Source organism: Melopsittacus undulatus, chromosome 6 (genome assembly GCF_012275295.1).
Source record: "Melopsittacus undulatus isolate bMelUnd1 chromosome 6, bMelUnd1.mat.Z, whole genome shotgun sequence".
Lineage (NCBI taxonomy): Eukaryota > Metazoa > Chordata > Aves > Psittaciformes > Psittaculidae > Melopsittacus > Melopsittacus undulatus.
In genome coordinates, this window is record NC_047532.1 from 29,005,945 (window position 1) to 29,112,992 (window position 107,048).

A 107,048-nucleotide genomic window follows, 5' to 3' on the forward strand; every position below is an offset into this window, starting at 1 on the left:
GATCAACCATTACAAGCTCAAATCAGCATTTAGGATCCATATTAGTAGTAGCAACAGATGTGGCCAGAAGTCAAAGGGAGTAGTGGAGAAAATACTGTGTGCTGAACGGTTCTTTAATCTGGTGGTTAAAGTCATAATAAGAATCAGTGGCAGGAAGCTGGAACCAAAGAAATTCCTATTGGAAATAAGTGACAACTGTTTGACAGTGTAAGTAATTACTCATTGGAAACTACCAACAGAAGTGATTACCACTTCTTGAAGTCCTCAAATCAAGCGTGGTTGAACTTCTCAATACATGTTTTAATTGAACACAAACTACTGGGCTCAGTACAAGGGTAAAGGAATGACTATAACCACTTGTGATACAGAGTAGGTCCAACTAGATAATGTAATAATCCTTTCTGTCTCTTAATGCTACAAATCTCTATAACTTTGTGTAACATTATGTACCCAAAGGAGCTTTTGATCGAAGGTCCAACGTGGAATGCAAGACCTTCCAAATGGCCAAGTAAACTCTCTATATTACCCTCTACTGTTGTGATTCCTGCATATACCATATACACTTAAAAATAATACATTTTTCAGTATGTCATTGGGATTGTGGTTTTTATCCTTCCTGCCCAAAGATCAATACTTCTGTTACATTGAGAACAGTAGTTCAGGGCTCTGAGAAAAGCGAAATGAGAACTCTCACGTGTGAAACATCTAAAATGAATTAACAAGGACAGGTGGTCAGAAACTGAATGAATTTTTCTTTTTTTTTTAAGTAATCGTTTGCATTTTCTAGTCAAAATATTTAGTTCTCTTGATGGAAGATTTAAACTTTTATAAATGGAAGTTGTCATTTCAAAACCACATTTTGACATAGCATGTCAGGTTTCTTTAACCACCCCTCCTCCAAAAAAAAGAAAAAGAAAAAATATCCCCAAAGCCTAAAGCCGAATATCTTTCAAGCTGAAGAAAAATAGTGATTTCTGTATGAAATGTAAACCTCCATTCTTTTTTTTTTTTCATAAAATAACAGCCTGGGCTCAAAAACTTATGCATACATAAGACAAATCAATATTGCATCAGCAATATTCATTGAAGCTCTTGTACACTTAATTTGGAACTTAATGTTCTTAACTTGGCTTTAGCCTACTTTCCTAACAAAATGAGATCTTCATGGTATTGCTCTCTACAAGGCAGTCCTGCCCTTGCTCCACCAGAAAGCATTGAGTATGTTGGCATATTCCAGCCAAATTCAAGATAGAGGGAGAAGTTTAATTAATACTTAGATCACTGTGTATTTCCCTTAAACTGATGGAGGAAGCAGATTCAGATCTATTTCTATGCTAAAGAAAAGGCATATGCTCCCTTTGGTAGCAGCTACCAGTCTCAGACAAGTCTTAGCTCATGTTGACTCGGATTTGCTCAAAATATAGGGCAGGAGCTGCATTTATTGCAGTGATTGGTTATTCAAGAAAAGCAAAAATACAAAGGAAAATGATACTGTTCTGAAGCAACTACAGCTATGAAGACCTGTTCTAAGAAGCTCAGTTTCATTACTTTTTAAGAATATGTGTAGAGGACAAGAAAGTGTTCCTGAATAAAACTTTCTCCAGGCTTTTGAAGAGGAGTTGTTCGGGCCTCCTCTTACACTTCTGAATAATGACTTCTTGCCAGCTGAAACTGCACTGAGGACATTTAGGTTCACAGATTAAGAGAGAAACCTTTTTGGAAGGACAGTTAGGTGCTGCTGCAGGTTTTCTAGAAAAAATTGGAAGTAGTTGTGTTGGCTTGGAAGCAGATACTTTTCATGTCAGGAGTACTGTGACACATAGCTAAGTAAACCTGTTTGATAAGCATCAATGCATGTATAAGACATGATCTTGTCTATAGATATTGGTGATTTCAGCTGTGGTTTTTTTTCAGATTGTTTCCTGAAATACCCCCAAGACATCAGATTAAGAAATCCCTGTTGGCGAGGCCAACCCCATGTCTGCAGCACTGGCAACAAAGAAGGAGCATTCCTGTTCAAGAAAACCCACAGGTAAGGATCATTCCTCAGATGTACCTTAGCATGTAGGCTACTTGAAAGACCATGTATGTTCCTCCAGTAAGTGATCTTAAAAAACCCAACTTGATTTGTACAAACTGTGCATGTGGCTGGGGAGAGCTCTCAGGAGTCTCTTGTGAGTTTTAGGAAGCAGTCTCAAACAACTGAATCTTCTTTTACAGCTCCATCATTCTTTTAACATACACTTTAGCCCAGGCTGCACAGTTCTCTCAGACGCTGGGCTGGATGCATCATACTGAACAAACCTGAAACCCACTGAATCCAGATGACATCATATCTTTGTGGGGCTGGAGTGAATTCCTGGAGGCTTTTGCAGTAATACATCTCTACTCTGTCCTCCTTGCCCTGCAAGTAGTTCGGGACCTCAGCCAGAAAATTCTCCATCATATCAACCAATTCCACACTCTTAAAAACTGGTAACAGGACATGCTTGCTGATACGGCCTATTCCAGAGCCACAGTCCAGAGCGCGGTTGGTGCCAGCTTTCCCCACCCCCTGTGGGATACAAGAAAATCAGTTGAAATCTGAAAAATACCATTTGAAAGATCATAGCAACTATGTTAACTGCTACGGCCTTCAGTACACCAAGCCCAGTGTCTTGTTTCCTTATTTGTGCGGAGCTGTTGCAAGACTGATAAGAATATGGGACAGTATCAATACAGCTTCGGGTACCTATGTTTGAATTGAATTGGGCTCCTGTGTGCTCCAGGCTGCTGTTGATGGGACTTCCTCACTACAACCATACGTTTATTACTGCACAATAAGATTTTGCTTGGTATAAGAAATGACATAATCTGTCACAAACTCCTAGCTTTCTCAGAAGATCCACCAGTATTTGTAAAATCCTTGCAACTTTATCTAGCAAATATTCACACCTCACAGTCAACTACATGGCCAGATAAGCTTCATTTTGAGCCCTGTAAAGGCCTAAGAAAAAAAGTAAGCATATACCAAATACTGCATGCAAGAAGTAATTTCTGCAGCTAAGAACTCCTGAGGTACCCATGGACATCACTGCAGATTCACAGCATCCTTTCGACCAGGGTGCAGTTTTCAAAATAAGCTGTGTTTGAATGAAGATGTTGAAGTTGTAGGTAAGTTATCAGAACTAGAAAGTTTGGACTGGAGCATATACAAAATTTCTTTTTTAAGCATAGAGACAAGAAGGATGATTGAGTAGATTTTGCATAACTGTTCTTTTTTTTTCTTCATAAGTGCAATCTCTGAACAGAGATCAGGCAGGAAAAAAATGTGGCACAAAGGTTATGTCTATGAAAAAATAATGAGTCACTGTAAAAAGAGCTTTATAATGACAGCTGTATTTCACCCCTAAGGCTTCCATTCTAGCTATAAAAAGTCTCTTAAGAGCCTGCCGCCCCTTTACTCTTTTAAGTCCGTACATGCACTGATTGTGGGATTGGAGCTCCCCTGGCCAAAGTTATCTGTTAAACAAATACATTAAAAGTAAATGTAAACACCTTTTCCCTGTCCCCTGGAACTGAATGTTGAACTGAAAGCTATGGGCCAAAGTCCCTGCTGTAACTTCACTGCTCTTAAAGGAAATAAGTGCAGGTAGAGTCTTGCTCTTCCTGTTTACCGGGAGACCTCCTATCTGATGACTAAGCATAAATCATGTAAGTCACCACGTTTTTTGGCCTTGCTTCACTGGATAATTCAGTAGATTATTAAGGTCAAAGGACAGTACCATCAATGACATGACTATGAATAGCCTGGCTGAGCATCTGATTACATAAAGTAACTGTAGAAAGAGCACAAGGACCTCAAAGGCTTTCACCAATCTCTAGGGCTGCTGGTCCCAATTTGCATACCTAAGAAGATTAATCTCCTGATGTGTGCAAGAGTCCTCAAGCCCTTAACCCTACTGGACTCTGGAGACTACCTGTTTGCATTTAGCCAGAAAATGTGAGCCATTCTTCATTCATAGGCTCCACTCAGAAGCATGTGGTTTTTACTGATGACCAGTAAGTTACTAAGCTGTAACAAGGATTTTATGAAAGGAGAAGGAACTGTGTTTGGATCATTTGGATTTCCATATTGTTTGCTGGCAGATACATACAGGCCTACACTCATGTGATGAAGTAAAAATCTTTGAGAGCTGGTGAGAAGACTGGGATGATCTACCAAAACAATTAACAGGATTAAACAAAAAGCCACAGAACTTCTTTGATATTTGTGTTTCAGAGAACCCATAGTCACAGTACCTCACTCAAAACAGGGAATTCATCTCCCATGATGCATCATGGAAAGGACCTCTGATAGCACATCTCCATTTGCCATGGAGGAGGAGGAAAGGGAACAATCATGGGAGATGAAGCTTGATTCCACACTTTGCTGAAAGGGAGCAAGAGCATCAGACAGTCAGTTGAGAAGCCCTGTGAAGCACCACGACTCTGTTTGTAATGAAAATGTTGACATAAGTCCATGTTCAGCTAATATATTCTCAGTCTGGAAGTGCTCAGAGCTTTGACAGGGTATTAACATTTTCTTTGGAAGGCAATCATTTTCCCAAAAGCCTAACTGAGTTGAAAATCAGACTCCTTAGTATAAAAAAACAGTGTAAGTGAAAATTTAAGCCAGAACAGGCTTCAAAATTAAACATTCACTGCTCCTCTGATTACCTGCTTCCCATTACTCAGAATCGCTAGCATTTAGGACACACACACACCCAAAATTTTTCTTTGATGCTAAATAGGGCACTCACAAATTTCCTTAGGGATATGAGAGCTGAGGAATATGTTCCTGATGCTACTTTAAGTCTTGTAAGGGCAGGAAGGCAGTGTAGATATGCAGGATAATCAGAGTTCAAGAAATCAATAAAAATCACAGTGGTTTTCCTTCTATTAAAAAAAAAAATTAAAAATCAGGTTTTCAACAACATCTCTTCCATCTCCCTGATCAAACAGGAAGAAAATCACTCTCAAGAAGCTTTTCATTCAGCAAGTAACCAATCAGGCAGGTTAACTGAGGGCAGAAAGGGAGCTATAAAGTTAATATAATCTGTATTATTTCACACACCTATAGCTCACACTGTTTCTGAATTAATGGTTTCTTTGTTTTCTTTATATCCTTTTTTACACATTACCTCTGGATTAGGCACTTAAAAACACACTATGTGGATATCAAGGCTTTAACTGGAATGGACACATTGCCATAAATATGCAATGTTCATTGCATAATATTTATCCGCTGATAACCCTTCAAGTACGCTGTACCTAACACAGCCTATAGCTTGTCTGTACAGCACTGCTGGCTCAGGTAATGTTGCTCTTGGTTTGAGTTCTGCCCACACACACATAAAACCTCTTAACTTGAGCACAGTGGCACTTTTAACTCAGTTTGACTTCCCTGGGAAGGAGACAGACTAAAATATAAGTCCTCTCCAATCCCACAATCAGAGCATGTGAAGTCCTCAGTCTTCTCTGTAATTCCTTCCATGTACCTAGGCAAGGTAAATTCTCCAATCGTAAAGAAAGCTGTAGCTCAATTTACAGTGGTGCTAAGAAATCATGCTAAGAAATTCCACACCTGAAGGTATGCAACATCAGTCATGCAAGGGAAATGTCACTGTGTGGCATTTTCATACCAGCCAGACTAACTCAAGACGAGTAATTTGAGTGGAACCGTTTTTCAAGGAGCACTAATTTTGCCAGAAAATCAAGTTTTGGAAGGATAAAACTCTGAAAAATTCGTATTTCAAATCTAGAGAAGAGTTATAGCCAAAACACATGGGAAAGAATGTCAAAAATGTCAAGATATTTCTATTTCACAATTTTCAAGGAAAAAAAAAAAGCTTTTCATTTCTGAACAGCATTTTTTATTTTAGAATTGACTTGAACTCTTGAAAAAAAAAGGGAGAAGTTTTTCATAGGGGAAAACAATTAAAAATTAAATTAAATATGTTCAGTTGATCTGAAACTAATTTTTCTATTTATGATTTTGTTGAACTTCTCTTTTAAGAAGAAAGTATAGTTTATATATTATAGGCGAAGCAAACTGCTTTTTTCTACCTTGATCACCTTATTGGAAAAAAGAAATATTCATAGAGCCATAAACTTGGGAAGACATAACTCAAATTATCTTTACAATAAAGTCACTACTACAGAAAGCCAGCAAATATCTGAGTCTGATTGAGTAGGATTCAAATTGCAGTAGTAAGAAAGGAAAATAAACCATAAATAACATAACCAATCAACTGTATCTCAACAGAGGACAGACTTCAACATATTAAATCAGAATTAGCAAAACATGCAGATTCCTTTCTGGGTTTTGGGGTTTTTTTCTTGTTTGATCTTGGCCATTCAGAGTATCCTTTCTATCCCTGGCTAATAATAAGAGTAGAAACTCTGCTCTAGAGTATTCTTTATCTGTCATCACACCTGATGCATTGTGTACAACTTCTGTTTGGCATGTGAAACTGCTACAGACTGTACTTCTTTCCTTTTTGGGTCTTGAAGATGAGAAAGCATAACAGTGTGGTATAAATGTTCCATTCAGGAAATGGCATTTGTATGATGTTTAGGAAGTGTAAAATGCTTCCCTGAGTACAGTCTCATGCACCACTTGCATTCCACAAAATGTCCTTGAAACCAGACTTAAGTAATATTTAAGGAATACGCCTTGAGCCAGCAACTTAAAAGTTGCATTTCATTTTTTTCTGAAAATGTTGTTTTACCATCAGGTTCAGCTGCCTTGCTGAACTTCCTTTGTATTTTTGTATTTTGTGTTTGTAAAAAGCCTGATACAGTTAGTCTTTAAAATGTTTTGAAGCCTTTTTGCATTGGCATTAATACAAATGACTGCAAATGAAAAAATATAGCTGTTCATTCGTGTTTTGCTGGCTCACTGCCCCAAAAACCTCCCTCTATCAGGTACAGGAAACTTTGCCATCAGTTGCTCTTCACTGCTATACAGGATTTCTATCTGTTGTTAAGCTGCACCGATTTTCCATCTCAATCCATTTAGACTGTGCCCTTTTTTATATATAACATCTAATTAAGCTGTTGAGTTTTTTTTCCATAGTGGATCATTGAGATTAAAAAAAGGTCACCTGGCTATCCCAAATCTGTACATTTGAGCAGAAAATTAAAGATTTATGGTAGCATTATAAAGAACTACTAATTTTGTGAACAGGAGAACTTAAGAAATTTGTTTTCCTGTGGGTTCGTGGATTCTTTAGCATCTAATACTGTTGTTGAGCTGATTTAGTAGGCTTTTCCCCTGGGAAGAAGAAAGACCAGTAAGAAAATCATCAGGTCACAGCTTTAAAAATTCTCAGATTCCCAAAGACATCAAGTTTTCAGAAACCTAGGTGCCAAAGTGCTATTGCTATTGCAGGTGATTTTAAAATCCCATTTGGCATCTCTCTAGATCACAGGTCAAAGCAGACATTTGAAAATATTTACAGAACTTTAGAAAACTGGTTGCAAAGGTCCTCAGTGACACTGAAACCCTAAAGAAGAAAAAATTTTCTAATGGGTAGCTTATTTTATATACTGCTCATGTTTAGGGTGGGGAGGGGTGGCACAGGGGAGCTGGGTTTTGCTGCAGTATTCTCAGAAATATCTACAAATAGGCACAACAGAAGCTTGGCATTTGGTCTCAGCTACTTTCCCAAATGGACTACAGGAATTTGCACAGACAAATCTCCCACTGAAGCTAATAAGGATTTTATCATTAAAGGTCCCAGTCCTGCACTGAAAATTAACCTCCCACCCAAACACAGATAAAAGAACTTGTCCAATCCTCTTTGCAGCTTTGGAGTTTAAGAAAAAGATGCAAAACAGGTAAATAATGACATAAGACCAGGCAAAATGTATATTCCTGATGATGCATGAGCTGGCAGAACACATTACTTGACCCAGTGACAGTCAGTTATAACCAGTGATTGTACATCAAATATGACATATGGTACCATTTAAAATATATCTGATTGGGCATAGTGCATGCCATTTATGACACATCACTACTGTTTCTTAGAGAAGATGGGATTAAATGACTCACCCCAACAAACTTCCTCAGAAACTCCTTGGAAGATTCAATGTCTGTATTGGAGAGCTCAATGTAGTCTCCCATCATGCCCTCTTCTGTGGCTGGTACCTCCTGGTAGAAGTGTTTGGCCCTGGCATAGAACTGCATCTCCCCATTGATAACTTGACTTGTCAAAGCGTAAAGTTTCACTGCAAGCAGATAAATCACTACATTATTGTTAATTAAGGACATTTCTGGTTTAGTTTATTGCTCTGGAGACATAATGGTGAAGATCTATAAACTTAAATTGAGTCTTCAAACCACCAAACCTCTGTTTCTAAAGCAAAAGTGGAAGGAAAGGTGTTGGATTTAATCCTGCAAAACCTTGTAGAGACACATTCCTCCTTGGGCAAATTCTGTGCCTCCCAGGCTCAGACATCATTTCTGTCATCACACTATCTTTCATGTCAGTGAAAAATCATCTCAAGTTTGAAGTGAAAATGCATGCCTAAGAGAACAAGGGGCTTAATTTGCTCCCAGAAAAGCTGTGGATGGCATTTATTGCTCTACAGGGTCATTGTTTCTGCTATCACAAACCTAACTGTTGTGCAGATTTCCATACATGCTTTCTAGCCATTGACAGCTGCATGGAGATCGCATCAAGAGAGTGGATGAATGAGGCACTCCCTCTGGTTTATTTTTAGTGATACTGTATAATCTGTGGCACTGCAAGTAAACTGAACCAAAGAGCAGATGAGTATAGAGGCGGGGAGACCATTCAGAAGAGACAGGACTAAATTTTCATCTGTCAGATCAAGGAGCAGTCAGTCATACACTGGGAAGTTCCTGTGTGCCAGAGCTTGGATGTTTCTTTTCATTGGTTGTCTATTTTGCTGGTAATATACAGCAATCATAAGTTTGAAGCTGTTCTACTAAAACCTTCTACTAAAAACTAAAATCTTCTACTAAAACCTTAGCTTTGCTGGGTAAAAGATTATTATATGTTACTCTTAAAAAAACTGATGCCTGTCCTCCACATCCTGGGTTTTTCTATACCCCGTATGCATCAGCATATCAAAAGCAGTTAGTTTTGCAGCTTAAAAGTCTGGATAGAGGCAGCCCATAAACAGTTTGATTGGAAACCAGCACCCCTGACTATCCTATGCACATGGAAGTGTCCAGGCATTTTCCTGTGAGTATGACAAACCTTCCAACAAAAACACAATCACAGGCTTGCTTGTAAAAGCTAAGCAATAAGGAGGGATGGAGTCATACTGAGAACAAGCCTTTGCAAGCACAACCTTGCAGTGTGAGACCAGCTCTGCTGCAGATTCCCGCTGTGCTCACAGAACTGGAAATGATCCAGCAGCAAACACCTTTTGGGTTAATACTGCTAAAAAGGGAGAGCTCCCTACTGGCTGCCTACATAGAAGGACCAGGGAGCAGTACTTTGTCACTGCACCTTTTAACTTTCATGAGAGCACTGCCGGTTGCTGCTGGGAACAGGCCATGCCTTGCTTGCAATGGCTGGGGACAGGAATTATGCCCTCCACACAGAGGAAGAGAGCTAGGCCAGAGACCCTGAATATAAACCTGGAATGTATTTATGGAGGGCAAGCAAGCTCAGCAGGGAATGATAAGTGTGTGCCTGCCCATCCTCAGCAGGAGAATGACATTTTGGAGGCAAACGAGGGGGGGACAAAGGAAATAGGATGGGGAATAATTACCACCAAGGACCACTCGGAACAGAATAGTGCTATTGGGTTACACATAAGCAGCATGCCTGGCATATCCTTCATCCAACAAAAGCAGCATTACCAGCCCCTCTTGTCATCACCTGCTTAAGTCAACTGCTGAACGGATACTATTAAAGCTTTAATCCATTACACATTTATGTTATGCCTAAGAAATTTATACCACAAGAAGCACTGAGCCCAGCAAGGGTCAAACTGGGAGTTTTACACACTCCACTGATTATATTCACATACTTAGAATAAACCATTTAGTTGGAGAAATTAATACAAAGGGGGCAGCAGCCAATCCGCAGCACAACTTGGCCAGGGTGACTCCCAGAGCCTGGGAAAAAGATTCCATCAGTGGCTGTGATTCTTCCAGCAAATGATCTCCATCTTCCCCCCTGGGAATGGCACCATCTTGTTTCCTCTGTGTGTCTATTCTCTGTTTCAGATGCCAGCCTGTCTGGTGAACAGAACTGAATCACTGCATGTTAGATTTGCTAGACCTTCCATGTAAGAATCCAGTGATTATTTCTAAGCCTTGTTTAATGGACCAATCAAGGGACAGTGATTTATCCTGTTTTACTAGATTGAAGGGAAAGACATTTACAGGCTGTCTGCAGCCAGCTGGCAGCATGAACAACAGTCAGAGTCCTTCTACTGAAAACATGAGCCTGACCTGAGGCAACATATGGGGACGATATGGTATTCAGGATATCAGATCTGTAGATTGTGCTCTCATATTTCTCACTCAGAACTAGTATCAGGGTTGCAGAATGCCTGCCGGGACTTGCGTGCATACACCAGCTGACTGCAGCTCCTCCTGGACCTGCTGCGGTCCCAGAGCTCTGCCTTATGTGCTGGCATTAAAAACCAGCTCTGGGCTTAGCATCCAGAGGGTCTTCTCTATGCATCAATCTTTGCCAAGATCTTTTTATACAAGTCTCCCACCTGAGGGCATGCAAATAATGTAAAGAGTAGCAATGTACCCAACATCTTCTCCTGCGGACCCACAGTCTCACTCATGCTCCCTCAGGGTTACTCCTTCCTCTAATGAATTAGTGATACTGCCTATCCTCCCAGTTCACAACCCAGTTTTCCTGATACAGCCAGTTAACCTCAACTCTGATGTGCTTTGCAGCTGTGCCTGGCTGCCCCTAGCAGCAGGACCAAAGGGAGATGGAGATTTGTCAGATTGCAGGAATCTACCCTAAAAGAGAAGTGTGAGGTGGCAGTTAGTGTTGCAGCTCTGCTCCATTATACCTCACTCTCATCACAGGACCTGTCTGGCCTGAGGCATCTCCCTTCCCGTGACCCATGTGGGAGTACCTCTTGCATCAGGAAATACTTGTGAGGTCTGATTTCAGCAAACTTTGTAAAGTAGGGCACAGGCAGGATAGGATGATGGAGACTCCAAGTCTTTCAGATGTTGCAGGGGGCAGCTGTCTTTCACAAAGTTTTCAGTGTTAAGGCAGGTAACTTGTAAGATTTAAGGTTAGAAATGTGTTTTCAGTAAAGCAAGAAGAAACTTTTTTCACGGTACACTTGGTCTCAGCTGATATGCTGGCAAGTCTCCCAAGTGGAGATGGCTAAAACAAATGCACTGCAAAAGCAGGCTCAGAACACGAACTGGCTCCCTAAAGGTCACTCCACAGTCATGAGACATTAATTTTAAGTCTCTGTCAACACAGTCAGGGTGCAGAGTGGTGATCTATAGCTGAATGCCAACCCCTGGACTAGACAGTATCTACCTAAGACCTTTTGCCCTGCAAAGTCCAAAATGTTATCTCTAATATTTTGTAATGGATCTGTTAAAAAATTTTGTTTCCTAGTGCATCTGGTCTAAAACTCTAGAGAAATAGATTACTTACTACATGAGGCTGGGTGCAACCCCAACCTGCAGTAAACTGTCTTGGCTGTGGGGTTTACTCAGCTAAATTTTCCTGGCAGAAGTAAATGCTGCAAATATTTTTTTGGAAGTTTTTATTTGTGAACATTATTTTGTGGCTCTAACTGCTTTCTGCAAGATACTGAACTAATTCCAGTCTTGATGAGTATTGCCTTTCACATGCAACATCTGCTTTGTGCATCAGTTGAAAAATAGTTATCTGGGTGCAGGGCAGAATTCACCTCTCTACTGTGGTCCAAGAACTATTTAAATTCTGTTTTATAGAGAATGAACATTAGATAACCCCCAAAGCAGATATAACTTAAAGACACATGCCTCACACATGAGAATATTTATCTCTATGGACTGATCATCTAAGTTTTCCACCACAAATCTCACCCCACTGGCACCAAGTCCCACAGCCCATGTAAACACATGCATAATTTCCAACATCTGAGTAGCTCCATTAAAGTCCACTGGACCTAAGGGTATTCACAAACATTTAAGTACATTATTGGATCAGTGCCTAAAGCTACTCATGTCTTTTATTTATAAATGTTACCCTGGTCTGTAAAAGTGACATGTTTCTCTTAACAGGCTGTGATACCAGATATGCTCAGCGTATAAGTAAACATGCCTAATAGTGCTCCACCACTGAGCCTAGCAATGGAGTGGGGGAAGCATGGAGCTAGCATAGCTTGAAGCAAGCTTTCTACCTCGCTGGCCCTGGACAGCACTGCAAGTTTCAATGTGAGGCTTGATTTCAGTGTTCTTATTCACATTTAGGGTTAAGCGCACTCTTAACTACCTGACTAGGTCACAGACTTGCTGTTGCTTTGGTTTAATGCTGTTTACACAGAGATATCCAGATGTAGTCTTGAAGCTTGAGAAGTTCAGTTCATTTCTGCTCAGTTCCACTCTGAAGTGGTAAATGTCATTCTGCAGAGATGTTCAGACCTGCCACATTCTGTTCTCTACATCAGAGGAAGTACTGGTTCACAGTATAATCCAAGTTGTAAGGGATTTAAGGAGGGCTGTAGTCCAAATTTATGCTTAAAGCAGGGACAGACATGAGGTCAGAGGGGGTTCATCAGGAGTTTATTCAGCTAGGTTTTGAAAACCTCCAGTGGCGGAGAATTGCACAACTCTCCGTGGGCAACTGTTCCAATGTCTGACTGTCCTCATGGGGAAAAAGTTTTTCCTTAGAGCCAGGCTGAACCTTGTTTGTTTCCATTTATGGCCACTGTATCTTGTCCTCTTGCCTCACACCACTGTGCAGAGCTCAGCTCCATCTTCTTCATGGTCTTGTAGGTATTGGCAGGCTGATACTTGGTCTCCCTGAAACTGTCTCCTCTCGCTGAGCATGCCCATTCTATTTGTGTCTCTTCATAGGGCACATGCTCCAGTTCCCTCACCACCCTGGAGGTCATTCAACTCACCCTGTGTCATTTGTGTGGTTCTGTTGATATGCTAGAGGGAAGGAATGCCATTCAGAGGGACCTTGACACACTTGTGAGGTGGGCTGATGCCAACCTCATGAAGTTTAACCATGCCAAGTGCAAGGTCCTACACCTGGGCAGAGCAATCCCAGGCACAGCTACAGGTTGGGCAAAAAGGAAATTCATGGTAGTCCTGTGGAGAAGGACTTGGGGGTGTTAGTCAATGAGAAAATGAACATGAGCCAGCAGTGTGCACTCACAGCCCAGAAAGCCAACTGTATCCTGGCCAGCATCAAGAGGAGCGTGACCAGCAGGTCAAAGGAGGTGATCCTGCCCCTCTACTCTGCTCTCGTGAGACCTCCCTTGGAGTATTGTGTTCAGTTCTGGTGTCCTCAACATAAAAAGGACATGGTGCTGTTAGAACATGTCCAGAGGAGGGCCACGAGGATGATCAGGGGACTGGAGCACCTCCTGTACGAAGACAGGCTGAGAAAGTTGGGGCTGTTCAGCCTGGAGAAGAGAAGGCTGCGTGGAGACCTCATAGCAGCCTTCCAGTATCTGAAGGGGGCCTACAGGGATGCTGGGGATGGGCTATTCATTAGGGACTGTAGTGATAGGACAAGGGGTAATGGGTTGAAACTTAAACAGCAGGGGTTTAGACTTGATATAAGGAAGAAATTTTTTACTGTTAGGGTGGTGAGGTACTGGAATGGGTTGCCCAGGGAGGTTGTGAATGCTCCATCCCTGGCAGTGCTCAAGGCCAGGTTGGATGAAGCCTTGGGTGGCATGGTTTAGTGTGAGGTGTCCCTGCCCATGGCAGGGGGGTTGGAACTAGATGATCTTGAGGTCCTTTCCAATCCTAACTATTCTATGATTCTATGATTCTATTTCCTGCATTGGGAGTTCAATTGTCCATGCATATGGTCTAATATCTGTTGCATAAAAGGAGATCATTATTACCCTTGATCAACTAGCTATCCTTTTGTTAATACAGATGCCTTTGCTGCCAGGATACACTGCTGGTTCATGTTCAGTTGCTATCTACCAAAACCCTAATACTAGGGCTGCTCCCTGGCCAGCCACTGCCCCACTCATGTTCTTGTTGCCAAAGATTCTTCCTTTCCATGTACAGGACTTGGAATTTATCTTTGAATTTTGGTGAATTAAAATTTCACTAGGTTCCTACTGTCTCTTTCCTCCAGCCTGTTTAGGTGCCTCTGGATGGTAATCCTGACCTAGAACTTGTAGACAAGTCCTCCCAGTTGGCCGCAATATGCCAATGGGATGAGCAAGCAGTCTTTCACCTCCCCCAGGTTATTGATAAAGATGTTAAACAGGACAGGTCCCAGGACAGACTCTTGTAGTATTCTTCTGACCCCAAGATTTGACCACGACTTTCTGAGTCTGATTACCCAACAGCATTTTAAACATCTGACTGACCACCCATCTAGACCATGACATCCGAGCATGCTGTGAAGTTTCTTTCATGTGTATTCACAGTGTGCAAGCTACTCCGCAGTACCTGTCCTTATGAACACTTTTACTTCATGACAATAAGCATGGAGTAACAGGCATGCTGTATGTTCACATGAAGGCTGGATTTACCATACTTTTTCCGTGGAGTCAAACTTATTTGGATAAGATTATAATTTGGATAATTTGGTGAGGCACTGGAAAGGGTTGCCCAAGGAAGCTGTGAATGCTCCATCCCTGGCAGTGTTCAAGGCCAGGTTGGACAGAGCCTTGGGTGACATGGTTTAGTGTGAGGTGTCCCTGCCCATGGCAGCGTGGTTGGAACTAGATGATCTTAAGGTCCTTTCCAACCCTAACTATTCTATGATTCTAAGATGGCAACAAGCTTGGAAGCTCTTTAGCTAAGTTTTAATGATGTGGGTCATGAAGAGCCTGGCAGAGGGGGCAACTTTAATCTGATAAGACCATTTTATAATGTTTGTTGGTTGGGAATGGAAATTCAATTAAAATTCAGACTACAAAAAGAATATATTTTTACAAGAATAAAGCAATTAGGCCTGGAAACAGCTTAATGCTGGATTGATGGATTCTCAGTCATTTGCAGTCCTTAAACCAAGGTATTTTTGACTTTATAAACATAGACGGTGATCCAATCATATGTTATAAGCATGTTGCATGAACCTTTACATGAAATTCTAAGCTAGATGTTCATACTGGTACCTTCTAGCTTTAATATGATCCATTAGTACTTACACTGACAGTTAACACTGGAAGAAATCCTGCTCAGTTTCTAATATGTTGTGTTTATTTTCAAAACAAATGAAAGAATAACATTTTCACAGACTTCTTGAGATTCCATCAACCTATAATTGACTTTACTTCCTTTCCATCTTTCCTTCCTTTCCATCATTCATAGCTACCTACCACTAGGGATAAGTGTATTTATCTTCCATGTTTCATTTCAAATAGCTGCAAACATTGCTTCATTTGAAATACCACATAAAAAAAAAACTAAGATAACACAAAAAGTTTTTTTTTCTTCACAGAACTTATGAATTCTACCTTCTTGAGCAGAGTTCTCACTGGGGTCTGTGTAATTTCGAGCAATCAGGTAAACCAATCTACTCACCTAAATGGATCATTCAAAAAGGAAGGAGGTCTCAAGAATTCACTGCAAAGAGTAGTTTAACAGGTTCCACTGACACATCCTTTCCATCTTAAATTCCTACAGTTCTAATATTGAGTGTAGGCTGAACAATTCTGCTTAAAAAGTGACATGCTAATGTAATACAGACTCAAGTCAAATCTGCGTTTTAGCTATATTGTCCTGGGGAAATTTTGTTTCTTATTCAGGATGAAATTTTCATGAGAAATGAACATTCATTTTCTGAATCTAAAAAAAATTGTCATGGCACCCTAGACCAGAGGCTGTCACTGAAATTCATCTATAAACAAACATTTTGGAAGCATTTTCCTTCCAGTTAACAAACAGGAGGTTAGACGGCCTGCTGCAGAGATAAGAATTACAACGACAACTGAAAGAAAATTAAATCATTACCTTTAAAACACTTGTCCAAAACAATGCAAAAGGCAAGGCTAAGGACACACTGAATCACAACAAAATCGGTTATCTGGCAACAGAAAGTAAGGCATGTCAGCTCTGCTAGTTTTGCATTTGTCCTTTCAAGTTCCAAACAGGTCAATGAAAGTTTTACTTAAACGGTTAGAAAAAAAGGAACCATCAGCTAGAAACCCAACTTTATTTCATTCTTGTGGTCTTTCCCTCGCCCTCCTCTAACAGTCTGGGAAGTATTTAGGTAAAACAGCAGGGTACTGAATGAGTCAGAGCTGAGAGAGACTACCAAATGGTTTAGCTAGCACTGTAGTCTCTCTAGCCAGGCTTCTCAAAAGGACTACTTACTGTCATTAATGTGCCTGCACTCTACTATCTAACATTATACGCCTTTTTGGAACACAGTCACACATGTACACAGACACTCCTACACACCAGCTACTCACCCAGAGGAAGCTTTTCCAGAAGATAAAGGTAACTCTGAAAGAAGTCATTTTGGATTGCTTTATGCAAGACAAAGGACATACTGTGCCGACAGAGTTCTTCATCTGTCTTGTGCCAGCGTGACTTAAAAGCCAAATGTGCTGCTTTATATGCCATAATGAAGATGTTTTTTGCAAGGGTGGACAGTTTCTGTGGCTGGTGCTCTCTGGAGGACCTGTCCTTCCGAAGAGGCAGAGGCAGCGTTGTTTAAACTGTGGCAGTTTAAACTGTGTTTTAACTATGGCAGTGTGCTGTCATTCTATATCAGGGTGTGTGTCCAGAGCAGTGCAGGGGGTGGAGGCGGGAGAGAGGGGAGTGAGAAATGCTGGCTGTTGGCACTGGCTCAGAGTAATCTCTGGAGTGTCGCCTTCTGAAACAAGCAGGTGCTGATAGTGATAAAGAACTCAAGCAGGAAATTGCTCAGCCAGGGTAAAAGTATATCTATTCCAAGAAAGTGGCTTTAATTCAATTACACTTTTCCTAATCTATTCAGCCTTCACTTCAAAGGAACTCTGATGTTATCCAGGATCTCCCGTCTTCCTCTTTTATATCTCACAGGGTGATTTTGTTTCTCTGTCTCTCCCTTGCTATTTGTTTTTCAGTCTGGGGCACTCAAGAGGAAGGGCAGAAGACAGAACATGGACATGCCTCTACATACACACTACCGTGTGTCCTAATAAATTGTGATTATAGCAAGCAAAGAGAAAGCAACAGATTCAGCTTCACGCTTTGCCACTGTCTACGGCCAGGGCATGCTACTCTGTATACGACGTTCATTTAAATGGTAAATGGTCCAGACTATCTCATCGGCAAAGGCTAGCTTGAAGAAATTACTGTCTGAGAGCATAGGAATGACAAAGCCAGGGAAGGGTAACAGCTTTTTGCTTCACTAACAAAATATACAGAAGAACAAAATGAGGTAAACTGCCCTTAACAAATTTAGACAAATATATGGGCTGGCAAAGAGAAGGCAGTTCAGACCACTACATGAAAGGGGATGCATATCCTAAGTATATCCCATCCCTGAGGAGTATCAGGGACAAGGAGAGACAGGTGCTGCTTCAAAACGTTTTCTGCCCCTTGGTAGTTCAGGCAGTCAGTGTGGTACAAGCTTCAAGCCTCCTGAGTTACAAAAGTACCCAGCAAGGGGACAGAGGCTTTGTATTGACTTCACTGACCTCCACACATTGTGCCCATGACAGTATCTGCTTTACAAGCTGTTTATTCCAGCTGTCTGCAGCATAAGCACAATAAAATACAGCAATGCACTATCAGAAAGTTGGATGTTTCCAGTACAAAAGGGCTGCCATACGTCCTGAGCAGTACTGAAACTCCCAATAAACATCTGATTAAGCTTCTGAGAGCAGAACAAAGATGACCTAGCCTCCACTGAGGAAAATCACTGGTACTTCAGCTACACATGAGGCTAAGCAGCATTGAGAAATGCATCAATTAAAGCATATTTTCCAACATGACTCGCTTCCTTGGAGCAGTCAATCTCTGTATCTCTACTTTGATATTACTTATTAAAATTACTCAGGGGAAAAAAAACATTCCTGGGTATTACTGCCATTCTTGTTTCCCCAACTACCATCCTGCACTACTCATTCTCACCTAACTGCACTGGTACGCTGCTTCCCCAGAGGTTTCAATCTACATGGCTGTCCAAACGTGCTGGTGAACAGATCTGTGAATAAATCTTATTCAGAAAAATATACTTATTTTTCTTTCAAGTTGGATCAGTTCCCCAGTCCAGCCCACAGCTGACATAAGGGAATTTTTTATGTGCTACAGTACAGGAGCTGGAACAGCTTCCTGATATGGCAGTGTGGAGGAGGTAGCCATACAGTCACAATACACAGCAGCCTTACCAATAATGCAGAGCTCCTCCCTGTCTCCTGTCAGAGAGGTGTGCTAAAGTAGGTTTCATGAGAGCCAAAAGTAATCTAAGTACTAAAAAACACATTTCTACACTTCCACCCCTCCCTGCTCATGCATTCCCACTTCTGGGGTCTCTGCAGAGCCACTTCAGCTTGATACATTAGTTGGCATTTTTTGTCTGGCCAGCAGTGTGAACCAGTTCAGTGCAGAGCTTAACAATTGCCAGAGAAGTGCAGGAAAGGAGGCAGAAATGTGCAGTTGAGGATAAGCTGGGGAGAGTGGGATCATGGCAACGGTTAGATCAGTTCTACTGCCAAAGTTTGAGCCCCTCCTTCAACAGAGGGCAACGTTCTTCATGAAACTTTAAACATTTCAACCATCCCTTGAAATAACTCAGTTTCAAATTTCTTACTGGTTTATCAGAGAAACACCAGGCTTTCTCCAACTAATTTTGCAGTATCTGGGCCCATATACAATAGTGAGGTATGTCTTGTTTTTCTCACAAATTTGACCCTTTCTCTTTGTTTATCTATTTTCAGCCATTTGCCAGTTAGTGCACCAAGAACAGATGCATCAAGACAGCAAGCTAATGCTTTGGAAAGGCATTGCACAAGCTCACTTTGTCACCGACAAAAGATACCCCTAGGAACTCAGAGCCCACCTGTTCTGCATTTGACACCGTGTTTCGCCACATTTCAATTTGTCATGGCTGTAGTTTTGGCAATGCTCATTGTATAGCAAAGTGACCTCTGCTTAGAGATAGCAGTGGCTCCAAGGATGAAACCTAACCCCTGATGTGTCCTAGTAGAGTCAGACACTGGGACAGCACTGTGAAGGGTGCTGGGACTGCAGCTCCAGGGCTCCCCATAGCTTTGATACTCATGAGGTCCACAAGGGCTGGGCTTCTATATTCACTGGGAGGATGTGCAAAAGCAGAAAAGAACACTGTTTCTCCAGCCTTCTGCACACAAACTGGAGCTTAACTCTTTTTGGAGTTGTACATTTGGGTTCCCCAGTGCTTACAAAATGCCCGAGTTACCATGACTCTAGGGAAGCTCTCTCAATTTACATCCTCTGATAATCTGGCCGATTACAATAAATACATACACATGGGAAATCAAGCATATTTCAGAGTCACTCCCTATTATTTTAATGCCCTGCTAGCGATTTCATAACATACTCCTAGCCCACTTTCCTTAGGAAGAAAGGTAAGTGCAGTCATTTTGTGTATGTCTCTGTCTATGACAGGTCTCATCCTGGTGTCACTCAGCAAAGTTTTGCTCCTCTGAGACACCATAAAACTCATGAGGATGGACAGGCATGGGTACATATGCACGTGTATTTCCAAGGTACCATTCCCAACCATCCAACAAAAATGTGTCAGAAACAATAGTCCACAGGATTAGTTTTCCAGGCTCTCTGATAACTTAGTGGTGGTTTTGACTCAAGAGTAGTCCTGCCCCACAAAAAAAGGGTGAAGATCTACAGAAGGTGTCATAATTCTACTTATTCTATTTGCACATGATCAAGACTGTGCCCCTCTTCCAAACAGCTCTATAACCTAAAAGTTAGTGTAAACACACACTCAGGCCTCAGATACTAGTGCAGCTAACTGGGTGAATGACAACAGCATGAAGCCTTTTAAATCAGTTTCAAAGCACTTCCTATTGCTGTCAAAGGTTAGGCAAAACCACAGGTTTGTGTTCAAAAGTGCCTGGAAAAGTCCACAGAAATACCAGTTGGTTTTGTTTGATTGTTTGTTTTTCCCAAAAAAGTGGATGATATATTCTCGGCCTATTTGTTGGCAGCAGCAACTTAATGTCTTCTGCTGAGAACAACTCACAACTATTTCACATTGTCTCCTAACCCCGTAATCTGAACAGGAGTAGTACTGGTCTACCCAGAAGTTGCAAACAATTCAAGCACTATTATATACCTTACATCTCCATTAAAAAGAAGTATGGAGCTTGAGTATGAACAAAATGGCACCCATACTACTTGCAAGATCACTGCTGAAATGTGAGTAAACCAGCTTCTCAACTTTAGTTTCCTTTCTGAAACAGCCATCTGGTCTTTCTGAAGTTGAAGCCAGCAGGGACACTGGAAAATCTATACATTTGCGTAAACTGAAGTCCTACACTAAAACTACAGTAGACACAGTCATTGCCTCGAAAAGCTTCTGGTCTAAAGTAAGAATGTGTTTGAATTTATATGGGTAAACAAATAGTTCTTATTCTTCCCCTTGAAATCAGTTTTAGGACATCACATTTAGCATAGATAAATGAAGGATCAGCCTGAGTGGCTTCTTGTTAAAATACCCGCAGCTGATCTTCACTTGAGGGTAGCAGGTTTAAAATAAGGTATCAGATGGCTTATAATGAGTCACTGCAAGATCCAAGGTAGATCTATTTGCTGGAACACAAAGGTATTTAAAGATAAGTTTGGATTACTTTTATATTAGTAGGAAACTACCTCTCTGCAGATCTGAGCTGCGCACACTACTTCTGAAACACATCAGCTGCAAAGAGAGGGAAAACATGTGCACTAGCTCCACGTATCAAGCAGGTTACAAAGGGTCAATTTTGCCTCTAAATTACTGTGTTCTGCTTAGAAAACACCTGGTATGCAATCTAAATTCCATACAGACAAGACATTAGGATTGCTGTAAGATGTCTCTTTATCTTAAAAAGACTTCTATATTCATTCTTCTCCTTCACACTCACACCTGGCATATGCTGTCAGGAATACATCTGGTTAAAGCAAGAAATTTTTATCTTTGACAACAAGTTTTTAAAAGTTCCTGAAAACCACAGGGTCATGTTAATAGAAGAGGCACAGGGTGAGAGCACATATGCAGTTATGAGGGCAGTGAAGAAAAGGTGCAGGTTGGATGGCAGGTGGTAACCTTTACAACCAACTTTGCTGCAGCCAGAAAAGCAACTGCCTGTATTGTTCTGATTGCAGCTTCAGTGGCTTATTCAGAGCAGCAGTGTACACCAGTATCTGGGTGTCAAGCTGAGAAATAGTAATATGACAATGGATGCACTAATTGTCTGACTTGTTGAAGTCCAGAACAGTTAATTACACTCCTCGCCCACCTAACTGCACATGGGTCTAATTAGACTCAGCAGACTCCAGAAGTATTAGTGTGGAAATAATTTGGTTTTGAGTTGAGTATGGAACTGAGAAAAAAACAGTGTTTTTTTGGTTGATGAGAAACTGAAATATTTCTCTTTTCTCACCGGAAAAAAAAAATGTGTCAGGCCAAACAAAAGGTTTTGTTTTGTTTGTAGAGCTATTTATTTTCTGTCTTCCATTTCTTTATTTGTTTATTTATAACTAAACTTAGGTAAATTTGGTTTCAGTGTCTCATTTACAAGCGCAAACAACAATAATGTTGTTGTCACCAGTAGGCTAGTCAGTCTTGCAAAATCCCTCTGCAGCAAAAGGACCCAAGAAAATGCAGAGCAGAACAGGTCCTTGGGGAAAGAGCCAACCTTGAGACAGGACTTCTGATCTCTCGTGAGAAACCTTGTTTTGAGCCACATTTCAAAGCAAAGTTCACTGTCTGTAGGTCAGGATGACTCATGTCCTTCAGGGCATATCCCACACAATTCCCCCGTGCTTTCATGGGTGCAGTCACAGCAGCAATCTGTTATCATTTATACAATTTGAATTTAGCAATCTGGAATTCCATCTGAAGCAACAAAACACTGCATGTGAGCCCTATGGGCAAATACATTATAATTCATGTAAATGAAATTGGCCAGAGCTTTATCCCAACAGAGGGAATACACAGTTCTTTCCCTCTAATACTTCAAGCTCTGAAGCTGACACTGAATTACACTTTCGAGTGAGTGAAGCCACTCTTAGATAGGAGTGGGAGCCTGTCTCATCATGCCTCAAGTACAGCGAGTCACAGTGGGACCCTGATTTGGAGATCCATAAACAGTATGCTAATGTAAATAGCAATATCTGGGGAGGACTCCTGCATGCTTTGGCCAAGAGGATTTTATTTGGTCCTAGTTAGGGACTCTCAGTAGGGCTGGGGCTGAAGAGAAGCAAGAGCAGGGCTCCTGATGAAACTGCAGAAGGGGCTGCTCTGTTGCTCTTGATAAGAAGCATGACAGCTGTGCCCACAACATCTGGTTTTCATTGAACCCTAGTGAGAGTTCCTTGCTGAGTCTCTTCCACTCCATATGTGGTGGTTTAATTGATGCAGCCTGAGAAGGTTTTAGGTCCAGCATGGAATGCCGCCTTTCACTGTGATATGTGACTCCAGATACAGTAAGGGCTGGGCTGCTCAGAGTCATCTTTTAATTGCATTTCTTCTCAATATTGAATTTTGCATATATTGCCCTCTGTTGGTTCAAGTACATGGTAAAACTCACTTTCTAGGTGGAAGCTAACAAAGTCTCCTTCTGGCTGAGTGGCAGGGTTTGCGGGTTTTGGAAAATGCAGGATCAAGTTAGCTGTAGCCTTGTGCATGTGTGTGTGCATAGTTCATATCCCCCCATAGCTCTGTGTTTAAGAATGCAGGCACAGCTCTTTAGCCAAATTGAAAGGGGGTCTGGAGACTGCATGTCTCAGTCATTGTGGACTGCACATAAGAAGAGAGTTTTAAGGAGTGACCAGAGGGGATAGTGGTTTGCTGAGCCAGGATAAAGAGGATGTTGCACACTCAGGAAACAGCACGAAAAACAATACAGAGAAGCCTGTGGGAGAACTGAGCAAGTGGGAGATAAGTCTTAATGTCTCTCAGCTCTGGCATGCAACTGCCAGAAATTCTTCGGTAAAAAGTCTCTCAAAGCCTTATTTGTAATTCCAAAGCAAAAGAAAGATGGCAACCCACACCATCAAAGCTCCTTCTGCACACAACACTGCTAGAAAAACATGCCTTTCCACTTCCTCTCAGCTGGATTCTTCCTACCTAATGCATATGATTGACCCATCCGCTCAGACCAAAAATATCCTGCCCAGTTATCTTGTCTCTGACAGCAAAGAGCTGCAATAAACAGTCTAAACCCTTTAGCTAGGAAATATGCTTTGGCTGGTTCTTTGCACTTACATACTGCTCCCACACAGAGCCAGACCAGGTATTTTCTTGAACTCTTTGAAGGCCCAGACATGAAGGCTCCTATCCTGAGCACACAGGGGCACACACTAATGATGTGACATGCAAGTGGTGATGCCAAGAGAGGACAGCCTTTCTCTAGAGTGTGAACATCAAGACAAAACAGACACTCTGAGGAAGCAGGAGGTGCAATGGGTAACATCAGATCTGTAGAAAGAATTGATATGGGTAGACCATGGGTTAGAGAGACCATTTAGCCTTTTGCAATATGCCTCACTTACTAGGGAGGCTGACATGTAAAGATCCAGGCTTTCAGATCTCAAGCTCTGTGGACCCTTCCTCACTGTTGGCTAGGATGGCAAACACGTTGGTGAAGTGGGTAAAGACCCACACTGGACAAGAAACTGCCTGTGCTGCAGCTGGTCTGAAGCTCTGGGACTGTTTGGCCAGCCCATTCATCTGTGCTGTCTGGGTAGCCTGTGCACAGAGAGCCTGACTCCTCTCTGCTGCCAGTGAGCTGCACTCTACTTAACTCTCCCTCAGCACTGTCCCTGTCATGAGTCCCTCTCATCTACCTGGCAGATAGCAACCTCTTGAAACTCAATTAACTTTCAAATGCAGTGCACATCCTTCAATGGTGACTGCACTTGGCCAACATGTCATAAAGTTATTACAGGGAGGAAGAAGAGACCTGATGAATGCACAGATAGGCAAGGCAAGATAAAGCTAATTTCCTGAGGAAGCCAGAGGAAAACAAGGTGAAAGGAAAAAGAGAAGTTGACTCTAGGGTACAAATCTGACAAATGACCTCGAAAGGCCCCTTCCACCTTTAGCTCCTGACAACAGAGAGTCTGGTAGAAACTGGAGATGTGGGGTTGCACAGCAGAGAAATTGCAGGAGGTCAGGATCTGTAAGCAGCATTTTTAGTGAATCAGTGTGTCACAAGTATACTACCCCCTGCATTTCAGATACAGTGTATCTGTGACATTGCCTAATTCGATAGCCTTCCTCCTTAATTTGTCTCTGATTTGTATGGAGTTTCACAATACCAGGAATTATGCAGTTAAATCCAGTGCATGCCTTGGAACATTAAACTCAGTTTCTGGAAAACTAAGTGGTAAGTACCAAGAGGCAAGAAAACTAGGTAAGGCCCAACTCCTGGACAGCACAAACACACAGGGACATGGGTTGCAGGGATTATAAACACATTTCTTTACCCTGCTCTTGCAGGGGGGTTGGACTAGATGATCTTTCGAGGTCCCTTCCAACCCTTGGGATTCTGTGATTCTTGTGAAATACCGCTCTTACACAGTGGAGGGGCTCAAAATTTGCAAAAACCTACTTTGCTCTGTACTGAAAGTAGAACCCTTAATTACCAAGGCTGGAAACTATTTGCTTTGCATGAACAATTTCTATCTGAGCTCTCAGACTAGAACCTTTCAAAAGCCAAATGTATGTGTGCTGTCCTTTGGAACCAAAAATAATCAAGACATGAAAAGTTTGAGATGGTTAAATGTTTCCTCCAGAGGCTGCAGATTAGAAGTCTGGGCAAGTAGCAAAGGAGGAGGGGGGAAAGAGTAAAATAAAAGAAGAAACTCTTAAACAACTTGACAAGGGAAACTTAAATCTTATTTTTAGGGGGTTTGGTTGTACTAAAGCTTGAAAAATTAAATCCACAGCTGTCTCCAGAGGGCTATATCTCACTAAGAAAGCTTCAAGTAAGTTTATCATGTATCCAACACCTAGACATTGGACCTCAGGGACCACTAGGATAATATTTCCTCTGGATTAGCAAGAAAGCTAGCAAGTGACATTTGTATGAGACTAACTTTAAGGGGTTTTCTTATTATAAAATGATAAATGAAGAATGAGCATGCTGGGAAGGAAAGTTCTTGTAGTTTGTAAATCTAATACATCCCTGTTATTTCTTAAAAAATGCACTGTTATCTCCTAAATTAGTTTTATTTGGTGACATCACTAATTTGATGTTTTTATGTCTATCATCCTCCCAGTGAGGATCAATGTGTTCTTTATGACCAATATTTTTAATCTCATAATCCTCTTTATGAGTAATGCTTTTAATTTCAGAGACAATGAGCACTGGCATTGAGACAATATAACATATATGAAAAAACTTCAAGAAAGAAACTATAGGAAATACAGGATGGATCTGGCACAATTACAGTGCTTTTCTTCTTCTGGGATTCTTCACTACTAGCCAATAAACCAAGTATATGTTGGAATGCTATTAATTAACTCACCTCACTGTGCCTTGCCATGACAACTGATACGCTCCTGGGTTCCAGGGAAATCTCATGAACCATATGCGATGGAATACTTAGCTGGGGCTGGGTGAACTAAGGACAACTTCGGTATCTTAACTTTGAAACTGGAAATCCAATAGCATATTGAGTTGTGTACAGAAGGCAGAAAATAAAACCTGAACATCTACACAAATGCTGATGTTGAAATTTTGTAGGATAAATCACTTTTTATTTATGTATTTCACACTTTCTGTGTCTGTCTAAAATACACATGTGAGGAACAGACCACAGGTCCCCACAGCAAAATGCTTACAGTCTGTGGGTGGGCTACAGAAATCTAGCATTATCCTGTTCTGCCCACAGAGCACTTTAGGACAATTGTGTCTTCCAATTCTAAAGAAAATACAGAGCTACACACACCTATGTCCTACTCTGTGCCCATGCAGATGCATATGTAGTACATGTAATGAAGAAAAGGTATATATAGCAAAATTAAATGAGGAAAGTAAAATGAAGGGAATTACTTAAACAGCTTACAGATGGTAACTAAATTAATTGAAAGCTGAGGGATTGTTTCTTCAACACACAGCTCAACAGCATTGTAAAACTACCAGTATTGTAACCCAGAAGCTCATGAGAAATAATAATTACCACAGCTGAACTCCTGGGCTCTTGTATTTTCTTATCCACGAGCCAGCCAGACAAGCCCTTGATCCTTCCTTACCCCAGTGGTTTCTAGACTTCTGGAAAGTACAGCTGCTCCTTTACACCTCTCAGGTCTCCTGTTGCCCACCATACACTTTATTTTCAACACCATCACCTTCCTCTTCTGACCGTGTCAGAAGGTGCCCCATACACTTTCCTCCCATTCCTTCCTTGCGTCTCATAGCCAGTAACCACTCTGTTTCTGTGCTGAGCTAGGGCAGCATGTGGAACCTACACTGCTCCAGAGCTCAAGCTGTTGGCAAGTCACATCCACTCTTTCAGAGGCATTCTAGAAAGCTCCTCAGAAAAAGGTATCATGGCTGGTATCATTCTACCCAGAACTGATGGCTCATGTGGAGTATGAAGCTAGTGCTAGGCACTAAGTGCAGCCTTAAGGCTCTCCTAACTGCGAGAAAAATGCAACCACTGCTCCCATGATAACCTTTCACCCTGCATCCTGTCATTGTCTCCCAGCTGACTGTCACATAATACATTTTTTCTTACAACCACCTCTGTTCTATACACTCTTCCAGTTTCCACCCCAGACATGTTGCCACAGATTGTCCTGGGAAGACCAAGTAGAGTGAAGGGACAAGCGCACTAATCAAACTAAAGTGCAGCATCTGCTTAGGTTCTTGATGAGTCTAAAACTGACTCACCATCCAGCTGACCCAATGCACTACTTCCTCTATTATCAACTGTGATGTAAATAAACCAAATTAGCATAAGAACAGAACCTATGGAAGAATTTACTGTACACTCATTATCCACATTTGCTTTTTTAGATTTAAAAACCAGAGGGACTTCCATGACCATCTAGTTGGCTCTTCAGTATAATATGCATCAGACCCCCATCCCTGCATCAAGACCAGCCTTATCACTACCAAGGGTAAGGATTACTTCATCCCCATAAACAATATGAAGTCATCCTTCTCACCCATTCAGCACTGAAAAGACTTCAGCTGAAGTACTGTACCCAGGTTTGAGCATGGCTCTTCAAGAAAAGTAAGGGCTGACTGAGTAACTGATAGAAGAAATGGTTTTCTTGGAATAACAGCAATTCAGTCCTGGAATAGATTCCCCAGGAAGACTATAATGCACATCACTGAAGATGATATTAGTGATAGGAATAATATTGGTACAAATTATTTGGCTTGGGGCAGGGAGATAGACTGAAAAAGGTTGCTTCAGCACAATTTGCTTTGAACCTCAGTTTGTTTGAGCTGGAGCATGTTTCACAAAGGCATCTACTCCTGACATAAAGGTTGGTAGTAACGGGGATGCATTCAGACATAAATCCTGAGGTAAGTTATTCCACTGGTTAAGTGTTATCTCACTAAAATTTTGTGCTTGATTTCAGGTCTGAATTCATCTAGCTTACATGCCTCTCCTTGTGCTTCCACTCTGCTACACTTCTCATGTGCTTTGGTTAAAATTAAGTGGAAACAAATACACAAGTGCTGCTATCTGCAAAAGCAGCACCATTTGCCCTGCTATGAAGAACAAGGCTAGTGGTGTCCAGGACAGTTAAAAAACTTACTGAAAAATACTTTGGCTATAAAGTGTTGTGCAAATTTTTTTTTTCCCCTAAGGAAATTACTGTTGTCTGAGATATTTATAATCAGTTGTTGAAAAATTAAATTTACCTTTTGAATCTGTTTGAAATGAGTACTTTGCTTTAAGTCAAATGTCTGAGGACACCACTTCAGCTGAGGTACCCATTCCTTATTCTCCCTTTGGGTCCTGAAAAAGGACATTATTTTGAAGCGAAGTAGAAAAATTTGAGGATCACATGCAGCATTCTTTTCTTTTGGAGGGAGGGGATGAGAAAGAGGGGGAATTCCTGATTTATGATCAAATATAGACTTGTTCAAGTGTAAAGGAGACCCCTTCTTGAAAACACTTAAGCTGGCACTTAACTTTTATTACTGTAGCAAAATTAAGCATGTGCTTGAGTGGTTGCAGAGTCTGAACCATAAAATGTCATAGCTTTTATAGCATTGAGTCTGCTTTCTGCCTGCTGCATCTAATAAACATTAAGAGGTGAAATTCTGTCCCCGTCAGGGTCAATGGTAAAATTCTCATTGACTTCAGAAGAATCAGGATTTAGCACAAAAAATCTCCATCACTGTCACTGCAGCCCACAGTATGACATTAGCAGAGAGAGGCCATCTGCTCACTCTTGTATGGATACTTTTATAATTTAATCCTTCTGTTTTCCTTAGCTTAATTAAAATTAACCCAGACTGGAAGTACATCATTGGCTCTTTGGATAAGGATACTTCATTTCAGGCTGTTTGTTAGAAAATACACAGAAATGAAATAGTGCACCATACATACTGAGCATACACATACAGAACATACTGACACATGCACGTGGCACTTAGGGACATGCTTTAGTGGTGGACTTAGCAGTTCTAGGATAACAATTAGACTTGATGACTGTAAAGGTTTTTTCCAATCTAAATGATTTTACGATTCTACAAAAATACATGACATAGCTGTTCTGTACTCCTCACAGCAAAATTCTCTCTTAAAAGGTTGGTCCCTTAAGGAAAAAAAAAAAAGCAAGCTAATGTAGCGCCTTTAAAGTACTTTTTATACCTTCCAACACTACTTTGATCAGCCTTGCTTGGGACATGAGTAAACTGGTATTTTTTCTATAAGCAGCAACCCTAAAGTCTCAAGTTAGGTGCTGAAAGTCCAGATAGATGGTTGTTTTGCCACATCTTCAGCTGAGCTTGGGTACTGTATTCCTGCCTTGCAGAAGTGCACAGGCCTGCACATGCAGAGTTTGCAACACTCCAGCTGTGGAGTAGCACTGAAGCACAAAACGGCAGAGGTCAGTTTACCACTGAAGTGAATGAGAGTACAAGACCATGAAACAAGATCGCTTTCATGGAAGTGAGCAATTTTGATTTGAATAAGGCAAGGGTGAAAACAATATACCCTTTGCTCTATAATGTCTAGTTGAAAGTTCTTCTTCTCTATGAAGAGATCTGCTTCTTTTCACATCTTTATTTTTTATTTTCTACATCTGAAACAGTAAAACCTACAGCTAATTTTACTGGTTTAAATAAGCCTCAAATTAATGCATTTAGTTAGGTCAGTGTGCAGGTAGATATAAGATTCAAATCAAGCTCTCCATAGAGAATCCTGTTTTCATTTTTGTGAAGTTTCATGTCCAAGGATAACAAGAACACCCTTTATTTACCAGCACAATCACGTTATATTGAAAATGCCATTCTCTTGCACAGATGTCCCTGTCACTGCTGATCAAAAAGGCATTCAAGAATCACCTTGATCTGTGTCCCAAGATTAACTTCATCCAGAAGAGTTAAGCCAGACTTTGCCTTTGCATATCAGATTTTACTTTGCCTCATCTCACTTCTTCCTTCCAATATAAACCTTTAATCCCAGGGTTTATTACCTCCATACCTCAAACACTTACTGTGTGACAGCACATCACAACATCAGCATCTCCATCCCCCACTGAGCGCATTGTCTAATCACTTAAACTGTTTCTCTGAGAGTCATCCTTTCAGAATGTTGTAGTTTATTTTAGCTAATAAAAAGCCTTAAGGAGTTTCATACATAGTTCATCTTTAAAAGGACTAAGAAAATACCCTATATGCACTATTTTTCCCTTGAAATCCACCCATGTTATTTTTTTTCCTGAGAGTAAGGTTCAATCTTAGATGAAGAGATTATAAATCTCAAAATTGCCTTGGTTTCTTAATTGCACAAGATAGAAATTAACCTATTACATTTTAACAGTTCTATCTTCTATGGAAAAGCAATGTTGCTTATTCTGTTTGATTTTTTTTTTCTTCCACAATGATGTAAAAAATTTGTGTAGGACTCGGTGAAACTTTGAAGAAATCGTATTCCACACACAGTCTTGTGGTTATATACCAAGGGCCCATATAAAGCTCACTGAAGACAACGGAAGCACCTTTTTTGAATTCAAAATCCAGTTAGCTCTAGTAGTTTTCAGTCATAATTAATTTGATTTATAATAAGAGAACCAATAGGAAAAAAATATGAAATCACAAAGTTACCATGAGACAGTATGGTGGGTGTTGTTCTGATGTCACGGACAGCATTCTGTCAGGTTAAGAACACCTGGCTGCATATTGAGGAAATAAAAAAAAAACAATCTCAATTTTCTGCATAAAAAGGTAGGGTTTTCACATTTTTAATACAAACAAAGAACAAAAATGTTTTAGTCCATTTCTTCTACACATATTCTACCATATATAGTTAACTTGAGAACACTCCACAGTTCTTTCCTCTTGTTCTATTTAACCACCTGCTTCACTCCTCTCTCACCCAACTTCTCTTCATGCAACCATCCTCTTTCTATTCTGCCTTTCTTTGCAACTCCCATGTTCTTTTCCACCCTTAAGTTTCCTCACTAGAAGTCTTTTCTTCTGTTTGATTCTAGAATATTATTTCTTACAACTGCTCTAAGAAAAAAAAAAACAAAACCACCCAAAGAAAAAAGGAGAAACAGAGAGGTACTGCATATCACAGCTCCTCTTTGCAGCCTAATTAGCCTTCTGCCTCAAATACCACTATTTCATTCTCTTTGTGTATGCTTCTAACATCCAGGAGAGGAGAATCTCCAGGGTCCTATGGTAATACCATGAAGCTCACTGAAGTATAACATAAGAGATGTAAGAAATTGTGCAAAGTAACATCAACAGCTCAGGGAAAGGCTGTAGAACCAGACTTCAGGAAACATTTGGTTTATAATTTAATTTTCAAAGAATCTACTGTGTAATACAAGGTTTTTCTGTTGTTTTCTAAACCTAGCATCAACTGGTTGTCACTGACAATATTATCTGATCTTGGCACTGCTTATGGCTCAGTCACTACAAAGCTGAGGTGTTCTCATCTGGCCTCTGTCAGGCTGAGACAGGCTTTGCTGTCCTTCCAGGCCTTGACAAACAGCCAGTTTTAGCCCAAAGATCATGGCACATTTAACTGCAGTAAATGCTCCTTTCCTCATATTTTTCAGGTCCTACATTCCTGTGTATCATTCTCATCTTGTAATCCTTGACCTACTTTTTCATAGGTGTCTAATGCTGTTCTCCATTTGTTGTCATATGTGGCCAGATTTAAAAAAAGAAATTATCAGTGAAATAGATGGAGACTGTCAGGTACTTCATACTCAGGAAATATTAGACTACTTAGTTACATGACTTGAGAGTTTAACGTTTGGCTCATGCTTATCTGAAGAGCTGCTGAAATCACTGAAGAATTGTGGCTCTGACAGGTAACTATATACATTTTTATGATAGTCATTAACAGATGACATATTAACATAATAAAAAAATATAATAAGGACAGTAACAAAAGTGTTATGTTCTAGCAATGTTTTGTAAACTCATTGCTCTAAGGTAGCACTTTATATTTCACAGTGTACTTTTTTTTTTCTGTTTTATTTTGGTAAACCAGAGGCAGGGCACAGTAGGGACACCATAAAATATTTTTTGTTGTCCTGTTACAAATTAAGAAAATATATTTCTTTTAGTATATATATATATATATATATATTAGTGTTTAATAGCATCAATAGACATTAAGCATTTATTCTTTATAATTTGTCACAATAAAAACTAAAGCTTAGTTACTCGACTGTTATTTCTGTATTACCCCTGTGACTGTGCAGACAGCTATTTCAGTTGTATGTAATGGGGCTGTAGTACAGAAAAAAGCATCCTGGAGAAAAACACATGCATGGATTCTGCCCTCCATCTTATATTCAACTACTGTTAGTTGCTATGGAGTGTTACTGTCTTTTTCTTCTGAAACTCACACAACTATCCCTGTTCCTCAAGCAATTATTGAAATAAACAATCTCTGCCAATTCCACACAATTTTATTTTTACAATAAAAGCAGAAATGAAACCCCTCTTTTGAGAAAGTACAGGGAGAGTTCACAAAACTGAAAAGACACTGCTGCATCTAGTTCTACATGTTTGCTTCTACCTAGACTGACAGTGGGACTTTTAGGCAGCTGGGTATAGGCCTGCTTTGCCTCCATCATGGATATTAGAACACACAGCTTGGGGCAATCTTCATTCCAGATTGGATGCTGCTCTCAGACAAACGACAGTTTCTTGTTAGTTCAACTACAGTGTATTAACATAGCTTCTGATACCTCTTGGATATGATGCTGTTTGGTTGTTCTTTAGAGTGGCTGGGATACATGAGCACCTCCCGTATGAAGACAGGCTGAGAAAGTTGGGGCTGTTCAGCCTGGAGAAGAGAAGGCTGCGTGGAGACCTCATAGCAGCCTTCCAGTATCTGAAGGGGGCCTACAGGGATGCTGGGGAGGGACTATTCATTAGGGACTGTAGTGATAGGACAAGGGGTAATGGGTTGAAACTTAAACAGCAGAGGTTTAGACTTGATATAAGGAAGAAATTCTTTACTGTTAGGGTGGTGAGGTACTGGAATGGGTTGCCCAGGGAGGTAGTGAATGCTCCATCCCTGGCAGTGTTCAAGGCCAGGTTGGATGAAGCCTTGGGTGATACGGTTTAGTGTGGGGTGTCCTTCCCCATGGCAGGGGAGTTGGAACTAGATGATCTTGAGGTCCTTTCCAATCCTAACTATTCTATGATTCTAAGGTAAAGAGGCAAAGGATTTAGGTGCTGGCTCTACAATTTTCTATTTCCAGCCACCTTCCTAAGGCTGAATCCTTATGTCTCCTGGCGCAATGGTGCTGCTGATCCAAGAGGAAGGCTATGCTTCAAAACACTTGTTGACCAAGGCTGCTTTAAGGCTGGGCTTAACTATGAAATGGTGCTGACGAAAAGTGGCAGCTCGGATGGTCATAACGCAGCAGGACACTACAAGAGCCCTTCTTCAATACTTCCCTAGAAGTACCCACTTCTAGGGTCATAGAGTGGGCCATACCCACTCACCTTCCCATGCTGGAGCGGACAAACCGTGAGGCTGGACGCTTGGAAGAGCCTTGGCTCTCAGGGGGATCAACTACACTCCAGGTCTGCGAGGATACTCTGCCGGGGGTGCTTACCTACCACGGCGGCCGGCGGCCGCTACCCATCCCTTACACCCTGAGGTGGCACTGCCTGAGCACGGCACGGCCGAGGCCAGGCGAATAGCGTCTCCCCCACACCTGCAGGGGGCGCTGCGACCCCCGCTCGCGGCTGGCACCCAACGCAGCCGGCCCCCAGCGGAGGGGCAGTTCCGAGTACGCATGCGCCCGGGTTCCCGTGGGCCGCGGGGCGGTGGCGCGTGCGCGCTCCGAGTGCGCGGGGAGGGGCTCGCGCGCACCCTGGTAACGGCAGCGCTGTGGGGCCGCGCCCTGCAGAGGCCTTCTCTTGCTTCTGTCATCATGCAGGGCGAGGACGTCCGGTACCTCAAGAGGTAGCGTGGGGGCTTGGCCTTGTCAGGGAGGAGAAAGAGATGGTTGTTGTAGGTCCGAGGTGCGGCAGGCTGTGGGGATTTGGAGTGGAAGACGGTTGTGGGGTTGAGGCGCGGCAGGTTGCGGTAGGGGCTGGGCATGGGGTTGTGGGGCTGAGGCATGGCAGGTTGTCCCGAGGGGTGGTGTGTTGTGCCGTGCCGTGCCTTTGTGTGGAGAGCTGCGGGGGGTGCGAGTTTGTGGTGTGGAGACAGGTGTTGCAGGCTGTCGTAGGGGATGGATGAGAGGTTATGGATTGGGGAAGTACGAGGGGACTGAGGCTACGGGACTGTGGCATTTTAGGCTGTGGTGGGGGCTGAGTGGGAAGTTGTGGGAAAAAGGAACAAGAAAGGGTTGTGGAGTGGTGATGAAGTGTGGAGCTGAGGTGCTCTGGGGTGAGTGGTTTGGAAATGAGAGGTGTATTTGTTAGGGGCAGGCTGAGGAGTGACTGTCTGGTGAGCGGGAGGCTTGTATGGGTACTAGGAGGCTGTGTAAGGGATGAGTGATGGTTATAAAGTGGGTTTAGGGTAGGCTGAGAGATGGGATGGGTGGCATGCTTCTGGTAACTGGTTGAGGAAGGTGGTAGATTGGAGTGATGTGCTGTTTTGAGGCTGACTGGTGGCATTTTATGATGTGCATTTGGGATGGTGCACTGAGGCACCAGCAAGCTGAAAGAGTATAGTTGCTATTAGGAGTGGGGAGGGACACTGCTGTGGGTAGGTAGTTACTCTGGGGAACAGACAGGCTGGGGACTGAGAAGGGGGTATTAGACAATAAGTGCAGGTTCAGGCTGCATCTGGAGAGATAAACTGATTTGGAGGAGGTATTACAGCATGCTGTGGCAGACAGTGGGAGGGATGGGACAGGTAATGTGGTGGGATAAATGCAATAGTTTGGGAGTTGAGATGGATGTGAGAGTAACCATGGGTATGAAGTGGGCGATCTGAATTTGATGCTAAGGATGTGATGAATGAATGGTACCTTTATCTGTCTACTGGCAGTGGGACCAGTCAGCCTAATAGGGTCCGAGTAGGCAACTGTTGGCTCTCCATCAGTTGTTTCAAAGCAAAAGTGCTAGCAATCCCAGAAGATGTCAGGACATTGCATCCTGAATCCCATGGAGTTCCTGGTTGTGTGTGTGTGGGGGGGTGTTGTTAGTTTTTGTGTGTTTTTTTCTTGGAACTTTTGGGGGTGGGAGGAGGTGAGGAGTGTTGGGTTTTTTTTTCTTTTTGGTTTGGTTTTTTGGTTGTTTTTTCTTTCTTTTTGTATGCCACGTATTAAGATTCATAATTGGAAACAGTGGGGGGGGGGAACCCCTCTTGATAGTCTTTGAACATTAATTCTATCATATAAATGCAATAACAGGTAAACACAAATGGCAACGTGTAACTAAATAAGTAGCTGTAACTTTAGAGCAGTGCCTATTTTTGGCTTTGGATATTCTGTTTGTGCCATCATGGGTGATTTTTGGAACATTCTTCTTTGTTTTGTAGTCATTCCTGCAGCAAGTATACTTTTTTAAGGGAGCACAAGCCAAAACCATCCACAGTTCTGATTAACAGGGCTAGGGTTGTGTGCAAGTCTGGTACTCCTATGATCCCTGTTTCCCTTTGTCATCCTCCTTGAGAAGTCCCCTTCCCATGAAGTCTGACTTGCCAGGATTTGTTATTGGATTTTCAGCCTTATCCATGTGTGCTATTTGTGCCACTTGTGATTAGGATAATTTGGTTTTGCTTTTTCCCCCTGAAGGAATTAGTTGATAAAGGTTATTCACACACCAGCTTTGGTTGTGTGAGTTCGTCTAGAATAGCTTTTGTCTGTAGAAAAGGCCTTCCTCTTTTAAACCTCTAATAGAGCAGGATTCTTGTTGACAAAGCAGTCAATGAAGTGAAAGGATGGACTGATGTGCGTGAGATGTCCCCAGTGCATTGCTGCTTCTATTAGTTACAAGAATGTCTATTTAAAAATTTTTATATGAATATATGTATTTGAATATATTTTTTTAATATATATGAATATTATAAATATATATATGCACAAACTTAAGATGCATAGAAAATCAATAAAGTAGATGTTTGTGGATACAATGGGGGAGGAGGGATTGTTTATCTAAAAGATTTTTTTTTTTTTTGTTCTTGTCATGCTGGCAATCTGAATGCAGTGTTTTCCAAATGGAAAACAGTTTTAGTGGCTGGATAGTGCATCTTAGTGTATGTCTTCAAGCAGTTCACAAGGTAAAATTTTTCAGATCGGGAACTTGAATGTGAATTGATTTGTGATTCCATTAGCTAGGAAATAGCTCACATAGTGAAAGTGGTTATCAATGTGAGAGGGCAGAAAATTTCTGCAGCTGTATTTCTTTCAGTTTATTCATCTGTCTCTCTTATAGAAAAAATTACATATGGAAAATGCTAAAACTGTTTGAGCAGTCTTAGACTGAGGTTCTGCTTGTAACTAAGCTCACCACTGCTTTACTGCTGCCAAAAGGAGGTCGCACTCCATCCTGTTTATCCCTGCTTGTAGATAGGAAGTGTTATTCTCTCTCTGTAGAGCACTTTACTTCAATAACACATTAAAAATCTTCCTCTGCCCAAAAGATGAAGAGTTTTCTGGCAAATTGCTGGAAGTGGCTTTGAAAGGTTTTGATGAGCCCTCATGCTGAACAAAGGTGACTGCCAGGAGCAGTTAAAACATGGGAAGATCTAATCCTTCTGGCAGTGATGACCTGTTAGTTCAGCTTAGTTCTTGTAAAACTATGCCACTCTCTTTCAGGCCCACTTGTTCTCTGCCCATCCTTTTCTTTATATTTGTAATTATTATGAAGCTGTCAATTTACAGAGGTTTGCCTGTCATGAGGAGCATTTGTGGTTGAGATCTCCTGGTAGATCTAAATACGAGGGAAATACTGTTGGGGGTGAGAAGCAAGAAGTGGTTCTTTTCAGATAGATTTGTTGTAAACTTTCTGCCCTGCAAGGCTGAACCTTGTGAGAACAGACTGTACTGAAGCATCTACTTCAAAATACTGTTAAAGGGAAGAAAACGTAGGTTTCTTCAAAAAATCTTAAGTAGTAAATGGAGTTCTGCTACAATCTCAAGGAAGATGTTGCTTTTAGCAGTGAGCTATATTTGTTTGCGCTGTAGCTTTATGTCCTTGTAAGTCTGGTATTGAACTAGTTTATTTTCCACAGCAGACCTTTCTGTGGTTTGTGGGGGTTTTTGGGCAGCTGTATGTCGGGGAAAAAGGTAATTTTGTGCTTCTATTCAGCAGAAGGGGAAGCACCCACTGTAGTAGCTGAGTAGCTGGAGGCACACATTTCAAACATTTTCTGAAGAGAGTGGTTACATTGAAGGCTGCATCTGGATTTGCTGACATTTGCAGCTCTGTGAGGCTGATGTAGTTTTCCCTGGTCTAATTGACCCAATGCTATAGCCAGCTGTTCTCTCACCTGTAAATCTGGGGGGTTGGATTTTTTTGTGTGGGTTTTTTTGGTATTTTTTGTTTGTTGGTTGGTTGTTGTTTTTTTTAATTGTTTGTTTGGTTTGGTGGTTGGTTTTGTTTTGTTTTTTATTGCACAGATTGTGCCAATAAACCAACACCCAGACAAAACCCCAAAACAAACAAACAACCCACACATGCACTATAAAAGCCATTCTCTGGATGTGGTTCTGCTATCACTCAAAAACAGAAATAATTTGTATCTTTGTGGCCTTTTATCCATGGCCTATCCTCATGATCTTTGTACCTCTGTGTGAACATGGAGTTGCTGTCACAAAGCGGGAGAGAGCAGGACAGGTCCTTTAGGCAGTGGCATTCCCAGAGTGCTTTCCTGGAGAATGCTTCTCCAAAATATCTGTAGCTGTAGTAAAACATGTAGACATGCTTGATTTATATCTGTTGATGGCAGCTGTTGATCTGGTAATTCCGCAAGCCTGGCAGTAGACACAGTGAGGCAAAGAACAGTATCAGAAAGGTTTGTGTTTCAGGAGAAAAATTTAAAATTATTTGTAATTCATACTTAGTAGGTTTTTAACTATTTAAGATTTAGCTAAGAGAGTCTTGGAAGAATTTCCATTTGTAAATGACTGCACTCAATCAATGTCATTAGCAGATTTCTTAATACTGACAGTGTAACAGGGAATCAACTCTGTCAAGTGCATCTTTTTCGTAACTAGTTCCTAAAGACAGCTGGGAGACTTAGAAATCAAAGATTTATCGTGTTTGTTTCTTATTTGACTTCAGTGACTAAGACTTGACCAGTGATTTGTGTGTTTCTGGTTCTGGTAGACATAATAAGTCAAGAACATGCCACTAGCACTAAACTTTGGTACAGCTGTGTGAAATGAAATGTGGTACAGAAGGAGGGCAGTGCTTGGGTTAAGGAGACAGGTCCTTGTTACTTATGTGTTCTAATATGTTTTCTGAGCTTTTCAATAATTTTTTTCTTCTTCATTGCAGAAAGGTAAAAGGAGGAAACATAGATGTACATCCATCTGAGAAAGCCCTCATTGTCCACTATGAAGTGGAAGCAATGATTCTCGGAGAAACAGGAGACCCTGTGCTGGGGGAGCGCAAAGAATGTCAGAAAATGTAAGGTCATAGCAAGTTCTGATAGCTTTTTCCATTTTTTCCTAATCATAAAGTCAATAACTCAAAGCATCTATAGTCTGTAAGAAATCATATATTCTAATATTTATAAAACTTACGCTAGGTTAGTGGAGGGTTTAGAAGCCAGTGAAGTTAACATCTAAAACACATATTGTAAAGAGCTTTTCATCCATGTACTTTAAAGTGGTTTGTAAAGAAAAGTGATTACTCCAATTTTATATGATGGGAACTTGAGACAGAGAAGAGTGAAGTGATTGGTTCCTAATCAGATGGTTAATGTTGAAGCAAGTAATGCTGTTGAACCTTCTGACAGCCTTACACTCTAGTCATTGGCTCTCCTTGTTTTCATCTATCAGTACTGCTAGTAATTTCACTATAGTATCTGCATTTTACTTTTACCTGGTCTTTTTCTTTTAAGAGCATTAAAATATTCCCCATTGGAAAAGCCCATAGAACTATTATGACTTTAATTTCCAAGATTCAAGTTTGGACCTTTCCTAGGTTTGTTTTATCTCTATACTGAATTGTTTTTGAAAACTTGAGCTGAAGTGGCTGCATGTGTAAGTGTATGTAAGAAGAATTGATGAAGAAAAAGAGAATCTTTAAATTATTTCAGATTTCTGAGAATATCTGTTTTCAGATGAACCAGTATAACTTGCATATGGAATGTGGTGGAATTCCTTTTTGATCCATCCTGTTATTTTTTGTGTATGCTGTACTTCTTTGCAGTATTGTGCATATTTTTTCTGGTGTATTGCAAATAAATTATTGGCTGCTGTGTCTGAGATGGTTATAAAGGATCTGTTTGTGCAGCTGCATTTAGTGTTGCTGCTTGTCAGCTGATAGACAGTTATGCTCTGTCAAATGTTTGACAGTTACTTGCCATTTGGAGTTGTAGAGAGCCACTGCTTTGACACTATGTTTGTAAGTCATGGCACAGCCATTGGTGGTATCAGGATCATTTCTGCTTCAAGAAATTAATGACTCTGTAAACATAAAGAACAGGAGATACAAAAATTTAGAAGCTGAAGAGACACCCATCTCTGTTGCAGCATTCGGCTGAAGAGTCTTAATGCCAATACAGACATTGCTTCCCTGGCTCGAAAGGTAGTTGAAGAATGCAAGCTCATTCACCCCTCAAAACTGCCGGAGGTAGAACAACTATTGTACTATCTGCAGAATCGCAGAGATGCCTCAGCAGGAAAAGGTAAATAATACAGGAATAAAGTAGCTTGTGGCTGGGTTGCTTTAGCACTCAACAACTAGTGTGTGAGCTTTTTCTAGCTGAGATCCTAAGTTGCTTGATCCTAACTTAGGAGTCCTCTGAAGATGAGAGTGGGGAAGATGTATAGGTAAATCACACTTGGGAAAGATTAAATCTTGGAGCAAAACTGGTGGGAATTACCTTTTTAAAACCAGAGCTTACCTTTCTGGTTAGTTGATCTTAGTGTTAATGCTTATTACTGGCTGCCTTGTGCTTTAGTAGGACTTGAGAGGTATAGATTCCATTATTTGGTGCAGCCTTTTCTTGTTGCATCTGCACGTGCAGTGACATCAAATGACCATATGTTGATCTTCCTAGGAAGATCTGTCATTGTCTGTTGCAAGGCTAGATAGTGTTCCTAGGCTGACTTTGCACTGTCTGTAAAGCTGGAGTCGGGAGTTTTCAGAGCATGACAAGCTTTGGTGTAGCAGAGAGCCTCGAATAGTTGTATTGTCATCTTAAGTTCCTGGCATCTTAATGATCCTATTTCTGTTTCATCTTAAACTTTCTGCTCAGGGGACAATTTCATATGTAACATCCAGTCCTGTGTTACCTTGTGGCTAGCAAGGTTTCTTGCAGTCATTAAATGATTAGCTTTGTTCTTAAGTTGGTTTATTATCTTAGCGGGATAAGATTAAACCAAAGATTGTTATTTGTATGCTTTGATTGTAGGTGCTTTTGGTGTTTTACCCTCTTCTGTATAAAGTATACATGCAGGGGGATGGAACTAGATGATCTTAGCATCCTTTCCAACTTAACAATTTTGTGATTCTGTTCTATGATCCTGTGTTGGTGTATATGTTATATACATGTATGTATATATATATACACATTACACACACTCACATGTATATATATATGTGTGTGTATATATGTCTTGGTGTATCACAGGGCAGCTTTGGCACAGTGCACAAGTAGAATCAAAGCTGCTAAGGTATTTCAGTGTGGAAGTGAGTTTTGCCACTCTGGGCTTTCACTAATGATTATTAGCCTTTGTCTCCCCAGCTGACTGGGCTGCAACTGATCATTTAGAGTAAGGAGTCAGAAGGCATCTAAGATTTATTTTGCTTCCTGTATGCTGTCCAGCTTCAGAAACCTGACATACCTTAGCTATGTTAGTCTGACAGGTCAGCATGACACAAAAGGACTTTGATCTTGACTTAATCAGAATGTTTACTGTGACAATACTGGGCTTTTTGTGTGTGTGTGTGTGTGCACATGCATAGTCTAACTGCAACCCTGTCTTTTTCTTAATAGAAAAGAAAGAGAAATCCAGTAAGCCAAAAGATCCATCCCCATTTGAAGGAATGGAGGTAAATATTGGTGGTAGAAAAAAAAAGCAAAACCTGTTTATCTCTTACGTAGATATTGGGGAGGAGGGAAGAGGAAATACTGAATCTTCAGGGGGTTATGTTGCCTGTTTTTTTTAAACAGAGAACTTGGTTTGGGAATATTGCAGAATGGAATAAAAACTGTCTCCATAAAGGGTAAAATATTTGACTTGCATACTTCCCTCTCCAACTGTAGCATGCAGCAGGACAGCAAGAGAGGTCTGGAACATCAGACAGGGTGCAGGGAGTCTTGTCTAAGCATCCTTTGTTATTTTGTAATTAAATCTCAAATTTCCTGTTGTTCATTGGCATATATTCTGGGTGTGTTGATTTTTTCCTTGTAGTTTATTTTTTCCTAATATCTCAAAGCTGTGCAGTCGTTTGGGATTGAATAATGTTGTGATTGATTATGTTGAATTGACATAATTTTCTCTGTGAAACCATCACTTATGACTGCTTTCAGATTGATGAAGTTGCCAATATCAATGACATGGATGAGTACATTGAGTTACTGTATGAAGACATTCCTGACAAGGTGCGTGGCTCTGCCCTTGTTCTGCAGCTGGCTAGGAATCCGGATAATTTGGAAGAACTGCTTATCAATGGTAATTTTTAAACCCAGTGGTAACTTCTCTTAATGTGGTGCTTTCTTCTCAAGGGAAAAATAGTTCACCTTTAATTTGGAATTTTCTCTAGTTTGATAGGCCTTGCTTCTGAGTACATAAGCTGTCTGTCAAAGCCCAGCTGGATCTCTCCACAAATGGATGCTCTTCTTAGCTGGGCCTAATGCATAAATCTTCCTGGCCTCAATAGGCTTCAGCTGGTTTGCTTTTTTTTTTTCCTGATCCTTGTTATTTTGATGCTAAATCAACTTCAGTTGGCATTGCTGTCAAAGATGAGAGTGTAGAGTTGTATCATGAAGATCAGGAAACTTGCTTTGAAAATGGGGTTTGCAGGCTGACATACGTATAGGTGTCCAGTTTTCAGTGGGAAAGAAGAGTGATCTGGAGAAGAAAAGTATGACAAGAAATATAAACCAAATTATTAAATAATACAAAGTTGCTATGGGAAAAAAAAATAAATGTGTATGAAAGAAAGATGGGAATGAAAAGTGATACTTTTCAATGTAGCATTTAAAGGGGATTTGGAAAGTGAAGTGATGATATTTTAGGTAGGGCCCACAGAGTAGTGTGGAACATACAGCTGGCACAGGCCACAGGATGGTAAGGTTAGTGGTAGTTTTAAGATGACCTTTGTGTTTGGTTGCCGCTTTCTTGCATGTGGCCTCTTCCTAGGGTTTGTGACTGTATGACCACCCAGAGTACTCTGTTTTAGTACCATCTCCAAATGTAACTTGTAAGCAGTGTTACATGTTAAAGTGAGATACCTCTGAAAATCTTCCATGTAGAAAACTGATATATGTAGAATGAGGTATATCTAAATTCTGAACCTCACAAGACAAAAGGAAGGAGGTAAAATGCTCATACACATCTATATCTTGTTTTAATTCAGAAGGTGCCCTGAGTGCATTGGCTAGAGTGCTGAGGGAAGACTGGAAACAAAGTGTGGAACTTGCTACCAATATAATTTATATTTTCTTCTGCTTTTCAAGGTGAGTGCAGTGTCTCTGTATAGGAACATAGGACATAAGGAACTTCTCTCTGCTTAGTGTTTTGCATTTGTTTTCTGCACTGCACTACAAAACCTCACTGAAACAGGTAAAAGGTTTGCTGAGATAGAAACACATTTTTCATAAATGACAAAATTGAGGCACAAAAAGAACCCCCACAGTGAGGCAATGTGTAGTAGAGCTGAGAAGAAACTAGTAAGGGTTCTCACCCATAGCTTGTAGGCTAAGCTGCCACTTTTTTATTTCCCTCAGCATTCCTACAGGGAACAAGTGGTATTCAAAAGTGAAGTGGGTGTTTGTTCTTGTTTAGCTATGCCAGTGTTTCAGCATACCCTGCCTAGAAATAATTCAAATGTAATTTGCACTGAAACTTGATTTTAGGCCTCTATTATATGTCTGGTAAGTAGGGATTCCTCTGAAGCACTTACAATATGGAAAGTGGGGCTGATTGGAAAACAGTTTTCCTTTATGCATAAAAATTGGAATGTGTTCTTTATTTTGACTTGGAAAAACATGCTATTGCTTTCTTTCTGCAAGTTTGGAAAAAATTCATGTTTACAGAAACTGACTTTTGAAACAATTTTTGAACAGAGGAATGTTATAATGGGGCAGATAGTAAATATTTTTCTTTTTTTTTTAAATACTTCATGTAGTGTGATGTTGGGACATTGCGATCATAGATGTCAAAACAGATTTGGGATGGTTTTCATTTTTCTTTTTCCTCACAAGTTTTTTCTTCAATGTAGTTTTTCTCAATTTCATGGAATAATCACACACTACAAAATTGGAGCTCTGTGTATGAATATTATAGACCATGAACTGAAGAGACACGAGCTTTGGCAGGAAGAACTTTCTAAGAAGAAGAAAGCTGATATCCTTTTGATATGCTGGGGCAGCTTAATGGCTTCTGACTTGCCTTGATAGCTGTTGTTGATTTATATAACATGACCATACAGTAGCTTCTGTGAAATCAGTAGAATTTACTATTTCTAATAAAGTGCAAAATGTAATATGAAAAAGGCCAAGAGTGAGAAATTAGGGCATTAAGTTAGAGTTACTAAAACAACAACAACAAAGTTTTATTTCATCAGTAGTATGTTTTAGGAACATTTGTCCTGACTATTAGAATGTGATACATCCAGGATGAGGAGGAGAAAAAACTTATGCCGTAGATTACAAGTATAGCAATTTGCTGAAGTAATGTGTTTACACTGGCTATTCCACAGATCCCTTGCTTTTTACTAATGGTGGAATAACACCCTGAGGATTGTAGTCATTTAGGCTATTTAATTTTTATCTGAACTTCTTAACTTCTGCAATTTACTTGATGAAGATCCTGAAAATCAAACCCTGAAAAAGGACTATGACAAAACTTACAAGAAATATCAAGGGCTGGTTATCAAGCAGGAACAGCTACTCAGAGGTACCAAATCCAAATAGAAAACTATTTCCTTGTTAGTGAATGTGGGTAGTGGGTTTTGAGTGCTTGTTACAACCAGGATGCATTAAACATACTGAACGTGTGGATAAATATGGAAGAGCACTGCCGAAGAACAGGCAGAAGATGAGTGCTTAATCAGATTGTTTGACAGTGTACTAACAATTTTTGAAATTATCTGTGAGTCTTAGAGGAAAAATGGCAAAAGTGATCAGCTTAACTTTTCTTTGCTCATAATTTTGGTTTGGGAGGAGTTTGGGTATTCTGGTTTTGTACCTTTGATGGTGGGGGTATTGGGAGTGTGGGTGTTTGTTTTGTGTTGGGTTTTCTGTTTGTTTTTTAGGTTTTTGTTTTCTTTTTAACTTGGCCTGTATCTGATTCAAGTGGGAGAGCTTTCATTCTGTCTCAGTTTTTGTACTGAAGTACAGTTAGTGTTAGATTGAAATGATCTGAGTGGCAAAGCTTTCCCAGTAAGGGCTTTTTAATAGTTCCCATTGGAACTGAAAGGAAAAAAAAGCATAAAAAGCTTCTAGAGATAATTTTTTTTTATTTTTTATTTTTCAAAACCACTATTAGAATTCAGCTTCTTAATGCTTTCTAAACAGGGATAAAAAGCATTCATGGTCAGGTTTCTTCAAAATGCATTGTGAAGGTAGCAGAACTTCTGAAAGTTCTGAAAGTCTTAAGCAGTTAATGTGTATATAGAGACTTGTTTAGTTCTCTTGTCTGTGATCTCATGATATGATTTGTATTGGACTTTGTTAGTTGCAGTTTACCTGCTCCTAAATCTTGCTGAAGATCCTCGCACTGAGCTGAAGATGAGAAACAAGAACATTGTCCATATGTTAGTAAAAGCACTGGACCGTGAAAATTTTGAGCTGCTTGTGCTGGTTGTATTTTTCTTGAAGAAACTCAGCATTTTTATGGAGAACAAAAATGATATGGTAAGGCTCAGAGCACTCATAGCACTCTACTGCAATATTAGAAAAGTATAGACTGTGTGGTTGGAGGGAAGAGGGAGATATTTCTGTCCCCACCCTAAATATCTGTAGCATTGATTATCTTCTTTGTTACTAGAAAAATGAGTAAAAGTGCAACATCCAGCCAATAACATATTGCAACATTTTCTGAAGAACTGTTATCCCTAATGGTGAAGTTACCTCAAAATATGATACATGAAATTCCAAATTTTGAAGACAGCACCCTAGAGTCTTTTCATATCGCCATTTCTGGAGATGCCCGTGGCCCTGCCCCCATACTAAATTATTTTGCCAACATACAGTTGTCTCTGACATATATTGCCTTGGAAAGAAAGATAGTTACCCTTTTGCAGTTTGCTAGACTTACTTCCTAGGCCAGCTTGGTCTCCAAAGGCACCTTACAATTGCTCTTTCATGCTGCCAGTAGCTCCTATGAACTGTGGGCTGTGTTATTCTTCGTAAGTTTCTTTTAGGTGAACTCTCAAACTTCTGAAATCATAGCATATTTCTGTGTGTGTGTGACTTTAAGTTTTTAGTGATTTTTTCCAGCGGTTTTTAGTAGATACATGCCTTCACTTCTGTACCTTTATGCCAGCTTGTTAAATGGAAATGATAAATTTTCCTTATCCAAGAAGTAATCTGAGATTAATGTTACACTTAAATGGTGAGATGAAAAAGTCTGTGTAAATCAATAGAAAATTAATTGCACCTTTGTTACTGGAACTGTCATTCTCATGCATATGCACTGAAAAATGTAAACGAGGTATCTCTCTTATTTATATATGGGTATCCTATTTCTTAACAAAAGTCAGACACCAAGCATGTGTTTTGGGGGAATGTAGACTGTTTATTAGGTGATTGGTCATTGATTTAGTTTATACTTGTGTAGTGTCCTGAAGGACTTTATTAGGAAAATAAGGATGATTTGCTGGCACACCTTCTGCATTCCATTTGACTTAGCAGAAATAGAAATGAAACAACATTGTTGAATTAATTGCAGAGTGTTTTTAACAGTTTTGAAAAGACTTTTGAAGAGGTTTGTATGCTTCAGGTCAGCTGTCCACTTGAGCATTCCTTACTTGTAATAAAGATGCTTCTTTTCTCTGCACAGTATTATTAAGGAAGGCTATCAGTGAAGGAGAAGGTATTTTAGTATTTATATCAGGCAATAACACAAAAATGTCAAAGGCAAAATGAACCAAGATTAGTTGTGCAATGCCTGATTCTAAGTAAAACTGAATAAGCTATGTATATTTATAGCACACTCTTCTCTTTGGTATTCAAATAGGGATATTTATTAATTTAATTTAGGAATTTAATACTTGTCCTATTAAATTCAAAGCTGTGAAATAGGAGCTCTTGCTGTCTGATTGGTTTTGGTCAAAGTTGTTTGATTATAGTCAGTTGTTTGATTATTGCAGTATGCAGTGTGGGGCAAGCTGTAGTTTCTTAGTATTCATTCCCTGTGTATTTATAACTGGAAGGCTAGTTACACACATGCAAAAGTTTGAAGAATGCAAAGTAATTATGTGTGCCTCTTTCTGGCCAAAGAAGGTTCTGGGAAACAAGAAAATGCATTTAAAAGATTATGTCAAATAAAAGCAGAGAAATTATGCTTAAAAAATGATAAAAACTTTTTAAAGTTTTGCCAGTCAGTGCTCAGATGGCTTTTTTCTGGCTGCTAAAGTGAACGTGATCTCAGAAACTGACACCACTTCTAAGTTCCTGGATTACAGTTTTTAATTTGAATGTGATACATGTTTCAAGATGACTTTCATGCTTTTATTAAATTAACATGTAGGACACATGCCTCTTCTGAAAGCACATCCAAAGTTCTGTCTAGGAATTCAATTGGAATTCATAATGAAAGGTCTCAAATTCTTTTTGAATGCCAATTTTCTGTCTGTCTTGGTTGGGTATCTCTGACTTTAATGCCACTTGTTCTAGAATTGCTTGTGTTTACATTTGAGTGAGTTGTTACCCCTACCCCAATCTAATCTTGCAAGTGATGTCTCGATCACATTCTTACAGTATTCCAACTGTAAGGAATGTTTTCAAGATATCTGAACTGTTTGATTCAAAATCTTTTTTAATCAATGTTACCCAGTAGCCCAACCTAGAAGATTTCAACCACAAAGACGTAAGCAAACCTGCTTCAGATGAAAATGCATTGACATTATGGGTATTATGGGTACAAATTTGATATGCATTTGCATATGTGTGTATGTAAATATATAAGATACTGAGAGGGCTTTTACATTGAAGACAAATCTAAGCTTGGATGGATTATGTTTCTTTCTTTTTCTTGATACACAGGTTGAAATGGATATTGTTGAAAAACTTGTGAAAATGGTACCCTGTGAACATGATGATCTGCTGAATGTTACTCTTCGACTCTTGCTAAATCTATCCTTTGACACAAGCCTGAGGAATAAAATGGTGCAAGTTGGTCTACTTCCCAAACTAACTGCGCTTCTAGGTATGTGTCCTGGATTCAGCAGTAGCAGTCATTTTTCTTCTTCTTGGTAGCTGGTACAGTGCTGTGGTTTTGACTTTCAGCCTGAGAACAGCGCTGATAACACTGATGTTTTTAGTTGTTGCTAAGTCATGTTTACTCTGACCAAGAACTTTCTCAGTCTCATGCTCTGCCAGGGAGGAGGGGAAGCTGGGAGGAAGCAGAGACAGGGCACCTGACCCAGACTGACCAAAGAGGTATTCCATACCACAGCATGTCATGGCCACTATATAAACTGGGGGCAGTTACCTGGAAGGGCTAGTTCACTGCTCATTTGGGTGGGGTATCAGTCAGTGGGTGGTGAGGTGTTGTATTCTCTTCCCTTGTTATTTCCCTTATTATTATTATTATTGGTGGCAGCAGTAGTGGTCTGTGTTATACCTTAGTTACTAGAGTATTCTTATCTCAACCTGCGGGAGTTACATTCTTTTGATTCTCCTCCCAATCCCTTCGGGAGCTGGGGTGGGGGAGAGTGAGAGAGAGAGATTGCGTGGTTCTGATTTACGGCTGGGCTTAAACCATGAGAGTATGTGTTCTTCTGTTGTAACACAGACATTTCAGAAGGGATGGTGAAGCTGTTCACATCATGATATAGTGTGCCTGAAAGTTGCTACATCACTTTTCTCTTTGCCAAAGAGCTTACTTCCTTAATACTCACTTTTTTTTATTATTCAGCTTGACAGTCTGTAACTGTTAAGATCATGTGACTACTTTGGATACAGGTGAAACTTTTTGTTGTAGGGGAAGACCAGTAAGGAGTGTGGAAAAAGCAGGAGGTTGTCAAATTTGATCTTTCTTGTACACTGGAGTTCTCAGGAGGAAGGTTTTACTGCTCTTTGTGTGTTCTTTGGCTGACACTACCTAGAGGCAGCTCTAGTAGATATACTAAATGTTTAGCAGGATTTGGCCATGAGCTGAGTACTCATTTTTAGGTGGAAGTTGAGGATCTTGTATTATGGAGCCCTGAATGTATGAGATACTGATGCAAGATTTTGTTAAGTCTTTCTGAGTTGTGTTGGGTTTGGGATGTACTAAATCCAGTGCTGATGGTGTATCCAGGTATGATTGGAACAACTGGAGTGCAATAGTGAATCCATGTGCTTTCCCCACTCGCTTTGACTATAGTCTCTTAGGATTGGTTGCCTTCTCAAGTTTACATTCACACTCAACATGAGTGTATTGCTATTTGGTATGCAAAATAATACCATGAAAATTTACACCGCTTTGGAAGCCTTGATCTTGTTGGTGATTAAACTAACAGCTACCTGATATGTCCGGAAATGCCTCAGATCTTTTTATGCCTTCTGTCCCAAAACCATGTTTGTGCTTGATATCCTCCTTTGGGCTGAGCTAGGAGGGAGAAGAAAAATGACACTTGGAATCCCTCTTCTTTATACTTTTTCCTCAAGACAATGATATTTGGAAGTACACTGAGAGTGGAAGCTGGTGAGAAAATAAATTTTCTCTCATTTGAGAGAAGATCTGGCTAGGTAGGCTGGCTCAGCTTGGGTTGTAAAGTTTTTGAAGCAGGAACTTACCTGTTTTGTTTGTACAGCAGCTACCACTGTGGTCTAAACTTGGGGCTTCTGGGTGCTTGTCACCCCAAGCAGTGGCACAACACAAATCACTGAGAATTCCCTGCTCCCCATAATTCCCTATTTAACATTAAAGTCAGAGTAAGCTCATCAGTTAAGTATCTGCTTTCTGATGTCTGATGCTACTGTGAAGAGGAGAATTTCTTTTCAAATGCTGTTCTCTCAAGCTTCTAAGTAGGTCTGCGCAGAAGGTTCTTGAGATCAAAAGAGCTGGCTGCTAAAACTGCAGTCTGTTCCTGAAGTGTCTGTTGGGTAATATACAGTAAGTTCTAGTACTTCCAGAAGCTTCACTGTGTGTTTGGTTCAGTGGGTGGTGGCTCTTTCCTTGACTTGGATATGTTTGTCTGTTTTTGTATAGAGCCATATGCTGTTGCCCTAGCTCCTCCCTCTAGAATTCCTTGATACTTATTTTGCTGTTGTTTCAGTTAGAAAATGTAGGCAGAATTATTGTCTATTACTTGTTTCTTAAGACAACTTTGTGATTCTTGATATGGTGATTCAATTTTCAAATACATCACTTTGTGTATCTTGTGTCAGGGAAGCTTGCAATCTTAATAAAATAATCATGTGTCAGATACCCCTTTTACACAGGTTACTTGAGTATTAAACACACATTATTCAAGTCAGTACCCTTCAGCTTAAATTTGCGGGTTACCTTAAAGTGCTAACATACCTCAACAGCTGTTGACAAGTTACCATACAGCTCCTAATGCCAAGAGGTCAAGTTTGTTGAGTCAGTCTACTGAAATATAACATTTGTGCATGCTGTGTCTTTGAGTCTTTAGCACTGGGTTTGTGATGAGTATAAAACTGCAGTCTGCAGTTCTGGAAGATGTGCCATGTTCCCAAGGGACACTGTGACTTTGGAGCAGAAAGACTAACTGTAGATGGAGACTGGAAGCAGAAGGCATGGACTGGCTTCAACTGAGCTATTAGGAATGGACAAAATATGGCATGAATACATTTGAGAAGGACCATTTTCTTTCTTTCCCTCTCCAGAGTGTTGAGGCTGCTATTGAAAGCATGGACATGAGAAATTCTGCTTAGTCTTGGTTTCCATTTTAATTGGCCTTTTCTTTTTAATAGTGCCAATGTCTGATTCCCCATGTAGCTTTGGCAGTCAACACTACTTGCTAGTTTTCACGGCTTCTCTTCACAAGTCTGAAGTATTGTATATGACAAGACTCCTCTTGTTCCCTCCAGGCACCCAAGTTAATCAATTACAGCTGAACTTTGTTATGCTCTGAATCTCAAAGAATTGGGTGCAGTTAGACTTAAGATCAGAAGCTAGAGCAGAGCTGTGGAGGCCTATGAGATATAGCCTGCTATACTGAGGATTTTTCATACACAAACTCCTCAAAGGGGTATAAAAGGAGATTTTTCTGGTTTGTGTGGCTTCAGTTCTATAAGAAAACCTTGTAATATTTGGTTCACCTGGGTCCTGGGGAGAACCTTTTTTTTTGTACTGATTGCTTGCTTTAAAACCAAGAAATTATAGTTATCTTCCTTTTTACATTCTTTGTGTTAATGCTTTATGTGCCAGTATATGTGGAGTATAGGTTCAGTGAATTAAGATGAGAGTTCACATGAATTTAGCAAGTGGTTTAAGCTAGAAGTTTGTCTGAAACATGGAAAACAAGATTCAGTGCCCTCTAATTATCACCACAGAAGGAGGGACCAAAGCAGTGAGCTGCAGACTGTTCTGGGGAGGCTTGCTTCATTTTTATAGTGCTCTCATATTGCTTTGGCTGGCATAATTCAAGTGGAGTAGAGAAGAGATTTGCTGCAAATACAGTAGAGTTTGGTGGTTAGCATATTCATTTCTGGAAAGTATTCTCACTGAAAGAGGGAAACGTGAAGCTGAACTTCAAGAAAACAGATTCACATCCTTCCTTTATCCCTGGGCATGCTCTTGCACTGTTGGATGGAAGGGAAATATTACCCTTTTTATAATTCTTGCCCTGGATATGTGATTGGTTTCTGAAGTAAATGCCCTGGCAGCAAACAGAAGAAAGCATTGTCCACAAGGAAGAATAAATCCCCCCTCTCTTCTTGTTTGGACCAAATCCACTTTGTTTTCCAGTTAACTGGCCAAACCAAATACAAGATTTTTTTGTCCAGCTCTCTTAAATATGCCCACAGTTTGTGATTCACATTCTTCTAATACGGGTGCTGTTTTGTGTTTTCTTAGCCTTTGTGAAATAGGACAAATAGTTCTCCATTCTCCATGAGAACAGCAGGCAGTTTGTACAACAGAACCAACTGAGTACTGCTGTGTGTAGAATGGCAGGCTGCATACTATTCTTGGTGGCATCTTGTTCAGAAGACTCTCCTGGCAGTAGGCAAGTGTGGCAGGCAGGACTGGGGTTTCTGTGTTCACCCATGAGTGAGTTGTTCCTCTCAAAGGATCTAAATGATAAAGAATAGTGCAAAAGCTGTGCAGTGGGGACTGGGTTGCTGCTGAGAGGGTAGGAGTAGGTCTCACTTCATACAGGGAGCAAACATTGTGGTATGTGTGTTAATCCTTTTGAGCTGCTGAAGAGTTTAGGTGTGCTGAATGCATATTGTAATGTCAATCTTCTTTTCATTCTCTTCCTAGTCAAAGCCATGCTAAAAGAATGAGAATCCATCATGTTTGGAAATGACACTAAAGTGTGTCTTTTTGGTTGCTCAAAATTACTAGCTACTTTTAAAAATTGAGGACTGATTGAAAACAGGTATTGGTGAACTGAAAAGTGGGCAGGTCACAAAACAGCACCAGCTGCAAATTGGGTCCAAATGGGACATGGAGTGCAGCAAGGTTGTGCATATGGCTGTCAAAGTGTTACACAATGCCAAGGTGTTCAATCTCAAAAAGATTCTGTGATTCTATGATTTTAGGTGATGATGAGCATCTTGGGCTGTATTTTCCAGTACTGAGTGAAAGAAAATTGGTTTGGTGGATTTGTGTTCAGCCAAGAAGATGAACATTTTTTATACGCTATTCTGAAATACAGTGTGATCAGTCCCAAACAGCGATAGTATAGTTTTGCCAGTCATGGTATGTATCAAGACTTAATGCCTTATTAATGGGAGCATCCTGGCATGATATTCTTAAATTCTCAGTGTTTCAAGATTTAGTGTCAGCACACTGAGAAGCAGTATTGGCCTAATCATATGGAGAAGTGCTGTGCAACTGTTTTTTGCAGTATGATTTAGCCCTCCTGAGGAGTCTGCCTTCACTAGGTTCATTGATAGAATTTTTGTGAGTTTTATTATCTAAAATCTTTTCTGGGAACTGGTGGAATTCCACTGATATTTTTCCATTCTTTACAAGTTAGGTTTAATGAGCAATCAAAGCATTGCCAAACAGTTGTATGTTGGCTTTCTTAACAATCGAGTCTCGATATGGTATGCAGCCAAGCAGGCTGTTGGCTGCTGTTTAAAACTGAGGTAGTACTTTGCTCTCTAATTAATGGAGGGCTGTGGGGTTTTAATGTTCTATTCCTTTTATGAAAGTTTCTTTTAAGAAGGCTTAAAGTGGATGTGTTCTCTTTATGAGTTCACTTGGCCTTTTTGTAATGAACTTATTACAGAGCTTCACACATCTGTTGAAAAATTGAGCTTCTTATAGGCTGCTGCAGTGTTTTTTCTGACTTTAATAGGCCTCGTTTATCCTATAAAGAAGCATACATTTTCTTACCTGATCAAGTGAGCAAACAATAGGGGTCAGATGTGGCAAAGACCCTAACAAAAAGCACATGTCCAGCCATCAGGGTGAGGTAAAGTCATATCAGGATTGCTTGAAGTTATTAATGGTAGTAAAATTTATGCTTCCTCCTGTTTTCCCAATTAAATTGAGAAACCTTTTTTCCAAAGGTGGCTCTGCAACAGCTGGTTCCAATACTTGTTGTGTGAATATTGCCTGGGGTGTCTCCATTCCTTTATGGTAGAGGCTGGCTAAAGCACGTTAAGTAACAGTTCAACTACAGGGACCAGTCTGTTGGAAAGCAGTAATTATTAAAGGATTTATTTTAATGGTAGGTTTTTTTTATCATTTGTGGTGAGTATGGCCAAGGCATTAAAAATCCCCGAACCAGCAGCAACAACAAAAAAAGCAACCAGAAACCCCACAAAACCAAAACAAAACCCCTCATGAAGCAAACACACAACAGCAAACAAAAACTATCCACCAAAAGAAAAATAAGATCATTTACCATCTTTTAACATTTTACTTTTAAATCCTTACTAGAAGTCAAATAAACCTAGCATGTCTGATATAAGGAGAGTGCTGTGTGCACAACGTGTCTTAGAACCCAGCACTTACTTAGATACTTTAACTATGGATTAGACAGCAAACTTTAAAGAAAAAATGACTTCTGATGTTGAGAAATATAAGACTCTAAAGCAGAGACATGTCAGTACTGATAATATTGTGTTTGAAGCAGAAATAGAATCCCAACTAACTTTAAGATAAAAGCCTTTGCCATATCCCAGCTTTGTGCTACTGGTACATTGTAGTGAATTAACAGGAAAGGATAATTGGCATTCATAACATCATATTTTTATATAAGTTTTCAAGTTTTTGAAGTCTAGTTTCTAAGAATTTTCTGACTCCTTTAACACTTCCCAGAGTTGGAAACAGTTTTTCTATTTTGTAGTTATTACTGGTGGATCCTTGCTAATCTGAGCATTCAGCATTCAGTTCATTGCTGTGGTGTGCTGCTCACAAGTGCACATGTGTATTTAGCTATGTTACTAACTTTTTTAAAGAAAAGTGTAGCTTTGGTGTAACAAGGAACTTCTTGAGTGTTGACAGAAAATAGAAAGGCTTATGGCAGTAGCAAGGACAGAAGTGGAGAGGTGACAGCAATCTAAAGATGAGGGAGCCAAGCTGTTGGAAATTCACTAAACTGCTGAATGGGCAGAATACCACTGAGGCACTATTTCTACTAGAGTTTACAAATATGTGTGTAATTAATTTAATTCCTTTGTTTGCAAGAAAAAATTATTAACAGTAAAAGGTCGATCTAGTTTTCCACATGAACTCAAAGCTTTACTGGGCATAACTTGAATGCCTAAAGCATGACAAAACAGAAACAACCAGCTCTATTTTTTTTGAAAACCTCCATGAGGAATGAGTGGGGCACTTCTGCTAGTCTTTGTAATCTGCTGTAAAATCTTCATAAAGCCTGTATGAAGGCCAAGGTAGAAGAGGGAGGACCACCTTTTCCAGAGCCCTTGTGAAGCTTGCAGGCAGAGGGATTGCCTTAAAGAATCATATGGAACAATTTTGCAGGTGTGGTAGTCCCATAGATCTTGAGGCTTTTACACCTTCACATGTAAGGGGGAAGGTTACAACCAGCTTTCCCTTTTGGAAATATGGAAACATATTCAATCACAGTTTTTGCTGTTTACTGAAAACTTTCTTAGGTGATACTCTCCACTGCAGGATACCATCTGCAGATTCTCCATGTCTGCAATTGCTAAGATGAGAGATCTTTTGTCAGTTGGTGTCTTCCAGACCCTTTGAGCTGATGAGGGGACAGATATGCTAACATAAAAATTTATTGCACTACATTGAGTGCAGTGCTGATAAATCTATACAATCAATTTTTGTTCCGTTGGTCTCTGACATACAGATGCTTTGCAGGATGGGTTATTTTATATGTTTGAGTAATTTCATTGCATAAAGCAAAACTTTTACATGAATCTGGGGCCTCAATGTCTTTTTATTCTTTTTGTAAAAGCTGTCAGATCTGTGAGAAACTTATAGATCCTCAATGAATGACATATTAAATGACAAAACTGTAATCTTTTCACAATAAGGATACTCTTAACTAGCAAAGTCTTTGAAGAAAGGTAAACAGTTAAGAGTATGCTGGTGCTTGTGCAAGAACAGTATCTCTAGGGTAAGAGCTTAATTCTTTTTCTCGTGAAGATTCATAAGCCGAATCAATATTTAACTCTGCTTTTTTGGGCTTAATAGATTTGACCCTCAGCTTTGTACTTCAGCTACTTCAAAACATGGGTAAAACCAGTTTCCATTTCAATGTGGTGAATCATCCATCCCTTTTGCCAAGTGAAAGGTAGCATCACACATTTAGAATGGTGGCTGCTCTCCTGTGGAGCTGTGCACCCATAGAGCCAGCAGCATGGAAAATCTCTACCTATTTCTATTCACACTGAATTCCAAACAAGACTGGGAGGGTGTTTTTAGAGCAGAGAAGTCTGAATATTTCTAGTAGTGTAATTGGAACAGTTAATGTAATTTAATGAAATATAGTGCAGATATGGCAAAAATTATGCATGTCCTATAAATTTCCATTTAATTGTATAGCATTTAATCTGCGTAGTTTGGTGGAGACTTCTGAAGGAACAGCTTTGTATGGAATTATTTCCACCTACTTTGGAAATGGGCATTTTCCTAGTTTGATTCAAACTAAGAACTGCCTCTTCTGATTTCCAGTTTGTTGTAATAATGGTAGCCAATTCTTTTTGTCTCTTCCCTTCTTCCTTGATCATAGCCTTACCCAAGCTTATTTCTTTTGTGAAGGAGAGAGAAGCAGCTGTATCTTCTTCCTTGCATGATAATCCTGTTGCCTCCTGTTTTCTCTGTAATCTGGATTTATAATTGACTTATCTCTGGTTTGTGCAATATGTAGGATATTACAACCAATCAGCTTCTCATTTCTCATGTGTGAATTCACATGAGGTCAGGTATGGTTGATTGTAGGACATCCTAAATAACAAAAATGATTTTTTTTTTTTTTTTAATTTTCTAGAAAGGTCAAGCTTCTGAAAAGGACTTATCTAAATTTAGCAGTATGTTGTCTACCGAGTGGCTATGCTTTGTTGTCTTTTACAAGTATCAATGCTGCAGACAGGTTTTTACTGTATATTTTTCCAGTCTTTCCTGCATAGAGTTCCAGGCAAAGAAACTGAGCCTGGGGCTCCAGATACGCAATTTCATTTTTGTCTGTGTAGATGTTCCATCCCTGATGGTGTTCAGGGCCAGGCTGGACAGAGGCTTGGGTGTCATGGTTTAGTGTGAGGTGTCCCTGCTCATGGCAGGGGGGTTGAAACTAGATGATCTTGAGGTCCTTTCCAGCCCTAACTATTTTATGATTCTGTAATGGTAACATTAACAGTCTAGTCATTTATAGGCCCTTTGGTTTAGGATTTATTATGATAATAGCTTCTTTGTTTCCTAGAAAAAAAAAAGAAAAATTATATCCATGTTTCAGATGTGGCATGTTCTTACTTAGTTCCTTAAGGGAAGGAAAAAAAACCCCAAAAAACACACAAACAAAAAACTAAAACAAAACCCACAAACAAAAAACCCACCCAAACACAAAGCAACCACCCAACCATGGCAAAACCAGGGGTTTAGGTTAGGCTTATAGTATGAAGCTGGTTTCAGTTAACATAAAGATGGCACGAGAGGTTGTTAGTATGTAATTAATATCATAATGTATTGTTTATAGTGTCTAGTCTCCTTGAGCGTGAGCGGGTTTGAAAATTCTTTCTGATTCTCTTGATAAAATGAACTGATATATCCAGTATGATTTATATTTACATGTGTAAATCAAATCAGTATGTGTCTAACCACAGGTGGAGTAACTTAGTCTATTTCCAAGCTGGTTGCAAGTAATAATACAGGGTAGAGGTAAGCAGAGATACCTTTCTATCTCTTTTTTTCAGCATGATCACTGCTAATTATGATGCATGTGAATGAACTCTTGATTTCAATGTTTCTTGGCAGCAGTGAGGGACAGTATATAGATCTTATACTCAATTTGTGACATTCTTATCCATATAGATTTATGTGCCTAATTCTGCAGCAAGTTTGAATTGAGAGTGTTAAGAGTTTGAAACAGAAATGAAGATTCACTCTGCCATTTTAATGGATATTTACCTTTGTTTGTGTTCTGGTTTTGATTTAGTGTAGTTAATGTTTTGCACATGAGTTGGATAGGGTATATTTCATATTTAATGTGGAGACATTGATGGTTCCATTAGAAATGATGACTACTTGGATTACTGATAGTGTTACATTTGAATAGTTTAGTCCATAACTTATATTCTCATTTTTACTTTAGCATTTGAAAGATGAATGCTTCTGCTGCAACTCAGATTAGCATTTCAGTTTTACAGCTTTAGGATTTCTCTTTTGTTATCATGGAGCTAATGGAGAATTGTTTCCTTTTAAGCTCACAGACTCAACGAAAATGTAGGACCTGAGCTTGTGATAAAAAAATATAAGGAAATACTTTTTTTTTTTTTCCTTTAGCTTCTGCTACTAGTATACCATTTAGATCTTTAACCTTAGTAAGATCTAAACATGGAATTAGGGTGTTGGTCCACAAAACTGGCGTATGGCTCCTTATTAATGTTCAAAGGCTAAAAATCTGAGGCCATTATGAACTCGGAGCCCATCATGTATTTATTTCCCTCTCTAATTTGCAGAAAACTAGTTGTGAAAACAGCCCGAGGGACCTGCTATTTTTCCATCCCAGCTGCTCTAGCTGAACTACAGCTGCAAAAAAAAAAAAAAATCTAAGTATTGTTTCTGTAAACTGTTGAGTGTATTTTATAACAGAATAATTCCCACAAAATCAGTAACTACAGTTAATGACTGGTTTGTTAAGGCATTAACTACACTCAGCTGGGAATGACCAATTTCTCTGGAATGACTATGTAAGAACTAAGGATAATTCAGTAACCCTTTCAAATAATTATTTAGTTAATTAATGGTAAATTCTTGTGGAAATCCTATCAAAGTACTTGTGACCCCCACATTTAATATCCAATGAGTTCATTATGATTCATGTTTTATTGCCATAAATACCAGAAGAATCCATAATGAGTAGGCCATTATTTTCCAGGGGTGCCCTTACTGCTTTAGGCCATTTGGCTTTTCCACCTTCAGTCATAAAATGCTTGATGCTCAAAACTACCAGCATTTGTAGGCCACAGCTTTCTGGCACCCCACCAAAACTTGGGAGATTTTTATGAACACATTTGGCAGAGATCTGTTTTCTTTCTCTTGCTTTTCTAGTTAGGGAAATAATTGATGCCTACTGTACCAAGTCATAAGGAGGTCTTCCTTGCAGTGTCTGCTTTTTCATGTGTGGCCTTCAGTAATGGTCAGAAGTAGCAGAAAAGGTATCTCTTCCGTACTTTTGAAGACTGTTCTCCAGCCAGGTACTGAGCAGGGTTTGAAAGTTTTTCAACTAAGTCTGCAAAACAATGATGACTTAGTTTATTCATTAGCATTCAGATGAGTATGAAATAATAATAAAAAAAAGGCAAGTTTGGTACTGGCATATTTAAGTAATATGTCAAGTAATTATTGACAGTAATTACTTACAGTCAATAGCTGCCAGTTTACATGGGAGTGAAATCCCTATTTCATTTGGATGGCAGTTGGCTTGGTGGATTTTTCAAACACTGTCACTTTTTATCCTTCAGCCTGAAAGATGGTGCTTAGTGATTAAAATGTTGTAGCTGTTGAATCTGTTGTCCTTCTAATCTTTGAGAAACTAGTTATGCATAGATTCCCATCAGCTTCTCAATAGGCTGTATCCTTCTTAATTCTGCATGAGATTAACAATTGCTGTGCTTAAAAACAACTACCTTCTCTTGATTTTCCTGAAGTGCTGGTTCTTTGAATCATGAGTTGCCACTGTTTTTTGTGAGAACTGAAAAAAAGTCTTGGAGGTTCTGGTTTTTCTCCACCAAAATGCTTCCACAGGGTAAGTGGAACAGTGGAACTTCCAGACATCAGCCTGAAATTCATTCCTTTCTGGGAAATGAGAATGAAATGAAACTTTAAATGGATACACCATTAAATACTTAAAAGCTGGTTTGGTTGCATACTGTTTTCTTTTAACTTCAGTTCTGTAATTTATTTTCATCTTCAAATGAGTAGAATTCAGGTGGGTTTTTTTTTTCCTATTTATTTACAAGTGAAGAATATTTCCTTGCTGTGCCAGTGCAGTATGTGCCTGTGACTTAAATGCTCTAACCCATTTTCTATTCCCTGTGTTGACGGTAGGACAGCGAAAATGGGTCAGTTAACTGCAGAACAAGGAAGAACTTGAATTCAACTCTTTGAAATTGTAGTTATCTTTGCTTTTTGTGTGTCATGAAATCTGCCAGATGGAATGTGCTTTGGGAGAATTTCTGTGCCAGTCAGTAAAACTAAAGTCTTTCAGAGTTTATGCAGGTAAAATAAACTTGAATTCCAGATATTCCTTATATTTTAGGTTGAGTTTCTAGGTCTTTTTGATTAGTTTTGGTAGTTTGGAAACAGAAGCAGTGCTGTCATTCAGCACTCATACGTAAGGTCTTGTTCAGGCATCAGAAGGGTTATTGTGATAGTCTGGACCTTTGAAAAAAGGGGAGAGAAAATTATGCAAAGAATTTCTTCTCAAAAAACAGGTGGCCTTTGCTGCTATTGTAGACTATTTTCCTGAAAATATGCTACCAGTATTGCTGTATACCAGGAAACTGCTTTTCCTACCAAATATAAGACTGTATCTTAGCTGATGCTTTATCTTAGCACAAATGAAGCTTGCAGAAGGAGGAAAGAAAACAAACATGAAGAACAAAGGTTAAACAGATATACAGTAGCATCATTCTTGTCAACTGCTTGCCAGTTCATACCTGCTGAAGATCTGGTCCAACTTCACTTTAGCTTGTTTTACCTGTTGCTGTTCTGGGGAGCCAGCTTTCCTCCCTTTTGTATTGGCTTACCTTTCACTTCACATAGACTTTCCTGCATTGTTCAGCAAAGCATAACTGTAATTTGGGTCTTAAATTTGAGTCTTGGTGTTTGAGTCTTAAATAGATGCATGGGAAGAAGTGTTAAGAGCAGTGTAAATGGCTTATTTTTTCACCCTAGCACCATGAAATTTAAAGGCATGACTTACTCTTTAAATTTTTGTATTTGCTTAGTAGAATCCTTTTAGCTGCATGTATGGGAAGTGATATTTTCATGTAATTATTTGATTTACAATGTCACTGTAAGTGAATAGGTAGGTAAGACGACCAGTCACAAGAGAAGCACAAAAGATAATAGGGGCTTCATTTGCTTAAAACACAGTGTGTATGGTTTAGCAACTACAGTACTATCTGTGCTTTTATTTTACTAATACCCATAGTAGCTATCAGATTTGGGGATTATCCTTTCTTCAGCTGTTAAGTGTGTGGAAAGTTGTGGTACAAGTCACATTTATTTTTTTTCAAACAGGTAAGAATCCAGAAGGATCTGAAAGGTCTGCTTTGTAGCTTCATGAGGAAAGCTATAGCATGGGGAAATAATACTTCACTGTTGTATGACAACTGCTAGAAGGTCTTCATGGGTCTTTTTTGATAATTCAATTTTGAAAAAAATGCACAAGTGTGCATTTTCAGGATAAAGGCATCATATCCTTGCTGATTAAAGGAAATTTCAGCTCCCAGTGATGCAGGCATAAATAAAATCTAATAGTCCTGGTTGCTTGTTTGAGGTCTTGATGCTTTGCTAAAGTGTTAAACAGGTAAGTTCTAACTTAGCCTAAATAGAAGTGGGAGGTAGGATATTTCTGATCAGAACTGTAAACTCTGAGTTGGTGACCTTACTACATCCTGGTCAGACCTAGTAGAAACGTGCAGATGAATATTTATCTTGTATATAGCCAGTATCCTGCTAATGTAGGGCTAGGGGAGAGCTCAAGAAAATACTCAGTGTAGATTTCAGCAGTGAGTCAGAATCAAATTCATCTGTGTTGTTCTTAAACATTTGTATGTTTGTCTAAGATGGTTTTATAGAACCTTCAGTTTAATACTTCACAGCCTACTCACATAAGCTTCTCTAGTTTTTCTTGAGAACCTTTTTCTCTTGGTAAGAACTAATTGAAAATATACTAAGTTGTCTTTGAAATGTAAGAAATACAAAAGGCTCTCACAGGGTAATATTACCATTTAGGATAATACAACAGTCAGTATGTGACTTACTTGAAAGGCACTGGATTCCTTCTACAACACTTTGTAGTAGTAGTTCTTATTTTTCTCTTTGGCATTGGTATATTTATCACTTCAAGACAAGCTTGTTGTTTCGAAAGGAATATCCACAACTAAATTGGCATTACATTTGTTATTTAATTTTCTGGTTAGAAAATGTTGAAGGCTTTCTCTGGATGGCCTGCTGTTATTCAGTCTTTCTGTCACAAAATATATTCCTTTTCAAAGGGGGGTTAAGGAAGTGTTTTGAAGTGCTGGGGAGAGGGGGAGTAGTTAGCATTGCCCTTGTTCCTTCCTAGCACAAATACAGTATCTACCTTTGGATAGGCCAGGCAAGATCCTTTTGTTAATGTTGCATTTCTGATGCAGGTTTTGCCTCTAGCTAGGAGTTTTGTGGTTTCTGTTTTCCTAATTTATGTCTTTATGACACCTAAAATACTAGGCTTCTATTAATATGGATTTTTTTTTCCTTCTAGCAAATGAAAGCTACAAACAAATATCAATGTGTATTCTCTATCACATAAGCATGGATGATCGCTTTAAATCAATGTTTGCATACACAGACTGTATTCCACAGGTATGTGCTTTTTATGTACTTCGAGGTGCAGTTGCATCTTTGCCTGTGCACGTCTTTTCCTCACTCATAGCAGAGCTCGCACTGACACCCACAGGTAACAATAGGAACAACCATGATACTTTCGAGTTGGTAGTGAACCACCAACTCATCGAGCAGTCTAGCTGTTCTTGCTGTCTTTTAATGGTCCCCAGAAAAAGGATAAGTGACATGTTCTTTTTCAGTGTTACTAATGCTTGAGTTGCATCAATGAATTCATAAAGATACAGTTGACCTGGTGAATTTTTGCAAGAGATTGGGAACGCTTGAAAGAGGTTAAAGCTTGTTCACGGCAGGTCCTTAAAGGATCTTGTGGAAAGTATTTCATTTACAGTTAGAAGGCATTCTTGCCTGCTCCCACTGGGTATCAAAATTTCAGTGTCTCCAGTATTACAGGATATGAATGGGAAACCAGCCAAGCAGTGTTATGTTGCTACCTGACAGTTCCTTTCCCAGCTACAGGTATGTACAACAGGGGAGAGAGACATGAAGAGTAAGGAAGGCTCTTCACCAGTTATTCAGGCTACAGTTTGTTGCATAACACTGCCTGCAGTCATAGTCTTTGGTCCAAGCACAAAGTATCATGGAGTTTGGGATTTTGTGTGTGTGTTTTGTGTTTTGTTGTTTTTTTGGAGTGTGTTTGGTTAGTGGTTTTAGTACCAAATCCTTTCTTACTGGTAATTTTTCAGTCCTTATGAGGCTGGAATTGAGAAAGCTGCATTACATAAGTGAGAAAGCTCTCGGTAGCTTTTTCAGAATTGCACCACAATATCTTCTTTCCTGCCAAATGTGTTTTCAACATCAAATGCATCCAGAGTTGGAAATTGCCATGGAAAGCTTTCAGAATGTTTCTGGTTATTATCTCATGAAAAATAGTGATGTTTTTCCAAATACAGGAGGATTTTGGACAATAGAGAGGGAGAACTGGTGGAAATAACTAGTATATATTACAAAATGATCTTGTAAACATCCTGCTGACTGCCTTTTCTGCCACAAGAAGCAACTATATATAAAGCTGTTTGCATGATATAAGGACTTGCTTTGTTCTGAGCCATTATCAGCAAAACCAGAACTCACGCACTCTGTTTCAGGGCTCGCTTATGACATGACTTCAGGGAATCTTGGCATGGCTTTTAGATTCCCAATGCCAAATGTGAAGAGATATGGTAAATTCAGCAGCTTCATACTCTGAGCTTTGGTGAACATCATTGTTTTGATAGGCAGCAACTGGTCAAATGGATGCTTACAGGGTTGTATCCAAAGACTAGTGAAACAAACAGCAGATAAATTTGCTGCCTTCATTGGGTTTTGGCTAAAACTACAGAATTCAAAGGATACCTATGGCTATTGATGCTTCATTGGTCAATGTAATTATTCACAGATCACATCTCCTGGCTGTTCAGAAAGAAAAAGCTGGACAACTAGAGCTTAAGTTTTATAAATGAATGTTCCGACTGAGGACAGTTATTAAGGAAGACAGATAGCAGAAAACATGGGGAAGTGGATAAGGCACTCAGGAGAAGCAAGCATCATTTTAAAGGACTCCCTGCCATCTGATTCTATCTTGGAAAACCAAACTGTCTTTTCAGTAGTAGAATGTGCCCTTCTGTGGGTTTGTTTCTTTTTGAGGAAACTGGCAAATACTCAATAATGAATGTTTAGCTTTTGCAGGAAGTGATTAGAAAATCAGTCCCCTGTTGTCATTTTGAACAGGCGAAGTGCTTGACAAGGGCTTGCGCGTGCTGTCCCAGGTAAACATCCTTGATTGCAGGAGTTAGTGGGTGCTATTCTAGTAACAGTTAAAAGTGAGTATTAACAGTTCATTCTTGTTTAGACCCCAGCAATGCGTGTTTTGTTTAAATAGGTGCAAATGCCATCCAGATGCTTATAAAAACCTTTATTGGTAATAACCTGGCCAATCAAAGGGCATGGTTAGGCAGTGATGTCATGGTGATATTTAATATTTTACCGCAGAGCAGTGTGCAAGGTTCTCTGCAGCTGCCCACATGTTTTCCACCATGGTTGTCCTGTTTGGCCCCTCTTTGATCTATAAGCTTCTTTTCAGCTTAATGCTGGTAAACGTCCTCTCTTGACAGCACCCTTTGCTCCTGTCCGCCATTATCTGCTGAAGTTCAGAAACCAGAGCATCACTTCAAACAGCAGAGTTAGGGAGTAGCCAGTCAGGAGAGATTCCTGAGGCATGCAGTTCTGGCATAATCATTCAAAGATGTTTGAGCTGGGCTTGGGGAGGGGGTTGGACAGAGGTGTATGTGAACAGAAAGCTGTGGGGGTTGGCCTCTGGTCACTGGTAAATAAGTGAAGGCAGGTGCCAGAGAGTCTAGACACAGTGATTTCAGTCCTGGTCTGTGGTATCTGATACTCAATATGGGACTTGTCTGATTGAACACTACTGCCTCTTCATTGCACATGCTGCAGTCTTTTTACTGCCTTCCTGTTAAATCAGTAAAAGATGACAATGGACATAGTAAAAGCAGAACAAATTTAATTTTAATATTTCCTATTTGGCAGCAATTACTCTTCCTTTTGAAGTGGCACAAGAAGCAATCAAATTAAATGAAGACATAATGGGAAACATGGAGCTTGTACAAAACTATTATTTTAAAATTTGAACAGCTTTAATTGAAACTGGATATATTTTTTCTTTTATAGAGAAGTAGTTCAGTAATTAGCAGTGTAATCCCATCTTGTTAAACATCTAATTTCCACAGATTTTGTATTGTGTAAGTAATGAGAATGTTTTCCTTCAAATTATTTGAAGGGTTTTAAAAATCCCTTTTTAAAGGTTTTGTAACGGAAGAGTTGCAGGGGGTGATTTTTGAATACTCGTGTTCCACTTGTTAAGTGGCAGCTTTCTTCTCTGGTTAATTCACTCTTATGTGACTGTCAGGCTTACGGATTTAATAAACTAGGGATTTTATAAGGTCTTAAAGCAACCTAGGGAATTCTGATTCTACCTTTTTTAAGAAAGGAGGAAATCAATGGTAGCTTTTAAATCTGTATATGAACGTTCCAGAAAAAGAGATAAAGAACTATCTTGTAACTTCATTATTTTTTGGGGGGTAGGAGTGTCTGTTTGGAATGACAGCCTGTAGAACAACACTTCGGAGTGAAATTCCTGCAGTCCCGTTGTTCTTGCCCCGACCCCCAAATGGGTTTTTCACCCACTTTCTCCAGTTTTTAATGTATTACAAACTGTCTTCCCACCAGATGGCAAGCACATAACTATATAATTAGTTGTTGCTTTCTTCATACCTTCACCCCTTCTTGACACAAACAGGGCTGTATTTTTGTACCTTGTATTCTGCTTATCTTTAGGCCCAATTTTTTCTACTCCTAGTAATCCCAGCCTTGTCATCATGCTGCTTTGCATTGTAATCTTGACGTGTCTTATGAGCTGAGCAGGTTTTAGGAGCAAATAGGGTTATGTCCTGCAACCTCTCAATGAGGAAGCTGTGCAGCTTGTCTGCCATGGTTGGAAACAGAAAAAGAACTTACGTATTTGAGTCATATTCAAATATTTGATATGCCATTCAAAAGTGTTCATATTGAACAAAATGAGACCAGATAGGTTGTGGTGTAATAGACAATACAGGTGCCAGATGTATAAAATGATGGCAATCCATAGGTTATTTGCCTAAGGAATTATGTGGTAATTCACTGACACCTACTAAACAGTTGGAATAGGATTATAGGTGATTGTCTCCTTACATTAACCCAGGTTGTTCTGTCCCATTACCAAAAGAATAGGACTTCTCTAGAGAAGTCTTTGGTGTATAGCAGTGTTCGACTCTAGCAATGGCAGCTGCGAAGATAAAGTACATTTCTGCAGATACAGCTATTTATGTATCAATGAAGTAATCTCAAAGCAAAATAGTAATAGAGTTATTCTGCAATTAAGTATGTGTTTATAGTCATAATTTTATTAAAAAACCAGGTAGTAATCTGACTTTCTGTGAAACTAGGTTTGGGGGGGGGGGTTCCCCATATTAAGTCTACCTAAACTTTTTCCAAAAACAAATTTGTCCATTCACAACTTTATAAAAACAGTAAAAATAAAAAATTTAGTGGTAGCAATAAAATGTAACTAGCCCATATTAATTTGAGTGACTGCTATTTTTTGCACTTTATAAGCATTGTTATTCCCAAATAATGGAACTATACATCTTGTGCCCTTGACCTTTGTAATTTTACTGTTTCTATAGAAATGTTGAATATTAATTTTTGGAAAAAAAAAATTAAAAAAAGCTACTGTAGTTGACATCATAACATTGCTGTCGTAATGCTTTAGAAAAATTAATGACTTAAGTGTGCTTGTCTTTCTTGGCAGTTAATGAAGATGCTTTTTGCATGTCCTGATGAGCGAGTTGACCTGGAACTTATTTCCTTCTGTATTAACCTTGCTGCTAACAAAAGAAATGTACAACTTATCTGTGAAGGTAATTGTGCTGAGATTTTACAGTTTTTTCGGAGATGACGCTTCAGATACGTGTTTTTATATATATACTTGCAAATATAAATTCTGTATATTTGAGTTACTTACAAATGTGTATATGTATTCTCAAAAAATAAAAGGCACCCATTTGGGTAATGATTCCTCTCCAGAATTCATCTTGGTGGCATGAGTGCCACCGAGTAGCCAGATCTGCTCACATCTGTCATATGTAGTTTTATAAAGCACACTGATGACATTACTGTGGGAGTATTACTGTAAAGTAACTATGGCTATTACATCCAAAACTGTATAGAAAGATCAAGATTTTTGTTTTACTTAAATTCCATCTGCCTAAAATTCATCTGCAGCTAATCAGTGCTTCTCCTGCCAGTACCAAATAAATAGTACAGTGATGTAATTTAGTTGCGTCTTTCCATTAACTTTTTTTCTTGTGTATTTTGTGCTCTAGTATTATATTACATGGTATAGATGGGCTCTGCATTTTGTTCAGTAGCTCTCTAGGTTGCTTTTAAAGTTTCTTTATTTTCATACTAGTGTTAACACTAGCAGTTTAGGTGGAACATTATTATTTAGTAGCTCTAATTTTCCCTTTTGCTCAAAATTTTCACTATGAACTACTGCAATAAATTACTAAACTTTAAAAGGGTCAGTTGCAGTCAATGTGGCCAGCCATTCCACTTAAGAATTCTGCACGTAGCCCTGTAGAAGGTATAACAGGAGATACTATTTTATTTTAAAGGCACAAATGAAATTTAAGCTAGTAGCACTTACTAGATAATAAAGTGATCTTTTGGAAACATAATAACATGATTACAAAGGGATCTTTTGGAAACATAGCAGTGGGACTTGCTCAGTGCAATCAAGTACTTAAGATATGTGTGTTTGTTCCCACGATGATCTACGTAACTCATAAATAACCTTTTAGAACCATAACTGTATTTATTCTGTAGACTGGAGAGAGGTGTCCCTGAGTTAGTACCAACAGTGGTGCTGCATCTCCGCTAACTGCACTCAATGATAGGGTAACAATTTGCATCTAGAACCTTTCTTCATCTAAATAAATAACTAGCTAAATGCTCCAAGTGTGTTTAGTTATCTGACTTTTTTAAGTGTCCCACCAGTACATACAGTCATCGTAGCTGTTACAGATTTATACAGAGAAAGACTTTTCTTTTTCAATTTAAACTTGAAAGGAGAAATAGCTCCTGTCCACATTCTTCACTTTTTCCCTTTTAAAAGTTCAAGCTGGTTTTGTGTGTGTTGGTTTTTGGTGAGCCACTGCTTTCGTTATTTTTAATTTTATGTGGTGGATTTCCCAAGTGTTTCTTCATTTCAGGAAATGGCTTGAAAACACTAATGAAGCGGGCTTTGAAATTTAAGGATCCATTGTTAATGAAGATGATCAGGAATATTTCACAACATGATGGACCAACTAAAAGCCTGTTCATTGTAAGTACTATCTATTACCTAATATGATCTCTGATTCTTCCTACTAGAAAAGACTGGCTGTGGAGAGTTGCTGTGCTTTGTCTTTACGTAGTGTCCAGATTAAGTTTTCTTGGCTGCCTCAGGTTATTTTGTATTATAAGGCTGCCTCATTTAGTAAGACAGGGTTTGAATCCTCACTACAGGGAAAAGAAATCTTAAGCTGTATAGAGTAAGTCCGTGTTCCAAAATAAACACACAAAATGAAGCAAATGCCAACAACAAAAGAAAAAAACACACCCCTCTCCCCCCACTCCCCAAACCCCAACTGCTGGGGTGCTTGTCATAATAATTAACAGTTAACAATTTCTTCTGTTATTGCTAGAGGGCAAAATAAAGTGTGGGGTTTGGTTCCCCCCCCCCCCCCACTGTATCCAGTGTTTTGTATAAGTGAATATTTTAAAATTTTGAATACATGCTATTCAGTTAGCCATGTAAAGCTGCCCTTTGAAAAGGGAGGGAAGGGAAACACAACATCCTAGTTGTGGAAATTTTAAATGCACTGTTAAAATGTGGGTTGAATTTCAAATTGTCTTAAAGCAGTATAGAATTAGAAAGTAGAATCTATGATTCCCCTCTTCATGTCCCCAGAATATCTTGTAGTTATTTCTTAAAATCTATAGGAAGAGGACTCTTACTGTTACTAATGCAGAATGATGTTCACTGTCATCTTTCCCTTATTTTCTAACTGCTTTCTCAAGCCATGTGTGTAATAGCTACTTTTGGAACATCTGAACAAATGATCTACATTTTTTTTAAAGTGAAAGGATGGAGCACAAGAATGCTGAAATATTTTCTTGGATTATTCTTCAGCTGAAATTGAAAGTGTCTTATTAGCCTTCATTTAAGGAAAAAAGTCTTCTGAGAACTAGTTTTGATTTGACCGAGTTGTGAGTTCTTCAGAACCCCAGATTATTCTCTAGTTATGTTTGTTGTTATATTTTCTCTAGGATTACGTTGGTGATTTAGCAGCTCAGATATCAAATGATGAAGAGGAGGAATTTGTGATTGAATGTCTGGGGACACTTGCAAATTTGACCTTACCAGATCTTGACTGGGAACTTGTGCTGAAAGAGTACAAACTGGTTCCATACCTCAAGGATAAACTAAAACCAGGTCTGTACAAAGTTCTGTTCCTCTTTCAAAGTAGAGTCTTTCAAAGAATTCTTAAAGTGCTGTTGCACTTAAGTTTGGGGAAACTTAACATAGAAGAACAGAATCATATCTAGAGATAAATATACAACTGCCACAAGATTAAGGATTTCTGAGAGGTAATACTTTCTGCATTCTGACGTAGCAGGTTCTGCAGAAGATGACCTTGTTTTAGAAGTCGTGATAATGATTGGAACAGTTTCTATGGATGACTCCTGTGCTGCTTTGCTGGCTAAATCTGGAATCATCCCTGCACTAATTGAGCTTCTAAATGGTATGTTTGCCATGTTTGACCTTGCTTTTGTTTTTCAGAGAAATTAGTTGATGTAATCATGCTGTAACTGAATGCACATTCATTTTCTCTTGCAAGGTAAGAGCAGGTGTTTTATATATGAAAGGCAGAGCAATTACTTCGTTACTGATAGAGAGATATGGACTAGTAGCAGTCTGATAGATTTGACTTTTTCCTATGCCTCCACTACTCCTGCTGTACTCTGTGGTCTTTCTGCTTGACTGGAGCAGGAAAGAAAATGTTCGTTTTGTGTTGTTGGGAGATGAAATCTCTTGCATACCACTGAATTGTCCAGCTGACATGTAAAAGCTGGGTGTTCTCTAAGCCTCACAAGCTTCTAGTTGTAAGATCTGAAACTGTGCTTTTTTTTTTTTCTTGCAGCTCAGCAGGAAGATGATGAGTTTGTCTGTCAGATCATCTATGTATTTTATCAGATGGTCTTTCACCAAGCCACCAGAGATGTCATTATCAAGGAAACGCGTATCTTTTTACAGATTAAATATCTAGAATTGCAGCAATTAATTTGCCATCACTGCTGTTTGACCTATATTTATCTTGCATAAACCTCCTGATCTCAGAGCTTTCTTTGTAAATGGTTTATTTCAGCTGAAGGAAAAAAACAGGCAGCCTAGGCATGTTAGAGGGACTGCAAGATTAATAAGAAAGATTAAAAGTTCGTTTGCTTTGAAACAGGAAGGGAAGTAGGAGGAGGATTACATTAGTTCTTATGAAAATTGAATTACTGTGCTAATTTGTTTTATAAATCATAGTTCATAGAAGCACCTACATAGAGCATAAACCAACTTCTTGCGCTGCACCATTAAACATATATGTTGCATAGTCTGAAGTTATGTGCATTAAAATAATATTCTTTCTTATATCAATCTAAACAACAAAAATAATGCTTGCTTTGTATTTTTTTGTCCACCTGATTGTTCTTTGAACTTTGTTTGGTGTAAGTCTTCCCTTCCCCCTATGGAGACTTTGATTCCTGTTACTGACTTTCCTCTGTCTCTTCTTTTTTCACCTGTCTGTTGATGACTGAATCTGTTCTTCAGTTTCCTTATGTTGTGAATCTGTTCAATTTTTGGTTTTGTATGCTACTTACAACTCTTATTTAGGCTTTACTGCTTATTGTTATTATTTACATAATAGATTATCTTCAATATTTTTTAAACAAATACATTGGAAGCCTTTTTTAAAACCAGAAATGCCTAAGGGTTACAAAGGTAACAGCTAAAAGATTAAACCATTCTACAGAATCTGAACCTTATGAAATAACACATTGGGTACATGGATTTCCAGTAACAGATCAGACTTTTCTTTGAAGGGGCATGTAATTTCTTTTCAGCAATTTTGAAGAATATTCAGGTACTTTAAAATGTGGTTTCAAAAAAAGTAAAAAATGACTGGGGGAAGGCTGCTAAGCCATGTGATGTGACAGAAAATTCCTGACTATGGTTCTTAATGAAATTTGCAGTTGGAAGAACACAGGGCTGTGGAGAAAACAAAAAAAATAAACACACACACACACAAACACCCCCCCCAAAAAAAAACCCCAAAACAAACAAAAAAGCAAACAAAAAACCCCAAACAAAATCTCTTATCCTTAACAGTTTCTTTCCAGAGGCTCCAGCATATCTCATCGACCTGATGCATGACAAAAATGCTGAGATCCGCAAAGTCTGTGACAATACTCTAGATATTATAGCGGTAGGTCTAATTTTTTTTTATCATCTGTCCTTCAAGAACCTCTTTACATGAGATAATTTTAAAATAACTTGCAAATTGGAGATATCTTTCATGCACAACTTTCTAATTGCATAGGTAATAGATCATTTTCATGGGACAACGACAATCATTAATCTAGGTTTGTACCAGATTTCTGAAGAGTTCGTATATATACCAGTTAGCTTTACATTACAGACACTTTTAAGAGAGTGCTTTTGTACTTAAATAAATGAATCACATTACACAAGTATGTCAAGCTTTATTTCTTAGTTCTTCAAACAAATGGCTCTTGTTACCCAGCAGCTTTTACTCAGCTTTTCTACATCACTTGATGCCAATTTTTGTGTCAGAAAGAAAATGCAGTCAGCGATCCTGAACCTGGCTGTTTGCTGCTGGGGGAGCAGTCAGTATAGTATTAAACTTTTTAATAGTGCCTTCGGCTCTTGGATAGGTTTCCTTTAGCTACATGGCTTAGTTTGTCAAAACACAAAGAAATTTCAGCATTTTGCAGTGTCTTAGGATTTTACATAATGTTGGATGTAGAGTAGCTGTCATGAAATTAAATCTTGCAGCCAAATGAACTTCACTATGAGTCAAGGGTGGTGGCTTTGACTACCTTAATGGTTTTCCTGTCGCCTCTTTAGCTGAATTACACGTATTGCATCTTGTACTGTGAAAAGTTTAATATAGTGTAAGACTTGATTTAGGCTATTTTGTTATCTTCTGTTACACTCATTAGTAATGCCTTCTAATTTAATACTCATCTAAAAAAACGTAAAATGACACAACATTTTCTGTGTTGGAATTCTTTTTATCAGGCTCTAGTTTTTGTTTCATAGATGTACTGAGTGAAAATCCTGATCCACCTAGTTAGTGGAAGAGTTGCTGTTGACATTCTTTAAGGGCAAAATTTTGAATAAGATGGATCTGCATTTTGTACTTACTTATGATGGGCATTATGTTAGGTTACCAAAATCAGTTATTTCCAGAGACATTTGCAGTGGAAACAGTTCAAATACTTTTATCTTCTGGGTGAGGCCAGACCATTAGCGTGCTTCCAAGGCTTATTTTGTCTTGGGGCCAGTGCAATTTTCAAGTGCCTCAGTTGTTGATTTGTTCGTGTTGGGGAGCTTTACAATGTGGTGCATAGTAGTATCTAGATACTGAATAATGTTAGCAAAATTATTAAGCAACATTAATTTTATAGAATCTAGAAAAACAAGATATAGCTTCATATTCAATATTAACATCTGAGTAAAATGTATTGGGCTTTCTTTTACTTCTTAAGAAGAGGTAATCTTTATGCTAGCTGTGAATAAATGAGGAGGGCTATTATAATGGATGGGTAGGGCTTCTCAGCTTGCAGGAAGCACTGGACAGGACTTCTAGGGCACTGAGGAAGAATACAGGGAAGAAATTATGTGGTACTGCTGTTACTTGAGGGTAAGGGGGAATATAGCAAGCACATACTCAAAGTAGTTTGCGTGGAGTGAGTTGTTATTTTCTCTGGTTGTGGAGCAGTGCCACGCTTAGAATGGTGTTCACTGGTAAGTTAGTAGAGTTCCATTTCTAAGAAGGTCTTTTTAGCTTTATTATCTAGCTGCTGAGTTACAGGTTACAAAAATGATAACACCATACCCTGCTGGGAACGGGAAGCACAAATAAACCCTCTTTTCTGGAAGAAAGAGAATACGCTGATTACTTTCTTGTTAATGTTGTAAGCTGGCTGCACTCTGTCTCCCACTACCAAAAATCACAGGCAAAAAAGTCATCACATTCTAGATGGTGATGGGAGAAGATTTGAAAGAGTAATTTATCAGAATGTCAGATCTTTATAGGTGTTTTGCCATTCAGCTCAGAGGTGGAGCAGCCTGTAAAAACGGAGGTATTCAGCTGTGTAGCAATTTTTATACAAACAGTGCATTCTGAGTTGTCTGAGCAGACATGTTCTTTAAGAATGGTGGAACTTCTTATCTGTGCTAAACTCACAACAAGAAAAAAAGAGATTTTCAGTCTTCTTGTTCCATATATGCTGACAGGATTAGTTCCTCTGATGATGGAAATCAGAAACTAAATGTTGGAGAATAGAGGTTTGAAAGTAATGTCTTCTCAGGGAGGCAAATGCTTCTTTCACTCATCAATAAGCTCTAGATACTGTGACTGAAGTAACATTGAAGAAAATCAGATGCTTTATAAGCTTTAGGGGAAATATTCTTTCTGTAGTAAAGTAATTGTCACAGAAATTATGGAAATGTTACACTAGTGATGATTTGTGTAATATAGCTTGGCTGGACTCTGCCATTGATGAACTGAAACAGATGTGCTGCTTTAGCATAGTACATATTGGGGAGTCGCAGTTTGGCACTGGTAGATCCAAGATATCCCTTTTGTTGAAAAGAAAGTCTGCGTTGACAATTTCTAAATGCTTCAGTCTCATGTCATGTGCTGAGTATTGACACCAAGCAGCTAGTTTAGTGTACTTGCACAGCTAAAGCAGGGCAGGTCTCGAGGCTCTGCTGACAGCCTGGAATCAACAGCTGCTATAGGAGTCTTGAGCAAATGAAGTTCCTTTTCCTCTGCCTCAGAAGCCTGGACGCCTGCAACTCCAACCTTGTGGAAAGTGTCAGCTTACTTGAGATGGTTTTACTCTGTTCACCTCAGACAACATTATTGAGAGCTCACAGGGCTATTAATCTCTCAGTTTTCTCATTCCTTTTCTGCCCCTAGCTCAGCCTTATTGCAATTAAATTACTTTCCTGATTTATCCAAATGATATTTAATTAACCATAACCAGATTCTTGGACTGTGTAGTCTCAACCTTTCCCTTCCCTCGTTTCCCCCCATTTTCCTATTCAGTATTTTTACAGCTTTGAATCCAGTTCTGCTTGTTTCTTTTATGATCAAGAGTGAATCATTATACTTCCTGCAGAAGTAAACCATCTTATAGATAGCTACAGCATTATCCATGTGATTGAGGAAGGACCTCATGCCTAAAGTGTTTTTCCAGCTCTTATTCTTTGCCTCAGGTATTTGTAATGAATCCCAAATAATGTTTGCCTCATATGCAGAGCTGTATTAATGAACACTTTGCATGTTTTCCTATTAGCTAAATGCCCTGACACAAATCCTTCATGTTGGGAATGCTGGAATGTCACATAAGAGGCCAGAATGTGCTATGAACTCTCAGTACTCTGGGATTTGGGGTCAGCTGTGCAAGATGTTGGCCAGCTCTCTTAAGAATCAAGGAAGACCACAGGGATTTGGTGTGTGCTTTATTTGAATAGACGGCATACTCTTAAAATAGATAACCTTTGACTCCAGCTTGGTGTCCTCTTCCCATGAAGAGTGCTGTAATCACTCCAGGAAACAGATTCTCCCTTCACTTCTCAAGGTTCTCCCATTCTGTAGTGTCTCTTGTTCCCTTGTTATCCCCTAACAATCATTAATACAGAGATGTGAGCAGAAAGCAGCTAGGGTGGGGGGCTGCAGGCTGAACTGCAGACATACATTTTCACTGATCAGCTTCTGCATTGTTAAATTTGCAGTCAGCCTACTTTGGTGCTGGTAGCTTTTTGTGGCAAAGAGCATGCACCCAGAAGGAAAAGGCTCTACCAGCATGAGAAGAATTACCACACTGGAGGAAGCATTAGACCGGGCAGAATTGTCCTAATAGGGTTATAAGAAGACAAAACCAATCTTGGGCAGATTTCCTTCTAGCATTGGCTCTTGCTCTTTGGGTTTATAAGAGTAGGAAGGTGAGCTAAACCACTGATTTCTGTTAACTTTCATAACAACTTGCTAATGAGATAGATACTGTATGTTCCTGCAAAGCTCCTCCTTCAGCTGTTTACATTATAGGAACCCTGTGGATGGTGTGCATGTTGGGCAGGCACCTAAATTTAGGGGCCGTGTTTACCCTTTTTCTCTGCCTTGCTTTAGTTTCATATCACAGGTTTCTGTTCACTTCCCATCAGAATATACTTAGTATGAACCTGATTGTGAAGAAGTGACTCTGGATTGCACAGGTGTGTTAGAAGTTTTTTTGGTCTTTGAATGAATTGCCCCCTGGTGGTGCTTACACTAAGGTGGGTGTTGCATACACCTGCAGAAGGTGATCCATAACATCTGTTTCTCTCCTTGGTTTATAGAGGCATATACTTCAAATAGCATGCCTCCCTTTTGGATAGCTAGACAAGATAAATCTTTTATTTCTTAATAAATGGTTAATTTAACCTTTCATGTAAATTGTGTGTTTTAGGGATGGCTAAATAATGAAGAATGTAACACGTAACCAAGTACAGACTTGAACACGATGAACATTGTATTTACTGTATAGCAGCTTTAGTTTAGTATGAGGAATCACATCAAATGAACCCTATTACAGACCCAATTAAAGGGCAACCACATTAAAGTGAAAAGGAAAATCTGTTTTTCATCAGCTGTGAGAGAACACAAAGCAGATCTGTGTAGCTCTATGTTATCCTATAGTGTGTTAATCAGATACAAGGTGTGACGGAAGCCAGTGACAAAGGGGACCCCTGATAGGGAACAGGCATGCTCTGATAATAGGCCAGTTAACGCTTCATAATATTTCAATGGTTCAGTAGTAAACAAAGTTGGAAGCAGAACTTCAAAAAGGATGGCACATTCCTCGCAAAGTCGGACCATACATCTTCAATGACACTTTCGGATTTATGGAAACCGAATGTTAAAAACAGTGATGTCAGGGAGCTCCAAAGAGAACAAAATCAACCTTCAAGATTCCTCCTTTTATGTTTCTGAACATGCAGTGTTGGGGGGACATGGGGTTAGAGAATAGGCATATTCCTTTTATCACCTTCTTGTTGCCCCATACCTGCTTTTTTAGCAGACATATATATAGCTCAACATTTAAAAGGACTGGAGAGCACAAAGCTGTTTGTATCTCTGTAATGTTTAGTTTTCTGTTTTAATTTGCAGGAATTCTGTAACAAAAAAGGTGTCCTTCATGTGTTTAAAAAAAACTCAACAGCAAACAGACAAACAAAAAAGCTTTTAATAACTCAAAATATAATTACTGGAAGACTTGTTTTGTTTTAGGGAATTGTTTTGCTCTAAACTGCTTTAATTTGACTTATTTGTACGTTTGGATGTGTTCCTGTGTTTACAGCTTTGCTTCCATTCTGATGTTATTCCATTAATCCTTTATCAAGTAGTGTTTCTGCACATTTCTGTGGAAAATGTACAGATGTATTCCTGATCTAGCAGTATGGAAATTAACTTGTTTGTGCTGAGGTTATAGAAATTGTTCTAGATGATTGCAAATCATCCTTTTCTAGGATTGCTGCCAGCATGAAACTCTTGACAAAACTGATCATTGATCTGATTCTGGTGCTGTCACTTCTTTCTTCTTACTCATTCGTAATGAAATACAAGGTACAAAGCAGCCAAACTGCTTGAACAGATAACTTGTGATTTTTAAGTAACTTGTAGATATGTTCAATCTTACAGCTGCTATTTACCATTCAGTCGATAATCGTATTTTCCAAAATTTATATAAATGATTGAGGTAAAATACCTGTGAGTTTTAAGCCCCTTAGTATAGGATGGGAAATGTAGAATACACAAACATTCTGCCCTGTTGTCACTGTCTGAAGAAAAAGTCAGGATCTGAGAAATTTTAAGTGGTTTTTTTTTTTTTTTTTTTTTTGCTTAGGAGGGTACGAAGAGTTAATGTATATTTGTGACAGACATTCAGCATGTTCAGACTGGTGTAGAGTGGAAGAATTTGGGTTGAAACTTTGGGAAGATCAACATGTTTTCAAAGTGCATTCATGGTTTATATGAATTAGATAATTTAGCTGGTGGCTTTTTGAGAACTTTTAAAGGTAAACAAGGTAAAAGGGATTCAGCTTTCCCACAGATTAATCTAATTTGCTATTTGTTAAATTTGTGTATCTTCCTCCACTTCTTTACAATCATGATTTCTGGGAATAGTTTTCTTAAGACTACAGTATGATTTCTGGCAGTTACAAGGTGTTTCTCTAAAGCTTGTAAGTAATTGACAGCTGCTGGAGGCTGACATAATAGCCAACAGTTTAGCTCTGGCAGATGCAGCAAAGGAGATGCTTCCAAGATGCTGGTCAGATGTCATCACTGAAAGTCATGCCCTTTGTTGTTTGTTTTGGTTGGTTTTTTTTTATGGGTCATTTTATAAATCTCAGTGATGAGCGTGCTTTTTCCAGGGCAACTCTTGTTTTGCACTATTGTTTCTAACCTTTCCTTTTAACCAAGAGTGGCAGTGGAGAAGGAAAGATCAACAGGCAGAAATAGCATGAGATGTTCTTTTACCAAACAGTGTAAGGCATAGGGTTGTGTGTGATGTTTTGGGTGTTTTGTTTTGTTTGTTTTTCTGTCTCTCCCTAAGGCTGCTGCATTACTGACAGAAATCTGGAATTTTAGTTGAGGTCACTAGGCACTGCAAATATCTGTGCGTCCCACAGGTGATACTTGTTCTTTGTATGGAAGTTAAGCAGGAGAGCACTTTTTGGACAGGACTGCTTGCATGCCAGGATGGTGCAGAGGGGAGTTAGAAGGGTCTAGTAATTGGTGTGGATCAGAGGTGTAATTGGAGAAATTTAGAACAGTGCTGCAGACTGAGAAAAGCCCCACATCTACAGGTACTTGCGTGGATGTCCCAGCAAAAAGGAGTTTTCATTCTGCTGTAAGCTAAGAGGAACAAACTTTTATTTCCCCAGATAAAACAGTTTTAAAACCTACTACCATAGGATAAGGGTTTGTGATTGCATGGCATGACTTGACATCCCATGAAATTCTGGATGCTTCTGCCAAAATGACAAGGCCAGCTGGTTATTGTGTTATCAGCCAGTCAGAAGGGTGGAAAAGGCACAGGGTAGAGAGTGTCTTACCTGTGCCAGGCTAGAAGTAGTAAAGACAAGGTACTAAGTTGGTTTAAAAACTTAAGTTCAGTTTATAGGGGTTTTGGAAGTTTAAACAGAGCTAGTTAGCCTAGTTATTCTGTCTTCACTGCTATTTTTTGACTTCCGTACTTTTGCACTGTCTAGCTGGAGCAGTTCAAGAAATTACCACTTCCTAAGCCATGGCATTGTCATGAATTGTGTGAATGTTTTTCATTCCCTTCAGGGCTAAATAAAACAGATTTTTAAAACTTTATTCCAGCTAGATCTCCAGGGAAAGTGTGTCTAGATCAGGTGTTAATCAATGTGAGAGTTAAATGGTTTTCAGTTTTTCTCTCCTTTGTAGTTTAGCTGCAAGACAGCAAAGTGAAACCTGTTTCACAAGAACATTTCTCCCTACAATTAGAAACTTTGTGGTTATGAATATTGTTCCTGTTCACAATCCTTTGATTAAAAAATTACTACCCGTGGTGCATTTGTGAATCTTCCCAAATTGATGCCATCTGCAGATTTCATGTTGATGAATTTCCTATAGTTAGCTGTGGCCTATTTTTCCAGTAAAATTGAGAAACTTAGTATTATCCACAGGTTTGTATTCCCTCAGTGGTAATCAACAGCCCACATAGTTGGTCTGTTTAGAAGTGTCTTCTGAACAGTTGATTGCAGTGTCCAGAGGCTAAGTCACTTCCTTATGGTGCCTTTCTATATTGAATATCACATCGCTTGAGTGCAATTAGGCTGTAATCCAGATTGAAATTTCATGCCTACATTTTGTTTCCATAGTGGTTGGATCCTTTGTCCTGTTTTCCTCAGCTTTCTGGGGAAGCTCCTTTCAGATTTTAATGTTATATCTTGGGGTTCCTACATCCTCTTTATTACAAATGTTGTGCACCATTGTTGTGGGTATTTAATATTAATCATAAAAAGCCATTATAAAATTTGACAAGTTGAAAATTAATTCCTCTCTTACTGGACCTCATGAAACAAAATAAAAAGTCGTTGGCTTTATCAGAATTCTTCTTGTATTTTCTAGTATCTACTTGTCCTAATGAGCATTCCCCTAATGAGGTATTTGGCCAGTGTTAGTAATTAAGTACTGAAAAATTGAAAATCGTCAGTAATTGGCTCTCCTTGATGAACCAAATGACGAGACTGTGATGAAGGAACTTCCCTGCTCAAAGTAGGATTTTTTTTTTCTGTATGGTGTAAAGTTACAAACCATGAAGGGAAGATTGTACTGCTGTGTGTACAAAACCAGAATAATGCCTAGTGCTTGCAAAATCATTCTCTTTTTTGCTAAAAGAGCTCTGCAAACTGAATAGAGGATTTAAGTCACTGAGCCCTGAAACTTACATCTTTTGCTGACATTAAATTCCTCTGCTATTTAAACCAAACACATTTGTCTATACCCCATCCTAAAATACTGTGTGTTGATTTTTGAACAGGAATATGATGAGGAATGGGCTAAAAAAATACAGAGCGAGAAATTTCGATGGCACAACTCTCAGTGGCTGGAGATGGTGGAGAGTCGGCAGATGGATGACAGTGAGCAGTATCTGTATGGTGATGATCGTATTGAGCCCTACATCCATGAAGGGGATATTCTGGAAAGACCTGACCTCTACTACAATGCAGGTAAGGCTGCGTATATTAGTGTTCAGGACTGGGATTGCTACTTCTGTGGAGCAGGAACTTGACCTGGGGCTGTGGGGAGAATTTGCTGACTCAAACCAGTCGGACAGTTTTCCTGTCTGTGTCACGGGGAGCAGCACTGATGCACACTAGGCAGGGATGGACGTGGCCTTGTTAGGATGTTAATGATGGATTACTATATATGTCATCTTATGAAGTGTTACAGGTCTTCAGAAATATGAGTAGACCTGTCTGAGAGGTAGTGAACTGTAATGACTGATCTGAATAAAGGCACCCTAGCCTTGTGCTTCACACCTATTTCTTGTGTCCATAGTTTGTTTTTTTTGTTTTTCATCCCTGTTAAATTAACAGCTATGGGATCTGATGCTAAAATTTGTTTTGCCTTTTGTGCTAGTCCTGTGATGGATTTTTGTATTGCAGATTTTGATGAAAGGCTTCAGTTGAGCTACATCAAACCTGTAGATTCCTTAGCAGAGGAAGTCATTAGTGTAACTTTCAGCTAATCTGTTTGTGTGATTTTTTTTTTTGCTGTCTTATATAGGGAAGTGTGTGAATCTGTTCTGTAAATACTTTTATTTTTCAGTTCTTCATATGAAAAAAATTTATTACTTGACAACTTGAAGACATTTGTTTAAAAAAAATTCTTAAGGGCAGTCATGTTCTTATTTGAGATTAACCCAAATACATGCACAGTAGTGCATAATGACACAGTTGAGAAGTGGAATCTACTCTCTCCTTCTGTAAAGGTTTTATAGTTACTAAGAAAATAGAAATTGCCATACTGGATTAAGACAGTGAAGTATCTAGTCCAATATTGCCAGCTGTTTTCAGAAGAAGGTTCAATAAGTTCTGCTGGAGACAGTCATGAAATAATTTGCCCACCAGATAAATATCTTCGTAACTTTTCATAACTCAGAGTTGGCTTATGCTCTCAGATTTGTGGTTATATCCTTTTCAAAGTCTTGGATGACTGTGTGCTCATGGATTTATTTTTTGTTTAATTGCCAGTTTGAGTCTGTGGGTTTTTTTATTTTCCATATAAGTGTCCAGTCCTTTGCTATGATGCATGAGTCATGAAACTCTCTGACTCTATGATGAATTTGCAGGAATAGTAATAACAAAAACAATACCTCTAAACTCTGTAAGCTTTATTTGCAGTTGCTGTGAGAAAATAATTGTGCAAGATCTCAGAAATGTTTGAAAAATCATTCTCAAAGGGTACCAGACCTTTAGGATATTTTTTCTTCTACTTTTGATTACATGTGTCAGCCAAAGCAACCTGCCTTTTTAGTGGTATGTTTTTCCTTTTTGAATCCTGTAGCTTTATCTTGCTCTACTTAGACCTACAAGGTTACCGGTGTGAGCCATCTGTTATACAGTACTTTTATTACATCAAGTCTGCTTTGGGCTTCTGAAGTTAAAGATGTGCAGCATGCCTGTTGTAGTCTTCCCTTTACGGGTATTAATAATAAACTTTCGCTTATTTCATAAGCCATTTCTCTTCCCAATAGTGTGAGCTAAACAGAGTGGCACCGCTAACACTGAATTTCTTGCTTTCCATCATTTATGTTACAAGCTTAACGTTATTTGAACAAAGATTTTCATATTGGAATTGATATTTGACTGAAAAGGAGAGGCAGATTTCCAATGATGTGTTCTGCTGATGTTTGAAAAGTGCTTTTGTTTTTAAAGGTATAAGAGTAGGTGGTTGTATTAAAAATATAGATTCACTTCTTGGGTTCCTTCCAACAAGTGCGAGCAATGGTGTGCTTCTGACGTCTGCTAGTTTTATACTTTTGATACATAATATTCTTTTGAAAAGGCTGCAGATTATTGTACCAATTGGAGTAGGCATTTGGGTGTCTGAAGGACAGAGCATGATTTAGTCAAAAAACAGCAGAAATACAAATCTTTGTGCGGTCAGAAATTAAATACTGTGTTTCAGTTTGATTTTAGAAATGACCTGCACTGATGGTTGATACTCAGTACAAGTCCTCCCTTAGCCATAAAAGTTCTTGAGTTCACTGAGGGCAAGATGATCCTTATTGTGGTGATATGCCAACATCTCTCTTGCACAGTAACTTTAACTTACATGAAAATCTCTGTAGGATCTCTGAAGTCACCTGCATAAGCTAAGTGTCTCTCTCGCTCTAAAAGTACATAACCCTAATTTATATTGAAATGTACGTAACAACAGATGCCCTTTAACTGTGTAATCATATTATACAGCTGTTGCTATCCATGTGCTTTCATTTTTCTATAAATTCCTGTGAACCATAACTCTCGAGTGTTATGGTTTGAATGTTAGCAGTCTTGATTGAAGACACTTTAAGTAGTGGTACTTCTAGCCTTAAAGTTAAAATTTAGTGCTTTCTTTATTAATATAAAGATAAATGTTATTTTAAGGCCTCTGTGCTTTCAGATAGGTCTTAACCAAACCTGACTGTTTAAAATACATAGTTGTTTAAATTGATTGGTTTTGATCTGAAGTGCTGCAGCTATATAAGTGCTAATGTTCCCCCTTATTTATTTTCTGTGAAAAATACAGTATAGGCGGTGAGGAAAACTTGGCACCAGTGTTAATAATAGCCATTTCAACTTACTTTCCTCGTTTTTGGTCATTTTACATCCATATGATATCACGGGGCACTCATGTCTTGGTGAATATGCTGAAAGACAGTAATGTCTGTCTGTGTCAGATTATTTGCTTGTCAAATACTGTTCTTCTACATACTGTATACACATGTATACAATTAGAATATATCCATGTACAGCTATCTTACGCTGCTAAAATATAGTCTGATCGTGGCTAGCATTTTTCATTTACAGTCTGTTCCACTGTATTCAGTCACTTTCCCATGAGGTATTATCTTCTAAATGAATCACTGTAGCACCTCATCAAATGTCTGTTAGAAATCTAGATGTGTCAATTCTATTCCTTTTATCATTTGTCACTATATTATCTTCAAAAAACATCAGGTAAATTCATAAAGCACTGGGAGATTTGTTTGAATGCCTGAGTTGTCATCTTTAAGCCCTTGTGTCTGTAAGTAACTTTCCACTGCTTCCTGCACAGGCAGTTTTAGTAGTTTCAGAACCACAGAGGTTAAGCTAAGTGGCCTGTGACTCCTTGGATCTTATCTCTCTTCAGAGTGGAATGGCATTTGTAACTTCCTAGTCATTAGGAATATCTCTCTTTTCTGTTGAACTATTAAAGTATCAGTCTGAATGTACCTGTTCCTGCCATTTTCTGTACTACAAGTCTGGGATTGTTTTCATACAGTTGCGGAGTCAAACTAATATAGGGTCAGTTATGACGAAGTAAGTCACTATCTGATTAGAGCCTAATACTAATTACCAAGTAAGAACTCTGTCCTTAATATTAACAAGAAATGTTTTGTGAAAAACATTGAGAGTTAAGAGAGTTTAAGCTGGACTCTCAGCTGGGGTCAGTTCACTGACTTTACTTCAAAAGCATTCTGGATTTACACTGATATAACAGAGGGAAAATGTTAGCCCCTGATTTTCTTTTCTTCTAAAGCAAGCAGACACTGTGAAGTCTTCAAGGAATACTAGTAGCTTTACTGCATCTTCATATGCCAGTGCTTTAATATACAAGAAGAAAAAAAAAAACAAAAAAAAAACCAAACAGCAAAACACCTTTAATCTATATTCATGAGACGCTATCATGTGAAAAGACCACACTTTAGGATATAGCTAGAAGACATTAAAATATGGGGAGAAAAAAAATATATTTGAAGTTTTTGAAGCTTTCCCTTTTTTCTTGATTAGTTTTGAGAGGTACACTGGTAAAGGATAGAGTCTGAGCAAGTAAGGCCTTTGCTGCTTTTCTGGTTTTTTGTTGCTGGCCAAGATTAATATTTTACCCTTCTCATTACTTTTTCTCTGTGCTCACATTCATGATGGGGTAGACAAATTTGGTCTCAATATAACCTTTACAGGCCTAAGGAAGAAGGGGTAAGAGTATTTCTTAAATACAGCTTTTTTTCAGAGCAATGGGCTGAGCTACCTGAAGTCCAAGTTAAGGTTTCTTGGAATTGAAGTTGCTTTTTTTTCAATATTTTTGTTGCTTTAAATTACTCCCAAGAAATATTGCAAGTAGCTAATGAAATCCTAAGACAAGCACAGATTGTGTTACCTGTTTGCCCTGAAGTCCTGCTGCTTCATACAGTCACCATATCTTTCTTGGTTTTATAGATGGCTTAATAGCACCTGATGGAGCAGTGAGTCCAGATTTCTTCAGTGATTACCATCTTCAGAATGGAGACCTCATTGGGCAGCATCCTTTCTCTAGCAGGTAAATTGATCTTCTTAGAGAATGCATAGAATCTATCAATGGCTATTCATATTGCTTCACAGGGCTTCATTTGTTACACCGAAGAAGAAGCTGTCTGAATTACATTCTTTTAGCATATTAACACATATGTTGTAATAGAATCATAAAATCATAGAGTAGCTAAGGTTGGAAAGGACCTTAGCTGTACAATAGAAAAGTAAAACTACAGCATACATTTATTTACCTGTTAAGACAATTGCTCAAATACTATTTAGACATTATTGTTTGGAAATATCTAACAAGAAGCTTGAGATGCTGATTACCTAGAAGACTAGTTTCCAACATTCTTAAATTGTTAAAAATAAGCTTTGTTTAGCTGCCAAAACTATTTGTGTGGGATTTGTTGATTTTTGTTCAGGTTTGGGAGTTTGATTGGTTTTTTTTGTTTTGGCTTTGTTTTCTTTGGAGATTGTTTTATGTGTGTGTGCATGTTGGGTTTTGGTGTTTTGTTTGTTTTGGGTTTTGGGGTTTGTTTGTTTGTTGGTTTGGTTCTGTTTTGCTTTGGTTTGCTTGTTTATTTGTTTGTTTTTCACTGAACCCAAGTCTTCCCAAGGTATTCTCATTTAGATTACGGAGGGCACTTACTCTGAAAATTTGCTAGATGAGCAGAAGAGGTGGACTTGACTTTTGGAAAGTGTTTCTCTGAATTCCTCCTCTGGTCAATAACTTCTCCTTCTCTGAATGTCAGCAAGCTGTTGCAGTTTGAATTTCTGAGTAGATGTCTCCCACAGATTCAAAATAGAGAAGACTTATCTTAAAGAATTGAATCTTCATAGATCCTGTTGCATTTAGGTAATGCCTTTTATGAGCACTCAGTAGGAAATATTTAAAACACTGTACAGTAGTGGTGCAGAATTCACTTCAACAGGACACTATCTGGACATGCCCAGCCATGTGGTTGAAGTTGTTCCTTTCCAAAAGAAGAATGTTATTTTCACCACTTGGAACTTTAGTCATCATTTGTAAAATATGATTAATTCACAGTGTGTACAGCTGAAGCAAAAAAGGTTTTTCTCCTTTACTTCTGCTTCTTGTAGTTGTTAAAGGGCAGTGGATGGTTACAGTTGTGTATTCTACCTGTAATGCACCAGAAAGGGTGGAATGGTGGTAACATTTTTAACAACAAATTAAAATAACAAAAATGCTCAGATCAGGAAAAAAGGTAGGACTTGAGAAACAGATCCTCTTGGAAAAACAAAGTGTTTATAATCAGTAAAGATCAATTTCAAATTAGTGTGTAATCCTTAGCACTGAGCCTATATTTGGGAAGGGAATACTGGAGCTGATAGTTTCCAAATACACAAGCTTTGTTTCAGAGCATGCAGGCATCACCAGGAGAAACTGAGGGAAATATGAGCTATATGCTACCCTTGGAGTCTTACTATATGGCTTAACCATTTTAAACTTTAAAATAGACATGCAACCCAAGAGATAACAGATTTCTGTATTAACCAGAATACTGTATGGGTATGTGGTCCCAACAGCCTTCATGTCCTTTTGGAGATGGGGGGAAAGGTGTATAGAGTGAAGCTTGCAGACTCTTTTGTTTCCAGTAAACTTAGGTATTGCTGCAGTCCAGATGCTTTTGTTGTGCCAGAAAGCATTCAGTTGGAAAGAAAATAATCTTTAGTGTCCTTGGGTAAAAGTTAAAGTAGTACCTCAAGTTGCTCACTGTACCTCACTGTACCTCAAGTTGCAATCCTTTATCAGGGAGCTACATTAGTAAATTGATTTTTTAAATCTGATTGTATTCCACCTAAAATTAGTAGCAAAATACATCTGGTATATACCTAGTTAAATTAAGTATTTATAGAATTTTCTTGCAATGTCTCAAGGCATTTTGGAGCTCACCTTGAGAAAGAAAACAGAGAAACTGCATTTTGGCTGATGACTAACTTGGTAATTGCCTGTTGAAGATAGATAGATAGCCTCTGTAAATATTCAGATTCCTCACTAGAATTCTGTTTTCTAGGAAAACTTATTTTGATATGATTGCTCCGTGGATTTATCTGCAGTCCAGACACACAGTCTAATTGGAAACAGTGTAGACTGCTGCAAATGTTCTGTTCTGTTTGTAACAGAGCAGGACTGAATTGTTTGATAGAATAGATACTGGCAGTCAAATGGCGAATCCTAGTTTTCAGATGTGTGTCATTATCGTTTTGAACTTCTTGGCGCCAGAAGCCAGGATTTCCTGATGCTTAGAGCTAATGTAAAATGCATTAGTGCTCCAAGGCATGAGCCATGGAATTGCCAGTCCCATGAGTTTGAAGAGCCAGACCTTCCCTTTTCCCCTAATCTGAATTGGTGTTGGAAGGTAAAACCATACGTGCTAGAGAGCCTAATTAAAAATAATAGCAGCAAGTCAAGGCTCTTTTTATGTGTTATATAGTGCACATTTCATCCATACCAAAACATAATTCTAGGGTATTTTTATGCTTACAGTTTAAAGCTAACAAGAACCTTATGTCAAGGATTTATTTTTAACCAGTTCCAGCTTTTAATAAATCAAGATTTTTGTTATAAAAATGGTTCATTTTTCTATTATTAATGTTTGGAAATGTTTTCCAAAACTTTTTTAAAGCAAGCTGAGTTATGATTTGCATAGACATCTAGCAAGTTAACAGTAACATTTTTTTGTGAGTTCAAAGAGAAATGACCTATTAATGAGCATATTTCTGGTCTTTTCATTTGTTACACTTTCTTGTTACATAATTATTTGTTGTGCCTGTGTCTTCTGATCACGGCCTTTTATATTAGGCTTTTTAATTCTGTAATAGAAACAGTTGTTTGTTAAGCGATGAGGTGAGTTCTAAAGAAGTCTCTTCTTTCATTCAAGACCACCCTGTGAAGTTTGAGATAGGTGACAATCATAAGCTAACTTCTTGCTACTCAACTTTGTAATCCTTTCTTCTCCTTTCTGCATTGCTATGAGGAAGACTTAGGATATGTTACATCTTCAATGTCTCTGAGGTTGTTTCCTGTCCTTGCAATGTGCTTAGAGTGGATCATGACTTCTCCTTGCCTCTGGGAAAGCCTTAACAATTCACACAAAAAGACTCACCTTTTTAGTGCCTGCATGTCACTGAGAAGCTGAGCTAGTGTTGAAACAGTGTCGGTGCCCACACTGTGTTACCAGGGCTTAATTGTGTTCTTATCACCAACCATATTTTTTTGGAGCCAGAGAAATGGTCTGTGAGGAGAGGTTTTCAAGGATTGCAAGCAAACTCAAGTTGCCTTGAAGATTTTCACTGTAAGCAATACTCAATAATATTTGTTTAAGGCAGCTCAGCCCACAACAGCTGTCATATATTAGGTTGTTGTACCAGTTATACTGCATTGAGCAGATAGTGAAAACCATGTTCTTCCTTGGCTGTAGGATGCTAGTTCTTAGCAGAGGTCTGGGATAGCCTCTGCCATTACAGTTCCACCAAGTTACATTCAGGAAAATTCAGAAGAATTGGAGCAGTGGCAGTATCCAGATGTGCAGCTGATGAAGTGATTGACTTTCCTGTAACCTAGTAGGGGTATCAGAACCATCTCCTGTGGAGTCCCTCTTCCAGGAGATACTGGACCTACATACCTAGATGTGCTGCACAGTCTCAGGGAGGTAGGAAAGTCCTTTTTTTTGAAGTCAAGTAAAACATAAATATCTTAACTTTTTAAAAGTTATAGGCACCTGCTGGGTTAGCACAGAGGGGGTTTTCCCCCATTATTTTTTAAGAGGGAAACATGGAGTAACAGTATTAGCAGCAAAAACTTCTCCACATATGGCAGGTTAGGTGGAGTATCTTAAAGACTGCATTTTTTCAAAGACATTGCCTTCCCTTCACAGGGTTTCTTAGAGCACCTCCCATATGAAGACAGGCTGAGAAAGTTGGGGCTGTTCAGCCTGGAGAAGAGAAGGCTGCGTGGAGACCTTATAGCAGCCTTCCAGTATTTGAAGGGGGCCTACAGGGTTGCTGGTGAGGGACTATTTGTTAGGGACCGTAGTGATAGGACAAGTGGTAATGGGTTGAAACTTAAACAGCAGAGGTTTAGATTGAATCTAAGGAAGAAATTCTTTACTGTTAGGGTGGTGAGGCACTGGAATGGGTTGCCCAGGGAGGTTGTGAATGCTCCATCCCTGGCAGTGTTCAAGGCCAGGTTGGATGAAGCCTTGGGTGATATGGTTTAGTGTGAGGTGTCCCTGCCCATGGCAGGAGGGTTGGAACTAGATGATCTTAAGGTCTTTTCCAACCCTAACTATTCTATGATTCTATGACGTTCGTTTGGAACTTAGAGACTGACTACTGTCAACAGTTGAGAATGCTACTCTCCATTATTGGTTTCTGCATCATAAAGTACACAACAACTTTGAATGCAATTGTAAAAGTATATACCCCTTAAGTTCAGTTCGCGATTTGCTTATATGTGTGCTATTCTGGACGTATCCTGAAGCAAGCAGAGATAATTGTTGTTTCTGATACTTGTCAGCATAAAGTAGAAGCAGCACATAATAAAGATGTGGAAAGTTGCCATTTTTCTAATGCTGCCACCATCACTATAGGGACTGAAGGCATTATTAGAAATCAGAATGCTTTGTTTCTCTTAAGCTAGTTTGTGTGTTTTGCAGCTTTAGTTTACAGCTCTTATTTCTGAACTATATTCTTACTGGAATTTTACTGCTGTGTATGATGTCTATAAATAGAATTATTTCAGAATATAATGTACACAGAAGCAGTGATAAAATACATAAACAGCATCTCTTGTTTTCCTCAAAGACTGGGAGCAGAATGCAAACAGACTGTAAGGTATGTTTTCCATTCAGCTGAAACTACAGGCTGAGGAGGTTGTTTTGACAGCTTGTATCCAGGTTTTTTCACTGGCTACGAAAAGACTTTTGTGATTAGATTACCAGCTTTGAATCATCTTACTGTCTTTGAGAAACAGATGGACATTAGGCATAGATTTGAAATTTTCATCTGTTATTAAAATCTGTATTCAAGGCTCTGGTTTTGATAACTCTTAATAGAGAGTGAAAGTTTTATGATTGTAGCAAACAAAGTCCCTCACCTTTGGCTGATGTGATGACAGCTTAGTGTCTGAGCTGCAAGGGATAAAGACCAGTTTAAAGACATCTTCAAGAATCTGTTGCCATTTGTCAAATTTTAATAACCTTCTTGAGACTAATTACTTTAAGATACAAATATAATAATGATGACTAAATATGTTATAATAAAGATATCCGCTGTATTTTTTTTGCCCTTTGGGGAACAGACCACTTTTAACCTTTCCTGGCAATAACTAGATAATGATACAAACTTTGAGTGCAAAAGCCAATTTTTTGTTAATATCTTCATTAGAATTCCCAAATACTTTGTCTGTAGCTTTAGAAAGTTTAATAGTTATGAATGCTGGAGCTAGCCAAAGTGTTTTATTTTCCTCATCCTGAGGAAGTTTTCTCCTGTACAGAATCCTTGAACCTCTGATGTAGCAGAGCTGCCATTGCACAATCTTCATTTTTACTAAGACAAGGAGTTTCTGTGTGTGTGCTCACATCTCTCAACAGAGATCTGATTGAAACTTCTTCCCAGGAAGCAGTGAGGTTTGGCATGTCAAGCAAAACCAGTTTTATGGGGTGACTGTCTTTGGTGGAACATCTTTCCTCTTGCCTGGATTTACAGCTTAAAACTGTAGCTACATTTCTTCTTTTTGCCGTGGCAAGGTCATTGTGATATTTTGTGAGCTAATTGTATGGAGCTAGCACCTTGCAGGCTGCTCTGTATTGACTTCCATTAAGTTGTGTCTGTCTCTGGCAAGAAAAGGCATATATAACCAAGCTGTTGTGTCTTGGGTTGAAGGAAGCTGCAGTGATGTGGGCTTCAGTAATACATGGCTGTAGGTCTTGGTGGGAGCAGAGGGAATATTGTTACTGTGACTTACTTTATCTCTAGTTACCTTACCCACATGCAATATCTGCCTGTGCTAAATGGTCACATTCAATGGCGAGAATAGTCATATGCCCAGACTTTTTTCTGTGGGTACACTGTTGAAAATCAGATGTGAATTTTCAAGGGGAAAGACATAGGTCTGTAGCCTTCCATTCCTGTTGACTCCTGCAAGGTCATGTGAACTCCCAGTCGTGAGCTACAGCTGAATAGCTTCTGTTCAGGTCAGGTATAGGAACAGCATCAGGCACTGGCAAGTGCTCACTTTGTGAATGTTTAACAAAATGTGTTTAAATGATTGTATCTAACTTAAATTCTACATCAACATTTGCAGCTCTCTTACATGTAGATCCTCATCTTCAATTATATTTGCTAAGAGCAGTCACATGTTGTACTTCTCAAGCATTGAGGATTTAATCTCTTCCTTATTTTAGTCTTTAAACCATATAGGATATATTGCTGAAATAAAGAACCTTCTTAAGGAGTGAGAGAGTTGGTGACCCTGTTTTGGAGTATTTCTCATCACATTTTCAGTGATGTGCACAGTTTATTTAGAATTTTGAACATTCCTTTCCCAGCCTTTCAGCAGTTAAGTGCTATCTTGAAGGCTGTCTCTGAGGGTGAAAAACTAGTACATTAGTAGACAGTAAAAGTGAGCTGCCTCAGGCAACCCTTTACAGCTTTCAGTGGTAGAAGAAACTTTGTTTCACGGTTCTTGGGAAAATTTGTTTAGATAAAAAACGTGATCTCATTTGGGGTCTGCGCTACAGTAGATTTGAAGGTATCCACATCTCTAGATTTGAAGGTATCCACATCTCTCTCCTCATCATTTGAATAAAGGCAGTAATGCTTTCCTGTCTGAGAGGTGGACACATAGTGAATATAAAATAGTTTAACTAATAGAAAAATGCTAATGAAGTGTAAGTTATTATGATTCTACTTTTAAGCATTTTACCATAGTGATATTTCTTCCAGTTCTGTGCCTTTCTTCTTTTTCATACTTAAACTTTATTTTAAAAACAAAACATGAAAACTTTTTTGCTTTTGCAATATGTTCAGCAGAGTTGTACTCAGCTTCTACCATTTGGACAGTATTTAATTTGCATTTCCCAAGAGAATTGAATTAGGTTTTATTAGTAAATTGGGCCTATAACCTCGTAGGCAGGTTTTATTAGCTTATCACACATCAGTATTAGCAAATTGTAAATCCCACTGAAACAAATTTGAAAAGGACTTAAAGAGAAGCCCAGAACCAATGAGGTTTTTGGAGACAAATTAAGGGGGTTTTTGGCTTTGTTTTGTGGGGTGGTTTTTTTTTTGTTGTTGTTGGTTGTTTTTTGTTTTGTTTTTTAAATCCCACAAAAATGTTGTTAGTGGTAGCAGTCATATCTTCTTTTTAAATCATATTCTATTGTTATAACTGCCTACATGTTTAGTTTTAAGTAAGTTCAACTGAATGTGGTCAGCAGGATTCCCCTAAATTTCCCATATGGCTTGATGTAACAGGGATAAAGCACACGTCTCATTTGGACAATACAGTATTTACTGACTATTTGTATGAAACAGGCACGTAAGTTTCTTTTTGTTTATCAGTCCATGTTCAGGTGGTACCTGTGCTTGGCATTAAGATCTTGCAACTAAAATACAGTAAGGAGGAAGCAGGAACTGCTGCCTTTTGGAGGGTTTTGATCAAAGTCTGGGACAAGCTTCTTGAAGGACTTCACCTTATTTCGTCAGATCCTAGATCACGGCCTAAGCCAGAATTCACTGTATAGTTGTTTTCCTTCAGTACTTAAATGTGAGAGTGGTGCTTCCAGAACATGGCTAAGAGTTCTTGAATTTGAACTTGAGTTTCTTAATTTCTAGTTTGTAATAATTTGTTTCTTCACTAGTACTAAACTAGTTATCTCTGTTTTATTTTTTTAGGTAGTGGTCATATTCCCTGCTCACTGTTGTTTTTTGTTGTTTGTTTGTTTGTTTTTTTTACATACTGTTTTCTCAAAGCAGAGTTTATAAAAATGAAATACTGCAACCTGATCATATTACAATCCAGTTTAGGTGTCACTAGTTTAGGTATTTGACCAAATTATACTGTTATGATGTGGACAGCTTTGGTAGGATTTTTGAAGACCAGGAGCCTGATTATTCAAGGGTAAGATTTTTCTCTATGACCCAGATTAACCAGTGAGTTTTTCCTGGAGTTTGAAGGTCTGTGCATACTGCACCACCAACAGATTAGGGCCCAGCGCTGCCTGTGATTTGCACATATCCAGAAGAGGACAATATTCTTCATATCCAGTATTCAAGCAATATACAGAAACTTTTTTTTTTAATGTGCTAGGGTGTTTATTATTATTATTCTCTACTTGGACTGTATCAGGAGAAGCTTCCAGGCAGCTCTTCTTATGTCCCCCAACATGCAAACAATGTCCACAGTTGCAACACACAGAGCTGATAGTCAAGGTGGACAGGGAACCAAAGTCAAGGAGAAGTGAGGTTACTCATCCAAAGTCAGGTGCCAGAACCCAGAATTAGAGCAGTGCTCTCCTGTTGGTGCTCACAGTGCCACAGGGACTGGACCACACCACTTCTCCAAGGTGTGTGGTCCGTATCATGAAGGATCATGTTGCACTTGTTTCATTTGCTGTAAGAGCTGTTGAATTGCTCTGAACAATTACACTAGTATGCTAAGAGATGAAATAGCTTGTTTGGGAATATTTTTAAAGGTGCAAGTTTTTCAGCAAGTTGCAGATGCCATTTGGGACGAGTTAGCATTGAGGTTTTAATGCAGTTCAGCTCTTCTGGAATATAGGGTGCTTGGGCCTCTTTCACTTGCAGTCACTTCTTTAACATTTTTTTTAGTTGCTTTTTATTCCACTATATTCCACCTGCAGTTGGCCTCATTTAACCAACATGGTTATGGCTATATGTGGCTATTAAGAATTTCAAAGGAATACCAAAATGCTGCAGCAGTTAGCTCAAGTCCTTTGGAATGTCTTAACCAAAAAATACCCCAAACCTGGGTCTGTCTCTTCTAAAATGTAACATTAATTAATTCCCATGTTCTGTCTTCCACTCTTAGTCCCTCCAGATGTGCTACTAGAAATAGACTGGCTCCCTGGTTACAAGCCATCTGGGCTCTGTAAACTGATTTGCACTTATATTAAACAATAAGTGAACAGAATGTGGAAGAGTTATTAAAGCATATGTACATTACTTATAAATTTCAAAGTAAAATATTAAAACACAGTAAACGGGAATGGAATGTGCAAATGAAGACCTGCTTGTTTTAATGAGTTTAGCTGTGACCTTCTCAATTCCATCCAAAGAAAAGAATTTTATTTTTCTCTTTAAAAAAAGGGAAAAAAAAAAAAGGAAAAAGAAACTATAAAACTGCTTACAGAAGTATCTGAGACAAAAACAAGGAAATATAATGTTCTAAACTTGACTGGTCCAAACCACTCAAGCTGCTGTGACAGCTCATAAAACTGAGAGTAGTTTTTAACTGGACTCTGTTTTACATTGCCAGAGTGAATTTTCCTTGCAGGAAGTAGCCAGAAGGTTTATTTAGTTTCCAGACTGCTGCTTTGATCTTTCCATTCTGTCACTTCTCAGGTTACATAGCCCTTTTTCACTGCAGTAAATCTGCAACAGTTAATGAGAATAAAATTTCCTCCTTCTCACTGATCGCATGCTGTTAAATGCCAAACCACAGCCAGCAGCATATTTGCAGAATTTGGCAGCACTGTACAAAAACAGCACAATCAGTTTAATCTTGTTGGTTTTGTAATTCATTTTATTGAGCTTTCCTTTTTCAAGTGACCTATTTTATCAAGACAAGTGGTTGCAAGGCCAGACCTGGAAGAAAGATTTAAAACGGTAATAAAGCACAGGGTGTTTTGTGTGCTATGTATAAGCATGCTTACAGGATTCAGAATTAAACCTACAATGAGTAGTTTTAAAAAGTCTTGTGTATCAGTGGGGTATTTCTTATGACTATTATCTGAACTGAATATGTGCTGCAAACAAGCCTCTAGTATAAAAACTAATGCAACATATCAAATTAATTTATTTTCCAAATAGTTAAAATTGCTTTCATTCTAAAATTTAACTCTCTGAAACTCTGCTGATCAGCTTCAGTCATTCAGTTATGATGATTGAAACACCCTCTTCTCTTGCTTTTGCAAAGCTGGAAGGTTTGGAGTGTTTCAGCCTTCTAGTTAAACAGTTTATTTGCCTTCTGCGGTTTGATCTTTTTAAGCTTTATTTTTTCCAACACTCCCTGCCCAAACCTTGGCCTGGAAACATTTTATTTTTTGGTCATTTAAGTTTAAAATTTTGCATGATAATGCTACTCCAAGATATAGATCTCCAAGAAAATATTCCACATCTGTATCTGGCTTGTTCCCTAATATGTCAAGTGTTTGCCCTAAGAAAGCAAGCAGGAAGAAACACTGAGATTTACTTCCTTCTTGGTTTAAACTATAATCATTACTGATTTGGAGTAGATTTTGACAAGATTTCACTAGGGCCCTATGTTGCTATGTAAAAGTGGTTGAAATCTGGACAGTCATTTGTGGCGGTAAAAAACATTTAAGGTTTATTCATCAGTAATAATGCTCCAACTGCATTTGCTGTGTGCACTCTAGTAAGCACTGCAAATCCCCCAGTAATGTTAGCTTTCAGAAAAGACTTTGAAAGCTTTTATTGGCTGCAGCTGTAAGTCAGAGTCAAAGCAGAACGGGTTTTTTTGACTCTCCCTCCCTCCAGCATCTGGATTATCATGCCCATTGGTTGCCTGGTTCTTGGTGCTGAGTGCAGTAACCTGTTGGCATGGTTTTTCTCGGCGTTTGTACACAAGAGGGAACCTTTTTCCCCCACTTGTTCTGAAGTATGGGGCCGAGTTGCAGTGTTTGGGCTTGAAGAGCTTGTATAAATATTTAAAAGGAATAATTCTCCAACTAGGAGCCCTTCAATCCAAGGCACTGAAAGCTTGTGTTTCTGCTTCAACCGCTTATCTCTGAGTACATTTTCACAGTGGCCCTGCTCTGTAACCTAGCAAAGGAAGCAAGAAACACTTCTCTTCTGGAAGGCTTATGGAAGATGTGGACCAGATCCTGAGCTGATGTAGTCAGTGACCCCAGTCACCTCTATGAAGTTCACACTTCGTGATCTTACTCTGCTCAGGCTATTCCCTGAAGTTTCTGTACCCAACATAACACTGACGTTGATGGAGCTCAGTGAAAGAGATGCTTGAAACTTTCCCAAGCCAGACTTAATATAAGATTAAGGCAATGTACTCCTCAGTTTATGGAGTTGACAGAAATAATTTGGACTGTGCAGGGAAAGTGGGAGAGGAAAGGACACTTTACTGCCTGCTTCTCAAGGCTTTTTTATGTGTTTTAGTTCATAATTAATTTTTAAGAAATGGATGTATCTAATCAGTGGATATGGCCAGTTGTTAAGCCAACAGCAGAGGAGATGTTTCTGTCAGGCTTATAGTGGAAAACCAGAACTCTTGGTTTCTGTTCCAACTCTGACTGAGCACTTGACCTTTAACAAATCCTGTACAGAATAGCTGAGAAACTCCCTGTCCATGTGGCAGAGCTGTGAATGAAGGAATGCTCATGAAATTATCCTGATGCCCCTCAAATAAACAAGATGGCTCTATGAAACAACTTGAGTTGCTTTTTGCCCACTGACCATGTTCTGGATTGGTTGCTTTTCCAGGAGATCAGAAAAGTTTTTCTTTTTCCCCTTTATGAGGGAAGTTACAGAATAAGCAAAAGTCTTTTCTATCTATGTCAGTCTAATTTGAGTCTTCTCAGTACTGTGTTTTGTCACTTGGCTGTCTTTTAATGTCTGGGGTGTTTTTTCTTTCAATACCCCAGTGGGAAACTGAGGTCATGGAGAAAAGGAGCAACTTGTCCAGGATCGCACAGCAGGTAACTGACAGAGCAAGAAACTGAGCCCAAGCCCTAGGCTGCTTTTACAGGGCTTGGATGGCAAGCTCTACAGCTTTCAAGCAAGGCTCTTACTGAATTTGGCTGAGCAAGGTCATTTGTTTTTAGTTCAGCGCTTTCTTACTATTCAGTTGGGAAATACATATTTTATTATTTATTTTTTTAAAATGCTGCCTCCCCACCAGTGAATTTTGGCATCCTTATTGCTTGGTGCATAGCTGGAGCCTGACACAGATGACACAGTGCTCATTTCTCCACAATTGTCAGATTTGCATTTGTTTATAATTAAATGGCAGAAACAGCAGTATTGTGCTGAGATACGGCTGGCACCATGTCCAGAGCCACTGGAAACTTTGTCATTAAGTGGACTAAAGAAAGCTGGATCACATGAAAGGAGAGACATCATACCCCAGAAAGCTATGCACAAGGGAGCTAAAAGTATTGCACAGGTTCGTTCTGAAATTTGCTATGTTTTGAGCAGATACAGTATTACTGCTTACAGAACATTAATATTCAGTGCTAATGTACAGATGAACTTGGTATTTGATGCAGTGTGCACAGTCACAGTCCCTGCCACAGAACTCCCCTCCCAGTGGAGCTTGAGGGATAGAAAGCATGGGAAAAAAGCTTCACAGATAGGGAAGAAAAAGTCAGGGCCATGAGAGGCAAAATTTAAGAGACTTGTGGTTTGGAGTTTAACGTCATTACCAGTAGTGGGAGAATCTACAGTTACAGGACATTATATAAAGAAACATTGTTTTTACTAAGGCTTCTCAGTGTATGCTGTTTCTCCATAACCCATGGTTTGTGCTTTTACTCTGAAGGACAGAAAATTTATGGTCAGTGAAGCAAAACCAGAGGTAGCTGGCATGCAGAAGTAGGATCATCTTCTCAATCACTCAACTCCAACCAAGGGAAAAGGCCACCAGCTTTATGCTACTTTCTGATGCTCTTCACTCTTTCATGACTGGTGTCAGGAAAACAGTATCTCATCCAGTGGTTACCTGACAGCATCAGCAGAAAGGCTAATCCCTAACTGGGGGAGCAAGACTGCAGCCTCTCCCCATTCCATATGGGATTATACTGCCCTGTCACACAGCTGTTGTCTTAGACCTACAGTCTAGCACCTTTCATCAACACTTTGAAACAAACAAACAAAAATGTTGAGGGGAGAGGAGAAATACAGACTTGCTGCTGGTGAACTTCTCTGTCTCTTGTTGGCAAGTATTACAAGCAATAAACTCCATCTCAGTTGTACATCTCAGTTGTACAGGTTATTATAATGCTGTGCTTGTCTCAAAATTAGAGACTGGTGTGTAACTTCAATGGCTTAGTTACCTCCTTAGGCAAAAGTACAGCCTTCAGTGTTCATCTGAACATTAACTTGTCTTGTCTGTTACATACGGGAACCTGAGACAGTTTACAGATTACAGGGGTTTATGGCATGTGCATTTATAAGGCAATATAGGAGGGTAACTGTGCTGTATGTTATTGATGGTGCCATCACACACAAGTAGATTCACAAAAGGGAAACATTACGACTTTGAGGATTTTCTGCATGAAATTCTGAATGCCGGCCTGGGATGAGGTAGGCGATGTTTTGAGAGTGAAAATGGTGTATTTTAGAAACTGTAACGTAAAGTGTATAAAGGGGGAAGGTACAGGGGAAACAGTGGAGTTGCTATGAACTGTACTGATGTCAGGCTTCTGAAGGATGCTCAGAAGCCTTCTGGTTCAAATCCTGTTCTCTGATACTGAGGAGGAGTTTTGCAAAGCTGCAGGTACGATCAGTGACAGCAAGAAGAGATGTTACTACTGGGGCTGCATATTAATTAAGCAAACCCTCTCAGCAGCTTGCTTAACCATGTGGAGAACTCTGGGTGTAATTCCTTCATTTAGGGCTTGGTTAGGGTTGCTGATGAGTTGAGAGCTGTAGGCAGTGTTTGCTCATCTTGCCAAGGTCAGAGTACCTAGTCAATTACAAATTTTTTTTTTCCTAATAAAATTATAAAACTTGTATCCTCACTGAGTAGCTGGGAGCCTCAGCTGAGGCTGACATAAGCCTTGTTGATGCAGAGTAAGGAAGGAGGATTGACAGGGATTTAGAACAGGTTCAGGATGAAAATGTAGCTGAATTTGTGGCTCTGGTGGAATCATTGTGTGTGTTTAGCTTGGATTTCATTCTCAGTGGGCAGTGATTTCAGGGTGCTTTAATTTTGGGTTACCAACCATGAAACTGATGGGCAGGAAAGGATTAAATTTTGTCTCTGAAGCGTAAGCTTAAACTTTAACCTCTAAGGTGAAGACTTTTTCCAGGCCACCTTCATCAGCACAGGCAGTCATGGTCTTTTATACTACAGTCTATACAAGTAATTCTTGCCGTGCTGCTTCATGCCTCTCTTGTGAGTCTGCAGGCCTGTTTCTTGCTGGATTGCTCAAAGATTCATGCATCCTATGAGGGGTTTCCAGTTGGACTTCAGGAGATTGCTTTTACCAAGAATTTCTCTGATGACCCAGGACTTGGCTTTCTGAGGCTCTGCTTATGCTGGAGAAATTAGTGTCCCTTTTAGAGCAATTTGTCAGCACCAGTACTAGTAACAGTGTGAACAGCAGTGTGGACAGGCTCAGGTGTCTGTCGCATCAGGAAAACTTACAGAAAGCAGCCCTGCTCCATGGCCAGTCTGCACCCAGGTGCTAATTACCCTAGTTCAGAATAAGCTCAAGAGCCTCTCTTCCTGTAACTCTGCACTCATGGGCAGCAAAGGTACCTGAATGGGAATCACAGCACAGGGCTTCTGCCATAGTGTGTCCTGTCTGAGCCTGCCAAGTTTTCCAGACATACCCCAAAGCCTATCTAGTCTCTGAGGCTTGGAGTGCAGGAGGGAGTTAAGGAAAGGAAGCATTTTGTGGACATAGTGGAATGCTGGCTGGCGTTTCCTGCTTTGAGGGGAGCACTGTTGGTCCTTACATGCTAAATTATGTCAGGGCACCTTGGATCCTAGATGGGTATATTAATTTGGATGTTACGAGTCAGAGTAGGTATCAGTAAGCAGAGCTGTTAAGAAATCTCTCTTCACTCATGCACGTCAGGAACATTTTCCTCTTCGGCATGTGTTCTTCAGCTCCCCAGCAGTACAAGCAAATTGGAAAGTTCAGCTGTCATTTGGAGAAGGTCATAGATCACACTAGCAGCCTGAGTAATCCAAGAGGTTTTAAGTATCCTAGCATTTAGTTTAAAGTGAAATTTGCTCTGACAGGGGCTGGCAGACCAATAGGAAAAAGAAATATTTGTGCTTGGAGAAGTGCTTATGTAGAGACCTCGAGTATAACTGATGGCTAGAAGTGATTTCAGTCTAAAAAAAACAAATCATTAAGAGAGTGCATAGGGGTAAAATACACAGTTCATATTTTAAAAGGTCTCAAAATGAACCAGCAACTGGGGTTAGCAGTACATAGTAATTAGCTGTACTGTTCCCTGTTTAACTCCATCCGCCCCAGGCATGGTGGTAAACTTTGCACAAGAAAACAGTCATGTTTTGATGGTGTGGATAGTGAGCACCAATCTCTACGCACATGTGTGCTATTTTGAGTCAGAGCTGTCTTAAATAACTTGCAGGTTAAGGCAATGGCATGAATAATTTTTCTCAGGAGTTTGTGTGGTGGTGCACGATCTGTATCCGTTACACAGCTATCAGGGTCACGTACGCGTTTGCTAGGTACCTGCTGGAACAAGACTGACTAATGGGAAGAAAAAATACCAATCTGGGGATAAATATTGTTATCTCAGTGGCATAATTATGTGTCCCTAACTTTTGGTGAAGACATGCTGATACTTGCTGTGCGGAGCATCAACTTTCCCTGTAGATGGGGTATAATAAATAAGGCCAGCTTTTTCCTAGGAGTAAGTTTCAAAGTTGATTGCTGGTGTAAATTGAAAAACACATGGCACAAGTCATGATCTTGGGCAGTTGTTCTCCAGCAAGTGTTTACAGCTAAGAAGCTACCATCTTTCCTGGCTATACTCTTCTGCTGTTCTTGGCAAACTGGATTCCTCAGGACTTGTTTTTTAAACTGGTCTCCACCTCTGAGAGTCATGCTTGCAGAGTCACTGCCCTTGGCCTGCCAGCCGCACCAGTATGCCAGGCTTCAGTCTCCAGACATGTTTGCTGTTTTGTTGCCCCACCCCCGCTCAGTTACCTCCTGGGTTCAATAGCCTTTCCTTCAACTAAGAGGGGAAGCTTCTTGCTACAGGCTGCCAGCACAAATAATCAAATAGGCAAAGCTGGTATATTTCAAGAGCACGAACATGTAAAAATGAAGCCAATTTTTTTTTAAGCATGGACAAACCTTCATTTGCTTCACAGAAATACTTAGATAGGAAAGAGTAGTGATTTGATCAAGGTGTTCTAATGTGATTTTTCTGTTCCTTTTTATTTTTTTCAGCTGTCTAAAGTAGTTATCAGCTGATTCATCTCTTCCAGTTTTCTTCAGGACACTAACATATGTCTGAACCATTTGGAAATAACTGATACTCCTCAAAGTTTAAACTCTGGGGATCTTGACCTAATTACTTACACATTTATTAAAAAAAAATTAAAAAAAATTCTGAGAATGTGATTGAAACCATATTTTCCCTGCTCTTGTTATCAATTTAAATACATTTAAAAGTTCTTTGAATAGGGGTTACTAAACTGGAAGTAGCTGGAAGAGCTCTGCTTGCAGTAATAGAGGCCCACTGCCACCTTGTGGTTCAGCGTCGTTATTACACCTCGACCATACGTTCACAGGGCTTTCCGCCACTGCATGGTACTGGCTCCATGGCTACTCTGCTTCTTTTTGTCGTGCTGAAGGCACTGATCAGACGGATGGCTCCGTGTATGAGTTACGGGGCAGGGGCATTGCCAATTCGAGTACAGACAGACGTGGAAATAGCAAAGCACTCTGCGTGCTGTATTTCTCAGGATATTTTCAGGTGAAATTGAATGATTTTTTTTTCCTGCAGTTTGTCTTATTAATATTGTGTCCCTTCCCTCTCTGAGGACACCTCTGCCTCAGAACTTCCACCTTCATGTGATTGTCAGAATATCCCATGAGTGAACTAGTTTCCTGAGAAACCAAGTACCATACTTTTCTAGGGCCTCATGGAAGCACAATCCGAGGAAAGTGGTTTTGCAAGGACAGAGTGATGGGACATGGTCCCTCACCACTTCAGCTGAGTCCTTTCAGTCCAACCAGTTCAGGAGTGCCAGCTTTTTGCTGAGCCAGGGCCTGGGGCCCACCCATTGTACATCTTCTGGATGGGCCATTCTTTCCCAGCCCTTACTCTTGCATAACCGATGTTCCATATGTATAATTGACAGTAATGAGGTTCAGCTTTTCCCCACTCCAGAAACACTCTGGTTCTTTGTGTTCTGACAGTCTTCAGAGGGGAAGTTCAACTCAGCTTTTCCCCACTCCAGAAACACTCTGGTTCTTTGTGTTCTGACAGTCTTCAGAGGGGAAGTTCAACTCCTTTCAATGCATCCTTCGTCAGGCAATAAATCAGAATCCTTTTCCATTTGTCCTACTGAAGTGGAAGCTAAGCAATGACATATCTATGAATAGGCAATAATCCAGTATATTAGGTGGTGTTCCTTATTCCTCAACTTCCTGCATTTTCATGTTATTGTTGAGTATGAAATATGTGCCACTTTTCCCTATGCAGTTTTTGTGCTTGAGTGTCTAATTCATTACTGTGAGACTTTTAGGTGTAAAGGATGCTGCTGTCCATGAAAAATTAATTTTCTGTCTCATTAGTATATAACCTTTCAGTATATGATGAATTCCTACTGCCATTTGTCTGTTAATCTTGTATCCCACCAGAAACAGTGTCCTTTACTCAACTATGTTGATGTGCCAGATATTCTCACTTTTTCATTTCTAGCAGGTTATTTTCTATGGGGCTTCAGAAATGTACTGAAGGAAGGCAATCAGATTATTCAGATGTACTCTGTAGGACTGGGTTATCAGTGGGCTTTGCAAAAAGCATGCTTGAAACCTTTCCTGAAGGTTACCTTTAATGTGCAGAGAAGTTGAGTCACAGAAGTACAGTGCTCTGGCAGTAAATCCATAAAGGATAGCATAATTCTGTCTTTCTGGGACTTCTGTTTGACCTGAAAGCCTTTACTCTATAAGAGTTGTGCTGATTTATCTGCAGCATTTCTTTTCACATTAAGGGAAGAGGGGAGAGAGGAGTGTTGGCTAGAAGGAAAATATAGCTTACAAAGTTGCCTCACTAAATTCTCTCTCTAGCAGGAAGAGTTGGAGCCACCAATGCTGGCACACCTTCCTCACCCTACGAAACACTACATTCTCTCTCTACTCTTTCGTAGCATTGGAGTTGATGGGTTTGGTCAACCACCAGGAGTTCCTGGCCGCCCAGCGACTGCCTATGGATACCGCCCAGATGAACCTTACTACTACAGCTACGGAGCACAATAAAACAGTCCACTCTGCACTCCAGGATGCTGTCATCTGCCCTGGAAGAATGTGTGTGTGGCGGGCAGCAGATCTATCCCTTGGTAATGCATGATTGTACCATGATGGGTCCATTGTTATGTATCCTTTGGCATGTGTAGCTCCAGATAAAACTAGCCTTTCTCAGTCCAGTGTTCTAGTCAGTGTTTATTCTTTGGTTGCTCTTAGTTATAATTTTTGTACAGTATTTGCTCTGTGACTTGAAAGCAAGAATTGGAAAGCTGCTGGATCGGAAAGTGTCACATATGTATATTAAGCTACTAATTTAATTTCTATTAAATACAAAACCTATGTGGCCAGCAGCTGTGAATGTGTTTCTAACCAGTGTTTTGTTTGTTTTACAAGACATTTAAGAAGAACGCTTCATGTGAAGTGTGTTTATCATGGACTGTTTCCTGCTAACACTTCAGTAACAGGCACACTGTTAAGCCCCAGCATCTCCTGGCACTGCCCCTAACACAGGGTTACCAAAGTCCAGTCCTCAGTCTGAAGGCTTTAATAATGGAAAGATGGCACAGATTCACTCCCCTGGAGCTTCAAACACAATCAAGTTTAAATGGTTGAAAGCACTTAAAATTAGAAACTACACTACAACAGAATACCTTTACCATAGAGTTTAAATAGCCTTCTGTGGGCTGAGGGAAGACAACCACATCCTGAGGACTAGGAAGAGAAGAAATCCCATTAATGTGGTTCAGAATCCAGATACAGAGCCTTCCCTCCCCGCTTCCCCATCCTAAAATACAAAGGCATCCTGCCCTGCTTGTTTGCAGACTATTAGCCTTGTGCTTTGAACACACCTTTGAAAACCTTGCTTTATCTTTCACAAGTGTGCAGGTACTTTTATATGCACTGTTACTCACTACATGTCATGCTGCTTGACTGGAAATGATTCTAAAATTAGCCATGGCATTTCTTACGAGTTTTCAGGCTCCTTTCCACACTGGCTTCATGTCCATGGCTTCACATACTGCAGGTAGGTGGGAGAACAGTATTGCCAAGATTAACTAGTGTTTTAAAAATAATTTTCTATTTAATTTTTAACTGATTTTTATGCAGTTTCTTAGAAAATGTAAGATCTTGCTAAAAACACTACACAAAACTTGAATTAAACTAATGGGTTTCCAGTGTTGTATCTTTCTAGATTCTTTCCATTGGTCTGATCCCACACTTCATCTGCCCAGCAGTTGTGCCATATTTGCTTGAAAGCTTTCAGATATTTTTATATTTATAGCAGTGAGAGGACTTACCTGAACTGCACAGTCACACACAGGCTTTTCTTCTGAGACTGGCACTCAGAATCAGGCTTTTCCAGAAAATTAGTGTGAAGTTATTTAAAGCAATTGCCCTTCTCATGGAATGTGTTTTGGGGAAAAAATTAAAAAAGAAGTAGGTCCTTGGAGTATATGCAGACTGTCAATGAAACTGAAGGAGCCTTTAATTGGAAGCTTCAGGTTAACGAGGAACTACAGTTGAGCTTCAGCACATGGGTGCGGGTCTGTAATTGTAATACAGTTGTGACCATGCTGAGAATAAATGGCAGTGGAAAATCTTTGGCTGCATTTTTAGTATTCAATGTTAGGAGTTTATGAGAAAAGAATAAAAGATCGAGTATTTGTAGCTTTGCCTGGCAGCAGCTAAAAGAAGAACATCATTTATCTGCAAGCAGAGCGTGGTAAAAATTACTCAGCACTTAGTAGCCTGAGGATAGAGCCTGCTAGCCAAGATGAAAACCAGCTCTAAGGCAGGAGAGAGGCTGATTTTCCCTTTAATTACAGTGCCTGAGCCAGAAAGGGGGGGGGGAATAGGAACATGTAGACTTTTCAATCTATATCACATTTCCTGTGGGTGCCAGAGGCAGACTGGAGTGTCTGACCTGTAGGGTAACTCTTTAATTATCTATATTTATGGATTCAGTCCCCAAGTACTGTATCCTGCATAATATGGGGCAAGGAGGGATTTGCTTGCTTTTAGCAACTTCTACAACTCCTATCCTTTCCTCCTTTGCCTTATTTCCCTGACTCTGTGTAGCTCCTCTTCTTTCCCTGCAGCAGCAATCCCAAACTGTCCCATGAGTATCCTCTTTCTCAGTCTGCTGCTAATTCATTAATGAGTTTGGTTAGGCAGGTGTTTTGAGACATAATTAGGCTGTAAAGTTAGTAGCACAATGAAATAAGCATAGGCTGAGAAGTTCGCATGTCTGTTAGCTATTATTGAGGCTTTCTGCAGATGTACAGTATAATTTCAGTGAGCAATATACTTAATGCAGCAGCCCAAGATTTTGTTTTAAATTAGCATTTGTACCACACAAGTACTTAGGAGCTTACTAGGGCAACAGAGGGTGGGGAAAGCAAAAGTAAACAAATATCCTTGGCCTGGATTGCTTACGAAGGACCTGACTCAGTGTTTTTAAGTATCAGTGTATGCCTGGAGCTGTCTGGTAACAGTTTAACATGTGCATTTCATTCCAAAGTAAGACTGCCATGATTTTGTTTAATTTAATCCACTCTGGATTAAATGAAACAGGATCAAGATGTATCTTCTTTTGGAGTAAGCAGGACAAGCTCTGTTTACATACAAGAGATTTCAAGCCTCTCTGGCAGGTTCCTTAATGGAAATCCTGTAATGCACCGCTGGTGAGCTCAGCCATCCAATCTGCATGGGAGAAAGCTGAGAATAGGTACAACCATCATTCCTTCCCTGGCAATCCTCAAGCAAAAGAAAATACAATGAGGCTGATTTACTGGTGCAACTTACTCTGCAACTGCAGCCCTTAAAAATTACCCTGATCTGGTCATTTTTTCTTTCTGAGGTTAAGGAGAGAGCTCTGAGACACCAGGAGAGGTACTGGGGTTGCTGTATAGGCAGCAGAAGACAGTGCTGCGCTGCATGTAGTGCACAGGTAGATTGTGACATTTGCAACCAGTCTAGAAACCCACTTGAATGAGAACATGGACTTTTCTGGAGTTGGTATGTTGGGGTCTCTGACCCCTAAAAAGAGAAACCTACTTCTGTTTATTAAGAAATTGAGTGCTTGACAGCAGCAGAAGGTGATTATAATGTAGTTGTGACTAACATGATTACAACAGAAGGACATCATTGGGAGAGCCATTGGTGGCAGCTCAGGTCAGTGCTGGGAGCCACCCCAGCCCTGTCTCTTCCCTCTGCCTTTTCCAAAGGCCCTGTGGCCTGCAAGAGGAAGCACTGGGGGACATTTCTGCAGTGCAGAGTGCACCTGCACCAGTCTGCTGGTCAGTGCTCCCCAGCTCTCCTAGACCTTACAGGCTCTGTGCCATACATGTGCTTCTTGCTCACCATTATGAAGCTGTGTCGCTCTCCACTTTGCCAATCTTTTCTTGGTCAGTTGACTTGAGTCCAATTACAAACCTAATAAGGCACGTGCTAAGAGGTCTGAAATCTTGCTGATTCTCTGTCTACTATTTCTTCTGCCTTTGAAAGAGAAGGCAGAGGTTCACACCTACCTCACTGGGTCCTGGGTACTCGCTGGGGGAGCCTTCATTGGCTGTTCTTGGGAAAGGCAAAGTGCAAAGCTTGCAGGACAGAAGCCCAGCTCGTGTGTTTGTCTGGAACAATAGACTCACACAGTAAAAGCAGATAAAGGGAGGGAGTGTGTCTCCATAGAGGCAGTCGAGCAAATCAAATACATTATAAATGATGCAGAGCAGCCAAAGTTTGTTTTTTTCCCCATCAAGAGCCTCATGAATTACACCACAGTCTGAGGCTGGAGCGAAGTGCTGTGAGTAGAAATCAGTTCTTGCTTATTAAGAATGTTCTGTTTTTACCTGCAGCTCCTCAGGTCTCTCAGTCTCCTGCCATGCACACACAGAGGGCATACAAGCTCACCCTTAGGCCCTTGAATAAACTGGTGATGAATTTCCACAGTTTCCCTGTTTTGCATGTTGGGGCCATGGTTTTTTGCCATGGCTATCCCATTTGGGCTAAAGGCTTCAGATCTTTCCTACCTTTGAAAGAGGGAGGTTGTATATTTGAACTTCATTTTAGTTTCTGTTCCTGTATGTATTATGTTACCCCATGATGTGCGACATGCTTTGCCTCGCACACTGCGTATAACCTATTACACTTTGCTGCATCATCCTTCTCTTCCTCCCATCATCTCTCTGCTTTATTTGAAAAAATCCAAACCATTCAGCTGCCAATATAGCCCTCTGCCAGGGAAGAAGACTCCTCCTCGCATTCTCCCCTTCTGTTGACCTGGACATGCCAGTTTACAGACCACCCAATGCAGTCAGAAAATAAGGCCTTCCTCTTCCCTTGCCTAAACACACAATGAAGCTCAGCGGAATGGGGTTTGGATCTGAGGGGATCCCTTCTTCTGTCCAGATACCTGTGGCTTTGTTGTGTTGAATGGACTCCAGCATAAACAAGACACTGGCACTGGCCAGCAGACCTGTCTCTGGGAGTATCTGCACTGTTCATGTTGTGAGCACATATAAGAAAGCTTCACTAGTCATGGGAGGTGGAAGTATATTGCTAAAGAATGCAGTCTGTAAAGTTCATGCCAGACTTAAGAGCACAAAACTTAATGCAGTCTGAACTGGGGGGTTTCAGTTACTACAGAACACCAAGGCATTAGCACAG

The 107,048-nt window shown here is 39.5% G+C and overlaps 2 protein-coding genes across 3 annotated transcripts in view; one reads left to right on the plus strand and one right to left on the minus strand.

Moving 5' to 3' along the window:
• Nucleotides 1–16,837, minus strand: part of NTMT2 (N-terminal Xaa-Pro-Lys N-methyltransferase 2) — a 17,267-nt gene extending 430 nt beyond the window's left edge. Inside the window, exons 1-3 of the mRNA XM_005147078.3 lie at nucleotides 16,603–16,837; nucleotides 8,081–8,256; nucleotides 2,305–2,554 (exon numbers count right to left, since the gene is read on the minus strand). Coding sequence (XP_005147135.1) covers nucleotides 2,305–2,554; nucleotides 8,081–8,256; nucleotides 16,603–16,756 — 580 coding nt within the window. The 5' untranslated portion in view covers nucleotides 16,757–16,837. The remainder of the gene's footprint in view (nucleotides 1–2,304; nucleotides 2,555–8,080; nucleotides 8,257–16,602) is intronic.
• Nucleotides 16,838–33,854: 17,017 nt separating this feature from the next.
• On the plus strand, nucleotides 33,855–102,738 carry KIFAP3 (kinesin associated protein 3). Of its 2 annotated transcripts, none has more exons than XM_031047262.2 (20): nucleotides 33,855–33,964; nucleotides 38,455–38,586; nucleotides 39,657–39,811; nucleotides 41,126–41,181; nucleotides 41,663–41,804; nucleotides 42,712–42,811; nucleotides 43,576–43,700; nucleotides 44,154–44,252; nucleotides 45,033–45,211; nucleotides 47,564–47,726; nucleotides 61,822–61,922; nucleotides 66,307–66,415; nucleotides 67,769–67,881; nucleotides 68,868–69,033; nucleotides 69,215–69,343; nucleotides 69,743–69,841; nucleotides 70,989–71,074; nucleotides 79,455–79,644; nucleotides 83,881–83,980; nucleotides 102,284–102,738. In XM_031047262.2, the coding sequence occupies exons 1-20, from the start codon at nucleotides 33,933–33,935 to the stop codon at nucleotides 102,390–102,392; spliced, it is 2,385 nt and encodes a 794-aa protein (XP_030903122.2). In that variant the 5' UTR covers nucleotides 33,855–33,932; the 3' UTR covers nucleotides 102,393–102,738. The 2 variants fall into 2 exon arrangements, with proteins under 2 accessions (XP_030903122.2, XP_005147133.2); XM_005147076.4 differs by having other exon boundaries at nucleotides 69,218–69,343.
• The last annotated feature ends 4,310 nt before the right edge of the window (nucleotides 102,739–107,048 follow it).

Bases quoted from the DNA above. Each gene is read 5' to 3' on its own strand.
- KIFAP3 (XM_031047262.2), top strand. From the start codon at position 33,933: ATGCAGGGCGAGGACGTCCGGTACCTCAAGAG. The intron at 38,587-39,656 runs GTAAGGTCATAG...TCTCTGTTGCAG, and splicing joins CGCAAAGAATGTCAGAAAAT to CATTCGGCTGAAGAGTCTTA. The intron at 61,923-66,306 runs GTATGTGCTTTT...CTTTCTTGGCAG, and splicing joins ACACAGACTGTATTCCACAG to TTAATGAAGATGCTTTTTGC.